Raw genomic sequence first — 108,267 nt, 5'->3', positions numbered from 1 at the left:
AATTTTTAAGCCTAATTAAGCCACGATTAGCAAATATTTACTGTAGCATCACATTCACTAATTATGGACTAATTAGGCTCAATAGATTCGTCTCGCGAAATAGTCTAGAGTACGAGGTGGGTTTTATTAATTGTCTATATTTAATACTTCTAATTAGTTTCCAAACATTCGATGTGACAGGGACTAAAAAAACTGTAGGGAAACAAACCGGCCTTATTGGAGCGAATATTCCAGGATTCTAACGACTTTGTGCTTTCAGTAGTAGACGACGTACCCGTCGACAGCAAGACGCCTGTGGTGACTTCGTCAATCTCTCCAGGATATGCCGACCAGGCTTCGAAGATGCTCATAGGGGTAGGGTTTGCGTGCGTGCGTTCTTAGGGGAGAGTGTGTTGTAAGTGTCTGCATTATACTGTGTTTAAAAAAAGTAGTATTCCCTCCGCTTCATAATGTAAGTTGTTTGACTTATTTGATTGCAATGCTTGACCATTTGTCTTATTTAAAAAATATAGAAATATCATTTATTTTGCTTGTGACTTAATTTATTATCAAAAGAACTTTAAGCATGACTTGTCATTTTTTATATTTATACTAATTTTTTAATAAGACGAATGGTCAAATGTTACAACTATAAAAGTCAAACATCTTATATTATGAAACGGAGATAGTAATATATACTTGCCCCGTCCAAATATAACGCTTTTCCTTTCCTCTGTTAAAAATTGTAAGCATTCTGAAATCCCAATACATCACTTTATTTCATATCCATCGCTACGTGTATTTAGTTTATTTCTCTAATAATCAACTTTGTACTTATTTGTTTTTCAAATCTTTATCTTTCATAATATGATTTGTTCTTGTGTCACTTTCATTATTTTTGTCAAAAAACATTATATATATTTGAAATGAGGGAGTACTTCTTGTGCGGATGGATGTTGGGTATATCATACTGAAGTGTAAAAGTTCTTAATATTAGGGTCTCTTTGCTTTGTAGAAATTCTAAAGGAAAATTAGAGGAATTAAACACTTTTCTCTGAAAATACTGTAGAATTTCCGTGTTTCGCAGAGGCCTTTAGACTTTTACTAGCTCATGAAATATTCATGTAAATGCATGTTCTTTTTGACTTATGGATTATGATAGGACACACTTTTTTAGTTCCCTAACAGATTTTTTTCTGCAAAAAAAAATTGTTCGTCAGTTTTTCTTTACTGTAAATTATTAACTTCCTTGTATTTAATCCGTTTATTATGCCCTCAGATTATTGTTATGCACTCAGTTTCGCCATCCATCAGCCATAAAAATGGCTCATTTAGCTTATTGTTGGTTAAAATTGTAGTGATTAATTTTTTTTAAGAACAGTAACACCTCAATTATTCTAACAAACCCTTAAAATTTCTAAACTGGTACAACGGGAGTTTATTTTAACTCTGGAGTGACAACTGGTGAAAAATATACCTCGCTGTCTAAAATATTTTGTTTACATCTGGATTATTTTCACCATATGTTCATCAAGGTTTAATCGTCGAGGGGGGTGGTAATGGTACCGGCCTGGTTAAAAATCGGAACAGTGCAATGAACCACTCGTACGGTAGTACCCATCAATTTCCGATCCGGATTAGGTGCACCTGTACTGTAACGTCCGATCTAAACTGAACGGCGTCGATGAGCTTCGGTGGTACAATAGCAGCAGGCTATAAACCAGCTATAAATATATTTTAAAAAGATAAAAAGAAAGAGAGAAGAAAGATTGGTCAGCTGCACACGGACTTCGAGACAAAATATGTATATAACACGTGGGATCATGTATTGATATTTTATATGTAACTATTGTATAAATTAATTATTAGATTAGCTATAGATAAATTAGAGCCGGTAGCTAGAACTTGCTCCTATAGCAAATGTCCGGTAGAATAAAACATTATCCATGTCACTGTTGCGTGATTACTGGAGCAGTGAATCCGTACCATTGATCATCAAACCAGAATGATTGAAAACGCCGTGCAGCCCTGCAGCTGCGCCCAATCTCATCAATCCGTGGATTTCTGATCTCTGCATGGCCTCGTTTTGGACAGTTGCAGGACCACGTGCTGCTTCCAAGCTGTACTCCTGCAGCAGCATACGGTTCCTCTTTTCATTTTCCTCTCCACACCTGCTCCGCTACACATCTGTCTCAAGTCCTGACGCCATATATGGGGCATACCGCCGTGATTCGGTCTCGGTGATGTGGTAGCTGGAAGGCCTGCTATAGTCAACAGACTGTCACTGTCGCTGGGATCATTGGAAGTAGTAGGCTGCATACCGTAATAACTTTATTTTTTTAGTTTTTATATAATATTTTGACTATATGTTTTGTTAGAAATTTTTTTACGATTAATATTTTTATTGTTATTAGATGATAAAATATAAATAGTATTTTATGGGTGACTAATTTTTTAAATTTTTTTATAAATTTTTCAAATAAGACGAATGGTTAAACGTTGGACATGGAAAAAATGAAAAAATAATCTGTGAAGACGAAAGATAAAATAAAATGTCACTGACTCCGCCCAATAGAGAGCGTATTTTTTCATTATTTATGTGCAACGTTTAACTGTTTGTGTTATTTAAAAAGTTTTATAAATAGTATTTTTATTATTATTGAATGATAAAGCATTAATAGTTTTGTATGTATGACTATTTTTTAATTTTTTAATAATTTTTTCAAATAAAACGAACTGTTAAAGTTTGGACACGGAAATCCACAAATGTGTTTAAATTGGAATAGATGTAGCATTTGATTTTTTATATCTATTTCATGATATAAATGTTGAAATTAGCAACTATAGAATTGAAAGATTGAAACATGATCAATTTATGTATGTAGATTTTTTTATATAAAAATACACAGTTTATACGTGCACGTAAATATTAAGAAATAATCTGCACAACCGTACTATGACGGTAACAGTGGTGAGATTGGATCATCGGAAGGCTAGGATATAATTTAAAGATGCAACCGAATGCTTCACTACTACTGTCCGAGGTGACTGTTTGGATGAAAAAGTTAAACCGATATATTTGAAAACGAAAAATAATTTATGAATAAAACTGTTATATAAGTGTTTTTAAGTAATTTAAAGCCAAGACTTAAAAAAATAAACAAAGGTGAAAACTCTAAAAATCAATTTTAAATTAAGGTTAAAAATTCAATTTTATCTTATAAATCAGGAGCGTGCAGCACTCCTGCTTGTATGCTTGCCAACCATGTATATCACATGTATATTCATGCATATTAATGTAGTACCAGTATTAGTTTGATACTCACTCATTCCTAAAATAACTTCATTTTTTAGCAATTACATATATAGCAATATATAAATAAAAAAAGTAGAATGTCATTTACTTTATCATATCACAATGTAATTTTGTCTAACTTTGCATGATTCTCATATATTTGTTCTCCATTTTCACAGACTCTAATGAAATGATAGCTTAAAAATAAATTTATTTTAAATAAAGAAGACAAGCTAAAAATAATCGTCTTTCAAGACAGGCGTAGTATTTATGTTCCTCTCATTCTATCACCATGGTCGTGCTTCTAGAAAGTACTATCATTTTTTTCCCGCCAAAAGGCAAGGGTAATCAGGTCTTTCTGATTAATCAGTGCCAGTTAGAGGCCCTTGCCTGATTAATCAATGCCGGACTGTCAGTTAGGACTGAGGAGGCCCTTTTCTGAACATTTCGGAAAGAGATTAATTAATGCGACCTGAACAAGATGATTGCAAGTCAATGGCCATGCGTGGCCGGGGCAGGATCACAGAACCTGGGCAGCACGCAGCATACGCAATCACGCATGGCAATTAATTTCACAGCTCCCGCTCATCTGAAATTTCTCGCCGGTGTTTGACAAAAAAGGCGAAAAGGTATTTGACCAAACCTTGTCACTGCGCGATGCAATGCAATGCAAGCGACACCGATCGGCCTCGACTGCTGCTGAACAGTGGAGCCTGGAGTGGAGCGTAGGAGCCGTCAGGTCGCGTGATGAGCGGTTTGGTGGCGGTTGAGGGGCTCGCTCGCTGGCCGATTCATGGCCGCGAGTAAAAGCTGAGGAGCCTGAGAGACGGGCGGGCCGTACGTGCTCTGCACTGGGACATTCGTGGAATCGATGTGCTACGAACCGATCAGGTTCAGGTACGTGGAGGAGTACGTACGTACCGGTACTGGAAATCAATTATTGTGTCCGTGACAGAACGCAGTTTGCTGCAGTGCTCAGCACCTGACCTCGAATGGTAAAACGTCCGTTACCAAGAAGAGGGGGTTGGGCCTTTTTATTCTGGAAGCCAAACTGTTGGAGCAAATAAAATCTGGAGTACCACTACCAGAGCCTGGCCTTGAAGCAAGGCACTTATTAGGGTTTGACATCTAGCCTGGGTAGCTTGGCCGCTCATCATACACTGCACTTTTAGAAGAGAGTACTCCTATGCTGTATACCTGTATGCTGGAGTAGCGGCGAATTAACTTCAGTTGACCAAGAGCATAGCTGACGACGGCTTAAGCATATGGACGGGGACGACCGCTCCACGTCGCCTTTAAACACACGCAGCAGGGCGCAGCGCCTAGCTATAGTGTAAAGAAAGAAGACACGCAACGTACGCAAACACACCGCGCCCGCGACTGCCGTCGCTTAGGCCAACCCGGCCCCCCAGCCATATCGCGCGCGCGTCGGGTAGTATCGGCGAACGGCGGGTTTTTCCAGCGACGGGCCGCGGGGGATCCTGATGATGGGCCGCCGCGGCCGTGCGCGCCGTGCGCTAGCTATCAACAGAGTTATACTAGCACGTTACGCACGCGGCGTTGCGGTGGTTGCGCTTCGTGCGACGTGGGTGTGGGGTTGGTGGGGTGCGGGTGCGGGTGCGGGTGCGGGTGCGGGTGCGGGTGCGTGTCGCGCGCGGCCGCGGACGGACGATGGTGGGATCACTTCGCGTCTCTGGGGGGGCTACGCTAAGCTCGCGGCGTGTGTGTGGTAACGTGATGCCGCGCGGCGCGGGGGCGCGCGACCGGGGCGTGGCCGACGGACGACGAGGCCTCGACTTGGCGGTGGTTCCGCGGTTGCGCGCATTGAAACCACGGAACGCGCGTACGTGACGTAGATGGATGCTGTGAGGATGCGTGGACAAGAGAGGCGCGCGGGCGACGCGATCGGCGCGGCGACCAAGATTTTTCGCCTGGGGCATACGTGCGTGCAGACGGCGCAACGCGCGCTGCGTGGTCAGCGTGGACGTACGGGGGCCAAAAGTGGCAGCATGGCAACGTCTCTGGTTCTCGCTACGCGTGGCCCGTTCGATTCGTTAACCAGTCATTTTCGAGAGCCACTATACATACGATGACTTTTCACGATATTTGTACAATCAAACGGCCGGTGAAATCACGTAACGGCTGCATGCATCCACTCTATATTAAAAATGGCCATATGTCACTGCTGTTTGATTGTACTGATATCGTAAGTAAGAATCGTAACTATAGTATTTTCGCCATTTTCGACCAAGGCAGCAGCGTTGAACTTTTATACCATGCACGAAGTTAAATTGATTCATGGGAGATCTCTTGCGTCCGAACCATCTCTGTCTCGGAACATAGCTAGTCTAAAAATATAGTACGAGATTTCTGTAATTCCACACGTAGGATTCAACGCCGTGACATGCAGGTTTGGACGGTAAGCCTCGATCGATCAATGTCACGTTTTACTGGCTTCAACTAGTGTGTGTGAGCTTGCACACATTGGAAAAACCGGTGCCTAACAGTATATTTTTACCACTGTTTACGTCAACTCCAGTTTTGTTAATGACTTGTTAGGATGGCACCGGCTACGGTAATGAAAGTCAGTCAAGTCACTCTTGTGGTTGGTCCATCAGAAAAAGTTGATGCGAGACCGTACTGGTGTTTCGATGGCGTAGGTCACTGACCTGGTCTACGCCATTTTTGCTCATGAAGTCACCAATGACACCATGACAATTCTAGTGTTTAAATACTATCTAAGTAGTGCTACCTATGTTTCATAACATAAAGTGTTTGTTTTTTTATAACGTTGGATGATTTGTCTTATTTAAAAATTTAGTGCAAATATAAAAATAATAAATCGTGCTTTAAAGTTCTTTTGATAATATAAAGTAAGTCACAAGCAAAATAAATGATATTTCCATAATTTTTTGAATAAGACAAATATCAAACATTACAACCAAAATATCAAACATCTTACATTATAAAACGGATGGAGTAGTATTTTAGAGGTGACATGAGTCAAGAACATAAGTATTATCTCCGTCCCAAAACAAGATCATTTTAGTCATTTTAGTTTGTATTAAAAATAACTTCATTTTTAAGTAATCATTGTAGTTTGGAAAAATAATAAATAAATGTATTAAAAACAGATAAATTTAAAAAATTGTATTATAATTTGATAAAGTGAGGGTATTTTAATATTTGTATTGGTATGTGTGTGATGGGTGAAAATAAAAGTTTTTAGGGCAGATGAAAATTATTGGAGTTTGTGGTTGGTTGAAAAGAAAATATAGGTAAAAAAAATTAAATAAAGTGTGATCAGTCAAGATAAGAAGTTAAGTAGAGAATAGTTACGTGGTGGAGTACTTTTTAGAAAGCGGTCGAAATAGCTCTATTTTATTTTAGTACTTAAATGACTAGAACACAGCAAGGCCTGACCGACTGAACGACCAATCAACAAACAACCTGCTCGAACAGTCTAAGGATGTGTTTGGATGGATGGTTTTGGGTGGATAGGACATGGTAGTTCAATTTTTTTGTAGGTGTTTGGTTGGTGGACGGGAGTAGGATTGGACGGCCCGGAGGGGAATATTCCCTCCAGATGCCGGATGAATGCATCCGGCCGATTTGGCCGGATTTGGCCGCCCGAGCGAGTGAGCGGGTGAGGAGGCAAGCGGGCGAGCGGGTGCTGGTGACGACGAGCTGGCCGGCGACGACGACGACGGCGACGACGAGCGGGCGAGGAGTGCGGTGTCGACGGTGACGCCGATGCGTGCCCGCCGACGAGCGCGGCGACGAGCGGGCCGGCAACGACGAGCGCGACGACGGCCGAGAGGAGGAGGCGCGAGGCGGCGACCGGGGGAGGAGGCGATGACGACGGCCGGGGGACGAGGCGCGAGGCGGCGACGGTGGCCGAGGGAGGAGGCGGCAACCGGGGGGAGGAGGCGGCGGAGGCGGACGCCGGAGGAAGGAGGCGGCGGCGGCCCAGATTCAGCCGCTTTTTCCTCTTTTTTTCTTTTTCTATGTGTATTTATATGGGATATAGTAGTGAATTGTTGGGAATTTTATAATTTGTATTGTGTATTAATCTGATAGGGTTATACTCACCTACAAATTCATCCTACTCCCTCCAACCAAACAAAAGACTGGATCACCAAATCCATCTTCATGCCTACAACCAAACAAAAGATTGAATCACCATATTCGCTCAACCAAACAAAAAACTGGATTACCATATCTAACATAATATGGACCGCCATATCCTGTCCAACCTTGACCATGAACCAAACACATCCTAAGTTAATTGTTGACTAAAAATTAGCAGCAACAAGACTTTACCTGCGAGGCAGTTAACCAAAGTGACCAATACTATATAATTGTCCCATTCAAAGAAAATACTAGTATATAATTGTCACTTGCCCCTTAATTAGACCACGATATCTATAGTACCTCACTACTACTGTAGTGCGCTTTGGGTGGTAGTTTGCAAAAGTCACATACCCCGCTCTTTTTTATTTATGTTAGAATGCTTTTCACTCTCTACATAGAAATTATCTTTAAAAAATAAATAAATAAATAAATTGATTTTTTTGTTTTTAAGTATATTTCTTAATTATCATATGCTAACTATATTTTTCGTTTTGAGTTTATCTAATTAGCCAAAATCTACTGTTGAAAAAGAATGCGGCTATAATAGTAGTTGCAGCGAAATGGAACTGAATTGTCTTGATTTTTTTTACATTATATGGTTCTTTTAGAAAACTTTTTTTTCACAAATAGACCGGTGGATAAACTTTAAGAAAAGATGACCTTTTTTGGTGCTAATGACCCTGACATCAAGGCCGCTAGCATGGCATGGCAATCAACTTGATGTATGTGGCTCGGCGCTAGGATGGCTGACACTAGTAATGCTTTTTGAATAAGATAAAGAGTATAAAAACTGAAAAATTAATTTGTTTTGTAACGGGAGAAGCAGCTCTATTGGCATCAAGCCCCCTCCACGTTAACCTCGGCAACGACATCGATTTCTGGCGTCGATAGTGCATCAGTGCCAGCGCCAGTTCCGAAAAAAAAAATCAGTTTTTTCATTGATTTTTCCGAAGAATCAATTTATAAAATATGTTTTATAACCGGGCTAAAATATATAAAAAAAAAGACAAACTGTCCGCGTCAAATGGTGTCGGGTTTACAGAGACTCGGGCGAGAGCCGTGCCAAAAAAAAAAAAAGAAGAAGAAGCGGAGGCATGCAGCTGAGGCGTGGAGAGAAACGCAGTGCGCACGCACCACGCGACCACGACGCAGGGACGGAAGACGCGCGGTTTCCCTTGTACACACACACACACGGTGCGTCGCGACTCGCGAGCAAACCGTGCGGCCAGGCCACGCACGACACCGTCGAGGCGGTACCGAGCCCGACCGCACGAGGCGGCCACCGTCCAGCGACCAACGCCCGGTCCCTCTCGACCTCGATTCGCCCCCACGGGCGGCGATGCTGGTGCTGGATCCCTCCTCCCGCTCCCGGTCTCTGGACGGAGAGGTTGGCCGGAGGAGCTTGACCCCCGGCAAGAAAAGCGGATCGATGCGAAAGCGGCGACGCGCGCGGCACCGACGTCAGGGAGGGACGCATCCGTCTCTCTCTCTCTCTCTCTCTCTCTCTCTCTCGTGACGAGCGCAGCGGCTGCGGCTCGCTTTTTTTTTTTTTTTGATGCGGAGACTGATGCGCACATTGATGACTGTGGCTCGGTGGTTTGGTGATTCGGTTCGGGGCGGTCCGGTGCTTGTGCTTGGCGTTTGTCCGGCCTGGGGAATTTAGGCATTGTTTAGTTTCAAAATTTTTTTAAAAAAACATCACATCGAATTTTTGGATATATAAATAAAGCATTAAACATAGATGAATCAAAAAACTAATTTCACAATTATGGAAGAAATCTTGAGACGAATCTTTTGAGCCTAATTAGCCCATGATTAGCCATAAGTGCTACAGTAACTAACATGTGCTAATGATGGATTAATTAGGCTCAAAAGATTCGTCTCGCGGTTTCTAGGCTAGGCGTGAAATTCGTTTTTTCATTCGCGTTCGAAAACCTCTTCCGACATCCGGTCAAACATTTGACGTGACACTTTTTTCAAAAATTTTCTGAACCTAAACACCACCTTAGTTCTGCCGGCAAGGTTGGTAGACAGGTGCTCTAGAAGACTAGACCAAGGTTAAGACTTAAGAAAAAGGTAGAGAAACTAAACGTGAGATGAGATTATTTTGATTTCTCAATGTGGAAGTAGCACTTTGGAATTTTCTTTCGACCCTATATGTTTGCTTTTGCATATGCTTATAAACTAGATTTTGAATTTTCAGTCTTAAATTGAGTTGATTTTGAAGTTTTTCGCCGAAGCTTATTTCCAGTATTGACTTTTAGATCGCTAACAATATTATTCATAAATTATTTTTTATTTGTAAATATATTGTTTGGATGTAATCAACTCGAAAAAATTTAAGTTAATGCAAAATGATATTACTAGGATTATCGTAAGAAATACTATACCCATTTCAAAATATAAACATCTTTGGGTTGTTTAGTATAGACTAAAGATATATCAAAAGATTTCATTTGTCATTCAGTGATCATTTTTTGGATTTTGAATTGATTATGATTTTCTTTCTAAGTATCTAATTGGCTCTGAAATTATTTAAATGATTGAAGTCATAAGAATAAATGTGGAAATGTTTGTATTATGGAACAAAATTTAAATCATATAAATACTTATATTTTAAAATAGATGTAGTAGTTATATATGCTATAGTTGTATTATAGCTATTGTATATCATTGTATGTTGTACACCTAATACTCCTATTATAACTATGATACATCATTGTATATTGTACACCTAATACTCCTACCTCACAGCCTTACATGCGTCTAAGTACGAAGGGCGGTAAATTTTTACCCGTCTATACTTGTGTATTGGATAAATAGGCGAGTAATTTTTTATCCACTGCGTGTGATACTATAGCATGCTACTAATAGTATGAATTATTTTTCGTTTACAAATATATTGTTTGGTTTTCAAAAATAACCCCTATCTATCTCTGCCCTAAATGACAAGTAGTAAAAAGGAACAAAATATTTTCATATACATATCCTCCAAAGACTGTTGAAACAGACAGTATGCTTTTCCATTTTCTAAAGGAATAGGATGTTTCTTTGCATATTCTACCCAAAAAGAATCATCTAGTACCGAACAAATCTAAACCAAAAACGACATACTAGTACATACCGACGATGAAGAAATCGCAGGCAATAAAAGGTCTTAGTTCCCAAATTTATTTTTCCAAAAACATAACATCTATAGACACCTAAATAAAGCATTAAATATAGATAAATCAAAAAATCTAATTGCACAGTTACGAAAGAAATCTTGAGACGAATCTTTTGAGCCTAATTAGTCTATGATTAGCTATAAGTGCTACAGTAACCAACATGTGGTAATGACGGATTAATTAGGCTTAAAAGATTCGTCTCGCGGTTTTTAGGCTAGCCGTAAAATTCGTTTTTTTATTCGTGTCCGAATACCCCTTCAATATTAAAATCAAACATTTGACGTGACGCTTCTTTCAAAAATTTTCTCAATCTAAACACCACCAAATGTTGCCACGAGGAGTAGAATTCCTCGCTGGCACCGCACGCGGCAAGCCTGCAACAATCATGTCAAGCTTGTAGTGAAGTCCATGCAAACGCCGACAAGCTGCAGTGTGTACGCTCCCAACCTTCAGACAAACAAGCGCAGTCAGAACTCAAAACCGAGCCGGGAGCAATAGGCGGACCAGGAAACAACTTTTTTTTTTAACATCAAATCGAATCTTTAAATATCTAAATAAAGTATTAAATATACATAAACATTAAAACTAATTACATAGCTATGGGAGAAATCGTGAGACGAATCTTTTAAACCCAATCAAGATATAATTAGTCATAAATGCTAAAATAACTAACATAAGCGACGGATTAATTAGACTAAAAAAATCGTCTCGCGGTTTCTTGACGGAATCTGAAATTTGTTTTTTCATTCATATCTAAACACCCTTTCTGACGTCCTCTTCCAACATCTAGTCAAACGTTTAATATGATCTTTTTGCAAAAAATCCTGGCAACTAAACAAAGCCTATAATAGATCATCACCACAGTAAACAACCGGAAGTCAGCTGGGACAATCGATGTCACAACTCACAAGTACTAGAGTATCCTGACACAAGCAAAGGTCATCAAGTATGAAAGGACGAGGGGGGCGGCAGTTCCACGGTTGACCCAGAGAATGTCAATATCAAACGTAACAGTTAGAGTTTGACCGATTATTTGTTATAACAGTAGTCAACGAGATTTAGCGATCAGACCATGATGACGTATGATAATGTAGGCGGGGGGAAATAAAACCAAGTCAAAAATAAATGGGAGATCATGAATCTTACCTACTACAGTGTTTGAGTTCAGAATGTTATAGTGTCCAGCGTCTTCAGACTTCACCAGTTCACCATTTACCCGGTACGAAATTTTGAACAGGAAAAAATGTTGCTTCCTTTAACCATCGATACCAAGCTACTCCACATTTTCTGGAAGCCTGCAAAGATGGACCAGTACCATATGACTCAGCTTGATCATTCACTGACCTCTGACCATTTCTGCCGTAGATCCGTCGATGTATACATATACATATAGGCTGCACAGTACAAAAATCGGCTTGCAATTAGGAGAGTTTCCAAGTCCAAGTTTTCATGTGCATGGTGGTCCATGGTAATCAAGTAGCAAAGCATATGAGAAAACCGGCCAAAGTGCTTTTGGGCACTGGTTTATAAGCACGCCAAACATGCAATGCCATTGCTCTGACTCCAACATCTCAACTGCTCTTCTAAATCAAAGTAGATTACGCAGATTCCCAATTCAGTAAAGCAAAGGATGATAATCCCAGAAAATGACCTGATGGCCGATACTACACTGTACCTAAACTTTTAGTGCCTTTCAAACTGCTTTGATTAAAAGGTGGTCAAAACACCGGCAGAGCGATTTGAGCATCTTTGAATGGCAGAGGTGATTTGAATGGACCCCAATGATGGCAACTTCATGACAAGAACATTGAGAATTGAGAACCAAGTGACGAAACAGGTACGAGTAAAGAAACATTGGTGAAAGTACAGTTCATCGACCAATCAGTGTTTGTCTCAGCCTATCCTTGGTTTCAATTATTAAAGAATTACTACTGCCTTCACTCGTACCTGGTTTCAATTATTATCCTTGGTCTCAGCCTATCATCGATTTGAGCATCCTTGGTTTCAAACATTGGTGAAGGTACGAGCAAGTTGCTTCCCAGACCTCAACAGGTTCGAAACGATAACACTGAAGCAAATAAGAATACCCATACCTTTATCGTTGTAGACAGAAGTGTTTGAAGACCTTTATATTAGGAAGTATAAGCCTTATTAGGCATGCAATCCTATACATATACGGCTACAATGATACAATGCAATCCTAATAAACCTTATTAGGCAAAGTGTTTGAACAGAAGGATACAATGCAATCCTATACATTAATACATATATGGCTATACATGCCTAATAAATCTTATACTTTCCTAATACTTTAGATGGCCATACAACCAACCCTGGAATAAGAAACAGTAAAAAGAAAATCAGTAAATCTGCATAGCTCAAACTCACAGAGTATACTACATAGATTATTGCAACTACAGGTCATCGCATTAATGGACATCCGCATCATGTTTGATTTCATTTGATTTGAAGGAAAAAAATTACCCAGGTGATATGTAGTCACTCCCTTAGAATAAACAAAAAAAGTTTAGATACAAAATACTTTCTGACCAAGGTTACTTCTCTAAACGGATGTTAAAAAAACAGAGGGTGAATCAGTGGTGGCACGATTAAATCCAAGGATGCTAAAATGATGCACAAGCGAGACAGCTGTAGACCTGGAAATATGTCGAGCTGAAAAATAACTCATGCATTGCATAAAGAAACGTAGATGCAGATATCATGGCTAGAAGATCAGGAACTGATGTGAACGTTTTTGTAAACAGTTAGATCGAATTGCCATTTCTGTTAATGGAAATGGGAGGGATACCTAGGAGGATTTGATCATCCATATCGAGAGGAACAACAGAGATTTGAAAAAAAAGGTGACATAAATCTCCAAAATTGTGGTTGTTCACAGCTTCCAGTGACTGAATCTGAGTAGGACGGTATCTCTTTGGTAGGCATGAGCTAGACCTATTATGGTGATTAGCTTGCTAAACTAACCAAATATCTTGAGACGACACAAACCAGACCTAGCCTAACAAGGTTGGACTATCTTTTACATGTAGACAATCCAACCAATCTACTCTGAGATATGAAGCAACATGGAAGTATGAATGCAGAATGATCATACTAACAATAGGAGAAGTATATTAATTAAGTGGCATACCTACTCAGCTAGGTACACATGATATGTCATTATCCCAGACCATTGCAATTCGCAAGGGGGTTATCATAAAATAATGCAGAACCGTCGAAGTTCTGCTATTTGCTATAAGTGTAAAAAATGAGTTATGAACAACTTACAAGATAATCATTGCCATCCATTCCAAAGAACATAGAGCTCTGGCTAGACAACATTTCTTCAAAACAATATACTTGTGTTACAAATAAAATTGGAACAGCTCCTGAACTGCTCTCATAGTCATAACATATAGTAGTATTTATATAATAGCAAAACATATTAACCAGTTGTGAACAAACCTACTTAAGCAAAACTATTAGAATGATAAATAGCAATAGGCAGCCATGCACACAGCATTTTAGCTCGAATTCCATGTTACACATTTCATCTCAGCTTAAATCCTAGAACAATTCCCCACCAAAAGGAAACAAAGTAATTATTCAAATTAGGCTCTACATACTAGGCATTTCTGTGTACATATTTAAACTAAAGTGTGCTATTGTCAGGTTAGCAAGTAAGCATGTGTCATATTTACATTCCAACATGACGAGATTTGTAACCATACATTTTCCTTGCTACTAAGACCAGCCAACACTGACAGAATTGGAGCACGTTCTACATGATTAACTAAAGAAAATTGATAACTAATCTTTGATCTACAATACAACTGAAACAAGGGTAACTAAACATGTCAACAAAACTGAAGCAATATGTAAGTGCTAACCTACTGCATCACTAATTCACTGTGACATAAATTAAGTCAAAAGAACGAGCAAGCCCTTGACCTCAGCATGAATCAAGCACGGATATTTTGATCTAACAACAGTGCTTCACTCCTTATCAATCTGTTAACAAGAACATCTCTAGTGCACAACTTGTTGAGCAGTTCTCTTGCCTCATTCAAATAGCCCTCATGTGCCAGACCTTCAATGAGTATGACGTAAGTCAAATCATCAGGCATGCAACCACTAGACACCATGTAAGCCATGATATCAATAGCAAACTCTGTTTTGCCATTTCTACAAAGTCCTAGCAGGATTGCATTGTAGAGCACAGTGTGGGGTGATATGCCTGAATCTTGCAGTTTGCGAACCGTCTGAATTGCTTCCTCAATTTTATCCTCTTCATTCATACACTCAGATAATAACTGATAAATTTTATCTGGGTTGAATCCTTTGTGGCCCATCTCATTGAACAACTCAAGGGCTTGACCCAGCTTACTAGCCTTGGCAAGCCCGCCTATTATTGTACTGTAAGTGATAGAATTTGGAGTACAGCCTTTGTAGGGCATTTGCTTAAATACTTCAACGGCATCCTCCATCAACCCTTTTTGACACAAGAAACTAATTAGTGTGTTAAATGTGACATTATCTGGGATGCAATCATTTTGGGCCATATTATCCATTAACTCTTCAGCATCCACCCATCGTGCTGCACCACACAATCCCTTCAGTAGAGTGTTATAGGTGACAATATCAGGTTTACAACCATAAGATTTCATGCTGCTTAGTAACCCCAAGGCACCATCCACATTCCTTTGCTCACAGAGACCATTGATGATGGCATTATAGGTGACAATACTTGCCGTGCACCCATGCTTTGACATTTTCTCTAGAAGCTCAATTGCCTTCTGGAGCAGTCCTTTTCGACCCAAGGGAGTTATGATCGCATTGAACGTCGCCTCATTCGGGGGATAATTCTCTTGGAGCATCTGTGTTACAAGCTCCTCGGCATCTTCCCATCTCTCGGCACTACAGAGACCCTTCAAGACAGTGTTGTAGTTGACAGTATTCGGACTGCACCCATAAGAGGGCAAGTTTCTCAATAGCTCGAGAGCGTCATCCACATCACCTTCTGTGCACATACCATCCATGATGACATTATACGTCACGTTGTTTGGCGTGCACCCCTCAGCACGCATCAGGTCGAGCAACTCCATGGACTGCCGGTACCCCCTCCCCTTGCACGTCGCCTCGACGAGGATGTTGTAGGTGACGACGTCGGGGGCGCACCCGCGGCAAAGCATATCGTCGAGCACCGAGAGCGCGTCCGTGACCCGGCCACGCTTGCAGAGCGCGTGGATGAGCGGGTTGTAGGTGTACGCATTGGGCTGCACGGGCATGCCCTCCACGACGCGGCGCGCGTCCCCGAGCCGCCCCGCCCGGCAGTACCCATCGGTCAGGGCGCTGTACGTGACGACGGTGGCCGCGGGCCCGCAGGCCCCGAGGACGAGCTCGGCGTCGGCGGGGCGGCCGCGGCGGCAGAGGTCGCGGACGAGCCTGTTGGCCAGCGTCACGTCGGGCGGGCGAAGGGATGACTCCACGAGGCGGAGCGCCGCGTCAAGGTCCCCGCGGTGGACGAGCGCGCTGAGGCGGCGGTCCGCCCCATGGAGGCGGCGCGGCGGCGGCGGTGGCGTAAGCGCCTGCTGCTGCAGCGTCGTACTGGGGTTCTCGAGCCTCGCGGGCGACTTGGCGCCGGAGCTGCGGCGGAGGCGCGGCGGTAACCACCCGCCGCCGGTGGTGGTGGACTGGCGCGGGCTGTAGTGGGGGTGGGGGTGGCCGGAGGAGGAGGAGGGGAGGAGAGTGCAGAGGGTGGGAGGCGATGGCGACGACGGCATCGTGTTCGGATTGCGGCGCTCCCCTCGGGGGCGAGCGATGGGCCGCGGGTGTGGCCGCGTCGGCGCGTCGTGTCATCGCGTGGAGCTAGCTCATCATCTGGAGTCTGTAGGATGGGGCGGCAACGACTAAAACGGGAGGAAACCATAGGCTCGAATTTGCAACAATTTCAACCAAGTTTTGCACAAATTTTGGTCTCATATTTTCCATTTTATAGATTTGACCACTATTTTTAAATTTGAAGCGGTCGGCTGACATTAGGCCGTTAAGTAAGCATAACAGTGTTAAATAAGAATGGATGTTTTTACCCTTATATATTTAACCTTACTTTGTACATGCTTATTGCATATTTGACCCAATTTTATACATATGTCCATTCAACAAATAATTTAATTGTAATAATTTATGTTTAATATTTGAGACAAATTTAATTGACATTTGACTTAAGTTTGATTAAATTGAAAAATTATACTAAAATTTGAACTAAATTCAGCTTAAATTTGAATTAATTTGAACAAAATTTTGATATGATTTTTCCTATTTTTTAACAAAACTTTGATAGCATATTGCCAAAAATTGTCAAATTGCATAAAGTGAGATAATATACAAGAATAATCATGTAAAAATATCCCATAATCATCTCCAAAATACATATTGCCAAAAGCAGTAGATAATTGACAACTATTACATATGGAAACCATGCTCCCATTCCTCTCCCTCTTCCTCTACCCCTACCCCTTCCCTTACCCCTTCCTGTTGTGCTATATCCATCGATCTCTGGTTTTCTGTTTATTGTATCAAACATTTTGTACGCAGCAGCCTGCCCACCTGCAAAAGCTTTCATGCTTGGTGATGCCATGCCCCAGTGCTCCGTTGAATATAACAACAAATAGTCAGCCTCCGGCACCATATAATCACTTTGCTCTGTCAATTTAAACTTAAGCACAAACTGGCTACCATCAATAAAAATGAAAGTGGAGTACAAAAATCACCGAAAAAGCAGTACATGAACCAAAAAGGCGGTACTTGAAACAAAAAGGAGATAGTCTACCAATCACTTGCTATTGGTCAAACGCCCAAAGTCCGTTAACCTATTTGGACAAGAAAGATCATGGCCAATCTATGTTTGCATTTTCAGGGATGGTTTTCCAAGCATTTGGACAATATCACTCAGCAAGTATACACAGCAAGAAAGATCACTGGGACTAGCCGCGAGCAAGATGAGCTTGGCACCATACCATATCCCTAGCAAGTAGCCATGAGCCGCCGCTGCCTCCCCGCGGCCGCAGCTTCCGCGCCGCGCCGCGCGCAGCGCCGCCCCCACCACCCGCCTCCGCGGGCTGCCGCCGCCCGGTGCCTCCCGCTGCCCCCTTTGCTGTCTGTACTGGGAGGGAGGGAGGGAGAGATAGGGTTAGAGAGGGTATAATTGTCTTTTCACGTGTACTTTTCTATTTTTTTTCTTTTTTTCCCATCTTACTCAGGGTACCTAACAGCAGGGTCAAACGGCCAATGCAGGGTCAAAACTAAAGAGGGTCAAATCTGTAATTAGCTTTTAAAATAGGATCAGTTATACAATAGTCTCTTTTATTTTTAACAAAAACCGATAGAGAACTGAAAATTTTGGGGGGACTAAGACGGTAGTAGAATACAGTCCTTGAACTGTTCATAGTACATCTCATCGTGCATTTGATCTCGTTGGTTCTAACTTCCAAAGTTGATCAGCTCTTCCGTTAGAAGAATCAAAGAATTTACTCACATTGATTAAAAAAAAAGTTTTACAAAAACTGTAAAATGTCAGTGAAAATTAAGGTTAAATCGAAGCGACTACCTAAGCATAAACAACGCGATTTTGTAAGTTCGCGATAAACAAAGCAACAAAAATAGAGCAAACCTCGAGTAAACAACAGCCGAAAAAATAGTTTTTTTTTTAAAGAAAAAGTTGTATGGACAAGTTGAATGCAACAAGCCACATATGAGATGACAAGTTGAATGCAATGAGGAAGTTCAACTTGGTTCACTAACAGCCCATGAATTAGAAACAAACATATGTTAGGGACTGCACCTTGGATCTATTTAGCTGAGCGCATAGACACTGCAATACATACAAGGAGCAGAAGTTAATCAGGATGGATTGCTTTGATTTATTTAAAAGCTATAAATAAAACTTAATTGCATTCATTTGGTCGTGAGGTCCCCTTATTCCCTCATTGCATTCATGCGGAAGTACATATGATAAAGAAATTCAGTGATATGTAAGGCGAATAATCACCCCCTTTAACTCTATCACAACACAGACTAATTAGTAGAAAATCAATAGAGGGAACGCATATGTATAATCTAGCAAAAAAGATAAAATATATAAAAATTCAGAGCATCTATTTTTTCATTATCCAGACACAACAATTGTTATGGCATTTCAGTACATTGAGTAGCTTTATTAGCTGATTAATTAATCAAACAACTTCAACAGCTATTAACCTAATAGACTGGCCTCATGCACACATATGCTAGCAGTCAGACAAAGTAGGTAACAGGAAAAAATATTTATTTGCTGTGAGTACCTAAATAAGTGTGAGCTGTGGAAGATTGTCGACTTCTCCTCGAGCTTGAATTATATTTACTTGCCTGGGTTAAGTGCTGAAAATCAAGGGAAAAACTATTAGGCCAAAGAAAATGCAGAATGGCAGGTCAGCAACATGCAACACAGGCGATACGTCGGCAGGCAGCGACTGCGACACTTTACAAACGGTCTGTTCCTAATGGTACAAGGATAAGATATAAATCTAGTGACCAGAGAAAAAAAGGACTGGGAATTGATGTTCTCAAAGTACTTGCTAAATTAAAGTATAGAGTAATGGGTGGCAAAACTATAACAAACGCGATATCGAAAATTAGCATAATATTTTAATTTGGAGGTGCTATAATTTTAATAAGAACCAATAGTTCAAGTTTGAATAATAAAGCTATATTACAATTATATGAGAACAGAGGTATCTAGTGCATTATCCAACTCATGCAGTTGTATGCTAAGTCAGGAAAAGTAGTGCAACTCACATGCTGGAAGGTTGGACATATCTGCAGTGTCAGAACACAAAATCCCCAAATTGATCAAAGCACCTCTTATTATCCCACATGGATACAGAAGCATGCTTGTTGTTTGGGCTGCACTATCACCTAGTGTTGTAGAGTCATTCTCAGTTGCATACATGCTCTCTACTGATGGATCTATAGAAACACAAGCCACCTTAAACGGTCATCTTGAAGAACAAATGTGCCCTGCATATAGGGAAGTAACATCAGTTCTGTCACAAGAGTAATATCAGGTATAAAGTTTATATTCATTACCCATTTACCCTATGATTAGTTTTTAGATTGTCAATCTGCTTCTTGAATAGCTCAGACCAAAAGTCTTTGCAGATAAATTTGATTGTTTCAAGATGATCACTAAATCGAGGGCGTTACATGGTATATCTGCTTTTGAACAGAAATTATGGTTAAAATGCCTGGAGGTAAGAAACCGAATAAAGATACGCAATTCAGAAAGCAGTGAGACTTGTGCTAAAGAATATGATACTTCTGAAAACAGTCACGTAATGACCAATGAAAATAAAATAAATGCCAAACGTGGTTAGCAATTAAATAAATTGAAAAACAAATTTTCATTATATAAACAGTGGAAAACATTTATGGAAAAATTTAAAAGGGAAAATAATTACAAAAATCTGGATATTCTGATCAACAACGCGATTTGATAAACAAAGCAACGAAAATAGAGCAAACCTCGAGTAAACAACAGGCGAAAAAATAGTTCTTTTTTTGAAAGAAAAAGCTGTATGGACAAGTTGAATGCAACAAGCCACCTATGAGATGGCGAGTGCCAGAATCTTTGTCCGATTCCTCTCGGCAACGTACAGCGCTGACAACGCTATTGAGATGAGCGCATTAGAGACTCTAATTTATTGCCTAGCAAAAAAAAGCATAGCAAAAAACGAAGACGAGATTCAATCAGCATAGCAAAAAAAAAAGACAGTACAGTCAATCTGAAAACGCTTCTTCGCAAAGATGGCATTAGACTCACGAAGACTTATGCAGTCAACACGGCGTATGATTGATTCAGAGTTTGATGGTATAAAAGAGCAAATCATCATCGCCTAATGCACAGCTCCGACTCTAAGCACCGAAAGGTGAAGAAACGAGCGACAAGAGAGAACAGACGGAATCATAAACGAAACGAAACCACCATAGATCTGCAAATCGAATCGAAAAGCACCGGAAGAAGCGGCGGACGGCGGCTTGTGGAACTTCCTATGACAGCCATCTTATATATGAGGGGATGCCGATGGGATGAAACCCTAGGAGCCGCCGTGATTTGCCATATTCACCACCTGGCCGAGTAGCTCACATACGGCCCAGTCGGCCCAGTTGGCCAGCGTCACGTCGGGCGGGCGAAGGGATGACTCCACGAGGCGGAGCGCCGCGTCAAGGTCCCCGCGGTGGACGAGCGCGCTGAGGCGGCGCGGCGGCGGCGGCGTAAGCTCCTGCTGCTGCCGCGTCGTACTGTGGTTCTCGAGCCTCGCGGGCGACTTGGAGCTGCGGCGGAGGCGCGGCGGTAACCACCCGCCGCCGCCGGTGGCGGACTGGCGCGTGCTGTAGTGGGGGTGGCCGGAGGAGGAGGAGGAGGAGGAGAGTGCAGAGGGTGGGGGTCGATGGCGACGACGGCATCGTGTTCGGATTGCGGCGCTCCCCTCAGGCGAGCGATGGGCCGCAGGTGTGGCGCGCGCGGTGCGTCGTGTGGAGCTCATCATCTGGAGTCTGGAGGATGGGGCGGCAACGACTAAAACGGGAGGAAACCATAGGCTCGAATTTGCAGCAATTTCAACCAAATTTTGCACAAATTTTGGTCTCAAATTTGCAGCAATTCCAACCAAGTTATGAACAAATTTTGGTCTCAAACTCGCAGCTATTACACTCAAGTTTTGCCCAAATTTGACAGGTGCGCAGTTCTACGTGTCGCGCGCTTGCAGTACGCATTAACGTTAAGCATGCTTAGAGTATTTAAGAACGGCGCAAACCACAGCACATGCAAAAGATCTTAAGACCATATAATCAGAGTGCTATTAGGGGGCATTGACATGCTGCAATATAATCAGAATGGTAACAAAGCATCAAATTAGAAACATCCTTGGTGTGGTATTAGAATAAATGAAAGAAACGAGACCAGACGGATCACCAAAGTAACACACGCTCGCATGCGAGTAGGGCAAATACGGTGCCCCCAAAATTAGCCCACATCCTGTTCAAAAAAAAAGCCCACATGGCTACAGTACACGTATCGAGGTAATGACAAAAACAAAGGCATATGATCCATGTCTTGATAGAGCTATCTATAGCTTTGCTTAAGGGGAATGCTGTCCTAACAAAATTTGAGAAACCTCTTCAGTTTCAGCATCCTGAAGCATTATCTCTGGTTCTTGTCTCATTTTACGTTCACGAGCTCCACATCAAACACGAGAGTTGAGTTCGGTGGTATTGTCCCCGCTCTTTGGTTTCCATACCTACAAAGGAAGGGTGGCATACAAATCATAACAGAAAAAAAGGAAAATTCCTATGCAAATGCAATGTGATGGTAGGAGTATATCTTACCCCATTGAGGGTGGGATCGTGATTCTTCTTTTGTCCCCAACACGCATACCTACAGAACACACAAGATCACTCCAATGAGAATCAACCATCAGACTCAAGTGCAGAGTATGCACTACTCAACACTTGTATTGGATTACAAGACGTAAAAGGCCACATACCGTTGATGCCGACATCCCAGCCTTTAATGACCTCCCCAATGCCTGCCACCAAAGTGACATTTACAATCAGCTTGACAAACTGTGAGGACAATGGTAAAACATCTGCGAGAGGGTAAGGAAGTTACCCAGTCTAAAATCAAACGGTCTTCTACCAACAGTAGAGTCGAAAATCTTGCCATTCTTTAGCTTGCCTATGTATTTAACAGAAACCTAGAGAACACAGTGACCAGTAAGAGTATGTAAAATCCCTATAATCAGAGAAAAAATAACTAAAATGCGGTCAAATAGATTATAACATGAAACTCATGGAGATAACAGTCCAGTCGCATTAGGCAATTGAAAGTTGAGCATGTCAAGGTTGGCATTACTTGAAGCAAAATTGATAGGATACATTAATAAATAATGGCTTAAGGGGAATCTTGCATTTGTACTCTGTTGGAGATGTTTACCTTTTTCCCAGGGGCAGCTTTTTTACCATCTGGTTTGCCTATTTCTATCTCCTGAACTATCATGCCATTGCCAAAAGTCCGTGTTTGGAGCGGCTGCTTCTTGCTCTCTGACTCTGTAAGATCTGTCGGGGTCTGCTTTCCACTTGCATTCTTCTCCTGTGTCTTCGGTGTCTGGTTTTCACTTGCATTCTTTTCCTGGGTCTTTTTTTTCTTGTTCTTTTTCTTTTTGCTAGCCTCCTGTGCAGTGACTTCCTCAGCATCATTGTGGCTGGGAAAATTCATACGAGTTTGTCAAAATAATGAGACTTGCAGCCAATACATAGATAGCAAAATAAACATTTGGCCCTTAAAGGTACTTACACGTGGTTTGTCTTATCAGCATTCTGATGAGTGCCAGCTTCTGAAGTATTCTTCTTGTTTTTCTTTTGTTTTGCATCAACAAGATCAGCCGGAGAATCTTCTTGTTTGCTCTCCTTTCCGACACTATCCACAGAAGTCTTTTTGGCCTTGGCCTTTTTAGTTTTCTTTGACACCCCATCATTTTCATCCTTTACCTCCCTAGAAAAATAATTACAAAACATTAAAAAAAATGATACTATGCCCTAGCTAGACAAATTAGATGGGGGTAAGAGAGGAGCTAACATGTACCCTGAAGAATCATGGTCATTAACAGCACCATTTTTCCTTTTCCTATCTTCAGCGGTAATCTTCTTGTTTAGATTGCTTGTTTTCTTAGAATTGCCCTTGGTACCTTTCTTAGATTCCGAGAATGATACAGGAAAGCCATCTTCATCTTCACTTTCCAAGGACTCAGCAGGTGGAGTCCTGACAACAAGCTGCAGTTTAGAATCATCACCATTTTCACTTATTTGCTTCTTGTCTGATCCCTTTTGCCCTCCACCACCAGCAGGCTTATCATCCTCTTGAATCTCCTCAATAACAACTGCAAAACATAATCAGAGGTCAGGGCTCATAAATTTGTGTCAGCAGAAACCGGTCAGTACTTCCCTATCATGTAATCTTAATGCAAACAAAGTAATTACTTCACAAATCTAAGAAAAAATAACAAGTACAAAGAAAATAAATTTTATTTCATGGTGGTGGGAAATAAGATCATAGCATTCACTTTGGCGCATTAAAATGCTAAGCCTGCATGAGCATGACACTACTTCAGTGTGATGTCCCTTGACACATATAAAGCATCACCGCCCACAAAGGTGGAAATTAATAATCCTAGGAATCATAAATTATCAATGAATGTTCTTTTTGGTTGATTAAGCATTTTTTTCTGGTTGTGAATAAGCAACAGATGAAACCAATGCCTATTCAACTGTTACAGCATGCAAATAGGCACATGTCTCACTGTGGGAATATGATGGATCAAAATACGAAAACTAGTCTTGTAGACCGCTCCACTTTGGGTATGTTTGGTTGGTGGGATATGCCTGGATGGGAGATGGCCATCCAAGTTTTTGATGCATTTGGTTCATGGGTGAAACTGGATATGGTGCTCATCCCCCTCACTAACTGTGATCATTAGTGATTGATTAGTGATAATTAGCTTATTTTGTCATTAATTAGCAACTGCCAAGTTTAAATTAGTGTTAATTAATGATGATAGATATATTTTATTGATAATTTATATTAATTGCAATAAGATCTATGATGATTAATTTATATTATTATTTATTAGTAATTCAATATGTCCATCCCATCTATCCTCATCCATCCAACCAAACAAAAAATTGGATCATTCCATCCATATAACCAAACATAAAACTGGATCACCATATCCCTAAAAATATGGATCACCATATCCCATCCCACCTTGACCACCAACCAAACGCACTCTTTGTCAACAGACACAAGCTGAACACAATTCCACAGCTACATGTTTATTGTTATTCTAGAACCATATGGTATACCTTGTGTAGGATGCACCAACTGAATAATTCATGATAAAAGCATGGATTTCACATATATGAACAACAATGCAAACCTTAAAAGTTCAAAACAATTTAAACCATCACCTGTACTTTTGCCTCTTGGCTGATTGTATATCATCTCTGAGTCATCATCCTCTGAGTCATACTCTGAGTCATCATCTTCACCATCTGAATATTCCATGTCCTCAGTGTCAGTAACACCTCAGCAGCGTATCTAAATGTCTCACAAAAGGGAATAAAATGTAAAAGCATAACCTGAGCTTCCACGGGATAATGGGATGAGAAGAGTGTCATCATCATCACCGCCACTGTCATCATCATCAGTGTCCAGAAAAGCATCATCATCCGAGCCTTGCAGAGAGTCACTACCTGTATCGCCGTCATCTATCTCCTCCCCATACACATCACTGACAAATACTTAAGGCTAAAAAAAAAAGCCAAATGCAGCACCACAATTCCTAACACAGCCCAGAGCACCCTGCGGTGATCAACTAGAATCAAATAAAAAGTGCAGGAAAAAGGATACCCAATGTAGTATCCAGCGAGGTGGATGCTCCTCGGCCCGAGCACTGAGAACGTGACATGCTTCTCCTCGAACTCAAGCTCCAGGTGGCAAGTCTCCGACTGCCCCGGCACTAGGGCGCACAAGAACACGGGATCCTTGTTCTTAACGGTGCACTGCAACTGCACCACGTTGTTCTTCCCACCGCCGCCCTTCACCACCTTGCCAGGCTCGCCTCCAAGCGTCGCCTGCGTTCACCATCCAACACCACCCCCCACAGAGTCAAACAACAGTCGTCTCCAAATAATGCAAGTATGCAACGCCACTCTAACACGGGGCGCGCGCACGGGAGAGAAAAGCGCGAGGAATCGGACATGGCGAACCTGGGTGAGGCGCAGGCGGCCGAGGCGCGGCCTGTGGGTGTGGGTGTAAGGATTCCCGGGCTTCACCTCCGCGCCTGCGAGGGGAGGAGGGGGGGACGAAGCATGCGATTAGACTGTGAACCAGAAACGAACAGAGAAAGCGCGGCGGAAACAACGGCGGCGGCCATGGCGATCAAGCAGGTTACCCCAAAACGACGACATGATTTGCTGCTCGGCGGATGCGTGCGCCCCGGCGCGTGGCTCGGCTGGGGGAGGCGGCGCGGAGAGGGTTGATAAGGATTTGGGAGAGCGGGAGGGGGCTCTGGAAGCTTCGGGAGGGCGGTGGAAGAGGAGGCGGGGGAAGAACGAGGAGGAGGAGGAGGAGGAGGAGGAGAGGGAGAAGTCGCGCCACCTCGCCGGAGTGAAACCCTAAAAATGGGGGGTTTAGCATTTCGGCCGAGCGAGCGAGTGAGCAAGCGCCAAGCAGGCCTGAGGCTTCCCCTCGTTTCTGGGCCTTTGGCTATTGGGCCTGGAAGAAACAAAGTAACAAACTGCTCCCTGTCTTAGGGTGAGTTCAATCCAGCAAAATGGCAACTTCCTAAACAGAGGCAAATCATTGGCGCATAATTAAATAAGAATTGATAATTTTAAATCTAAAAATGTTTTTACGTGGTATTATAAAGCAGACTTTCTATATAAAATTTCCGTAAAAATTATATGGTTTAGTGGTTCAAGAAATATGCTACCGAACGACAAGAAAGTCGCTAGATCAAATGCACCCTTATACAAAAATATAGCAACTTTAGTCAAAATTTGTTCTAAATTATAACAGTTACATCTTGTCGATCAATCACAAACTTACGCCTTCCAATTTATCCACGTTTTTCTTATCTTAATCAATAACAACATTTATTTGTTTAAGTCCATCAACTTTCTTGAGATTTATGTCCAACTTTGGGACTGAGGGGTATTCTTACCAAAGCTTTGCACCCACTAGATATCCGTAGCCACCATTTACGGATATCTATATTTACGCTTACGCTTACATGGAGGAGAGATGAAAAGAGTGAATAAAAACGAGCTACAAATTTATCGTCATCTACAATATAACTATAGCGTACGAGAGATGGACCATATATATTATGATATAGTATATTTTTATGTGGTAATATTTTATAAATTAACATTATGTTAACTCTTAATGTCATGGAAATATTTTGAAACTAGTAGTTAACTCTTCTATTGACCTTGCTCTTGGCATTCTTTGCATTGGGAGCAGTGTGCAACTCAGATGTAAATTAGACGCCAGTGTTTTTCTCTTACTTGTATAGACATTAATTTGATGAAAAATTTGATTTGTATTTGTTGTACATGCTCTAACACATTGGGCCTTATCTTTTATCTTATGTTTATACATATAAGTCATAATTTAATTTTTGAACTTTAAATCTATAGTTAAGTTTAGGAATTTCTTCATCATAGTTCTTTTTTCAAACATTTACTTTTAGATTAGTAAGAAAAGATTATTCATAACTTATCTTTTAGTTACAAATATGTTTCCGTGAAATAGCCAAACGATAACCAACGTCAAATCAATAACCCTAACTGTAACCAATATCAAAGCGCTTGAAGTCAAGAAAACTAAAAGTTTGGCCATCAACCGAAAACATCCATCTATGTCTCGCTGGTGTATGCCTGATCTCATGGTGATTTTACGCCGCAACACCATCTTCCATCCATATCCGTCCGACCTCCAACAGCTAGATTAATCTAAATTTTTATGCTACCTTAACATATTTTTTTTAAGTATACCGTTTAGCAAATAGCACGAGCGTCGCACGGAGAAAACACTGTCTACACATCTCAACGGCTCGAGGACACGCCAGCGGTGTCCCGTAACCCTGTCGCATCCCGCGTACGCCTTCTCCACCGAACTCCATTTCCACCCAAAAAAAAAAGGAAAGGGAAAAAGGTGCGAAAAAAAGGCAAGGAAGCGAGGAACACAACCACGCGTCCAGCCTTTCAGTAGTCTCCTCGCCTCGCTCGCACCAGCTCACCTCAATCAAGCTCACCCCAGCTTCGCTATCGCCTTCGCCCTCCTCCGCCTCCTCCGCTTCCGCCTCCATTTCCACCACCCAGCGGCCAGCGCCCAGCCAATCCGTCCCACTCCCACCAGATTTGCCCCCCCCCCCCCTCCCGCCCGCCTCGCGCCGCCCACACCTTTATGCCGCCTCCCCTCCCATGGCGCCAACCGCTCGCCCACCCACGCGACGGCGTGCCGCGAACTTGACGACCCTCCTCCCGCTGTCGCTGCTGCTGCTGATGCTGCTTTCCTCCCCGCCTTTCTGCTCCCCCGCTGCGGCCGACCAATCGCCGCCTCCCCCACCGCCACCGCCGCCGCCGCCACCGCCTCCCTCGCCACCTCCACCATCGCCCCTGCTGCTGCCGCCGCCGCCCCCTCCTCCTCCGCCGCCGCCACCGCCGTCTCCACCGGCATTCCGCACACCGCCGCAGGGGCGCGCCGCGACGTACCCCGCTGCCCCGCCTTCCCGCCCGCACCACCGCCGCCACTGGCCCCCGCCGCCCTCGCCCCGCCCGCGGCGGCTCAACTTCGGGGAGAAGCTCGGGATCGCCTTCGCCGGCGTGGCCGTGGCGGCGCAGGTGGTCCTCGGCACCTTCCTGGCGCTCCGCGCGTGGCAGGTCCGGCGGCTGGACAGGGCCGAGGTGTCCTCCTCCACGCCCCTCACTTGACCGGGAGGCGCCCGGCCTTTTCTCGCCGCGCCGCGTTCGTCCTCGTCAGGTCCGTGGTTTTTTTTTAACTACTCGCGATCTGATGATGCCAATTGCTGTAAACTGTAAAGCAAGCGCGGGGATGCGGTAGCTCCACTGCATCTTCCCGATTACCACATTGTAGAATCCATTCTTTCGTTTCACAGTAACAGATCGACCACACAAGCGTGTCATATCACTGCACCGTGTACAATCTGCTTCTTTCTGCATTGTTCATGCTCTGAAATAGTGAGGGAGGCAATGAAATCTGCAGAGAGATGTAGTGTTTTCTTTGTTACTGCCATTACGTGGTCCATATTTTTCGAGTCGGCTGTGTTGATTCGTGTGAGATTAATTGCAATTTCTTACGGGAGTACCGAAGATTATGTTTCGTTAAATGGATCTCATGAATGTACAAACAAAGGGATATAATCAATTATTGTTGTAGCGATGTGATCTGGGCTATTTAAAATTTTCACCTGTGGTACCACTTGCTACCATCAATATCGGTCCATGTGGAATGATTGACCCAACCATGGTCCCCTGTTATTCTAAGGCTCCTGCTTGGGTTTCTTGGTTACCATCAAGCTGATTGTACTTTCTGTTTTGTGTTTATTTGGGATTTGCAATGTCCTCTCCAGGCCAATGCACAGATTTCCCCTGTCATGATAAATTGTTGTAAGAGCCTAAGAGGTAGCATCAACTACCTGGTGAACATAGATAGCACTGTAGGCATGTAGCAAGCCTCTGGTGTCATGAATGATGCTGTTGATTCCGTTAATGCATCTTCAACGAGAAATTACCGAAAGAAGAAGGAAAAACTACATTTTTCAACAAGTTGCAAACACCTGGTGAGTGGTGGCATTGGCATCATCCAAGTTAACTGAGCATCTTGACTATCTATCATTAAATAATCTTTTAGGGTTTGTATGATGGGCTGATTCTTACAAAGGTAAAGGCCGCAAATTTGTAACAGGTTTGCAGTGGATGTACTTGTTTATTTCATATTAAGACCTATATATGTCCTTTATGTCTGTCTTTGCTCTGTTTGGTAGTGTGTTAAATCCATCTTTCCTTTTGATGCTGTTTCCATGACTCACCCGATGTTCATGACATCTTAAAACGTATCTTGCTTTATCCGTTACCTTTTGCCAAATGCCAAGCATTGTGTATCAATAAAAAAAATAACTGCAAGAAAGTTTTTTTTTCATACACTAGGGAGCTAAGGTTTTGATATTTGACTATACATATCTTTTTTCATACACTAGGGAGCTAAGGTTTTGATATTTGACTATACATACTCTAAAGCATTATCTATTTGAGATTTGAGGAAGTATTATGATGCATAGAAGGTCAACAGTCCAATGTGCGCGTCGACAGATAAGCAAAACATCTCTTGCTTTGTCGATCACAGATAGGAAGATTAGATGGTTTTTGAATATGTACAGGAATCATTGAGCTTGCATGTGAGAGCCAGATAGTCAGTAATAGTATATGCTTTGGATTGCATCTTGGACAACTTGATAAATCTGGTGGTACTATACTACTCAGATCCCTAAACTCAGATTCAGTTGACAATAAAAACATATACCGACCTTGATGTATCTTTCATAGGTGTGAGTGTATGACTTTAATGCCTTGAGTTTGTTGAATACAGTAAAGATCTGTGTTACATTATCTGATTAATTAACCTTATAGCCTGTACATTCCACTGAGCCTATTATGTACTAGCTACTGTGACTTTGATATCACAGATGATGGTTGGCTTAATCTATTGTCTGAATCAACATGGACTGACAATTCCATTAGACATGCATATTAGCTTCATCTTCGCCGTAAATCAGAATAATTACGGCCTAAACTAAGCTGGCCATTTTGCTACAAATCTTTAAGCGCTGCTTAGATTGAATCCCGGGCCCATCCACATGTGTTGGGAGTTGGGACTTTGAACATGTCGATGAGTCATGGGCTGTGATCGAGACCCATAGTTTAGAGTTGGGAGGTAAAATCGCCTTTTTAGAGGAAAAAAAACGATACATCTTCCTTCACAAGGTTGATTTTTACTTCACGTGGGTTGATTTTTCGAAGGAAAAAAATCAATTTTATTTAACCCGCTAAACTATTTTTTAATATCATTTTACCCTCCCAACTATTGAAAAATGGTCCACTAACATTTATGTTTTTCTCTCTTCATGTAAGCTACATTATAGGCTATAATTTTTTAGAACCACAATTGTCATTTTCCAGAAACAATAATATTACAATGAAATATGTAAAAATATTGTTCGGATGAAGAAAATTGTAGAGATAGTAGCCCGTCGTTCTATCTATAAATGATTGCCCATCCATCGAAGAATGAGAGGACGACATACCTCCTGGCATGAAAATTAATTTTGTTATCAAAGTTTGATTTTTTTTAATTTTTTCATGACTGATTGCTTAAACTATAAATTCTTGATGTTTAATTCAGTCTTAGCTGCTTCTTAAAATCCTAAAATATTGATTTTAAAATATTGAGACGTAAGTTGTTATACATGTATTATCATCCTATCAAATTTGAGTGCAAAATGCGACTTCTATTGAAAAAAAAAGAGAGAAATATCATACCGGAATATAGTGAATTATTTTCGATAATTTACGAATATAAAATGAACAATAGCAAAGCACTTTGAGTGAGTAGAATGTATTGTTTTCAATTTTCTAATATTAACAGATATCCTAATTGTGTACTTTCTCTGAATTTTAATGTTTGTCACAATTGATTTTGGTGTATATTTAACCATTTTCTTATTAAAAAATATAATTATCAATTTATTTGTTGCAGTTTGTTTTATTATATAACATGTGGGCCATGGACCCACGTGTTATAAATACAAAGAGCGGCAAATCCTTAAATATGCTAATGTAGCAAGGAACAATAATTAAATGCCATGCTTTAGTTGCTTGTAAACATAGCTGTTTTTATTGTTTTTTGTGGGTAGCTTTTTTAAAATTTTACATAGTGTGTTAGTCCATTTTGTTGCTTCCTATTTTCAGTCTTACTTATTTTACCAATATTTTGTTAAGAGCCTTAGATGTATGAACATGCTTTTAATAGAAATGATTTATGTTCAAGAGGAATAAAAATGTAATCTTAAATTTATTTTCTATTGCTTTAGTGGGGAAATTTTATTATTTTAAAACCTAACCATCCTAGATATTTAGATTTGAAATAAGTTTTGATAGTGCTTAGCTTTAAAAAAAATAAAATCATCTGTCGAGTGTTGAGTTACAGGTCATGCTAACTCATTTCATCATCTGTCCCAAAATAAATTTATTTTTTATCATCACACACACAACAATATAAAAGTTAAACGACTAGAATAATCTCTACTTTATCAAATCCCAATATAATCATTCCCTGTTTTATATTTTCAGCATTTTTATTTCTTACCTTCACCAACTCTGATATATATAATTATTATTTAAAAATAAATTTAAATTATAACATAATCGTATTTTGTCACATGGGTGTAATAAAAAAATTTTAGAACTTTTTTCTTTTGAGAACCGACGTTGGTTCCAGAGCTGACATGCCAAGTCCAGTGACGCGTTCCCTCTCTCCGATTGGTCCGGCCCCAATCCACGTGGCGATCCAGGTTCACCCACCTACCAAGACCGGAAGAATTCCCTGCCACGACACTGACGAGCGGGCCCAGATCACGGAGGGCCCCATCCGTCATTGGCTCGTGCGCATATACTCGCGACCCAGGCCAGAGGCACCTGCCCCGCTGCCCGCATCGCGCACCCCCGCGCGTCGTCGTCTACCACACCGTGCATCACTCACCTCCACGAGGAGCTCCGAGCGGCGGCGATGGCGAGCGACGGCGCGGCGGCCACGCCGGCGAAGGCGAGCCCGAAGAAGGCCAACCTCCTCGACCCCCACTCCATCAAGCACCTCCTCGACGAGACCATCTCCGACGTACTTGCAATACTCATACTCGCTAAAACCCTAGCCTCCCCACCCCACCCCATCCCGTCCACTCATCCCCCTCCCACCCTCTCGATCTCCGCTCCTCCATTTCGTTTCGATAGATTTGTACGCTGATGAGGTGGTTCCCTTGCGCGATCAGGTCGTGAAGAGCAAGGGCTACGCGGAGGACACGCGGCTGGGCAACTGGAAGCTGGCGATTGGGGCGGCCGTGATCGCCATCGCTCTCCTCGCGCAGTTCTACCCGAAGAAGTTCCCTCAGAACCGCGAGTTCCTCCTCGGCTGCATAGCATTATATCCTTCTGTGACCTCTCTGTTCGGATGAATTGGATTCAGATCTGATTTTGGCCACCAGTTAGCTGGAACTTGGTTTTTTAGTTATGAATTATATATTTATATGCAATTTGGTGCTTGTTTATGGTGATCCTTGACTTGATTGGTGGATACATATGTAGTGTTGAATGTGGTACTGCTGATCCTTAGCTACACCAAGGAAAAGGATGCCATTATGTTCACGCACCCTCCTGCGGTGAGTACCCATCTGGATTTGCTGCTATTTTATTTCGAAGTGCATATCCACTATAATGTTTGGGCATAATTAGCCCGTTACGAAGTAGTTTTCACACTGTCATGTATGGAAAATTGAGCAGTATAAGATGAGTTTTACTCCCATCTTTCTTTTTGTACCTCGAGGTACCGGTACCTCGAGGTATCAAATCGTTTCTCATCATTGGATCTAGCTAAGTAGGACGTGCACTATTGGATCCAACGATCAGAAACAATTTGGTACCGTAAGGTACCGGTACCTCGAGGTACAAAAGTAAGGATGAGAGTAAAACTCGTATAAAATACCTATCAAATTCTTGAGTTTCTAATTGAAGAGTTTGATGAGTCACATCATATTTTTTTATCTTGTCATGTTCCACCACACTGACTAAAAACTAATACGGGACAGCCTGGTAACTATCAAGTTCTGGTTTGTAAGTTTGTTTCATATTCTTGTGATATGACTTATGAGCGTCTCGTTGCAAGTTAGATGCTATGCTAGAATGCTACTTAGTGCATTTTTGTTCTATCCATTACTTTTCCTCTCATTTAGCTAGATATGCATCTTATATTGCATCTCGTACGATCAGTTACTACTTACCAGCAAGCAGGTATTCCAGGTAGATGAGATGACTATTTTTCTTTGAAACCATGACCATAGAGAACATGTGTGCCTGGCTATTCAGTTACTTTTAGCAATAGTGACTTGTTTAGACATTAACTTCATCTTGTCTTGCAGTATGCAAAATATGATTAGGAAATGTTCTTTCTTTATGATTCTTGTTCTTGTTAGGTACATGTTTTGCCATTATATTTACAGCATTATTTGACCTATAGTTTTCTTCGTTCCAGGGTTCTTTCAGTAGCACTGGACTTGTTATCTCTTCAAAGTTACCAAGGTTCTCAGACATGTACACTCTCACAATAGCCAGTGCAGATCCGCAGTCTATCTCTGCCAACAAGCCAGTCCATTTCACTAAGAGTGTTACAAAATGGTATGTATTTGTTAGGACTCCTCATTCAATGAGCTTTTTCCTTGTGGGGTTCCCAATTCAGTGAGGTAAATGAAGCCACCAGCAAGCATACTTGTCAAATCATAGTAAAGGTATACTTGTTTAGTTGGCTAGCTAGACATTAGCCATGATTATAATAAAAAAAACTACTCCCTCTGTTCCAAAGTATAAGCATTTCTAGGTTATTTAGCAAATACTAAGGTTAGATCAAAAGATACCTTTCCAGTCATTCCGGTGGTCAACTTTCGAATCTCAAATTGCTCAGATTACATTTCCAAGCACCTCATTGGTTTTGCAGTCATTGAAATGATTGGAATGACAGGAATTAGCCCAAGAATGCTTATACTACGATACAAAATTTGATTCCTAGATATGTTTGTATTTTGGAATGGAGGTAGTAGTAGTACAAGACTACTATTCCAATGCAATAAGTCATATTGAATTTTAATGCTACTATCTTGTTATGTCTTGGATATTATGTAGAAACCATGTCTTAAGTTGTGGTTTCCTTCTCATTTTTTATTTACTCACTTGTCACATCATAGTTTATTGTATCTAATAACTCATTTAATTCTATAAACACTACCCTAGTCATTGCATTGTATGCCCTTGTATGGTTTAAATTTATTAAATACGACTGCAATGCTTGTCATCCAATCATGTTTTCTAAGAGCATCCCCTAGGCACAAGGTAGACATCCTGCCTGGTTCACCTTGTGTAGGCTCACCTTATCAGTGATTAGGTGCTAGTAACTAGTTTGCTGCCCAACTAGCGTGTAGCCCCTTGGTGAACACTATCTTCCGGCATGCATTCAATTTATGCTTAGGCTCTTTTTGTTGCCACTTAGGATTATTGTAATCTAGATTATTAAAAATAATCTGAAACAAACAAATAGATTATTGTTACAGCTTATTATAATCTAGAACCCAAACACTATAATCTGATAAACTCCTTCAAGGGTGTTTTTTTAGATTATTGGGTGGCTAAAGACCCACTACCTGTGGGTACTTCAAAATAGTTACCTACCCTGCCATCCATTATACACCTAGTAGTTAAGGGCATTCTATACTTTAGCCTTACAAACCCGTAATTCAGGTCTCCAATAATCCAGAGAAACAAACAACTTACATATTATTATACTTCTTAAAATAATCTAACTTATAATAATTTGGCTCGATAATTTAAATTACAATAATTCTAAGTGGAGACAAACAGTGCCTTAACCATTTTGCTGTTAGGATTATGCCAATGCTTAACTGCTCCAAACATGCTTCCTGTATCTAAAACCAATATCTTGTTCTATATCACCTACTAGTGTACTGTTATGAGCCCCAGCATATGATCGGATGGGATAGCGATGGGTAATCGGCGGCCTTGGCTTCGGCGGCCTGGCAGCCCGCCGTTCCGTGGCTGACAACAAGAACAATCAGAAGGAGATGAGAGAATAGAGTAATTGGAGATGAGATTGGTAGATTAATTCTGCTTGATTCAATTATGATCTACGGTTGCCCTTAAATAGGCTTACACACGGGAACTAGAGATAATTAAACTAACAATCCTAACAAACCTAATCTAACTAATTTGATTACTAATCTACTTGTGTCCAACTGGGACTGCCCCAGCCGATCCGGACCCTGCAGCCGAGCCCTGACTCCTTGCGTCGGTTATACAAAATGCCAACCATGACAGTACAGATACTCGATGCACATTCTAAATCATTAATGTTGACATTCTAGGCATTATTTAATGGCGTGAAGAGAATCATCCAAGCTTGACTGAGCATGAGCATGCTCTAGCTTCTCTGCACAAAGTTCTAATAACCCGGAATGCAGTTTGACTTTGCACAAGTGCATACCTGTAGATTCCTAGTGTTTCCATTGTTTCTCCTTACTCTTGATTTGCACTCGAACTAACAACACTATCCTGGTCAGGTTTACCAAGGAAGGAGTTCTTGTGGAAGGCCTGTTCTGGAAGGATATTGAGAGGCTGATTGATGACTACAACAGTGAGCGCAAGAGCAAATGAATGGGTAGTCCATGTGACCATGAGATGTTAATTGTCTAGAAAAGAAAACCCTCTTGTGGTATTCCGTTCTTGGAAGAAATCTTAGCTTAATCGAAATAGACAAATAGACATTTTTGTCTCATACATTACCGTTTCACTGGTGAATGAAATCTTATCGAAAACATGGCATCTACAATCGTCCCCCCCCCCCCCCCCCCCCCCTTCTGAGCGTACACAAGTCAAACTGCTTGTTTCATAATCATATTATATACCAGCAATGTTGTCTGTACGTCCTGCTTATTTCAACCGGAACGAAATCGCCTGAAGAATACAGAAATGCTCTCTCAAATGTCTGTACATCCTGCTTATCTAGTCTAATGCCGTGAAAGAATACGTATAAGCATTCTATTTGTCCTTCCAGTGTAAGTGGCGGATCAAACTTTATCCTATATTACAAAACCGATACAAAACAGCCAAACAGGTTGTCCGTTCATGTGAAGTCACATGAAGTTAGCATGAAACGTATGCTAATATGAGTTTGACAAATTGAGAGAGCATGGGCCAAACACAATTATCAGGAACACCATTCATCATGTTTCCCAGAACGAGAGGAGCCGTGTAAGGTTCCTTTGGAGAAACCGAGAAACTAAAAAACATGCCACTCTGTTCCTAAAATAAACTTCGCTAATTACTGTACATTGGAGACAGCCTCAAAATCACATCCAAATACACAAGTGAGCCATGGGATTCGGGAGAGAGAACTCCATTGCTTTGGGATGTATCAACTTCACCATCCTAGTATATACATCCATCACAAGGGATCAGTACCGATCTGACTGTGTTACAATAGCCTCAACTCGATCTATCGATGCTTGCAACCGCCCATAGTTCATACTGAAGGCAGGCTCTCCTGTTCCAACAGCCCTGCACGGAGAAAAGATCGGTTTCCATAAGGATTCTGCTAAAAGATGCCAACCCACAAGCATTTTAAGTAGGGCCGGGTGCTGATTACTTACCCATGAATCTCAGGAAGTACATAGTCAGCTCTCCAGCCAATCCTCAAATCAAACCCTGGGAACATGCTGAGTGTTGATTTGTTCCTTATCTGAGAGACACCATCTCCACCCAAGCACGTAGAAAGCTTCCACTTCCACCCAGTGGCGTTCAGATGGAAATTGTGACCAATGCCAACCTGTATTACCATTGTTTTTAGAAATTTCATGTACTAGCAGTGTAACAAAATGAACTTATTGAACAAATGAAGTTTCAAGATATGCACTTTATTTTTACTCACTACTGGCTCCTGCGTTTCACCATGTTGACGATGTGTGCTATGTCCAACCAATCTAACCTTTCTGTTCTAACTTTGCATGTTTGTTAGATGTGCATTATAATTTCTGGCTAGGAGAGAGAAATTGTCTACACTCTGTTCCTGGTATATATGTGAAGTGAAGAAAGCAACAAAAATCACTTCTTAACTGTTTTGAAGGACCAATCAGCTGCTGAGACTGAAAACTGAAGAAAACAGTATTGCCATAAAGGCATATTGGTATGCCCCCATAAACTGTCATTTTAGCCACCCAGAATTTGATGTGTAACATCAGCAAAACGTCAATGAATCACAAATAATTACTATTCATTATGTTGTGTTCTCAACTACTACCTTTCTTCATCTAGTTTCTAAAAAAACACCGATGCATGCCCAAGTCATTTTCTGAAGAATATTGTGACTAAGTAGGAACATATAAATGAGGCAGTTTATAAAATAGATGTGTTTAATTGAAGCCAAGATATTGTCTTCAACATTCCACTGCATGTGGAAAATGCATATGCTTTTAGCACTCCAAACCTGAGGTCTGACCTACATAAACTTTAAGTTGCAATCTCCTTGTTTACAAATTGATTTCACAATGATTCCATAAACTAAGTGCAAAAACTTCAAGCATAAAAATAATCTCAACCATAGAAAATTAGAAATGCATAGCTTGTAGGTGCAAAGACCGACTCAAACAGCACACGGAAGACATCAATGATCAGTAAAAACACTAAAACTATATATCGATTGTTTCAAGACAGAACCATGAAAATATGAAACCTAATTACTGACTTGGTGTTATCAATCTACCACAAAAGTGATGCACAAATAACATGTTTCAATGACAGGACTTTCAATGAGAGAACCTGTAGATTGAGAAACTTTGTCACTGGTATCTTCTTGGAAAGAAGCTGTATGTCACCGCTGATGGGCTTATAGTGGAACTTCCACTTCCGTTCATAGTCCAGGGGCTTCAGAACTACCTTTGCCTCAAAATCATTCACCTCAAGATTATAGAACTGAAAAAATATCATCGCATTAGACATTTCAATGGAATATAAATTGGATATTTTTTAAAAAAACACATTAAATGCGTGGCATATGATCAATGATGTGATAATATTCTCCCAATGCACACAAGGGAAAGAAACTTCAGGAAGAGCAAAACATTTCCAATATAATAATACAAGTGCATGAACAAGATATAGCATTCCAGATCCAAAGATTCCAAAAAAAAACACACACACACACACGGGATAATTGCAGCTAAATGACTGGGGAACGAACAACGAAATCTAAAGCACCCGTGAGGTTTAGGGTTTATTCACGAGGTTTGCGGTTCAACGAGAGGGGGAAAACATGGGACCTCGAAGTTGAGGCCGACGCGGAGGCCCTGGAGCTCCTTGCGGAACTTGAAGTGCAGCTCGGCCGGCACCACGTTGATCTGGTACAGCTCGTCGAGCGTCGTCGGCCCATCCCCGACGCCCCCATCGACCCCGCTGCCACCACCGCCGGCGGCGCGCGAGCTCGAGGCCATGGGTGGCGGGAGGGAGGAAAGGAAAGAGGGTTCCTTTCTCTTGCGTTTGGATCGATTTGGGCGGCGGGGCGACGACGGCAGCGAGGAGGCCAAGAGCGACCGGCCCGCGCCACCCGGCCGTAATCTAGAAAGGAGTGGCGATTTTACAGATCGCTCCCTCACTTTTTCAGCTACTGCATATAATTAACCCAAATACTCCCTCCGTCCCAAAATAAACCAATTTTTCATTTTTTATCTACAATTTTGACTCTTCGTCTTATTAAAAAAATTTTGTGATTGGTATTTTTGTTTATATTAGATGATAAATCTTAAATAGTACTTTACGTGTGACTAATTTTTTTCTAATTTTCTCAGAATTTTTCAAATAAGACGGATGGTCAAACGTTGGACACGGAAACCGGAGAATCGGTTTTTTTACAGAGGGAGTACACCTGTGTAAGCAGTGGAATTTTTTTTATTAAATAAACATTTTATTATTAATTTTAAAAATAAACCCTTCTGGCCAAAATCAACACCATCTTGCCACACCAGAATTATTAGCGGGGCACATCAGCGTAGTCTTGCTATACCGGTGGCACTACCGTGGCAAGAGTTTTTAGAAACTGGCATGGTAAAAAAGTATAGACCGCGACATAAAAGTATTATATTACCACCGTCATGTGAGATGGAACGAGAAAATAGTGAAGATTTTAAAAATAGGTTTTAAAACTATATGTTTATCAAAAATATATAAAAGATGCATTTAATTAAAACTCATTAGTTGATGGATGAAATACTTTTTTAGGGGAGAGGGCATTGGGATACACAATCATGTTAAAATAGTATTATTATATGTATGTATCAATTTACATAGTATAATATCGGGCATGATATAGGACATCGGCCGGTTGGTGTCACCTATTAAATTCACACATCATAAATCATGTCACATTGTCCCATATGATAAGAAAACCAAGCACAACACAAGAACCATTGATGGGATTAGAAACTTATAAATGTAGAAGAGAGACATATTCATTGGTGTTACGTGATGCTCGACACCGATCATCTCTAAGGTGCAAGCAATGGTAGCAGGAAACCGAGCGCCATTGTCTATAGGCTATGGTGATATTTCAGGTGAAGAAATGGTCGAATAAGAGAAGCTCGGGGAAGCAATGATGGAGTTACTCACTAGGCTTAGGATGTTGGTATACGGAAGTCCTAGTTAGAACTCGTGAGCTTAGGGTTTAACTCGTGCTAGCAATGGTTGTGGAGTCATGCCCATGATTGAAATGATGGGACATGATGGTACGGTGATCTAGTTTGAATATAGGCACTGCGGAGTAGGCATAACGAGAAAAAAAAAAGAGATCAATAGAAACCAAGGAGGAGCTTGATACTACTTTCCAATGGGATGGGATCCCTTGCGGTATCTTCTCTTAAATTTTTAATTTAAAACTATGACATATGATTGTTTATCATGACTTCAACTAGATTACGTTGTTTTAAAGTTTTATATTTTATCTTAAACATGGATAAAATTGTTGTCTAAGGTCTTGTTCGACATACGTTTAAATCCTGAATTTAAAGTGTGCTAAATTATCATGGTTTATGTGTTTATATTTTAGCTAAAATAGTAAGAAAATGGCTCATCCAAACATTGGATCTGGATTCATAAATACCTAACACTAAAAGAATCTTGGATCCAAAGCCACGCCAAATATAGTCTAAATATTATTAATATAGTCCTCTATGTAAATCTATTAGAACTTGAAATACACGACAATAGATCCACGTTCAATCCGTATTAATTTTACCAACAATTATAAGATATATCGACTTAAGTATCTGAACATGATCGTATGATAGATCGAATGCACATATTTACAACAAATAGTCTTTTTACTTAGTAGATGTTTTTGCTTATGCTGTGTCATTATATATTTTATAATCCAACAACCTGCTTAAGTATATAAGTTCACTGCGTTCAATCTTTGAACCAAAACGCTCCCTCAGATAAGAAAAAGAAAGAAGAAACGAGAGGAAAATACCTGAAGGACCAAAACGGCAAAACCCTTTGCGCCCTTGCACAGTCCATGGCCTCCGCTCTCCGTCCCATCGCGGTGCGTTCATGACAGCCTCCGCCGCCGCCGCCGCCTCCTCCTCCAAACCCTCCACCGCCGTCGCCTTCTCTGATGCCTCCCCGCCTCCCCGCCCTCCTCTGCCTCTACCTGCCCCATCCCCGCCCCCACGTCCGCCTCGTCCACCACTCCGGCTCCGGCCCCGGCCCCAGCACCAGTACCAGCGCCGTCGGCCCGCCGCCGCAGCTCCCGCCCTCGCCGCACGCGTCGGCCGAGCTCTGGATCGCCAAGGCGCTCGCTTCCGCGGCACTACTCCGCCCGCAGCACCTCCCGGCGTTCCGCCGCCTCGCTCCCTCCCCTCTCGCCGCCGCCGCGGCGCTCCGTTTCGCGCCGTGCTCCTCGTCGGCTCTCGGTATCTTCACCGCGCTGCGTTGCCCCCCGCTCTCCATCACGCCGTCCGCGCACTCCTTCCAGAAAATCGTCGTGGTGCTGTGCAAGTCCGGACGCCAGGTTGACGCCCTCCAACTGTTCGACCAAATGACAACCCACCATGGTTACTTGCCCGACGACCGTTTTCTCTCCTTCCTGATCAGTTCCTGCACAAATGCCAATCTTCTCGATGCGTCCGCGACATTGCTGTCGAAGGCACCAGGGTTTGGTTGCCGGGTAGAAGCATATGCATATAACAAGCTCATGAGCTTGTTAATTGGTCATGGACGGGTTCATAATGCTGTGGCATTGTTTGAACGCTGGATTCAGGATAGAGTATATTCTCCAGATGTTTGGAGCTTTAATGTCATTATCAAGGGGGTTTGTCGGGTGGGGTACGTCCAAAAGGCACTTGAGTTGGTTGAAAGGATGAATGAGTTTGGATGTTCACCAGATACTGTCACACACAACATCCTTGTGGATGGTTTATGCAGGATTAATGAGGTGAGTCGAGGTCATGAGGTGTTGAAGAGGCTCCAGAGGGATGGTGTTTGCATGCCCAATGTTGTGACATTCACCTCAGTGATCTCAGGTTACTGTAAGGCTGGGAAGATGGAGGATGCAATGGCTGTATACGATGATATGGTTGTGTCTGGAACAATGCCCAATGCGGTTACATACAATGTGCTTATAAATGGATATGGCAAAGTTGGCGACATGGGTTCTGCAGTGCAAGTGTATCAGCAAATGATGCGACTTCGCTGCCCTCCTGATGTTGTGACATTTAGTTCTTTGATTGATGGTTATTGTCGGTGTGGGCAACTTGATGATGCATTGAAGATTTGGAGTGAGATGGCCCAGCATCACATTCAGCCCAATGTGTACACCTTTTCTATCATAATACACTCACTTTGTAAGCAGAACAGATCAGAGGAAGCGATTGGTCTGTTGAATGAATTAAACTTGAGACCTGACATTGCACCACAAGCGTTTATATATAACCCAGTGATAGATGTACTCTGCAAGTGCGGAAAGGTGGATGAAGCAAACTTGATTCGAAAGGGCATGGAAGAAAAAGGATGTCGTCCTGACAAGTATACATATACTATTCTAATAATTGGTTACTGCATGAAGAGCAGGATTTCAGAGGCTATCATGATTTTCCATCAAATGGTGGAGGCTGGTTGTTCCCCTGACAACATTACAGTTAATTGTTTTATTAGTTGCCTTTTGAAGGCCGGGATGCCAAATGAGGTGGATCATGTAATGCGTCTTGCATCAGGGGGTGTTTCATCTATTCAGGAAGTTCCTTCTCCTGTGAGGCAAAGACTAGATATTTCAGTAGCTTTGTAGTTGAATGTTGTAGGAGAGAATGGAAGAAAGAACACACTGACTGTTTCCGGTATGTATCGCGGAACACCTGGAACTTGCAAAGATTATAAGAGGTGGTAGTGACTGGTGAGTTCTGAATTAGAGCCCTCCTGCACATCTTTAAGAGATATATGTTTTATCCTGTCAAGGTTCGAACTATTTTCATTCCCATCCAAACTTGTAGTTTTCAAATTATCAATTTAGAATTAGAAAACATGTTTGGTCTAATAGCTTTAGTTCCCATCATAACACCCCCTTGCCATTTTAGTTCAGTACACAGTGGATCATCAAAGATAATAATTCAAGTCTGACAGACTGAACAAGATTTTCATTGCACTGTGCTAACCCCCTCCCCTCGAAATGGAGATTTAACTGGCAGGATTGTTAGTTTATTAGTATTTTGTCGTATTATAGACTCTACTTTAGTCTAGTTACATAGTTGAAATGTGGAAGGCCCTATACTGATTTTTTATTACTTATTTTGCAGGATATTCAGATAAGAGAATCTCAAATGTCAACATTAGATCTTAGTTGCCTCTAGACCAGATCTACTAAGAAACTAATCGAAAACGACTTCACACTGATCAAAGAAGTAAAAAGCAAGCCATTTGGTCTCCCAGTGTTTAGTGAAGCTGTCAGATATATGGCTGCCAGTTCTACAAATTTCATCGGGGTTGCTTCTGTGATAAATTACGCTCTATCGATTCTTGGGATGCCCCTAAACAACTCATGTATAACTGGTTGGCCTGATCGCTTTCCTGGATCTCCAGTCACTTTGGCCATGTGTCAGCAGCATGCTTTTTTGGACTTGTTAACTGAAATGAGGTTGAGTAGCAGTTGAAGACTAGATGCTTGAAGAATGGCGTGAAGTAATTTTCCCTCTAGCAGAGGTACTTCACTTGTTTCCAGTTTTTCTTGTGCATTATTCACTCTGGTATAGAAATTTTTTAGGAGATAGTTGATCATTTTGATCATCCATTCACATGGTTGTTCATATTTCCAATAATATACAACTCGGATCAAAGTTTGAGCACAGTTTTTGGTAGTGCAATTTTTAAGTTCCCCATTGGAATGATTATTGGGGTTCTTTTCCTAGGGAATCTTGTTCAGTATTTATTATTAACTTTATAGTTTTCCCAACATAGTCTATGTCTCTATGACCTATTGAGTGACTTAGCAACTTGTCATAGAATTTTCATCAACAGGGGTTATCAAAGAAGCTAAGGGAGGTCGTTTATTACTGGATGCATTGTATTTGCGATTGTTTATGCCAGAGAAGCCAAGGCTTAGTAATTAACACCTTTCGATATTTCAAGGACCAATTAAGCATTTCTTGCCCTTTTTTTGTTCAACCTTGCTAGGAGTTTTTATTCCTCCAGCATGAAGGGTAGGTCTAGAAATTGTTTTCCACTGTACAGATTACATATTGTAAGCTGGAACTACCTTGTTCATCAATTCAGAAAGGATTGCAGTTGAAGTTGTGCAAAGGAGTGCCGTCACGATATCAATAAATGCTGACTAAATCTGACATGATTTAGCTGATAATGAGATAGGGTCAGTGAACATGGAATGATATCTGCTTTAAGGCTAAAGCAGGTAGTTGGTTGACAAGATCAGTGATAATGAACATAAAACCACTGCTGTGTTCTGTGAACAAGAAAAGATCACTTGATACTATCAGCATCTGGTGGATTCTCCATGGATGTTGTCAAGAACTGCCATTACCGCAATGATGAAAGCCTTGTCACAGCCTGACTGCACTACCACATGGTAGAAGTCCTTGCATCCTATCTGCTCTTTCTTCCCCATCTACAGAATGAAATAGCATGCGTCGCATGTTAGATCTCTCTCACATGCACAAATATGTGTCTGCATGCTTACACCATGCATGCCAGCAAAATGTTCATTTGGCATAAACCCATTTGCGTTCACTTGTACATAGCAAGCAAAATCACTGGACGTAATTAAACACATCCCCCAGCCTTCATTGTATTATTCAAACTTCAGAGTATGCTTTAGTTTCCTGCTATTATGAATGATTCTTCTGAATCATAACATAAGGGATCTCTATCTCCACAGCTCACTTGTGTTAACTGTGTATGAGCCTATGAGGATTGAAGCAGAAGGATGTATGCATATTGATAACAAGTGATTTTTTATAAAAGAAATACAACCTGCTAATTCAGAGGTGCAATTATTTGCATGTAGGGGATTATAAGAAAGTATGGATGACATACCTGGGCTACTATTTTGCCAGAGCAATCAGTTATTGTACAGTCTCTATCTGCAAAAGATCCACTGATTTCGAAGTCCCAATTTTTGCAGTGCCTCTTGTGTTCAATGTGTATTCTAGTTGGAGCACCTTTTGTTATGCATAATTTTGGATCACTTAGGCTAAATACCAACTTTTTCTTTCCTTGGTAGTCCATTGAGTACCCATTCCATTTGTTCCATGTGCTTAGTGCCTGGATAATTCCTCCCTGCAATATGTAATTTTTACTAGACATTAACCATGCATAGTACTAGTAATAGAATTCAAAAAACAGACTGATTTAAATAAGCATAACTATATGAATTTAGTTTCCATTTGGACCCTTTTTATTTTCTTTACATCTTATTGTTAAAGAGTGATTGTGATATTGCTGACATCTAATTTCATGCTTTCAAAATTAAATCCCAAATTTAAGTTTTAGTCTAAATGTAAATTTGGATATTAAAACATCCGTTGTATTCCATCCTACATCATGTGCAACAAAAGAACTTTGCATTTAGTTACATGGCATGATTAAAATATTCATGCATGCATGGCGGTTTACACGGCATGTTTCAGACATGCATGCATGTAAGAGTCTGCTTTGCAAAAGGACCGCGTGCATGAATCCTATTAGTGTTATAGATGACTGTTTGAACTTTGAAGCCAAGTTCCATCCATTGTATAAGCAGCAACCTTTGATCCAAACCAGATGCACAATTTGGACAGTCAAGGCTGATTCTTTTTCTCCAATTAATGTGGGAATTTCTACTATTTTTTTATTTTTTTGATTAATGTGAAAATTGCCTAGCTTTCTCACCTGTAATTAAGGTGGGAGCTTCTTGGAGAGCATTCAATTAATATGAAAGATATGGTTATCTGAAACAAAAATATAGGATGTAACTGTAGAGCATATATCCATGTTATCATCATGTTTGTGACAATTATGTTTCTGTATTCTACCAAGATAAGTGCTTGAGGTTTTTTGAACCAGAACATAAAGAGTTCTAGCTTATTCAATATTTAAGGGTTGTCCAGTGTACAAAAATAATGGGATATATAGACAAGCTTTCTGTGGAATCACAAAGTTCATAGGAGTCAGAACACCTATAGAGCAACAAATAGTTCTAGACCTATTCAATAAATTCTCACTCAGGTGTAGCTCTCAAAACTCAAAGAATTATGAAATATGTAAGAAGATTATATCTGCAAGAGTTGCAATCTTTCAGCCATGAGTCCATGATCCATTACCTTTCTAGAAATAAACAGTATCTCTTCTCCATCCCCATCTTTCACCAGTAGTTCTCCCTTGGATCCAAGCATTCCACAGCCGTCCACAATGAAAACAACGTTATTACTGAGGTCAGTAACAACAAAGCCACCACCATTCACGACTATAGGCCTTCTCCTGATCATCAGTGTTGTCAAAGTACTTGAGCAAAAAATCTTGCTAATTACAGGCATGCTGTTGTCCATTGCGCTTGAAACTGCTCACAAAATAAAGAGCGATTGTATTCCTGTTTCAGTGTGTGTGTGTGTGTGTGTGTGTGTGTGTGTGTTGCCTCAAGCATGTTCAGTGTCCACCAGGCCGGTACTTATATTAGAGCTTGAGCCATAGAGGCAGTTACCCAAGGTAAGAAGCAAAGAGGAGCATTCATTAGGTGCTGTGATACAAGAATGGAGAGTTTCTTACATTCTTTACAATGGGAAGTCAGATTCACAGCAAGTTCTTTTGTCCTGCAAGTTGGATAAAATACCCACATAAAGCAATTCGTCAAAACCTACTCTGTTTGAATAGGCTTTGTCAAACGTTTGAACATCTTTGCAGTGATGTTTCCCAATAAGTTTGTTCTTGCCCATTATTTTAAAGCAATGTCCTTTCAATGTGTTTGCACATAAGTGATTTTTTGTACATTCGAATGCAAAAAATTTTTAGGACACATCCTTTTTTTTTGTTTCTTTTCAATTTTTCATCTCAAATTGCTCTATGTTTTCTGTCAGAAATTTGTAGTATGATATTTCCTGAAAGTGTAAATAGTGACTTCATGAGCGAGGAGCATGCAATGCAGCACATGGGCTAAATGATGATTTGACTGAACTTTTTTAGTTGTCACCGTTTTATTATCACACATATGCCTTTTGTCTTAAGAAAGTTAGCTTTGCTTTATCCTCTTGCATGGCCCATACATCTGTGTTCTCAGTGATGACCAAGTGATCAATTATTATGTGTTTAACTTATGTATCAAATGGTTGAAATCCCATCAACGTTGTTTCACCGATGCATTATCATCAGCATATAAAAATCTTCCAGGATATTTGATAGTATTAATTGGTTAGTATTACGTATCAAGTGACAAGTAGAAAATTGTGGGTTAACATGTAAACAGCTAGATATTAGCTGATTGTGGAAAGAAATATGTGGCGGAAAAGAAGATGAATATAGGCCAGAAAATTTATCTTTCTTGCCAGGAAATGCAAAATTGTCAGAAGTGTGGTTGGTCCTATACGGGGAAGACACCAAAATGAAGCATGCGAAAGATGGTTAATCAACAAGAAATTAAAAGGTTTGAATCTTGTTAATCTTATGTTTTTTCCTGATATTCCATCTAATTTTGTGCACTTTGAGAGACTTCATCTCTCTTCCTGTTTTTTCCATAACCAAGGGTAAGAGCTTCCCAAAATCAAACACTGAAGGGCAATGGTTTAAGTGAAGTGCAAGCAATTTCTCTCTATGTATTCAAATTAATATTATCTTTTGTTCTGCGTGTTTAGAGATACATTTAATTTGCTACTGTTTGCATTGCATCGTTTGAAGGGCATCTCTTGCAAGTCGTTTTCACGCAATCAATCATGCAGGCTGTGGCTGTTGATTCTCAGGATACTTGACTTCTGAGGTGAAGTGCAACAAAAAGTACACACTGCGCCCTATTCTTGATGCATATCTCATTTGAGATAATAAGGATTCTCCCTATTCTGTGATTCTGCCACTCCGTACTTTCTGGTGGCTTATGAAAGTTCAGTATAATCTAATGAAACTGCACGCATGAAGCTTAGAATAGATCAGAATTCAAAACAAATATCAAGAAATATTTGTTCTTCCTTCTATATCACTGTTCTTCACAGGTGAAACAGTTTGTCTCGTAGATAATTGGAAACCGGTAATTGGTATACCAGCTTTGGACTTTTGGTACTAAACTGCAACTTCTCCATAAGTTGACCCAGTTCATTTAACTTTTTGTGTTGAGAAACATGCATGAGTTGGTTCTGATCTTTCCTGGAACTTCTGTAAAGCTTTGGTGTAGAGTGCCTAACCTACAGGTTCTTTGCCTAACCCTATAATTTTTCGTAGCTATGAAAGAACAGAAAATCTTTGAACATCGTCAAATATTTTTGGAATCTTGCCCAGACATTTGCAGTCAGCTAATAGCGGTGTTCTAACGTCTCAAGGGACCAATCTCGGAATTGTTCATGATGCCTGCGGATTGAACCTTTGCGACTAAGCAACCACTTGCCAAAGGTAAGCTTAAATAAACTTGTGCCATCCTATTGTCTTTTAGTTTCAGAATATATAAAGCTGGAGATTCTTGCCTTTTAGTTTCAGAATCCTTTAGAGGCTCCCATTTTGGCTTTTTCGTGAAAAAAATCAGTACACTTATTTGCAAATAAAAAATAATTTAGGAATAAAACATTGAGATCTAAAAAAACCAATATTGAAAAATAAACTATGATAAAAAAAATTTAAAATCAACACCAAATTTAATGTTAAAATTTCAAATTTTAGTTTATAATCATAAGTAAAAACGCAAAGACTAAGTGTTCACACATGCTGCCGCCTTTTGAAACTAGACTGGGTGCCTCGTGATATTGGCCCGAAATTGTTAGAAAGTTGTTGTCACAGATAAGGCCATTCAGAGGAGAGGTACTGGGTGGTTGGTGGTGCTGGCTTGGTTTTTTTTTAAAAAAAAACAAATGACATATTTATAAATAAAATTTTATATTCATTTTTTTAGCGATTTAAAAGCTAAAGCTAAAAAATAAAATAATTAAAAACCCTAAAAATAATGATAAAAAAATAATTTATAAATATACGCACAAGTAAAAAGTGCGAAGTCTATTTTTGCTCGCCGATTCGGGGAAATCACTATGCGAAACGACGCATATACCGACCATGCCGCACGTCATGGTGGCCCGGGCTGGATAGTGTAGGCGGTCCGGTGTGGGCTCCCCCCACATGGGCCGCATCCTCAACCCGTTGCCTACTTGGGCCCTTTCCTCCGGCGGCTGCGCGGAACGCACGAGGCTTGTCAGTTCTCGCTGTTCCGCTCCATCTCGTCCATGCGCGGGCTAGCCGGCTAGGCCTGTTCCTTTTCAGCCGCCTGACTTGATTATTGCCGTCAATTATTTGCTCTTTGGCTCTAAAAAATATGTTTCCTTCAAAAAAAAAACTTTCTTTCTACTATATTGCTTAGGATAATTGTTCCAAACTATTAGTTATATTTATTTATAAAAATATCTAATTTATCTCTATAGTCTAGCAGATAATCTGTGATGATCTGGTACATAAACTGTTTGTTTAGTTGTTGTAAGACGCAGCTTAATTTCAGAATCAATTTACGTGTTATTTCTTATTATCTTATTAATCCTTTTATCCTTAGTTATTTAATAATAGAAAAAATAATTTTAGTTGCTTATAAGACATATAACTTAAGTATTACCCACGTGAAAAAACTTCATTATTGCTTATATCTTGAGACGGATTGATTATTTATCATACGTACAAGTATCAACACCTGCTGGAAAATATTCTATGCTCAAGAGCCGCCATACGGGGTGTCACTTCAGCCGGCCGAGCATGAATCCCAGAAGATCCAAGTAGAAAGCTAGATTTTAACTTGAAACTTGATGTCTGCTTCAATCCAAGCTCCATGACCGGCTACGTGAAATGATTAGACACCACTTCATCTTATCCGAGTGACCCAAAAAAAAAAAAAAAAACATCACCCATCTCTAGTTGACCCTGTCGTCCTGAGCTCCCGTCGTTGCATGATGCACTGCTGCCAATTGCCAAAGCAGCAGATGCAGAGAGAAACCGGCAGTGAGGAAGAAACACTTTTGCTGCTGCATCGTTTGGCTCGGCGTTGCTGGAGAGACGCACGATTGTTTTCTATTTTGTCCGTGGTACGTTATAAGATTTTCTAGTCTTGTATACACATATATAAAATATATACACTGATACATGGATGAATCTAGATAAATCCAAAAATTCTTATAATATGAAACAGAAGGAGTACGTAGGATTGGGGGTGATGGCGGCGTATGTACAAATAGAAAATAAATTGTGAATAAGATTTTTATAAACATGTTTTTAGAGATTTAAAAGTCAAGACTAAAAAATAAGTTATGATAAAAAAACTTCAAAATTAACTCCAAATTTATGGTTAAAATAAAAGAAAATTTGACTTATAAGCACAAACAAAAAAAATGAGGGGTGTTGGGTAATTACATTAGACAGTTACTGTATTCTACCTATCGTAAAACAATGGCAAGCAACGTGTTATTCAAATTGCTGAACTTGTGACTCGTCTCTTTTGCTAAGCATCCACTGCATATGTGTACTCCGTGCTATTGTTTTGTAAGCATCGCTGTACTTGTGTACTTAAGTACTTTGTGTTAATTGTTAGGGGTCTAAAATCAGTCCAGCTGGGAGTCAATTGATTAAGCTTTAAAAACATTTTCACTTCCTAGTTGGATTTGTTAGCGCGTAATATTGCTTTCTTAAAAGCAAAGCCACGAACTAGAACACGTTCTCTTTTATAGGAAGAACTAAAGCTGGAGGTTACATGATTTAATTTTGTGCGCGTTGTGAACTCTGTGACCACCATTAAGCATTGCATGCCATATATGAAAATAATGCGAGATGTATTGGAAGATAAACAGGATCTTTCTGTGGACTTGATGATGTTGATGTTGTTATTCACAAGTCGATCTCATAGCTCATAATTAACATGACTATTATCCATGCTTGATTGGTGTTATTTTCTCTATTTTTCAGTTGGCACCAACTGTGTAGTCCTATCATCTGTTGTCTTGTCCCCATTAATTCGGTCTTTGCGACTGATTGAGACAGATTAATAACCATGGATCTTGTCCAATACCATGTTTATCTTTAGATTGAGACAATGGCACAGTGCCTGTGAGTATTTGCTAATTTGTTAATTCTACATTTTGATCGGAGCAGAGACAAACGTGCATGGCCGATATAGAAAACTGAAACCAGGACTTGGTACGTAGTAGTACAAAAACAAAATGAGAAGGCGAGTCATTCACATGGCCCTAAAGATTTTGTTTCTTTTCTTTTCTTTTTATTTCACCAACCATGAGCATAATCTGCTCTGAAAAACGTGTTTTAATTACTATTACACGTACTATATATTATGTCTGAAGACTGAAGAGTGTACGTACGTAGCGTATACGGCCGGCGTACAAGGACGAAGCATGCTCTCCAACCACACCAGTAATTCGATATCTATTTTCAAAGGCTAGATAGCTACATTTACTCAAACCTGCATTACTGTTAAGTCCTATAATAACAGTATTAAGCTTTAATTACCTGAATTTTACGCTACATCCATGTACACTAACACTAATGTTTCTGATCGATCGGTACATGTTTCGTATGGATTCACCTAACGCCTACTGATGGACGAGACTCGAGAGATGGAACTGAGTCAAGAATTTGACGAAGAAAGATTTTTTATCGTGAAAATCGTATCGTTTAGGCATTTGAGAAGCGTGTCTGAGATAATTCATTAGCTCAAAAAAAAAAGACAACGCTTTAAATTAGAGCACTTAACTATACAACGTTTGCTCTTTGGATAAGAAAAATAAAACCAGGTTTTAAGATATTTGGTTTTAATACGATTAAGGTTTTGAGGGAAATTCGGTTTAGATTGTTATTGTTATTTTATAATCTTTTGCGATGAGTTATTTTTGATTTATCTAAAATACTAATCATTTGTTGGCCCACGAGAAAATATTGATCATTGTGGAACTACTACTATCACTTTCATCTTTCGCTTTTAATTATGCTTATAAACCAAAAGTTGAATTTTTAACCTTAAATTTAAAGATACGTATATAAAAATTTTATTTATATTTTTCATTTGTAAATATGTCATTTGATTTTTTCATCAAATAGCCAAACAATCACCAACTATAATGATTGACTATATTACTGCATTGTTGGTAGAAGTGTGTGAAGTTGAATACCTCGAATGATTATAAGAGAAAAAAATATCTATGCTCCCACTGTTTCACATTATAAACTATTTTAGTTTTATCCTAAAGTAAATCTATTTAAGTTTAACCAATTTTATAAAAAAAATATATAACAACATTTTCAACACAAAATATATATAGTATAAGAATATATTCAATTATGGATTTGACGAAGTTAATTTAGTGTTTTAGATGCTATTATAAAATGAAAGGAGTAAAGCATTTCTATAAAAATTTTAATCCCCATTCCTTCACTTTTTATATATTAATAATAAATGAAATGATAGCATGCGCACACACCAACCACGCAGTCCATGTCCCTTCCCTCTCTTTATATACACGCCAGCACGAGAGCGATGGAGAGTAAACACGACCAGCCAGCGAGCCAACCACAAAAGGCGACGTCGCGACGACGACGAGCTCAGCTCAGCTCCGCCTGCGCCTACAAAGTGAGCTCGCTCGCCTCGCCTCGCCGGAGAGCAGCTAGCTAGCCACCGCTCACGAGCCTGCCCCCAGCCAAGAAACTAAAATGGGGGAGGCTCCAGCGCCGGCGCCGGCGGCATTCAGCCTCGCGCAACGGCCTCATTGCTTCCGCCTGCCGCGCCGCGTTGCCCGCCGCAAGGTCGTCGTCGTCCGCCTCGGCGGCGGCGGCGGCGCGCGGACGGGTGGCGGCGGCGGCGGCCGCGGTGGGCTGTGCCTTCGCCGGCTCAGGCTCCGGTGGCTCCGCCGCGCCGTGTGGCGGCTCGCGGAGCTCTGCGTCGCGGCGCTGTCGGGCCCGCTCGGTGTGCCCGACGCGCCGGCGCCGTGGAGGGGCGGCGGCGCCGTCGACCCCTACGCCTTCGCCGCGCCGTTCGTGCCGGCCGTGCTGCTGAAGCGCGCGGGAAAAGGCCTCTAGCGCCATAGCTGCCTCGTCCATGCGATGAACTGATGATCAAGAACACCACTCCTAGTACATAGTATGCGACAATTTATTAACCACGCATTTCTATTCAACTTTCTTTTTCTCTTTTTTCATTTTGCTTTCATTTCCGTTTTGTTTTGTTTCTGAAGCAATGGAACTGAAGAACAGTATACCGTGCTATTGTAACCTCAATCATATGAAATTATGAACTCTACAAATTCCACCCAATTATCTGTACTTCAGCTTGTACTACCCGACGGATTGTTGATCCATCACTCATCAATTTGGTGATCAGTTTGGTGCTGATAGCGTTGATGTTGAATTCTTGATCATACCCGACAGATCAGCCAGCCAGCAGTAGCCATCCAGTGGGACATTGCCATAATTTTATCCATGCCTTCATTTGTCAGAAAACCATATGAGAAGTTCCAAAAATTTGCATGCGCAACTCCTGTTTGTACAAATTCAGACAGATCCTCCTAAAACTCTGTACATATATTATTTTTTCTGTCGCGTCCACTCATCCAGGATTTTCAGCTGGAGCATGAACAGTGCAGGCAACCTGCCATGTGTTTTCTTGGCCTGTTTCGAGCAGGTACACACAGTGGGCGATCTCACGTGGAGCTGGCTGACCCGCCATTAACGATTTCATTTGTGCTCGTACACTGTGTGTGTGGCAGGCAGAAGGAGCTTTTGATTTGCTTGATCTGGAGCTGATTAGTTGGGAATCTAATCCAAAAGAAATCCAAACCACTACCAAATTGCACGTTGCCGTCTTGAATGCCCAGGACGACAGGGATAGTGCAGCTCCAGCTCCAGCTTCACTCATGGCGTCCTGCTCGCCATGTGCGCTGCTCAGCCAAGGGGCATGATCCCAGCATTCAATACTCGCCAACCTTATCATGGAAAAAGAAAACCCAAATCCCCAAAGCAAACACTGGTTGCTTTGCTTCTGAAAAGAGGAGAGGGAGAGCCATCAGCCACCGGCTCTGATGAAGAAACTCTGGGGGGTCATGACGGCCTAACTCTCTTGGATTTCCCTCTTGATTGTTGATTGATCGATCAAGTGGATTATGGATGGTTTGGTTGCCTGATTGATGCATGGTGTGTAGGGATGAAACCGAAAATTTACCGACCGTACCGATACCGTTTTTCAAAAATAATAATATAAAAATGATATCTTACCGAGTGCAATTCATAAACATGAAAATTTCTCGACCATACCGATACCGTTTCCAAAAATATTATTAAAATATGATACCGCTTCCGACCAGCTCCGATCGTTTTCATCCCTAATGGTGTGTATGCTAGGATGAACCAGTGATTGGATGGCATGTAACCTTGTCTGATTATGCCTGTTATATCATTGCTAAGGTCACTACAAGATGTAGTATTATGTCAGATCATCTCCAGTACAGAGACAGTGGTGAGTGGTGTTCTTTTTTTCTTTTGCTTTTTGGAGGAAAAGAGAAAAAAAACACAGCATGATACCGGTGGCAGCAGCGCCCTGCCACATCCGTTGATGCATACTTTTAGATGGATACAGCGAAAACAGCGAGACAGCAGCAGCATGAACAGGCCAACTACATGCTTGATGAGGAGCAACAGACTGGAGACATTGCTGCAATATTGCCAATGCCCACACCGGAACAGCTGAACGATGTTGTAGTGCAATGTGATACAGGCGCACAGCAATTCTCCAAAGGGGTAAAATCACCATAGGAGATGGAGAAAAGATAACAGTGGAACAATTAAGTTTACAGATCGAATGCCAATATGCTAAGCATTGCCATTCCATCCGAAGATGGCAGGTTAAAGATGATCTAGGACAATGTGACCGCGAAAACAGAGAAGGGTGGCAACGCAAATTCCACAGATTTCACGTGACAAGGAAAAGAGGAGGGGGGGTAACAAGAGATATCTGAAGAAATTTTAAGAACACAAGTACATTACCGCTGTAAAAGAGTATGTTTCCTGAAATCTCCAACCCAAAGCATCCTGGCTGAACAAGTAACATGAGATACAACGCAATCAGGCTTTCATTAGCCCACATATGTAGCAGAGGCTGCCATTAAAAACTTGCGGCCATAGTGGGAGCAGCAACTATCAAGATGGTCAATCCATTCTAATCAAAGTCTAAGAACTCCATCCTCTTCCTCATTGAACCTTTCAGATCTCTTGCTTCCCTTTCTGCTTTCTCAGCCTGTATAATTAAGATGCAACATATTATCAATTTCAAATATAAAATAACAATATTAAGAGGTCATGAATCTAGTGATCCTATGTCAGACTACACCCTGCAACGCATTGCCAGGAAAAATGCATACCAAATTGTCTGCTGTACCTCTTTATTCTTCACATATGGCATGATGCCAGTTGTTAGTGAAGCAGGAAGGGCACATGATCTTTATGCAGTAGTTACATAAAGAAGTTCTGATGTAATAGATAAAGGACATTATAGAAAAAATAAAAAATTCCCGAACAACGCAAATGATCTCAGGGACATAAGTTCACAACTGGAAGCTACTAAGAAAATCTTCCCATGTCTTGTTATCCATGCACATTTTAAGACTATGTTGCTTGTCCAAGCATGATAAAATGCCTCAGGGCATTGAGCAAAGAAGAATAAAATTTTCCAAGTAACAATTTTTCCTCGGACAATGATTGTATTAGGCATATAGGAAGTACATAGCTGACTAATAACACCAGAAAAAACTACAGTTTCAGAAGTCAGAATAGTCTTATGTCTAGTAGAACTTTGTACCTTTCTTATTTCAGCCTCTGAAACACAAGTCATGTGAGCAGGGAGTTCATCCTTCTCACGATCCTGCTCAATCCAAAACCAGACCTATAGCATGAATACGGGGGAATGTAATTGATTATCATCATGTTTTTGTGCAGCAGAGATCATTACCAATTCTCCAATTAATACAACATTCTCTCCCCGGATCACATATAGCCCAAGAGGAACATCACAATATAGTTCCCCTACAATTACTCGTTCACAAGCACCCTGAAGAACAACATTTGCTGCGAGGTAAAAAAAAGTTAACAAAAGCTTATGGCAGAAAAACTCGAGATGAGACAATGTTAAGAAAGAGGATTGTGAAGAGCGGCATACCAAACTGATCAAATGAACAGAGTGTGCCAAGCAGCTTCCGTCCATCTCGTAGTAGGACAATAAGTTTCTCTGAGACCAAGAAGATATGTGAACAAAACAACAATTATCAAAATAAACAAGGGATGCTTCTGGTGTGAATTTCAGTATCGAACGGACGCAACACAGTAGTCACAACACTACTCATGTTCTACAAGTGTGAATGTTTTCATATATTTGGCTAATAGTTATAGATAAAAATACTATGTTATCCAAGTACTCTTATCACCCAAAATGTTGTGAAGCAATCAAACAAATGTTCAAATACACTTATTCACACTAATCAATGATGAACGCTAGCAGACAAAAGTAGCCAATTCTGACATGGTGTAAATGTCATTATCAAACAAACTGGTTGAAAATACAGTGTCAAATGAGCATAGCATGAAAGTACACAGATTTACAAGATGTCAGGAAACCAATAAAAACCGAGTAAAATTTCAGTGGAACACCTCACAAAAATCACTGGTATTGTTCAACTCCAGTGATGGTTTACCCAAATATATAGTATGTGACACCAACAGTATCTGAAGCTTGACACTGCCTCAATAGTACAATCACTCTTCCCAGCATGCCAGTAAGAGAATAAAACATTGTTTAACAAGCATCAAAAGCTCAAAGCTTCTTCTGGTAAAATAATTACAATCACAGGACATACGTCGAGGAGTCATATCAGGGCAACTGTCCACCTATGCAACACATAATACTAAGGTAGAGTCCTCAGTGACCATCAAATGAAAAGCTTAAAGAACATGCTTTATTATATTCAAATGGAAAACTGCTATTGATTAATAATTCACAAAAATAAACTTTATATTCAGGTCAATGAAAGTACATAATCTTTTATAGCATCGCTAACAAGAAACATAAAAAAGATACATTCTACAATAAGGTGAGTTTGAGTGTGAGGCAAAATGACCTATCTCATTAGTGAATGATAAATTAAGTATTGGCTATTGCAAACTTGACAAATGGGTTAATACGATTTTCTAAACCAATTTTTAGATAGAAATACTTTTTTTTTTGCAAAACACACACCCTTTAACAGTTTGGTAAGCGTGCCCTCACAAGAAACAAGGGGAGTTTTCTCCCTTTCACTGTAGATCGAATGCAGCCTAAGTAAAGCATAATAACAAACACCTAGAAACTAAAGAACACACAAAAGTTCCTGTGCAGATTACAGAATAAGTATGAGTGACACCACATGACTTATGTAGTTATGTTGATTGATGGGGGTTTAGTTGAACACATTCAAGCTGATATTTTAAATCTACACTACTAAGTTCCAATTGATCATATTTTTCTTTGATTAGAATGAAGTTTGCACAGAGGCCTTGCACATTTTGGCAATATCACAGCGAAAGTACAAACTATAGGACCTTACTAACTAGCAACTTAATAAATCAACCGGTATCAACGGTACCGATGTGTGCGGTTTGTAGAAGCTATCACTTACCAGCCAGCATAATCTAGTATCTACCTAAAGCTCCCACCTTTCAATGAACCAAAGGGAAATGCATCACATTTGCAGTAATTTGGTGATAAAAGTTCACCGATTTCTGGGCCAAAACAACTGACGAAACCATCAAGATCAGCAGAAACTTGTCGCGCTGACTACGCACAGCGTTCGACAGTCCATACAGGGCGGAACCTACTCCAACCGGATCCAAGAACACGAAAAACCAAAAGTCTTGGCGCATCCGGGAAAAAAAACAAATTTGAAGCAAACAAAGTAAAACCCACGCTAGAGCGAAGAATCTCACTGTCCAGGAAGCCGGCGAGGGATGTGGAGAGGAAGATCTCGTCGGGCCCGGCCCACGACATCGCGCGGAACCCTCAAATCCGGGCGGCGCTAGAGATCGCGGCGGCGGCAGCAGGCCAGACCGCCCGCGGGTGGGAGGGGAGTGGAGCTTGTACGGCCCCGGTGCGATTCCGGCCAGGAGAGAGGGGATTTGCGCTAGGGTTTGGATCGATTGATGAAGCGACGAGGCGGAGTAAAGTTTCGCGGTGATTGAACTATAACTATCGTCAAGTGTGAGGTTGACACAGATTGGGAGAGAGAGCGAGCGAGCCAGAGAGGAGGGTGCTGATTGATAAGAGGCGTGACGTGGCACTGACCGGTGGGGTCGTGTACCTGTGGGGACCACCATGGCTAGTCATTAGCTGTTTCTCCCGGTTGAGATCGCATTCTAAAACTTCACATGTAACGTGATGGTTAATATCACGATAAGTAAGCTTTGCTATTTATGAATCCATAAATCGATGATTATATATATATACATAAATTGGTCTGATCCTACGTTACAGGATCTACTGACGTTTAAGACCAGGTGACTTATTACCTCATCTTGATTATTCTCTTGTTTACTATACTAGTTACTTGTTTTGCCTGGTATAAGAGCTAGCTTATACGATATTATTGTAGCTTGATTACTGTTTGAACCCGGCCTACATTGCTAAAGGCATTGTTGTGGTGGTGGCTTAGGCCATTTACGATGTTTCATGTTGTTACGTGGTTTTATGGTGCCACACCAAAAGAGGGCCCGGTGATAGATAGAGTGAGAGTCATGGGTTGCAGGGGTGTCATGGTATCCCGCGCATGACATGTTAGATTTAAAAGAGAGATCGCGGACTCAAGTGTAAGCACACAAACTAATTTACTAAATGAAAATAAGTCACTGAAAGAAAAGGCAAATGAAATCACCCTTGCAGCCAATCTCATGAACTCATGTTCAAATAGAAAAAGAAAAAAAGAATTAAAGAAGAAATAACACATAAACTAAGGAGAAGTCAACAACAAGAAGGGAGAGGTCGGCGTTTTTGCTCATATTGATCTCCTCTAATGAGCTCTAGCTGTGGACAAGTCGAAAAAGTAGTAGAAGCGACCAAATCTAAAGCAAGTCGCCTTAACTGCTAGTGCTAGTGTAGCTGTCTTGACCGTCTCATAAACTTATTGTTCGAGGACCTAGTCTAGGAGAGAAAGATGAGGGATAGTGTCGCCAGGGAGGAGAGGGGAGAGGCAACACCGCCACCAATGGAGTGAAGGGAGAAGGAAGTGACTGCGCGAGGGGGTAAGTGGGATTGAATTTTTTATGTTTTTTTTTTATTTTTGAGATGTTTAGCATAAAGTTTTGGGCTTATTTATATATTGAAAAAAACTAAGCTATAAAAGATATTAGGAACTAGCTTATAAAACTAAGACTACACCCGAAGATCCATGCACTAGTAAAAATAGACTTTTTCTGTGTGACTATGGGCTGACATGTGAGATCACTATTAGGAAGGACTTGCATTAAAAATGTTCTTACAACAATGAGCCATAGTTACGTAGCCGTATTCAGTTCATCCAAGCATGTCGTAAGTTACAAAGATAATTATTCATTTTTTTATAGTCTTAGAAAAATTAATTGCAGAGCATGTAAGGGAATTTTACTTCTGTCTCACTTCTAGGATCAACCACATGTAAACCAAAATACCTAAGATTAGACTTGGTTATTGAAATTTGAATCTTTGAGATTAGAGTTGTTTTTAGACTTTTCCAAAAACAACTTTGGGCTTTACACGAAAACTTTGAAACAAAAGTAAACAAAATTGTAATCTATTTCTTCTAACTATAATTTTGCACATGTTTATAGTGAAAAAACTTTCATAATTCGGATACAATATTGAGTTAGTTTATCAGCAAATTCACATAAAATGTGTGAAAGACCAAGGTAGGGCGCTCGATAAAGCAACTTCAAGCTTGTTCTACCAGTTTTCCTTTATGCTTCCAAGCAAACAAACTAGCCATGCACTCATGTCGTCAAGATCCTTGATCCGAGGCAACAAACCATCACCACAAACACATGAAAATGCTAATGGATTATAGGGGGCTGATATTTTTTGTTTCTTTCCGTTTTGATTATGATTACAAACCAAAATTTAATTTTTTAACCTTAAATTTAAAGTTTATTTGAGAGGTTTTTTTTATCATAGTTTAATTTTTAGCTTTTGCTTTTAAATCATTAAAAACACATAAATAAAAATTTTATCAACAAATTATTTGCCGTTTGCAAATGTCAATTGACCTGTTATAGAAAGTGGCCAAACGATGAGCCTGTTGATAATTAAAAAGTAATTTATGAGAAACTTATATATATATATATATATATATTTCTGGCAATATAAAAGTGAAGACTAAAATATAAAAAAAATTAAAATCAACTTTACGAGAATTTAAAATTTAAATTTTACTAGTAAATATAGACATAACGGAGAATATAAACTCTATAAACATCCACAAAGGTTGAAGTTAATAAAAAAAAACACCCACAAAGGAGAAGACCCACCTTCCCCCATCCAATCCACAAGAAATCCATCCACCGCCGCGCGGCGCGCGCCACCGCCACCCTCGCCGCGCCGCCGCCTCTCCACCGCCGCCACTATTTAGCCACCAGCCACTCGCTTCCGGGCCTCTCCACTCCAACCTCCCCCACCATGCAGGCGCAGGCACAGGCGCACGCCCACACGCTCGGGCTCCGCATCTCCCCTCCGCCGCCGTCGCCATTCCCGCGGCGCCACGCTCGCCCGCGACAGCGCGCCGTCCGTGCCGCCGCCGCCGCGGCCACTTCGTCGGCGCCGCGGCGGGAGACGGACCCCAGGAAGCGGGTGGTGATCACGGGGATGGGGCTGGTGTCCGTGTTCGGGAACGAGGTGGACGCCTTCTACGACCGGCTCCTGGCCGGGGAGAGCGGGGTCGGGCCCATCGACCGCTTCGACGCCGGCAGCTTCCCCACGAGGTTCGCCGGGCAGATACGCGGGTTCTCCTCGGAGGGCTACATCGACGGCAAGAACGACCGGAGGCTCGACGACTGCCTCCGCTACTGCATCGTCAGCGGCAAGAAGGCGCTCGAGAACGCCGGGCTCGGGAAAGGCTCCGATGGCCACAGCAAGGTGAGTGACTGAGTGAGAGTGAGACGTGGAGATGGCGCGCTAGGATTGGGCTTTTCCTTGGTGCTCGTTCTGATTGGCGTTTCTTTCGTGTAAAGTTCAATCTTTTTTATGCATTATATGACAGTATGGCAATAGCGTAGCTCATGTGTACCATCCACTTCACTTCGAGAAACAAATAGATTTGCATAAATACATCAGGAATATTTTGGCAGACATTTGGTTTGGTAGTAAGAATTTGGATAAGTTTGTGTATGATAGAAAGTAAGACTATATCGAAATGTTTACCCTTGTATTTTTTAAAACCCCCCTAGGAAATATCACTCCAACTGTGTACTAAACTACTATTTGATTTTAGTCTAAATCTTTTGTGACGGGAGATTTACATATGGCTTGAACAATTTTACCTATAATCTATATAGGCAGTCATCAAGGGAAGAATAAGTAGATTATTTTATTGGCTGTGATATTTTCACAGTCCCTTAAGAACAACCTAAGTTAAGTTGGGTTAGTTTTCTAGTATGGATATTGGCTCCAAGGAAAAACAAGTATTGATTTGTGATTTGGTTTTGCTGTAAGTTCCTGGTTTTCTGGAACCTATGATGTCACAGAAATTACCTTATTACGTGAATTTGATTTCCTTATGATCTGCTAGATCACTGCAGATGAACAGCCTCAAAACAAATCCATTCACCTGTCTTATTGGTAGATCTCATAGGTTCGTTGCTTAGCAGTTTTCTGGAATCGTTAAAAAGGCTGCTAAGTCAAACAGCAGAGTAATAGAGAAGTGAGTTGTCTGATGAATGTAATGGTTAGACGTGTTATATGATCTTGCTATCTTGTTTTTAATAGGTATAACAACCAATTTTTTATTTGTCGCAGCATGTTTTTCTTTTCATGATTACTTCATTATGCATTGCAGTCTGCAGCGGCATAATTTTCTCCTTTTGTAAGTCTTAACCCTAATTGCCTTTTGTTTTCAACAGCTTGACAAAGTCCGGGCTGGTGTTCTTGTGGGAACTGGCATGGGTGGCCTCACTGTGTTTTCCGATGGTGTTCAAAACCTTATTGAGAAGGGATACAAGAAAATTTCGCCTTTCTTTATCCCATATGCTATAACTAACATGGGTTCGGCATTGCTTGCAATGGATGTTGGCTTTATGGGCCCAAACTACTCAATTTCAACAGCCTGTGCAACCTCCAACTACTGCTTCTATGCTGCTGCCAACCATATACGTCGGGGTGAGGCTGATGTCATCATTGCTGGTGGTACTGAAGCTGCAATTATTCCAATTGGCCTTGGAGGTTTTGTTGCCTGTAGAGCACTATCGCAGAGGAACGAGAACCCAGAAACTGCATCTAGGCCATGGGACAAAGAGCGAGATGGCTTTGTTATGGGTGAAGGTGCTGGTGTACTGGTATGCATTCGTCAGTATAATTATGCCAGTTTCATGCTTTATAACTGTAAAATATGTAGTAGAATGACTGTCGTTTATACTCCACTAATTTACTAATTTTGATTCCATCTTTACTGTTTTTTGCTCATAAAGTTCTCCGAGTTAAATTATCATGTTAGTTTTAGACATGGGTTATCAATTATTATACTGAATAAAGAGTTTCTAGTTGGTCAAATAAACAACTTAGTCTCTCATTGATATGCTAAATCACTGATGTTCTCGGTGAATTAGGTCATGGAGAGCCTGCATCATGCAATGAAGCGGGATGCACCAATAATTGCTGAATATTTGGGAGGTGCAGTGAACTGTGATGCTTACCATATGACTGATCCTAGGTCAGATGGACTGGGTGTGTCATCCTGTATTACTACAAGCCTTGAAGACGCTGGTGTCGCACCAGAGGAGGTAACTCTATAAAACATAGGCTCCAACAGGTTTAGTTCAAAGGTCTTCGAAGTTGATTTCAGTCTAAAATCAACACATTGACTGAATTGAAAGATAGACCTAAATCTCTTACTGCATTACGAGCGGTCCCTGGGTAAGATATTTTCATTGTGTTTGATCTTTCATCCGATTGTCAAAACCTTTTAGGTGTGTGCCCATTTTGAAAGCCTATTAACATTGCATTTATCTTTATTTCTGTAACTTTATATTCTTGAGTCACTGATTTGACTGTAATGCTAATTTCTTTAGTTCTTGTTCTATTCTTGATGCAAATCAACAATTTTCATATTTACTTTCACTGGTCTTTTAGGTGAACTACATCAACGCACATGCAACTTCAACCCTTGCTGGTGACTTGGCTGAAGTAAGAGCAATTAAGCAAGTCTTCAAGAACCCATCTGATATTAAAATCAATTCAACGAAGGTTTGCACATTTGCATTTACAACATGCTGTTCCATAACCTTTTGAATGAAAAGTGCTATTTAGTAGTTGTCTTCCTCTGATTGCTTGTTTCTTCCTTCTGTCAGTCTATGATAGGCCATTGCCTAGGTGCAGCTGGTGGGTTAGAAGCTATTGCCGCTGTCAAAGCCATAACTACTGGATGGGTGCATCCTACTATTAACCAGTTTGTAAGTAATCGTTATCCTCTCTGAATCTCATTTGCTTTCTGATGGTTCATGCAAATTGATGAAGTTTGAGGCAAAAAGACTGTTGGCAATCATTACTTTAACCTCTTTTTCATGTCAAAAGGGTTTTGAGTTCTTAATATAGTTAAAGCATTGTCAGATTTTGCAATCCATCTTTTTCTCGTCTGTGCAACAGTCAAATATAAGAAGTTCGCTATTGTCATATTTCTATGAGCTTCCATTTTCATGGTGGAATGTAAACTGAATTTATTTTTGAAAACTTAATTGATTAATTGTCAAGATGCCTGCGAGTCAATTTTCAGTCTTTCTCCTTTTGCAGAATCCTGAGCCTGAAGTAGATTTTGATACAGTAGCCAATGAAAAGAAGCAGCATGAAGTGAATGTTGGTGAGTTTCTGTATCCCTGAACAAATCACCGCCAGAAAATCTTGCCCTGGTCCTCTTTTCTTCGTCTCATCTGACAGTATTATGGTTGCCATTTCATGAAAAAACTGACATTTCAAAGGTCAACCTGAGAGAGCACAATAAATTAGATTTAAAACGAGAAGTTTATGATCCCTCTTGATCTCCTTGCCACTTGTTCGATCGAATTGCATGCATCAACTTACTCATGTTTTGACAACTCATCTCTCCTTGTCTTGACATTTTTGCTGTCTTTTCAATGCAGCTATCTCTAATTCATTTGGATTTGGAGGGCACAATTCAGTGGTAGTATTTGCACCATTCAAGCCATGACTCCAATTTTCCTTAAATATATATATATAGCCCGCGGCATTTTCTGGCAGCTGATAATTAGGAATTGCTAGGTGTAGCATATTTGATTCCACCGGCTTCCATCTGTAAGGGAGAAATTTTGATTTGAGTGATGTTATGATTGTTAGATGCCTTTTTCTTTTCGGGTGCTCCCCGTGTATGTTTTACGAGTATGTAACATATCTAAAGACATCAGCAGCAAATTAGTTTGTCGTGTGTAATCTGTCGTTGCAGGCTGTAAATCTCAAAAAATGAAAAAAATTATCATCTCAAGAACCGAGATATGCTGCCCTAGATAAAAGGGCCGTGATATTCGGTAACCTAGCATCGTCCCAAAAAGAATAAACTTCAAGAGATAAATCTTTACAGTAGTCATTTTTCTCTGACGAACGGTTACGGTATAAGATTTGCACGCAGACTAGGAAAAGAATCACTAACAGTGCAGCTAGCCCCACAGAACTTTGCAGATAATCTCATACTACTGTATAACTCACATAACGTTACAACAGTTACACATAACGTTACAAGTGCAGTGCGTTGCACATACTTCATCTGTAACGTCTGATGTTCTGTCTTATTTAAACTTTTTACGATTACTATTTTTATTTTTATTATATAATAAGATATAAATAATATTTTTTTTGTGTAACTAATTGTTTTAAAAAAACTTAGGCCTTGTTTAGTTTCCAATTTTTTCTCTAAAAACATCACATCGAATTTTTGGATACCTAAATAAAGCATTAAACATAGATGAAAAAAAACTAATTGCACAGTTATGAAAGAAATCTTGAGATAATCTTTTGAGCCTAATTAGCCCATGATTAGTCATAAGTGCTATAGTAACCAACATGTGCTAATGACGGATTAATTAGGCTCAAAAGATTCATCTCGCAGTTTCTAGGCTAGCCGTGAAATTCGTTTTTCATTCATGTCCGAAAACTCCTTTTGACATCCAATTAAATATTTGACGTGACATTTCTTTCAAAAATTTTGTCAAGATACCATCTTAAATAATATCTTAAATAAGATGATGATCAACCGCTGACCAAAGAATCAAAAGTTTGCGTACGTTGTACTAGTAGAGTAAGTACATAGGAATCCCATCTCAAGAATAAAATCATGGAGTTTTCTCTTCCAATAATAAATAACCGACATTGTCAGAACCATCTGCAGTCTGCAAAAACAGCAGGTTCTTTTCCTGCACTTTTGCGATTGATTGCACCCATTTACACAACACGTGTGCCTAGCATCCACTACATGTCTACATCATCTGGATTCTGCACATAGCCAGCATCAAGGCACAAAAACAACATACTCCAGCATCACCTGAAACAACATACTCCTGCAAACATTTTAACTACAGTCTTGGATGTCACTCTATAAAAGCAAAAGTATGATACCATCTGTCTTCCCCTAACATGAATCACTCGAATCAACTCTTATGAGCATTTCAGATGTACAGTAATAAAGCTACAAGTACAAAGATGCTCAACACATCCTCCCCAAATGAACAAGCACCCCTGCAATGATCTCTTTCAAAATGAACAAACACCCCTGCAATTTGGCAATGATCTCCCACCATTTTTGGCACAAATGAGATCACATTGGATGTTCATTACAGATAAATAAACAACAAGGTGACTGATGAATGGTACAGGGAGGTAACATATCATAACTAGTATCTACTATAGTAATGCTTAATTTGACAATCAATTTAACACTACTCCCTAGCCAACATTTCTTCTTGCATCCAATATAAACTAAAATGCAGCAATGCAATGCATTTTTTTTTCTTTTAAGGCAAAATGGCAGCACAAATTTGGAGTGCCATCACTGGATCTCCTCTTCTTCGTCCTCGTCCTCCTCATCGCTCTGTTCGCCGTCGCTGGCGGCTGCTGTTGCAGCAGCAGCGGCGACGTTATTCTCATGGTACTGATAGTGCGGGCGCGGCGGCGGATGGCGGTGCCGGCCACTCTCGCTGACGCGGTACCGGCGGTGGTAATTGCCGCTGGCGCCGGCATCGTTAACCGATGCCATCCTTCTAGAGGTGCCACCGGTGGTGGTGGCACCGGGCGGCGCGACGGCGTTGGCGGGAGAGGAGGAGAGGTTTTTCACCTGCGAGAGCTCCATCTGCGTGTTGAGGAAGAACTGCACGCGCTGCGACTCCAGCTCGCTGGCGAAGTCGAGGCGCCGGCGCTCCATCTCGGCGGCTTGCTCCAGCTTCGCCGTCTCCACGCGCTCGTACGCCTCGCCGAACCGCCGTATGGCCTGCGCGAGCTCCCGTAGCCCCTGCGCGCGCTCGCCGCTGCTGCTGCCGCTGCCGTCCCCTCGCCCCTCGTCTGGCCTGCTCCTCTTACCGTTCGGCGGCGGGAGCGGCGGGTCGCGCTCCGGAGGGAACCCGTCGGACGAATCGGACGACAGCGACGGCTCCAGGGACGGCGCCCTTCGCTTGGCTGCGGCCGCCAACGGGGCTGGCATCAGCGGCGTGCGGCTGCGCTGCGGGAACCCCCCGCGCAGCGCCGCCGGCACCGCGTTGCGGCCGTTCAGGTTGGCGCCGCCATTGCCGCCGGGCTTCTGGTTGAACGTGGGGGCGAGGAGCTCGTCGAGGCGGCCGAAGAACTGCCACGACGAGACCGGTTTGGCCCTCTCGATCTTGTACTTCTTCTTGAGCGTGTCGATGCGGTTCTTGCACTGCACGTCGGACTTGGGCGCCTTGGAGTACCCCTCCCGGGAGGAGACGGCGTCGGCGACCTCCTGCCACTGCGGGTGGCGGAGGCTACCCCGGCCGAGCGCCACGAACCGCTCCCCCCAGGCCTCGATGAGGGCCCCCGTGGCGCCCTCGCTCCACGCGTCCTCCCTCCCCCCACCCCCGCCCCCGCCGCCGGGGTTGTGGGAGGCCGCGTGCTTCTGGATCGGCAGCGCCAGCGCGAGGAGCCCCGCCGACGGCGGCCCGGCCGCGACCGTGACCGGGTCGGCGACGGGGAGCGCGGCCGCCGCCGGGAGCGGCGAGGAGGACGGCGACGGCGACGGCGATGAGGCGTCTTCGTCGTCCATCACAGCAGCAGATCCTTCCGCCTCGCCGCCGGAATCGGGGATCTGAGGAGGAGGAGGAGGAGGGGGGCCAAAGGGAGGAGGGGATCGGGGGAGGAGGAGTCGCCCGATCTGGTTTGGGGGTTCGGTGGTGGTGGTGGTGCGGCGGTGCCGGCGGTGTCGTGGTTTGAGGCGATCCGGTCGCGACCCGGCGGGGCGGGGGGGTTGACTTGGGCCAGGCCGGTGCGGGGGTGGATGGGCCGGCGGGCGGGCGGGTTAGGTCAGGTCAGGTCGGGATCGGATCTGAGGAAACGGCCGGCCGGCCGGCCGGCAGCCAGGAAGACCGGTTTCCCCCTCCCCCTCCCCCTCCCAACCATGGTGGTGGTTACGACAGCGAGGCACCGTGCACCCTTCATACTTGGAATCCCTCCCCCTCTCCTCTCTCTCTCTCTACAATAGGGAGTACAGGCAGAGCGGCAGAGCGAGGAGGATACAACTAACTATATTATATATACGTGATGGTTTCTCTCAGTTCCAGGGCCATGCAAAGGCGCCAAAACTCATTCCTGATGCAGCTTGGGAGCAGTTTAACTGCTCTAATTTAATGTTTAATGGGTGGGTTCATTTTATACCAAAAATAGTTATGGTTCATGAGATTTTCTTGCTTAGGAAAAAAAAAGCCTTCCTTGGATTAGAGAAAATACTATACGTACGATGGTCGATCAAATAGCAGGGGACATACGGCGTGAGCTTTTTCCTGTGGAGTGCATGCATGCAGCTAGAACTTTCATATGCCGTTTGATCATACATCCATCGTAAAAAGACATCGTATGTATAGCAAAGTTCCTTGGATTAGTAACATGTCTATGCTAACACGGTTGCTTTTAAGGATGCCGATTTCATTTCATTTTGGTTCCGAGAACAAGACACTCCGGTATCAACCGGTACCGGTATATATTACGTGCATAATAACATAATATATATTATTTTATTTCTTATAGTATTTGGTATTTCTTTCTACTTTGGACATAAGGGTTCTACCTTTTACTAGCATCTTCAAGAGCATCCTAAGCAGGTTCCCTTAAGCAAAGTCTAAAACAAGTCTCCAACAAACACCCAAATATAATCCTATTTTTTGGACACACCTAGTAAGGATACTAATCCGGGCCATATTTTCGGCAACTCCTTGCGTTTCCGATCTAGTCAAAATCACCGGAGAAACGTCAAACATCCATGTAAAAAGTGGAACCACCTTCGGATGATGTGGCATGATTCAAAGTATTTGGGACCAAAAATATAGGTATTGTTGAAGGAGAAGGTGATTTTTGGGCCCCATTTCTTTTGGTATGTGTCGATTAAAGATTATTGAGAGTCAAAATCTAGGTAATGTTGGAGATGCTCCATATCTAGTTTTATGTATTATAGTTATTCGGTGAAAAATCTTTTGTCCCACTCTCCGTCTCTCTTACACTATCTTTTGTAATATTCTTATTTGGTTCATGTTTCTACCTGTACACCGTTATTGACTTGTGTTGGCTCTTCCTTGGTGTGTGAAAGTTGCCTTGGTGGCATTCATTTTGATGGACTGAATCCAGGGATCGCAAGTTCTGGCCATAAGGATTGAAATTTTTGATTAGCCTATCCTATGAGATAGAAATCTGATTAGAGGTTCTAGGTTTTCTCATTGGAAGGTTTGGTGAGTAATTTAATTCCACTCCTAAGTTCTCTCAAGAATATCTATTCACCCTTCTAAACGACTCAAAGATCCATTTAGAAATTAATAAGAGAGAAAAATAAATGATGGGTGACTGTGATTGGTCAATGTTCTTATAGTACTATTGAACAAAATTCAAACTATAGATGTCCTTAATTTTTTGGACCAGGCAGTGTCTCCCAATTGTTATCTTCGCTTGGATTAGTATGTGTGCAATGGATGGATAAGCGGACCCATTTTAAGCCTTCTGAATCACATGGTTTTATACGATTTCAGGAGAAATTTATTTGTTCAAAGTGAAGCATCATGTGATTAACACATTTTACATGATTTTGAAAGGGGCCAGTTTAGTTCCCTCAACATTTGCATAAAAATCAGCATCTTCGAACGGAAAAACTTTTTTCCCCTATAGTACATGAAATTTGTTTGTTTCAAGTGAAGCTTCATATGATTCACACGTTTTACAGGATTTTTAAAAGGACCAGTTTAATTCCCTCAAAATTTGAAGAAAAAAAAACCAGCATATTCAAACGGGAAACCCCCTTTTCCCTACAGTACCTTACAAAAATTGAAGAAAAACAAATAAAAATGGAGACGCGGGGAATCGAACCCCGTGCCTCTCGCATGCGAAGCGAGCGCTCTACCATATGAGCTACGTCCCCGTTGCGCTACGAAATACAAAACGATATTACTTATCATCAAATCATGTAATGTTTTAACTGCTGGTGACGTAAACGTAACTAGTAACCAACACACCTGAACCTGTGAATCCGGATGCTTTTTTGCGCTGACCCTGAGAGCAAACAGCCATCGAGTTGATCACATATCCACGTCTGTTCCACGCTTCCGCTGCGATAACAGAATAAGGTTATTATATCCATCTACAAATATCAGGGGTGATCGATCGGCATATAAAGGGGAAACAAATGATATATTTATAAATAAAAAATAATTTATAAATACAACTTTTATACACGTATTTTTAGCTATAAAAAATCTAAGGTTAAAATATAAGCTACGATGAAAAAAAAATCTACTATAAATTTAGGATTAAAATTTTAACTTTTGGTTATAAGCATATAACTGCTAAAACCTAATATTAAATGTGATGTAATCTAGTATTATAAATCTAGACAGTCGTTCTGTCTTCTTACTTAGCAGTTCGTATTAAATTCTGTTATATCTACTACTAGTTTTTAATATTTTGAGATCGAGTAAGTAATGAAGTGGACGGGGCAAAAGCAGAGCTCATCCCCGAAATTGTGCGCTCGCCGTCTAGGAGTGCCATGGAAATCGACTGCAAAGCATTACACTTTATTGTTTCAACTTTCCAATAAATCAAATATCATCGTGTTGCTAACTTGCAACTTGCAAATGAGAAAAACTTCCAGAATACTAGCATAATAGATGGAACAGCCTGTCAAATAGGAATATTACATAACTTCCTCTAAAAAGAAAAGGTATTACACAACTTACACAGCCTAAAAGGATCAGGCAAGGACTAGTTAAAGGGATCTTGACCTTCTCAAATCTCAACCTACAGACAAATATAGACCTGCACTTTGTAGATCTCTGCACGAAACACAAACTTGATACGTATGGTCCTTTAGCAGGATACAACGGTGAGTACCCCCAAAAAAAAAGGATTCTGATGGATGTCCATTGTCCAAATTCCACAATGTCACTTCCGTGCAACATGATCTTCACCTTTAAACCATCTTCCAATTCCAAAGCTTATCACATATATCAAGAGGGGGTGTCATCTTGTCAAACTCGAACCTCTCTAGTTTTTTCATGCTCTTATCAACAATATCTGAATGAAATTAAGGACTCTCAAAAGTTCTGTTGGCTGCATGCAAGACAAAGCTGATGAAGTGAAAAGAGAAAGCACTAACAAATAACTGCTAGACCTAATGGAATAAGATGTGGGTTCATACGGTTTTGATTGAATATACAGTTTTCTGTAATAGCGAACATAGTAACATGTTGAAAGGATACATCCAGAGATCTTGTCGTGGTCATCAAAATTTGGCATGATTTTTGTCACTGACACGCACATGGAAAGCATATTTCTGCATAAAAATGTGACTGTTAATGTCTCTCAGAATCAGGAGAACCAATCAATGCTACAAATGTTCACTAACATATTGATTCAATTTCTGTGCATCTGTGGCAGTGTTTGCCACAATGATACTGGAGACTCAATGTTCTTCAAAGTTGAGGAATGCAGACACAATCACAATATAATACAAAGAGGGAAGATACGACAACCATAGAATCATCAGAAATTCGAATTCCAGCAAGACTCTCCAATTGTCCCTTTTGACTTGAACCTTGCAATACAAACATAAAACCTACCATTTTTTCTGTTGCACTAAACAACAGTGCTAGGCATGGAAATAATCAAGAAACCTACTATGTTTTGCCATCTGAATTGTTTTCACTCTTTCAATTTTAGTGAAGATATGAAAGTTTGACTGTTCTAAAATTTAATCAACAGTGAGAAAACTAGTCTCCACTTACTGTGCCTTCATCATGTCTTTCTCTTTCTTCCTTACAGCATCCTTCCTTTGTTCTATAGAAGCTCTTTGGCTGTCTAAGTTATCAAGTTCCTGACGTACTGTTGTGTTGACCAAAAACAATATTAGGAATTCAATTTCTTCACTACCACAATACAACTTTTCAAATGATATAATTATGAAGCAAGAATTTATCTTAAATCTTCACGAAGGCGTTGCTCATCTTGGAGTTCCTCTTCCATCTCTTTTTGCAGAGCGTTCAGTTCGTCATCATCAATAGTCTCGGATTTTGTTTTTTCTATCTTTTCCTTGCAGGATTTTATTTTTTCTTGATACTCTGTTTGAAAAAAAAACAAGTGTTTGGATGACAAATTGGCAATTATGTTATCCACTGCTCAAAGACATGAAGTCTCTACTCCCTACAGACTAGAGTTCATTGAGTCCAACTACCGCAGCCAGGGGTAGTAATGCGTCAAGGCCCTTTTGGTCCTTTCACAACCCTACTTAACCCTTTAAAATTTTTAGCTCAAAAATCTATAAATTTTAACCCACCCCATTTTGGACCCAACCCTTAAATTTTGTAGGGGGAAAAGTTAGCTCATTACCACCCCTAACTGCAGCAGGTTTGAGCAGTGACCAACATCAGTTTGTCCATATTAGTGATGTTATGTGAGCATGCTATTTCAGTGTCATAGCATAACTATAGGTATATTTGCTATGTAGACCCTATAAATGAGGAAAAACAATGACATATAATACACTACTGATGAAATTTTGAACTTTGGATGATTCACTTATGGAATAATAGCAGAATATAGTTTACTACTAAAGAAAGAATAATATTCAATCAAAAGAACCTGATTGGAAATAGAAAGCTCAGTACCGCTGTCATATGGTTAGGGAACATCCAGGTAATTAATTTAGAACATCATCTCTAGTTAACTTTAGTATCAGCCTATGGGACGACTCTACCTTCAAAGGTGTTCATTAAATCAATTTATTGTATGCAAGTGTTGGAATTTTAGTCTCACTTATGACTAACTTTAAATTTTGAAGTAAAATGAAACTGGTGATGCATTTATTTTGTTGCAAAAGGACCTTATTCATAGCCTAAACGTGAATGGTCCCGATTAATAGTGATTTTTCTCGAGGTGATTAACAGTGAGATTTTCCCCCGAATGAACAGTGGTTTTGAGTACATTTCCCTACTTATTTTGCACCGAACAAGAGCAACCAATAAGTCGCAGAGCACGAAACGGAAACGATATCTCATGAGGGTAAGGGAAACCTTACTTTTCAGTTGGACCTCGAGGTCGCCGGACTCGGAGCGGCAGGCGGACCGCAGCATCCGCGCGCCGGCGCAGGCCTGCGCGAGGGCCTCGCCGTCCTTGCTCTCGCCGAGCACGCCCACGAGGTCACCCCCGAGAGCGAGGAGGTTCGCGACGTCCACGCGCATGCCCGCCTCCGCCGCCATCGGTCGCCGTCCAGAACCCTAAAAATTAAAAAACCCGCCACCGCTCCCGCCGCCGCAGGCTAGTGGGGGGAGAGAGAGAGAGAGCAGCGCACACACACACACACACAGGGGTTTCAGAGGCCGAGGCGAAGGGCGGTGGTCACCGTCGGCTTGCTTCCCTCCCTTCGCCGTCAGCTCGCCGGCGTACCGGTGTGGCTGGCCGCGGATTGCGCACGGAATTTGAATCGGCGGCTCGGCTCGGGTCACACACTCCGCTCCTGCCTTGACTGCGCTACACCTAGTTATTACGCAGGCCGGGCCCACCTGTCAGTTACAGAAAGTTCGTGAAACGTGATTAACCCATGGGCCTACTGGGAAAGCAACCTCCATCGATCAACGGATACTCAATCTTGGCCGCACATGTTACGTCGGTACAGGGATGGCGATTTCTGAATTTTGCACAATTAGCCCTTTTAGCAAACAAATTTTATAAATTACCCCTTTCAAAACATATTTCAGAAATGGATCCAAACCTCGCGCCACTTAAGATGACGCCTAACTTATACATCACTGTGCTAGGTCATCTGGCACAGAGACCTAGTTGATCGGGGTTGTCTTCGACTGAGTTGGCGCCAACATGGCGCGGAGGGGGTCGGCGTCATATCTGTTGACGTTGTGGCATAGCACCATGCCTCCTACCATCGAACCTTGGCAGTGGAACCGGCACCCACTTTCCCTCTCCCACCCTCTCATCTCTTTCTTTTTCCCTTTCTCCAGCCTGAGGTTGCTACCTTCCTTCTCTCTCACCACTCTACCCTTGCCAGTGGGACCGGCGTCCACTTTCCTCTCTCCCGCCCTTCCTTCTCCCGACCATTATTGATTTTATCGGTTTTTTCAGCATATCTTTTTCAGTTATGATTTTTAGATCATAAAGAACATGTATATAGAAGTTTATTTACAAATCATTTTTTTACGAATATAACCTGTTCAGTAGGAGGAACGGGGTGGCTTTGTTATCCGGTAAAAAAGGCGTAATAATAGATTAGTTCATGATTAATTAATTATTAAAAAATATATAAAATATATTAATATAATTTTTAAAATAACTTTTTAAAAAATATTCATAAAAAATATACTATTTATCCGTTTAGAAAACACGAAAAACACGAGAAGATAAAAAATAACCAGTGGGTGCTCGCCGAACGCGGCTCATCATGGTTGATGCTGTTCCGCCGGTTACTGACCGCACGTGACCTGCCTGCCAAAAGCTTCTCGTTCCGGTGGTTCCTGTCAGCGAAGCGTCCGCCGGATGGCGAGCGCAAATTGCCGCCAGAAGATGACAAGATCTCCCGCAAAAAAAACGCAGCACTCGATCGACCCAATTGCCCGTGTTGCGTGCACTCGTGAACGACACCACGCGCGCTACATCGCATCAAGATCAACCAGGTGTGGACGTGTGGTGTTCGACTCGTTCCTCAGGTTTCAGAAATTAACGGCAGGGATCAGCCATCCCTCTTCGCACGCTAAATTTCGATGAATTCTTGTTCATTCTTGAGTCTAAAGCGGATCGGTTACAGGATGATGACGATCAGCGTGGCGATGGTGGTCAGGTTGATGGCGTCGTCGTCCACCTTGCGCAGCGGCGACTCGGCGGCGGCGCTCTTCCCTACACGCCGGCGGTCGCCGCGGAACGCGTCGTCGCAGCCGGTGGCGGCGCTCTGGACGACGCCCATGTCCGCCACGTACGCCTTCGTCTGGGACGCGTTCAGCGCGTGGATGGCGCTGTGCACGACGTTGAGCGCCTCGACGTACAGCTGCCGGCACGTGGCGAGCGCGGCCTGCTCGCGCTCCGACCAGCCGCCGCGCCGCTGCAGCGCCTTGATGGTCGCGTACGCCGCCGTGTAGTTCGCCAGCGTCAGGTTGGTGGCGATCACGGCCAGCCCGCGCGCGTCGGCGCGGCCGCTCCCCGGCGCGGCCTGCAGGGCCGCCACGCAGAACGGGGCCAGGTCCCTGCGGTTGCCGCTCGCCGTCGCCTTCGTGCAGGTCGCCTCCACCACGGAAGAGGAGGCGAGCGCCGCGTGGGAGCACCCCGCCACGACGACGACGACGAGGAGGGAGAAGACGAACCTCGCTGCCATTGCTTGAGCTCTTGCTGCTCGCATTGGTTGTCTCAATTCCTTTTTTTTTTCTTGTCTGGCTTGTGTGCTCTTGGGGGCTTATTATGGGTTTATGTAGATTCTTTTTTGGGGTGGGGAGCGTTTTTTTCCGCCTAATAAATGCGCGAATATATTTATTATTATTATTATTTTGGATGTCACTATTCATTCAAGCTGCTTGTGCCACGGAAATGGATCATTCTTCCTATTATGTATCTTCGGTAATCAATTGTATTAATAGCTTGCCATATCTGCGAGATCAAATGTAGTCAACGAATGGTACGAGGAAAACTCGGGCTTACGTAGGACATCGTCTAAGCAAGAGAATCGATGCATCGGAACAGACATTAACACTGTCTTTGTACTCGTAAACTAAAATTTAAATTTTTAAATTCATTTTAAGATTTTTTATAATAATTATTTTTACATTGGCTTTTAAATTACCAATATCATATATATATATATATTCATAAATTATTTCTCATTTATATGTGATTAGGATTTTTCTCCAACCAACCAACAGATAAACCTATGAAAATTGCTTTGGGGTCATTACTCCTCTGACCTATAGCTTATAGCTTATGCAGTAGAAGTCGATGACATATAGTCAAATAAATAAATAGAGTTCAATCTCGTTATATTTCCTGTACCAATTCTTTTGGCCACTATATATCGAAAGCCATCTCTGCTCGAGCTATTCGGCTTGAGTTGTCCAGTAACCCTTTAAACGGTTCTATGCTACAATCACCTATTAATCTATTAGAGTAAGTTCAATAGTATAGCCAACTGTTATATATGAATTGTCTACGGCCAATTTAATAGTCAATTCATATAATAGCTATATACTACACAATTAATATTCGGCTCTACCTGTTATACACATATGTTTTAGAGTTCGTGATACAACTGACTATAAATAAATTCCGCTGCTCTTTTCTCTGCTCTCTTATGGCCTAAAAATATGCGCTTATCGTCTACTGTACCTGCTCTTATGCTTACTGCTCGTTTGTTCCTTGCCGCAACCCGCTGCTTCATGCTGTGCGTGAGTAGGGCCTCCTCTCATGTCCGACTAGGAAAAAATGGGAATAAACCCCACAAGTTCCAATTCAAGCCAGGAATACCCGATAAAACCAGATGATTTATCCCGCTAGAAAACAGCGGCAATCCAGCCACAACCGCTATAGCTGAAGCAGCAAGCACGGAAATCTTTTTGCTTATGCTTATATATAAAAAAATCAAAATTTTAATTTTAAAACTTAAACTTCAAGTTGATATTGATTTTTTTCATCGTATAACACGTATAAAAATTACACCCAAAAATATTTTTTAAATTGTCAATAAATAGTTTCTCTTAGACACCCTCCATATATATTTTAATAGATAACGTGGTTGATTTTTGGCACATATTTTGATCATTTGTCGTATTAAAAAGATATAATTATTATTCATTTATTATGATTGAATTAATGACTATAATGATAACTTATATTTCTAAGATTTATACAAAGGTTTGAAAATAAAAACGAATGATCAAACAACAACACATATTTACATATAGGCTGCATTCGCCCCTGTCCATTAGTTAACTTACATCTCTCGTTTTCCGCACGCACGCTTCCTAAACTGTTAACAGTGTATTTTTATAAAAAATTTTTATAGAAAAGTTATTTTAAAAATCATATTAATCTATTTTATATTTTTCTAATAATTAATAATTAATTAATCATGTACTAATCTGGTGCCAGGTAAGTTAACTTACCGACCCCTATTGCCGACGGGGCCATAGAGGGAGTACTAATTTCAGCGAAACAACCTACAAACTCAGGCCATACTAGGGCAGTGTTCTTTGTTTGTGTTAGTAACCGGCCTAAAAAAATAGCATTAGATTAGTATATGATTAATTAATTTATAAAATTTTTGACAAATGGATTGGTATGATTTTCTAAAGCAACTTTTTTATAATTTTTTTTAAAAAAACATATCATTTAGTTGTTAAAAATGTGTGTGGGAAAACGAGCGAGTATAGGTCGAGAGGAGATGGTAAGGCCCGTAAGGGTAATTGTTTGGGTTTTCATAAAAAAATAAATGACATATTTACAAACAAAATATGATTTATGAATAAAATTTTATGTACCTATCCTTAGCGATCTAAAAGTCAATGGTGAAAAATAAATTTTGGTAAAAAACCCTCAAAATCACCTCCGTATGTCAGATTAAAAATTCAAATTTTGATTTATAACTATAAGTAAAAATGAAAATATGAGATAAAATTTTTCAGACAGCCGTTGGGCTGGGCCTAAACATATACGAAACCAAACCCAAAAGAACGACATAAACAGAACGAACCAAACCATGCGCACCCGCCTCCTCCATCCCCCCACCGCTCATCGCAAGAATGGACGGCGCAGCGCACGCCAAGAGAGGATAAGAAACAAGCGGGCCTCATTTTTTCCTTCTTCCTCCACCTTTTCTCATCCGGCGGAAGCAAAAATTCTGGGCCACGAAATCCAGCCGCTCGAGACGCTTCCGGTTGCCTCAGCGGCGGAAAGGCCCAGAGAGCAGCAGGCTCCCGCGACCACCCACCGACCCCCCATCCTCACGATGGCGAGCCCAATGGTGTCTACTGCCTTCTCGGCGCGTCGTCTCCACACCACCGCCTCCTGCGCAACCCCGGCGAGGGGAGCGAGGCGGCTCGCGGCGGCGGTGCGGGCGTCGGCGTCGGAGGCGATGGCGACGGAGAAGCTCGGCGTCCGCGTGGAGCGCAACCCGCCCGAGTCCCGCCTCTCCGAGCTCGGCGTCCGCCAGTGGCCCAAGTAAGCATCGATCATTGATCGATCAATCATCAAAAGGAGCGATGTGATGTGAACTCCGATCCCGCCTGATTCCCTTGGGCGGCGCGGGCGTGCAGGTGGGGGTGCGAGAAGAGCAAGTTCCCGTGGACCTACTCGGCCAAGGAGACGTGCTACCTGCTGCAGGGGAAGGTGAAGGTGTACCCCGACGGCGCCGGCGAGGATTTCGTGGAGATCGCGGCTGGGGACCTGGTGGTGTTCCCCAAGGGCATGAGCTGCACCTGGGACGTCGCCGAGGCCGTCGACAAGCACTACAAGTTCGAGTAGTCTCGGGTTTGAAGGCTAAAGAAAATTGTAAATTGTAAATTGTTTTGAGCTGAAGAAAATTGTAAATTAACCAGCTTAAACTTCATTTATAGCTGGTAGCCATCAAAATCACCCTCAGCTAGATGATCTGCTCAACATCTATACCGCACATATAATGACATTAGTAGACATTTTGGAATGTATGTAACCTATTTGGTGAATGAAGGCTCATTTTGCATTTCCATCAACTCATCAAGTAAATGGGAGTGTTTGGAGCCTCATAACAATAGCATTGCTGCTGCCAGAGAACTGGCACTTCCTCTCCCATTTTGGGGTCACTTGTTTTACCACCTTGGGAATTAGGGTCAGAGTTTTAAGAGGAATGATTTCCACCAAAACTACAAATTAATTATCCGTGTGCGTGTCGTTCATTTTGCATGTCGGCCCATAAGAGATCTTATGGTTTTTTTTTTCGCAAGTTTCTTCACACACATCATCAGAGCAAGCTCTCGATTTGACTGCTATATTGTTAGTGTCTTTTAGAAGAAGATGGTGTATGCTGATTTCTTGTTGATAAGCATGCAGTGGGTCTTTGATGCGCTGGGGATTGATGTTAGTGGACGATTTTTGCTCGTGCTCTAATTTTCTCTTAGATTCATCTTGGCACCACTTTTAGAGCAAAATGTAGATCATAGAAACAAGATCACAAACAGCCAATTTTTACACGCACCAAAGAAGGCAAACTGAAGCTTCTTATTCCTCAGTTAACATCTGCACATCGATCAAACTGAAGCGTGTGAATGTGTGAGTCCACGACACTCATATGGTTTGTCACTTTACAAAGTTCACCGGTTGTTCAGAGCTCCACCTTCTTGGCCTGCTGGTGCTGCCCCTCGCCGCCGGCGCCGGCGCCGATGCTCTTCTTGGCACCGTCGTCGTCGTCGCCGCCCCCGGCGATGCCGACGACGCGCGGGCCCTTGATCTGGTCGGGCGCCAGCTTCCGGAAGCGCACGGTGAGCACGCCGTTGTCGAGGGTGGCGGCGATGGAGTCGAGGTCGGCGTTGTCGGGGAGGCGGAGCTGGCGCCAGAACCTGCCGTAGGACCGCTCCTCGCGGTGCCAGTGGTCGCCCTTCCGCTCCTCCTCGCGCCGCCGCTCGCCGCTGACGCGCAGCACCCGGTTCTCCTCCACCTCCACCCGCAGGTCCTCCTTCCTCATCCCGGGGACGTCGACGACGATCTCGTGCGCGTCGCCGGTCTCGCGCCAGTCGACGCGGGCCATGGACAGCATCGCGACGTCGTCGCGGTCGAACCCGAGGGGCACGTGCTCCAGGATCCGGAACGGGTCGGCGGCCAGGAGCACCGCCTCCGACAGCGCCGCCGCCTCGTCCCGCGCGCCGCCACGGCCGCCGCCGAACCACGGGAGCAGCGCGGCGCCCGCCGTGGTCGCCGCCAAGGCAATGCAGGCCAGCATTGCCGCCGCCGCCCCCGCCGTTGCAGCTCTCCTCGACGCCATCTCCGACAGCTCAAGAGCTCAGACGCAGCGAAATTCTTTAAGCGTGTGTGCGTTCGTTCTCGTCGTGCCTCGCGCGCTCTGCGACTTGTTCGTTGGGCGAGACGCGACGGCGAGGTGGAGGGCGAGTTTATAGGAGGCGGCGAGGTCGGTGGCGGTGGCGGTGGCGAGCGAGAAGGTTCGTCGACGAGCGCGGTCGAGAGGATTCGGGCGTCTTCTCGGCCGCCGGGGAGGACTCGACGGACGGCGTGAGAGATTTCCCGAAGGATCCAGGCTGGGCCGGGCCGGGCCTTCATTGGCCACATTGCTACTGGGCCTGTGCCCTAGCTTGAAAGGCTTGAATTTTCTTTCTGGGCTTCGCTTCGACGGCGGAATAGGCCTAAGTATGCCCAATGGATTGGGCATGTCGATTGCTGTCTTGTTGAGAGACAGGTCACGGGTGATTGTGCCTGTTCTGCCGACCGACCAATCGACCATCACCATTAGATAGATATATTAGTTGGTGGTTGTGCTTGGTAGCTAGTATCAGGGTTTCACTTTCGCTTTATGAGCTGAAACCACGTCCCAGCAATACCGCCATTGTCGATGATAATGGTGTGAAAGTCACCCGGATTTGAATTCAAATTTTTAAATAAAATCGTTATGGTTTAGGGTCAAACCGTGAGGTAGGGAGCGATTATCGCATGGTAAGTAGTGACAGTCACCGTGGTTTTGGTGAAAATGATAATCGCAACCTATAATCGTGGTGGTTTTCACGTTATCGATAATCATAGTTTTTTTTAAGCATGATGTCACGTCGTCACGATTATTGTGATATGTGTGACTATTATCGTGATATATCATCATGACTGTTTTTGTTTTTATTTCAGTTCTCTTTTTCATAATTATTGAATTATCGTGAAATTTACTGACCAAACCATGTCATTATCGTGCTCTAGCGACATGGCCAATTATTGTGACATTTAAACTCTGGTTAGTACTATATCGCTATGTTTGTTGTTTACTCCCTCGGTCTAAAAGAACATATTTCTATAGATGGATGGAGAAAGCTATGTTCATATTTATCTAGAAATTTTTTTTTTCATAGGACGGAGGAAGTATATCAGATTATCGAGGCATCATGGACTATGTAGTAGAACTATATTTGTTAGCGCTACCAGTAATACATCGTTTGGTGTATTAGCAATAATCGGCAAACCGACACGGGACGTTTCTTCCTCGTCTTCCTCCAAACCAAATTGCATTGGAGCTGTGAATTCTATACGTGCACACTGAAAGGAAAAGCGAAGAATCAGGTGTTGATCCCTCGGCCCGAATCGCAAGAACAAACCGGAGTGACCAATCTGGGAAGAGAAATTCTATATGCTTTTTTTTTTTTCTCAAAGTGCGCTCTGCGTACAAGGAGAGGAGCAAACATAATGCACGGCCATATCCTGAGTTAAGAAATACGAAAACGTACAGTGGCCCATAATTAGGTTAATGATGATGATGATACGATCAGTGTTGATTGTGTGGGTGACGCGTCTTGACACATCTTAACGCAATTCGATCGATATACCAGGTCATAACAAATGGGAAATGCTCAAGAAAGACTCCAGGGGGGAAGAGGGATAATCTTCTCTTTTCTTATCCCTTTTTGTGGGCGATGCTCTTGTATTTGCCCCATTCATTCCATTTTCGTTTTATAATTACTCGTCTGCGTATGTTCCTCTCTTGATTTTTTTATTTTTAAACATTTTTAATAAATAATTTTATTACTAAATCTCATGATAAAATATTTTCACCGGATAAACTTTTTGACCACGTTACCAACATTTGGCGTGTCAAAACAACGCTGTCACGCAGAGTTTTTGGCGTGACAGCCATGTCATTGTCAGTGGCGTGACAATATTATCTCGCCACGCCATTGACACTGGCGTGACAAGCCTGCCACGCCAACCACACTGCGCGGCAGCGTTATTTTGTCACGCCACCAACAATGTTGTGGCCAAAAGGTTCCTGCGGTGATAAAATTATTTATTAAAAAGGTTTAAAAAATAAAAAAGTTCTCTCTCTCTCTGGCATATAACATCATTGATCTGCCCTTGGATATCTTTCAGAGTTTCAATCACTGAATATGCAATGCAGTGAAGGGTTGAATGCATTATAACTAAGAACCTAGTCTGCTTTGCGCATGGAAGAGAGAGTACTCCGTCCGTTCCAAAATACTCCCTTCATTTCATAACGAGACTTTCTAGTCTACCTAGATTCATATGGATGCTAATAAATCTAGACATATATATAAATTATATATATTCATCAATTGATGAATTTAGACGTGACAATACATAAGTTTTAGAACTAGGCATAAGTTTTTAAAAAAATATTAAACTTAAATAGAGATAGTTCTTGATTAGTTGAAAAGAGAACGCATTTATAGATGTTTTATATTAGGATCAATTTTACTACGTTATTAAAAGACTTCATTTTTAGCTCACCCTCTTTATCCCCAAAAAAAACTTTATTTTTGAGAAATAATTATATTAGAGTTTGGTAAAGTAAGAGATAAATGTATTGGAATTGAAAACGTAAGAGATAAATGCATCGTGGTTTCAAAAGCGAAGACCATTTTAATTTGTAGCCTTGTTTAGGTATATATAAGGAGTGTTAAAAATAAAGTTTTTTTTATGGGGAGAGTAAATATTAGAAGTTGTTATATTTTGGGTGGACGGAGTAGAATTTTAGATGTAGCTAACTTGCTTTGCATGGAAGCTAAAATCAGGAGGTTTTTATCTGTGTGCCATTAAAAAAGATGGTGTCGACCTCTGTGCCACTAAAAAGTTCGGTTCTCCCTCTGTGCCATCGTCGAACTTTATTACGCCCTCCATGCCATTCTATCTGTTTTTAGTGCTAACAGTAGGTAACGGGTTGATTAAAATGACGCAGTTGCCCTTAGGGTTGAGATGCAATGTTGGCAAGTTGGTTTTCCTGTATGCCATTCAGAGGGAGTATGCATGCCTGTGTTCATAGTACTTTCCATATACAGACCAAAGTAAATTCATTACTTGATGCTAAGTCTACACCAGGTCACCTCAAGATCAACCGTTCAACACCACATCACTAAAGTTTAATGGACATGTTTCATGCACAGTTCGCAATGGCCACCGCTTGCTCTGGCATCTTCCTCAGCTTGTGCTGCATATGGATCTCGCTGGTGGCGATGAATGTGTGGATGCGCGGCCACCGCGCATGCCGCACAGCCTCACAGGCGACGTCAATGTCTCGCTTGTTGCATCACGATAGGCCGCAGATGACGGGCATGTGGCTATCTTCCCCGACGGACGTGTTCCCCACCTCGATGGCGATGGAGCGCACCACGTCGAGGTCGTCGGGGGAGGAGGCCGGGAACCCCGCCTCGATGATGTCGACGCCGAGGCGGCCGAGCTGGCGCGCGATGATGAGCTTCCCGGCGCGAGGACTGCTCCCCGTCGCGACGCCTCCATGGGGCCCTGGACGGGGCGGACGAAGGCGATGGCGCGGTGGCGGTGTGGAGCCCTAGGGTGAGCGGCGACACGGGAGGAGAGGAGCACGCGCAGGTGGAGCAGGGTGGAGATGCGGTTTGTGGAGGAGCAGCAAGATTTGGGGGAGGAGAGGAGGGAGGAGGAGGCCATGGTCGCCGTCGCTGGGGTTTGAGGCCCACTATGCCAGCGACTGCAAGAGTAAGATGGACATTTTTTTAGCACGGGCCCACATATTAGAGTTGTCAGATGGTGAAATCCTACCGGAATACGAACGGAATGGCTTGAAGGGCGCAATAAAGTTCAAGGACCGAACTTTTTAGTGGCACAGAGGCCAGCACATCTTTTTTACTGGCACATAGTTAAAAACCTCTAAAATCAGCCTGGAACGGCGATACTTGAATTAATCGCAATGTCAAACTCCCATCAACTTATTTATTACAGGAGAATAAATATGGTACAATGGGGCAATAGTACAATTATGTAGCCGAGTACATGCACTAATCAAAATAGAGGTTCAGAAGCCTCCATTTTGGAGCTTAAGCATCATGCACTAATCTATTTAGCGCATAAGTTTGAGCTAGTGCAAGCACAAACATTAGCATATCATGCCCACACATGATACAAAAGAAATTAAAGGAACAAAGCAGCTCAAGTGAGTGTCAGATGCACTAGCTACTACTGCACCTTCGTCCTAATCCCAACACTTAACCTGCTCGAAACCACAACTTAGTAAAGCTAAACCCCCCATGAAACCTCTCACTAACAATGTATCATGCATGTATTATTTGTCTAATCCAATTGGCACTCATTAGTGGAACAACCGGCCATGGCCATCCATTTTGCCTCCACTAGTTCTAATAGCTTTTTCCCTCCCAATGTTCTTCGTCTGTCCGGCTCTCCAACATAATGCAGCTATTCTAAGCAGATCACATTTAAAAGACACACCAAATGGTCCTAGATTAATGCATTTTCAAACTTTCAGTCGGTGCATGCAAGCCTTGATCAAAAGGTTCAGAGAACTCCAGCTGAATTCAGCACTGTTCTGCTTGGTAAAGTTGCCTCGAGTTGTGGTTGTGCATTACAGGCAACCTGCTCGTATATTAACACTCAGTAAACACCAATCAGCTGAGTCATTAGCTAAAGGTTAAGTTTAAACCAACACCTTGAAAGAGAGAGTTCTAGTCAGCTTCAAATTTTATACTAGCCTCGTCAACGCAAAAGCTAATCCAAGTGAAAGGCAAGGCTAACCTTGCCATCTTCTGAAGATGACACGCAGCTGCGCACTAGCAAGATACCTGACAGATGACAAGCCTGAATGGACAGTTCTGAGCCAAGCTTTGATCTGCTTTTGAGTTTTGACCAGTTTTTACTTGCAATTTCTCTGCGTTGGACAAAAGTTTTCTGGATTTTGGAGAGCTCTAATATGGTTGGCCAAGCTCCATAATCTAGTTGCACCCCGTTTTAACGTTAAAAGATTTAGGTAGCCAAACTGTCCACCGTAGATTCTTCTGCAGCCAAATTGTAGTCATGAAAATTTGGTCAGTACAAACCAAACAAGCTTAGCAACTCAAAACTAGAAAATTTTGGCTCCTAATTACAAGCATCCCCAGGCATGATCAACTTTTACCTTTCACCTCCATTTGATAGTTTGCTGCAATTCTTAAGTGGCGAAGAGGTCAGAAGTTTCGCTTCCACTGTCTAAGAAAACCTTCATCGGATTGGTAAGACTAGTACTTGATGTAACAGTACTCAAAGCTTCTGGGGAAGCATTCATGGAGTAACAACCCAAATCTGATCAGACAGGATTCAGTCGATCCCTTTGAGGATCTTTGACCAGTACAAGTGAGTATAAGACTACTATAAATGACCTGGTCCTTGCAGCTATGATGTGTAGAACCAGTACCACCACTTGGCTGCACTGCATAATTGCTTTGTATGCAGTATGCAGCATGTGAGAAGCCAGCTGCAAGCTTGCAATGCAGCAGTAATTTTTCAGCTCTGGTCAGGGAGGCAGCAGCTAACCAGTGATATGATGCATGCAGAGGTCACTACATTTCACAAATCACAACAGAATTTGATGTTTTCTGCATTGCAACTTGCCTACTTGCAAGACACAAATCCCCATTCAGAGAAAAAGGTGCCAATTTTAAACGGCCATCCATGTCATGTAGCCGTAGACGCAAACAAGGTCCAAAACTGCATGGAGGAGCAAAAAAGAAAGCCAGCTGCTGGTTTGCTCCAATGAACAAAAAAGGAGCAGCACCAGACCATTTCTTTAGTCACAGTAGCAAACTAGCAGTGCACCATGCTGCAGCCAGCCATCACTATGCCAACATGAGCCATGCACTGCAAGTAGTTCTTTAAGCATTTAATCAGGGGACGAGATGGGGTTGATGACAACAGCATTTGTAACTAGAATTGAACCCAGTTGAGCCTCAATACCGGTGGTGCCATTTGTGCAGGCGCACAATTGCTTCTCTCTTGCTCTTCTGCAACAGAAAGTGGCAGGCCACATGCTAAGATGTATACTCACATATACGTATGCACCATCCTGTTCGTTTCTTTGCATTGAAAATTTGCAGTGCATATATAGAGGAATGTGACACTGGTAAAGGAGAGAGAGAGAGAGGAGCCGAAAGAGAGAGCTAGGGGTTGGGGAGGCGCCATGGACAGGGAGATGGCTGAAGAGTATGAGCTGAACGAGATAGATGACACCTTGCATGGCTCTGTGGGGAGCAGGCTCTCACTGTTTGCAAGGGAGCTCAAGTCAAGGAGAAGCAGCAGCTGGCATGGCAGCAGCGCCTTGAGGCTACCAAAGGATCTCTATGACAGCCTTGTCATACACCCGAATGGCAGGTAAGCGAAAGGTTTTGATCTCTCATCATCAGCTCAGAGCTTAATTAAGCTCTCAAGCTGGATATATCAAACAGTCTGTCTGGTTTCATCAGAGAAGACTCACCTAGTTAGCTACCATTGCATGCAAGAGCAGTGAACTTCACGTGAGATGTCCATGGGTAGCCAATTAGAGAACTCCTGCATGGGAAAGAGACGATTCTGATTGAGACAGGATGCTGAACTTTTGTTAAGGATGCTGCTGCAGTGATCATGCAGTGCAGACCTGCTTGGTGATAGTTTTCAGTGTTTGTTTGCTGATCAGTCTGCCTGCTTGGTGAATTTCTGCAGGTGGTACAGGATCTGGGCGAACATGATGTTCTTGTGGTCCATCTACTCCACCTTCTTCACACCCTTCGAGTTCAGCTTCTTCCGTGGCCTCCCCGAGCAGCTGCTGGACCTCGAGTGCGTCCAGCTCGTCTTCCTCGCCGACGTCGCCGTCCACTTCTTCCTCGCCTACCGGGACTCCCACACCTACAGGATGGTCTACGACAAGCGCCTGATCGCGCTCCGGTGAGAACAACAGCTCAGCTCAAACACCAAAAACGAAATGATACCAAGAACCGATCAAAGATGTAGCAGGCAGAGATCACCGTTGATCAGGACTGTGTTTTTTTTTCTCTCAGCTACATCAAAGGCAGCTTCGCTCTCGACGTGCTCGGCTGCTTCCCCTGGGACGCCATCTACAAGGTAGCATTTGAGACAGATACACGAGAAGGCGAGAACATGTCATGATCCGCCATGGCTGAGAGCTTCAACAATCATGGTGGCAATGCAACAGGTGACGGGGAGGATGGAGGTGGTGAGGTACCTGGTGTGGCTGAGGCTGTACAGGGCGAGGAAGATCATGGCCTTCTTCAAGAAGGTGGAGAAGGACATCCGGGTCAGCTACCTCTTCACCAGGATCGTGAAGCTCATCACCGTCGAGCTCTACTGCACCCACACCGCCGCCTGCGTCTTCTACTACCTCGCCACCACGCTGCCGCCGGCGCGCGAGGAGGGCACCTGGATCGGCAGCCTCACCCTCGGCGACGCCAGGTACATCAACTTCAGGGAGATCGACCTGCTCACCCGCTACATCACCTCGCTCTACCTCGCCATTGTCACCATGGCAACTGTTGGTATGTCAACTTCAAGAAAAAAAAAAGTCTGCTTATATTGGCTCATCAACTTCAGCGTTGATTTTGGTGGTTTTCATTCATATCTAACAGTACAAGTAAATAAGTTTTATCCATAAATTATTTTTAGTTGTTTCGTTCATTTTTCTTTTCTAGAGTTCTCAATCACCCTGCAATCCTGCACATGAATCAAAATGATATCTTTTCCCCTCTCATGACCCGCAAGACTCCAGCTCTTGATCACCCTGCACATGAATCAAAATGAGATTTTTTCTCTATTTTTTTTGGCAGGTTATGGTGACATCCATGCGGTGAACACGAGGGAGATGGCGTTCACCGTGGTGTACATCTCGTTCAGCATCCTCCTCAGCGCGTACCTGATCGGCAACATGACGGCGCTCATCGTGAAGGGATCGAAGACCGAGCGGTTCAGGGACAGGATGACTGACCTCATCAGGTACATGAACAGGAACAGGCTGGGCAGCGACATCAGGTCTCAGGTGAAGGCTCACCTGATGCTGCAGTATGAGAGCAGCTACACGAGAGATCGAGTCGTCGATGACATCCCGGTCGCAGTTCGATCGAAGGTGACAGCTTCTTTCAGACCAGAAACATGTATGTGCAGAGTGATTCATGTTGAATTTATTCTGTATGATTTGGCAGATGTCACAGACACTGTACCTGGACATGGTTTCAAGAGTTGGCCTGTTCAGAGGGTGCTCAGATGATTTCCTAAGCCAAATTGTAAGAAAAAAGTGTGGATTCATATGTTTCTGCAATCCAAGTAGAGAATCCATTTAAGTCTGTTTATTGTTTCAGGTAGTGAAACTGCATGAAGAGTTCTTCCTCCCAGGGGAAGTTATCTTAGAACAAGGCACTGTGGTTGATCAAATTTATATTGTGGCACATGGATGTCTGGTACTATTTTTCACTGAAACAAGATGCCTTTTGATCCGTTTACAAAACAAACCTACATAAATCAAGAGACAATACCAACTACAGGGATATGATCATATCAGCATGACTTACCTTCACTTGTTTTTTTTTCTAACTGTCATAGGAAGAGGTGGCCAATGGGGAAGATGGATCTGAAGATATCATCTCAGAACTTCGGCCATATGACATAGTTGGTGATGTCGCTGTGATTTGCAACATTCCACAACCATATACTGTTAGAGTCTGTGAGCTCTGCAGCCTTCTAAGAATTGACAAACAGTCTCTGACAAGAATATTACAAATTTACATCAAGGATAATGGTCAGATATTGAGCAATCTACTAAAGGTACAACATCATTTTATCTTTGGAGAAATGCTGAAAGTGTGTTCCTAAATCGTCATATTTTACAACTTTGACAAACGGTGTAGTAATAAACATTTTATTCTACAGGGGAAAGAAACTGAGTCAAAGGGGAAGCAATTGGAATCAGATATCACATATCTGCTAGCAAAGCAAGAATCAGAACTAGTCCTTGGAGTAAACAACGCTGCCTATCATGGAGATATATTTTGTCTGAAAAGCTTAATCAGCGCAGGAGCAGATCCGAGTAAATCAGATTATGATGGCAGGACTGCATTGGTATGTGAATACTTTTTACTAACCATCAGCCACATAACAGGAGTTCACTACTGCAAAATCCCATTCGAATGCAAATATGCAATATTGAGCATTCTTCTAGTTAAAAATATAAACATAGTATGATAGTCTTATAAATTCAAATTGTTTGCCAATAGCCAACTGAAGAAAAAACTGTAAATTGCAGCCAACTGAAGAAAAAAATGTAAATTGCTCCAAGTATAACTGTTCAACCTTTTCCCTTACCTTTGCCTTCCAGCATATTGCTGCACTGAGAGGATACGAAGATATCGTCAGGTTCCTCATCCAACGAGGAGCGAATGTCAACAGCATAGGTATGACAGAAACACTTCAGAGTGAAAAGAGGAAACAAAACAAAAGCACTTCCACATGTATCTCTAATGACGAATCAACACATCTGAAAATGCAGACAGGTTTGGAAACTCACCACTGCTGCAGGCAGTGAAATCAGGCCATGACAAGATCACGTCGCTTCTCGTGGAGCACGGTGCAACTCTGAACCTGGAGGACACTGGGGGCTACCTCTGCAGAGTGGTCAGAGACGGCAGGATCAATCTGCTGAAGGAGCTGCTCAAATTCGGGATCAGCCCGAACTGCAGGAACTATGATCAGAGGACGCCGCTTCACATAGCCACGGCGGAGGGCCTTCACCTTGTTGCCAGCACGCTGGTAGAATCTGGAGCAGACATTCATGCCAAAGACAGGTAAGATCATTCACAAAAGTTTCAGATGATATTACCTGTCTCTGCTTCTTCACGATTGTTTGATGCAACAAAATGTTGTGCAGGTGGGGGAACACACCGCTTGACGAAGGGAGAAGGTGCAGCAGCAAACCACTGGTCAGGATTCTGGAGCAAGTTAGAAGTGTTGCAGCAAATTGATGACAAAGGAAAATGTATTCATGTGAAAACTGTTGGAAGTGAAATATTCCTTGAGGCAACGAGAAAAAAATATTGCAAGATCATCTCAAAACTGCTTATCTTCAAATAAGCCGGTAAGAACGAATGGCATTACCATGCTTGAGCAAACAGCAATGGCTCAATAGATAGTCTCCAATGAACACATGCTTCACACCAACAACCTAGAAACAACGCATGGCAAGAAATGGAGACATTACCATACAGGCATCGACTAGCAAGCCACTTCATTAATCAGAGTTCAGACACTTAACCAATCCATCCTACTAGAGAAGCAGCAGATGGCCTACTAAAGTACTAATACTGCTATAGTGCTATGGCACTAACTATGTCCAGTGTGACACACGATGTAACGTAGCTAATACACGTATACAACGGGGCAAGTGCAACCAGGGCCAGCGCAACGATGGCAGCCCAGTAGGAATGGAGATTCCTCCAGTTCAGGCTTTACCACTAGTCCACTACTATCTTTTTGCTGGGCAACTACGACTACTATCATTATCACATCAGAAAGATGAATTGCACACTCATTCTCTGCCCCTCTTGTGGCTACAGTTAGGACACTTGTAATGCTTGATGTGCTGTGCCTTGGCAGGGGTGATTCGGACACACTCGCCATGGAACCAAGTCTCACAAATGTCGCAGCAAATCCAGAACTCGCCATTTGTGTAAGCCTCACCACAGGCGCCACAACTGGTTTCACCTTGATCTTCGTGACCTCCATTTCCTCTACTGCTGTTGTCTTTTGTGTACTGCTTTGGTGGCTTGCTATCAGAACTGGGCTTCTTCGGTGGCTGCAAAAGAAAGGAAAATGGATAATTAGAAGCATTTTTCACTATGCGGGCAAGGAAAAAGACATGCAATGTTCAACATGTGTACTAACCTTCGATCCTGCCTTGTTTTTGCTACTGTTATTGGCTGTTTTTGATTGCTTCTTCACACTTCCTGACACAACTTCAAAGACAGTGGGAAGAGTACTAATCATTGCGAAGAGCTGTTTTCTGCACCCAAATTCAAATGCTGCTCAAGACCATCATCAAGTTCGGAAGTTCCTCAGCAACTGACATATTTTAGAGAACTAAATGAACTCTGGATGCTCCTACCTAAGTCGCAAAGTAAAAAAGAGAAACCATAGAACAGATCTTTTTAGTAGGCCTCTTATCATTTGCTAGCTTACAAGGCAAAACCAAAATTCAAATTTTGAAACTTAATTTTAGAGCTGTTTTTGGAGTATTTCATCATAGTTTATTTTCTAACATTGGCTTTTAAAAAACTAATAACATAGATACAATTTTTTTACCCATAAAGTCATAAATTATGTTTTGTTACTTCATTCATTTTTCCATGGCTTATCAACCATAGCTCAAACGATAGATAAGGTTAGAAGGCCGTACAATTACTTTGGAAGTTACATATTTAACATAGTATAGGCTGTTGATATATATCCGTGAAATGGTGTAGCAAGAGCTAACACTGTGACAAACTAATTCTAAGTTTTGTGACAACTAAGATAGCTAATGGAGCAAAACATTAAAAAAAATTATGATCAGCTATCACATCGTAAATCATGACAAGCGTCAATTCAACCTAGCCCCACAGGTCTACCATGACACATATAAGTATGTGCCTGCAGTAACACACATCCGTGATGTATAAAGCAAAGTGAGAATTATATAATATAATGGTAAGTAACAGATAGTATTAAAAAGGCAAGCTTGAGAAAAGGTGGTGTAGAGCAACAGGAAAAAAAGAATTGAATTAGGTGCAAACCTGGCTTCTTTATCAAATCCAAAACGAGCCCCAAAGTAAAATGCCACAGATAGTAACCATGAATCACTATGGACAGCTACCAGGGACAACCAATCTTTCTCATCCATTCCATCTCGAGCAAAATTTATCCCCAGTGCTGGCTCTGGTAGTTCAGGAGGAACTTCATCAGCTGGCAGAGACACCTCCCAGGTTTCATTAGGCATTCCATAGAGGCACAAGTTCTCCTTCTCTGACAGAACAAGGGAACATGTTACATCAGCACAATTAGGATTGGAACCACCTCTGGGATAAGGGTCAGGCCACCTGGCCTGTTTTGTCTCATAAAAAAATTAGTATGGTGAAAAAAAATTGAGGACCATGGGTTTTTAGTCCCAATCCCCCCAGCCAATCGACATATTTGCAAACAACAAATAATTTGCGAATATAGCTTATATATATATAGCAATCTAAAAGCCAAAGCTAGAAAATAGACTTCGGTGAAAAAACCCCTCTCAAAATCAACTCCAAATTTAAGGTTGTAAATTCAAATTTTGGCTTATAAGTATAGGCATAAGCAAAAAGATGGGTGCAACACATATTTTCCCCCTATCGCATCAAGGTCAAACATAAGCATAAGTCAAATTTGCTCACTGTCGCATCCTGCAAATCACCAAACAGGCATCTCGTACCACTTCACAATTTGATTAATCTAATGGGTAGAAACATTTTGATTTCAAGACAAGACATCTAGAGATGTACAGCAACAAGCTACTAACGACACGTCGAATCTACCGATACTAAAACAACAAGACGGCTAGCAACTACTACATGGAAGCACCACGGGACCAATCAAATACCACAGTCCCCAACCAAAAGGAACTAAGGAAGCTATTTCAAAAGCAACAGCGAAGACATACCAGGGTCGCAGAGCTCGTAAAACTTCTCCACATCTGCGAAAACAACAAAACAACAAAAGCAGCCGTCAGTGACGAACTCCCCCACACACAGACAAATCCACTAATCCAGGGAGAGACATAGATAGATTGATAGAGATTAGGGGGAAAACAAATGAGTACCGGTGGTGAGCGCCTTGACGATGCCGGCGCGGCGGCTGCGGAAGTCCTGGAAGACGTCCTCGGGCGAGCGCGCGTCGTGGACTATCGTGACGGAGCCATAGCCGTCGTCCATCTTCTTCACGCACCAACCCAACCAACACGGCTCGCGGGAACCTCCCCCGGCAGAGCGGAGACGGCGAAGGGCTCGCCCCCCGAGGCTAGGGTTCGGCCGACCCGGAGTAGGAGGAGGAGGAAGTCGGCGGCGACGGCGGCGGCGGAGAGATTGGAAGCGGAGGTCGGAGGAGGAAAAAGGGAGGAGGGTTTTCGCGGAAATACTACGGAGGAGTATCTTCGTGAATCGTGAGAGGGGTTCGGGCTTCCGAGTTTTTAAAGGTGGGGATGTGGGGTCCACCTGTCAGAGAAGCCATGGTTTCTTTTTTTTTCCGGCTTTGTTTTAGACAAGATTTGGCCCAGTAGTTGGAACGGGCCTAGGCCCTAGGCTTGTCTGGCCATGAGAGTTTTTGGGCCGTAATACAATCGTCGTTGTTAAATCGCATAAGTCCAATTTGCTCCCCCACACTATAAGGTTGATCCGATTCACATCCCTCTACGGCAAAAACCAAATAATGACTTCTCTAATAATTAAAACCATACAAAATAACTCAATCGGCTGTCTTGAGCGCGGTGTTCGCTAACGTGTCATCCACGTGGCAACTTAGTCATAAGAGTAACTAAAAACAAATATGGTCTGAAATGTAACATTATCATCTTTTCACTTATGTTTATATTTATCGAACAATTTGGATTCAGCCTTAAAATTGAAGTTAATTGTAGTCCCCCAACTAGGTTGGGTCTGTTTCATATCTCTCAACCGCAACACCATATAACGACTTCCCTAGCTATTAAAACCATGCAAAAACGACTCAATCGGCGGATGGATCATTTTCGATAAATAACAAAATATCAAAGTTTTGCTACGCTAATATATTATGAAATATCCATTAATAAATTATTTCATAACATCAAAAAAAATATTAAATGCTCATTTATAAAAGAACTATGGTGGCAGATTTACTTTCACCGACATTATGGATGGACATTAGGTACAAGTATAGATAACATAATGTCTTTACATCCATGCATGTGCAGAATACACGCACGCCGATGACAAAACGTGATCGCCTACGCGGCTACGCCCTACGCTATACGTACAAACAGCAATATACGCATCCCATGGAGCATGCAGGACGTTCAGTCTTTACAGATTTACAGTTCGTGCTGAGTGCTGACGACGTGTCGTACGTGTGGTGTGCAGATTTACAGTTAATAACGGTGTGGTGCGTCGCATGCATGTGCTCGTCACGGCTGCTAGTATAGTCTAGAGGTCGAAGCTGTGGCTGTTGAAATGGAAGACGGCGGCGGCGCGCCGGCGCCTCCCGCCATGGCGGCCGAGGTTCTGCGACCTGCACTCCCGCGCCACGCTGGTCTGCAGCCCCGGCGGCCCGCACACCAGCACGCCCACGTCCCCCGCGCCGGCGCCGCCCCGGGCGACGGAGGCCACCTCCGCGAACGCCGCGAACTCCGCTGAACGGGAAACAAACAAGGCAAACGCACGAGTTAGCACGCCGGCTAGCTGGTTCCGCCGCGCGTCGGCGCGCGTGAGTGAGTGGGACGTGGCGCTGGCGCCGCGCGTACCTTCGAACTGTGGCCGGCACCCGTACCGCGTCGTCTTCATCGCCGCGAGGCTGACCCCGTCGGCCGCGCCGCCGCCGCCGCCGTCGTTCGTTGTCTGCTCGGCCTCCTCGCCGTTCCGCGCCGCGGCCGTGCCAGCGGCGCCGGCGTCCAACCTGTCGTCCTCCGCTTTCCCTTTCTCGGATAGGTGCCACAGGAGGACGACGAGGCCGCCCGGGAGCGCCACGCCGGCGGTCATGCACAGCACGAACACGAGGCCCAGGTGCCACCACGCAACCACGTGGAAGCGCGGCACGTAGTACGCCTGCGCCAGCGCGTACGCCAGGACGAAGCCCAGCGTCGACGCCGCGAAGTACATGGCCGCCCAGAAACTGTCCCCCGTGCCGACCAGCCCGGACATGGTTGTGCCGTTCTTGACGAACATGCCGGTGGCCTTCTGGTCGTCCCCAACAATGCCATCCTCCTGCCAAATTGTCAATGCCATGGAATCACTGAAGGAAATTAATCTCATTTCTCAAACCAGAGAGCAACCAGCCAATCACTGATGGAATTGGAGCATGCTCTTACCAATGGAGGCTGGGATTCTTGGGTAACGAAGGCCTGGATGTCGAGATGCAGCTTGTCAGAGACAGAGGAGCTGATGAACTGCGCGTCGACGGCCGATAGGAGGGAGAGCTCGCTGGACTTCTTCACCGACCACAGCACCAGCACGTTCTTGGGCATGCATGGCCTGCCTTCCTCGATCCTGTGGACTATGTCGCTCAGAATCGCCAGGAACGGCGATATGCCGATGCCTCCTGCCACCAGGATGAGATTCTCGTACCTGAACACAATACAAACACAACGCAAGCAAGCAAAGCTCTTGAGCTGAAATTCATCAACCATGGGTGTCAAAATTACCAATGCTAGGATGAACCGAAAGCTCACATCAGGTGGTACGGCGATTCATGCCCGTACGGCCCTTCCACGCAGGCGGTTATCCGGCCAGATTCTGACCCGGAGCCACTCCTGGTCTGCTCCTGGGCATCGGTGATGATGCCCCTCAGCCTCTCAGTCCACGAGCCCAGCACCTTGATCAGGACCGACATGTGGTACCTCCCATCCATGGGGCTCGACGACACACTGAACGGGTGCCACTGCAAGAACGACAGCTCGCGCACCTGAACGAAGACGAAGCTGAGAGCATTGTACCTAAGATCTGCAGAGGCAGAGGCACAACTGTGTTACAACTTACAAGCAACCGTGGTATTAAGCAATGGAGCACTGGTCAGCAAAACGAATGCAGGGTGAGAAGTTCTTTACTTGCTGGCTTTGAGAAGACTAGCTCCACGGTTCCGCATGGGCGGCAGGACGCCGAGATGATGTCCACCTTGGCCCTGGACTGCCAGAACCTCAGGAAGCGGTCGAGCATGAAGAGGAAGATGGGTCCTGCTGCAATGCTGAAGGCGAAGTCGCCGACGTGGAACGCCAGGAACACGACGAAGATCACGTAGAGCTGGTGGGTGTAAAAGAAGAGCTCGAAGAACCTCTTCCTCACCAGGTGGAGTGACGTCACCCACATTAGCAGGCCGGCTGCCAAGCTGATCACACCGGGCAAGTTTGCCACCCCGATTTCTTTCCATTCAGCCATCTAACAAGACGAAATAAATAGTAAGTTTCAACAGATTTTTAATTGGAAATTTTCTTTTTGAAGTACGTAGGTCGACATCCACCCATTTCTTACATGTTCATAAAAAATATATAAAAAGTTTAACAATATAAATTAATATGAGATATATCACTCCATAAACATACAAGTTCAGATTTAGTTTCTACAGGTTATAACAAAAACAACAAATATAAATTTAGGTGGCATGCAAGAGACGTGCGAGTATCCACCTCTGTGTTAATTAAAAAGACCATTCCCATTTTCTAGCATTTGAGACAGTAGGTGACACTTGTAGATTTTGTAATAACAGGCTGTCTTTGTTTTTTTACATCCAATATCCATGTCCCTTGCTAGCTACTAATAGTATTATCAATCAGTATATTCAGTGGAGTGTGATTTATCTCTTCCTTACTCACTTAACAAGATGGACAATAAATACACAGGACATTGGCCATAGCAAATCGTTCGTCTGAATGATTCTATATCATTCTCTACTTACTTCTTTAAGTAGATTCCCCTCGAAAGACCATGCGATCACATAACACAGGCCATGTAATGTAAAGAGAATCATCGTAAGATGGCCGAGCCAAACGTGGTATCTAGTAGCATGCTCGAATGGAATATCGATAAGCCGGAGAAGAACTGAACCCCTCGAGACAGGGAGGAACAGGAAGGCCATGCAAAACAACCCCACTGATCCGAAACGGATGCCGATAATGTACAAGAGCAGCTCACTGCGAAAAGCTTACAGAATGTTAGAACTGTGTTGAGATCATGTAAAATTGATGTGTTTTAAGAGTATATCTTTCAGCCATCAAAGCAGCATAAATTGCACATTTTAAATCAATATTTGCTGTAACTACTACCTCTGTCCCATAATAATTACATATCTGGAATTCAAATTCAAATTCAATTACCTCATATTTAAATTTATATCCATTTTTCCCTTACCTCTCCCACTCTATACCATCTTTTTATTTAATGAGGGGTATTTAAGTCATTTTGTCTTGTGACTAATTTGCATATACAGTGCTTGAAATGCATTTATATTGGGACAGAGGAAGTATCTACTAGTAACACAGAGGATATTTATACTTCATATCACAGTATTTACAGCATACCTGTGAGTAAGCGAAGTCATGTCAAATTTTGAGATGAGGCTCACGCTCTCCAAAGCGTAATAGGTCATCGAGTAGACAACATAGGTGATAAATAGGACAATTCCGATGAATTCTACCGCTGAAACAACCCCGAAAGGGCCATCCACAAGAACAGGGAAAGTCCAGAGACGAAAACACAATGACTTTAGCTTGTTCTTCCTGATACCAAAGAGGCGAGGCAAGTAACAGTTAGCTGTAGGCGTGAATCAGGTCACTCAACAATATAAGAAGTATGCCGTGCCATTTTTCTGAATTTTCAGGGTTTCGAAGTTAGAATTGAAACCACAGTGATAGTTTTCATATCAAACAGGCACACCTATGACACTTTATGTTGCAAGTTGCAACGAACTTAAACTGTAGCATATCAGCATATGGTAAAGCTATTATTCAGAGAAATATGTCTGCTTAAAATTCTCTGAATTTTCAGTATCAGATCTCCATATCCAGTAATTTTGTACCAACACTCCCATCCCCACAATTCAGAAACTAAAATGACTGCAGTTCTGAATATTGAACACCCACAGTTCCTCAAAGAAACACTATAAGTGTACTACACAGCAGATTCACCCAAAGAATTCCCAGAGCTACATACATGAAGATTAAAAGAAGAAGAAGAAGACTTACTCCACATGGACATGGTCACTCGGGAAGACGGAGATGTAGACATATGCGAGAGCCGCAACGATCAGAATCGGCGCGCTGAAGGCTAGGAAAATACTCCCTGCAACAACCAAGAACAAGCTAGGTTCTTTCAATTATGTTCCCTTGCTGATTGCTTCCGTAGGGAAAAAAAATGGGGAAAGGGAAGAGAGGGGGGAGAGTAAGGGACGGAAAGCTTCGAAATTCTACCGGTGATGCCGAACAGGGAGTGCTTTGTGACCGCCATCCAATTCTGGAGCGCCGCCTGCGCGGGCTTGGTTGGGTAGAAGAAGATCGCGGCGGCCCAGGTGAGGGACACCGCCCACATGAGGACCTTGAGCACGGTCTTGGCCAGCGATGGCAGCGGCGCCGTCGGCGAGCCCTTGGCTCCCCCACCGGCGGCATTGCCGTTCTCCAGGAGCGGCTCCCGTTCTTGCGCCATGGATGGATGGCGAGGGGGTGTGTGAGCAGCAGAGCGGCGGCGGCGGCGGCAGCGGTAGGGGAATCTACGGAACGCACGGCGTCCCCTCAGCCAGCCAGCCGAGGGGCGCTCCCGGCCTCCCGCTTTATGCGGCCCAGATACGAGGTCCGCGCGGCGGTACTGGACGCGACGCCGGTCGCTGGCAATGGCGACGGCGACGGATGCGTGGGGGGGAGCGAGAGTGAGTGCGCGGGAGGCATCATCTTCTCCTCCCCGGGTGGTTGGCGGCCTCTGGTGAGTAGGCCAGCGGGCAGCGGCCGAGCTCGCCGAGAGCCACACATCCAACGTGTGCTCGTGAAGGCCCCAGGAATCAGGAAGAGCGGCCTGGATTACCACCAGGACGGGGGAGAGGGTGTGGTCGTGCGGAAAGGGTAAAAAAGGAGGGAAATCTTTGCCGCACGAACGGTGAAATCGAAGGCTACGGCGTAGTCGACGACGCCATGGGTATTATCTCCAAAATAACCGCAGCGGCACGGTGGGTTTTTTTTTTGAGGCCAAGGGAATTTCCGGTGGCTGCCGGCGGGGATAGCAGCGCTTGGTGGCGGTTCCTCGTGTGCTCGTGGCCCTCGGCGATCGACGGGGAAGGGACTGGCTCCGACGTCTCCGACGGGAGCAGCAGCCGCAGTCGACAGCGGGTGAGGTGGAGCGGAGCGGAGTGATGGCCCGCCGGGAAGAGAGAGGGGTAGACGAGGGCGGTGGGCCTGGCTCGCAGCTCTTGTGTGGGCCCCACGTCTTTTCTTGACCAGTACGAGGTGTGACAGGTGTCGCCATCCTGTGGGTGTTATAGAGACCCGGCCTTGTATGGAGCCCATGTTCCGGCCAATGAAAATTATGGGCCGGCCTGGGACAAGCGCAATGTCTGTCCGTCGTAAGTGTCGTGTCAATGCTACGTGAGACGAAGACTTATATAGGCGCTAAGTCAACTAAAATCACCTTCAAAATCGTAGAGGGATCTTTTTGTGTCGTTTTGTAGTTCAGGGACCGGTTGTATCCAGTTTTACGGTTCAAGGACGAAAAACAAACTGAACGATAAGTTGAGAGACCTCAAGTGTACTTAATCCGCGTCCATGTGGGTCGCCTCGTTGTCCGCAATGCCTTGCCTCTCGGGCGCAATGCCTCGCTGCCCGCACGCGGCATTTTTGTATTCGGGCCAATATGCATAATTCCTACCCCGGCGTCAACGGCCGTCGCCTGTGGCCTCCCTGGTGTTTGCCACATCAATTATCGTGTTCTTCCCAGATGGTGTTTTATATATTGCGTCCTTCAGAAGACACGAGGGGGTTAGATTTGTAAATTTTAGAAAAGAAAATATAGTTCTATAAACATTTTATAAAAAATAAAAAAACTAATTAATTCCGATCGGTGTACGGATCGCGGCGTTGTTTCGGTAAAGCCCATGTAGCGGCCCATACAGTACATGGGCCGGACTAAGGCCCACGTATGGGTCCTCTCGCTGACTTGCACCAGCCAGCACGAAGCTGATGATGCCTTACGCTGCAAATCTCTCGCTCTTTTCTCCTCCCAAAGCAACCGCTCGATCGATCGCATGTGCGAGCAAAATCCGAAGTCAAAAAGAGCCACACACACACACACACACCTGAAAACTTCACCGCTAATTCATTTATCCAAGCAGATGTGTTAGTTTCATCAGCCAATTAGCTCAAACAAATCGAACGGGTTTCAAATGAGTTACGAGTGATTACCATTTTTCGAAAATAAAAAACCAAATCGCCTAAAACATTGCAAATTTTGGCCTAATTCGCAGAGAGTTTGCTAGCGACTCACTAGCATCTTCCCGTGGCGGGAAGCCAGCGTAACGTAGAGAGGGGAGCGGAGTCAGCGCGCCAATCTCGAGGCGGCGCCATTGGTTTTCTTTCTTGGCCATGTCGCCGATCGCCAGCTCGCCGCGCGAGCGCAGCGGGTGGTGGTGGTGGACCTGGTGGTGGCCATGCACACGACCAAGCTCCGGGTCTCCACGTCGCAGCAGCAGCAGCAGCTCGACGCGGCGATGGACGGCGCGCACCGTCCGTCGGCGCGGGCTGCGCCGCCGCGGTCTAAGATGAAGATCCTCCTCGTCGTCATCGCCACCAACCTCGTCTCCGCCTACCTCTTCTCCGGCGCGCCGCTGTCGCTCCGCCTGCCGGCGTCGGCGCCGAGCATCCACCTGTGGGACTCATCGGCGCTGCTGCGCGACCTCAACGCCACGCGCGCCGCGCTGGCGGCGGCGCGCGACGAGATCGCGGTGCTCCGGGCGCAGTGCAACGCGTCGTCGCTCCTCCTCGAGTCCGTGCTCTCGGGGCTCGGCGCCGTCCACGGCGACAAGCCGGCGGAGGAGGGCTTCAACGGGTGGCCGGAGGAGCCCGCGGGGGAGCTGAGGCTCGCCATCGAGCCGCACCGGCTGCCGCTCGGGTTCTCCGCCAAGCTCGGCACCGACGAGCTGTACCCGGGGCTCGGCTTCGCCTGCCGCAACTTCCAGGAGGAGCTCACGCAGTACATGACGTACAACGCCACCGGCGAGTGCCCTGACGACGACGCCTTGGCGCTGCAGCTCATGCTCAAGGGGTGCGAGCCGTTGCCTCGCCGGCGGTGCAGGCCGAGGTCCCCGGCGAGGTACGTCGAGCCGGCGCCCCTCCCGGGGAGCCTCTGGTCCATCCCGCCGGACACCACGGTGAACTGGTCCCCCTACACGTGCAAGAACTACAGCTGCCTCGTCGGCCGCGCCCGCGCCAGGGGCGGGTCGTACGAGTGCAAGGACTGCTTCGACCTCGCCGGCAAGGAGCGGCGGCGGTGGCTGGCCGACAACGGCGGGCCCGGGTTCAGCATCGACGGCGTGCTGGCGTCCAGGGCGCCCGGCACGGTGCGCGTCGGGCTCGACATCGGCGGCGGCACGGGCACGTTCGCGGCGCGGATGCGGGAGCGCAACGTCACCGTGGTGACGACGACGCTGGACGTGGACGCGCCCTTCAGCCGGTTCGTGGCGTCGCGGGGCCTCGTGCCGCTCCACCTCACCCTGATGCAGCGCCTGCCGTTCGCCGACGGCGTGCTGGACATCGTGCACTCGATGCAGCTCAGCGGCTGGGTCCCCAGCGGCGTGCTCGAGTTCGCGCTCTTCGACGTCTACCGGGTGCTCCGCCCAGGCGGCGTCTTCTGGCTGGACCACTTCTTCTGCCTCGGCCCGCAGCTCAACGGCACCTACGTGCCAATCCTGGACCGCGTCGGCTTCCGCCGCCTCCGGTGGAAGGCCAGCCGCAAGCTCGACCTCGGCGCCGAGAGGAACGAGTGGTACGTCTCGGCGTTGCTCGAGAAGCCCATGACATGATCGCCGGCGGCGGCGGCGACGTTGATGCGTTCGCTTCTAAGCTTCCTCTGCATCGAGGTTTAGGAAAGAAGTGTAACCTTTTAGGCCAGGTGAGATCATACTGAGATTAACCTGTTAGGCCAGGTGAGATCATACCGAGACTGTGGCAAGGATTCATATTGTTTTCAGATATATTTTATGACAAAATAATTCAGCATATTTGTTACAGAGCTCTAAATGTCTCCTTTTGCGTTAGATGAAACTACAGGTCCATCATTAAAAATTCAGCAAACTGTGAATTCCAGCCGTATACTCGGAAATTTAATGATAGTCTAGCAAATTTGTACTGCACGTTATACGTAAGAACACCTTCAGGAGTGTTTATTAGAGCTACTCAGAAATTGAGGGATACTACCAGTTAACATGACTAATTCACGAAAAAACCTTATTGGTGAACACGATTGATGGACAAAACAAAAAACAAAAAAACAAAACAAAACGACTCACTGTGTTGTGGAGCACTGACCTGAAGGATAGTTGTTACATGTATCTATTGCAAGACCATACCATCAACGAAACACAGGAATGAATAGTTCAACATTTTTCGTACACGACCTAAACATGCTAATCTTTCCAATTTCCAGAGAAAAGGCAGCCAGCCATCACTAATCATGTCAACAACATTATAATATCATAACGAAGCTAATCCAACACTCATCACAAAAGTCAAAAGGTGTTAACATAACACAGATATAAGCTAGGCAGCAGCTTGTGTTCAAGGTACTAGACAGCAAATTGTATTTGTTCGCGTTCAAAACAGAGTACCTTTTTTTAGCTACGAGACCAGCATGCAGAGTAAAATGTCAATATGCAGGATTAAATGTCTGTGGAGACCAACAGAACTGAAGCAATATGAAAGCAGAGGCAAATAAGCTAGCACATGACTGTAAAGACAAGACATTTTGGCATTCAAGCCATGATCTTGGCCGACCTCATGTAAAGACTGTCCACGACCTTGCCGACATTCGAAATAGTTTCAAGTGTGGCAGGGAAGATCGCCTCGGTCTTGGGGTCCTCAAAGATAATGAGGCAGCCAGCACCTTGATCCAGAGTTCCTGCAAATTTCTTGTCAAGGATCATCTGCGACAGCTTCTTCTCAACATGATCAACTGGCAACTCAATCATCTCTGCGATATGTGCAATCTCCACCCTCGAGTAGGGCTCAATCAGCCTGCATAGATTCTGCTCCAGTAGGGTATCATAAAGAGATGAAAGATGCCTGTGCACGATAGGGTCCTCCTCCAGCTGAGACTTGTAGTCACGAAGGGCAGTTTCAAAGTACTTGAGAGATCTCTTTGAGTAGGCATCAGCTACAGCTTTCATAGCATCAACATCAGGGCCCAGATATTTCAAACCAGCCTTAGATGAGATTATTCCTGCAACATCATCAGCCTGATTAACCATAATCTTGCACAGGAGCATGTACTTCAAGCTGAAGATGGCCTTTGGATCCTCCAGGGCACTGAATGCTTCAAATGCTTCGAAAAAGTAGCTGTAAGCAGTCTTGTAATCCTTTTCTTCAGCATGAAGGATTCCACTCTGCAGATCAATGGTACCCTGTTGTGCTGGTGGAACATAAATGGCATTTGCTGCTGTTCTAGCAGCAGTCAACGAAGCTTTGGCCTTTGGCAGGTTTCTCAGAGAAAAGTGGAGTTTACTCTCCAGAAGGTCAATGTCCACAAGAAGCAACTTGTCATCAAGCCTCCTGACTTCCTTGATAAGACCAGTAAGGAGGGTAAGGGCTTCAGTGTATTCCTGGCTCTCTAACAGAAGGGCTGCTAGCCTAGCCTCCACACGCTGCCTGAGGAATGTACGCTTCTCTGCACGTGTCCATTCAACCATCTCCTTGCAGAGGGAGATCTGAAGATCAGATGTTTCAGGTATCTTGGCAACAGCATCGATGATTCCACGGACAATTTTTGCAGTCTTTGCCTTGGGAATCAGTGAGAAAAAAGGCCGAAGCTGGGTTAGAAGATTTCGCAGCTCCTCAGCCCGGTTCTCTTTAGTGAGGTAATTGGTAAGATTGGTAATTGCAAGTTCTTTGGTTCTCAGAGCCTCCGCAGAGGAAGATGGGTCTTGTAGCACACGGTATAGGATTGAAATGGACTCTGAAGCATCTTTAGCTTCCTGAGCCTTTGCTATTGACTCAGTGGTTGCAGGAAGGTATGATGATTCCATAGAAGACATGATCACTCTGTCAGTAAAATAAAAACAAGTTACAACTAGAGTTACAAAATGAATAGGACTAGCCAGAACAAAGGTGAAAACAACCCATAGTACTAAATAATGCAAAATATGGAAACTGGCACGCATGAAGGCCCTTAATTATAACTCGTTTTTTTCATGTTATAAACAGAAAATATATGTGCATGCATGAATAACTTTGAAGTGGAAGAAACTTGTGATCCAGTCAATATATATGGCTTCTTTGGACTCCTACAAAATATATGCAAGTGCGATCAGCAGAGACCTTTCAAGGGCTTCTGTGCCCCAAGGATATTTCTCAGACAATGTATAAACCGGTTGTCGCATCTAAGCCACAATCCTCAGTATTAATTCGCATAAAAGAGAAATCGCTAAGCACCCTTGCTAAGCTAAATGCATCGCAAACAAAGGCCGCCCTGGCTCTCCAATTTGGCGATGAACCCTATCCCTATGAACTCATGAATGGCCCTAACATGGGGGCGCGGCGGCTCAGCTCAAACCCCAAAATTGAATCCGGAAAAAGCACCGAGAATATGGCAAGGAGAAAAGAAAAGCTTCCAGATCTAGAAGAGAGGCAAAGGTTTTAAGGCAAAGAGGAGCTGCGAGGCGGCGTGGGGAGGGAGGGACGGACGGACGGATGAGTGTCATGACGTTGCGTACGGATGCTCAACGGAGCGAGGATGCCGGCGGCGGAAGCGGAAGCAGAAGCGGAGCCCCCCCGGCGCAGCTGCTCGCGGGACGGGGCAACAGACCGACGCAGCCGGCGAGCGGTAGTCGATGGGATCGGCTTGTTAGGTCAGGGAGGGAATCAGAGGCCACCTCCGCTGCTGCTGGCTGGAGGTGTCGGTATCGGCGTCGGGGCTTTCTTACTTGGAGAGGAAGAAGAAGAAGAAGAGATCTGAGGTAGCCGCCCGACTACAGTTCACTTTTGGGGGGTTCGCGTGGGGAGAATGGAAAGGGAGGGCAAGGCGCGGGTTGCTTACCAGCTTGCGGTCGTGGTGGGGGAGGACGCCGACGCCGACGGGAAGGAAGGGCTGCGGCGGCGGCGGCGGCGGCGCGGGGAGGGGCGACGGTGGAGAGCTCCGCGACCGAGGGATCGGGGGGTTGGCTTCTGCGGATTTCGGCGGCGTGGACGACGAAGCGAGAGGCAAGCTTTGGGGAGTTGGGTGGGGTTGGGTTGGGGCTGGAGACGAGAGGCGAAGTGGAGCGGGCTGGTGGGACCCCTCTCGGCCTCTCCGCGGTGAAATGGCCCGTCACGGCGTGGACTGGGCTTTCCTGAAAACAATATTTTAGGGCCCGTTACTTTTCAGAAACAGAATTGCTATGCATACAACCGTTTTACGACTAAGGTGGTGTTTAGATTGAGAAAACTTTTAGAAAAAGTATCATGTTAAATATTTGACCGAATGTTGAAAGGGGTTTTCGGACACGAATGAAAAAACGAATTTCACGGCTAGCCTGAAAACCGCGAGACAAATTTTTTGAGCCTAATTAATCCGTCATTAGCACATGTTGGTTACTGTAGCACTTAAGGCTAATTATGTACTAATTAGCCTTAAAATATTCGTCTCAATATAACTGTGTAATTAGTTTTTTGGTTCATCTATATTTAATGCTTTATTTCGGTGTATAAAAATTTGATGTAATATTTTTTAAAAAAAATTGGGAACTAATCAAGGCCTCAGATTGATTGGCTGCAGTACATATCAACAGTCACTTCTTTGATTTGATTGATCTATGATTACATACTTCTAGCCATATATAAGTTATACAATAGGGTTATATATATATAGCATTACTCTTTCAAAAATACTACGTACTAGCATGCTTACTAACCGCGTGTATTTGCAGATTGCGGGAGTAATGATGATGTTTCTAGCTTTACCATGTATTATTCTTCGCTTTTTTCTCATCCTTTGCGAGGACGTTTTTCAAACTATTAAATATTTTTTCAAAAAATATTTCTATATAGATCATGTAAGTTCAACATTTTGCTAAAATAGTTTTTTCAACTTTGTGGTGGTTGATTTCATTCTATCATCGTTCATCGATAAAATAATACAACTTAAGGCTCTAAAATTAACTAGTTAGTCATAACAAAACAAGTCCCTATAGCAAGTTTAACAATATAAACTACTACTAGCTCTAAAAATTGGCATCTCATCTAATTCCATTTAATAGTCTACTACTATAATAGTTAAATATAATTATATAATATATTTTATTTATTTTGAGACGGAGGAAGTATGCATAGTCTTGCAGCTCATGCTACAACTAGCTACAAATATATAGTTCACTTGTTTCTTTCTCTCCACTCATCTCTCTGCCTTAAGCAAACATAATGTAGCAATTTTTAGAATATATTTGTATCACTTATTGTACTCACTTATTATACTCGCTCTTAGTGTATAGTTAATTAAGTACTTTCACTGTTTCATATTATATGTTACTTTATGTTTGCCCTATCTCAAACCTTTTCAAATTTGACCAAGTGTACAAATAAGGTACTAACATCTACAACACTAAATTAGTCTTATTAAATTTATCATTAATAATTTTTTATACGATATCATTTTTTTCTAACAATATTATCATATTTTTAATAAATACTTAGTCATACTTGAACATGTTTGACGTAGGACAAACTCAAAGTAACTTATAATATGAAACATAGGAGTATACATTATTATAGACTTGAAAAATGAGTTTATTTAATTTTGGTAATGCATCTTCTATATGAAATGTTTCTGCATGAAACATACTGTTTAGCCATTTAAAAAGCATGCTAACTAATAATAAAGAGTAGCTGAGCTCAGTTAGCTATTAAGAACGAGCCCTAAGTGATCGAATAAATGGGCCTGAAATTTTATGAACTCTACGGCCTGAAATATAGCGCACTAACGGGCTAAAAGGAATAAGTCCACTTGAGGTCCCTCAACTTATCGTCCAGTCTGTTTTTCGTCCTTGGACCGCAAAAACAGATACAACCGGTCCCTGAACTATTGAAACCGGCGCAAAAGAGGTCCCTTGGCGGTTTTGAAGGCGGTTTTGGCTGACTTAGCGCCTACATGGCTAGTTTGACTAGATCTCTGTCCCACGTGCCATTGATATGACACTTACGTGACAATTATATATCACAGTGGTTCCACCTGTCATTACTACTCCCCTACCATATTTATTTCTTTTGGATAGCTGACTGTGGACCCACGTCGACCTGTCATTTTTAAATTAATTTTTGTGTGCAGCTGACATGTGGGCCCACTATTTTTCTGATATATAATTACCACGTAAGCGTCATGTCAATGCCACGTGAAACGGAGACCTAGTCAAACTAGCCATGTAGGCGTCAAGTCAGCCAAAACCATCTTCAAAACCGTCAATGGACCTCTTTTACACTGGTTTTGATAGTTTAGGGACCGGTTGTACCCGGTTTTACGGTTCAAGTGAACTTATTCCGGGCTAAAAACACTCCCACTCATGGGCCCAAATTACGCGCACTTACGAAACGAACCTGCTCGCTTTCATGGGCCCAAATTTGCTTCGAAAAATTACAAGTTCTGATGGGCCGAAATTACTCCCACATTCGCAATCATGGGCCGCCTTACTAATGAGCCCACTAATTGAGCGTTGTGTTCTAGCTGTCTAGTTTTGTAATATTTCAAACAAAAACATATTGTTATTTTTTAAAACATGTATAAATAAAAAAATTTCGAGTTTGTTCGAGAGCGCCGTCTTCTCGGACGACTTCCCCGACAAGATCGACGGGGCCGCCGGCGCTCGGTGGCGCAAGATAAGAACTGCCACGGCTGACAATGTTGACTGCTTTGCGGCCGGCGGCGGCGGCGGAATCAAGCCAGCTCGATCAACTAGTTGACATGATCATCAAGGCGATTCAAAGCTCCAGAAATCAGAAATTAATATACCCCCATGCAGCTTTATGATTTGAGAATGTGAGATGATCCCCATATATATATATATGTACGAAGATACTTGCAGCAAAGATGCAGATTAAAAGATGCTATTTTGTCTTAGTTTTGTTTACCAAAGACTCGGATCAACTGAACAAAGACAATATTGATCCGGCAGGACTAATTAAGAAAGGGTCCTTCCCCTACCTCCAAAGCCAACGGAAAGAACAAGAAGAACGATGCGGTTGTCATCTACAAGTAGGCCTGTCCCGCCGTAGTTGTCGCATTGCGGCCGCCGGCGGCGGACGACGACGACGGCGGCATGAACGCCAGCGCCAGCAGCAGCACCAGCATCGCCACCGGCACCAGCATCAGCATCGACGGCGGCGGGGGCAGCGGCGGCAGGACGAGCGGGAGGATCACCAGCGACGCCGTCACGCACACCAGCAGGAGGAACGACTCCACCGAGAAGTACCTGCCGATGATGCCGCCGCTGGCCACCGCCGCCTCAGCCTCCCTGATGCCGCTCCCGCAGCGCGCTCTCTGATCGGTCGCGGGCGGCGACGACGACGGCCTGCTCCCGCCGCCGCCGGCGGCGGCTTTACCTCTTCCGTTCTCCATGTCGCT

At 43.2% G+C, this 108,267-nt stretch overlaps 20 protein-coding genes, 2 long non-coding RNA genes and 1 other non-coding gene across 30 annotated transcripts in view; 7 read left to right on the top strand and 16 right to left on the bottom strand.

The window, feature by feature from the left end:
- Positions 1-14,269: 14,269 nt before the first annotated feature.
- LOC102710400 (pentatricopeptide repeat-containing protein At1g09900-like) lies at positions 14,270-16,358 on the bottom strand. The gene is made up of 2 exons (XM_040523212.1): positions 16,270-16,358; positions 14,270-16,182 (listed from the first exon to the last, which is right to left on the bottom strand). Exons 1-2 carry the CDS (start codon positions 16,356-16,358, stop codon positions 14,538-14,540), a joined length of 1,734 nt encoding a protein of 577 aa, XP_040379146.1. The 3' UTR covers positions 14,270-14,537.
- A 582-nt stretch (positions 16,359-16,940) lies between these two features.
- On the bottom strand, positions 16,941-21,177 carry LOC102699301. 5 transcript variants are annotated; one of them, XR_001550124.2, is made up of 7 exons: positions 20,627-21,176; positions 19,710-19,827; positions 19,411-19,632; positions 18,918-18,993; positions 18,419-18,448; positions 17,595-17,735; positions 16,941-17,224 (listed from the first exon to the last, which is right to left on the bottom strand). It is a non-coding gene; the product is annotated as an uncharacterized LOC102699301 (long non-coding RNA). The 5 variants fall into 5 exon arrangements; XR_001550123.2 differs by having other exon boundaries at positions 19,702-21,177; XR_001550122.2 differs by having other exon boundaries at positions 17,595-17,740; positions 19,710-21,176.
- Positions 21,178-21,457: 280 nt separating this feature from the next.
- On the bottom strand, positions 21,458-25,823 carry LOC102710119 (peptidyl-prolyl cis-trans isomerase FKBP53). The gene is made up of 12 exons (XM_015836502.2): positions 25,623-25,823; positions 25,438-25,511; positions 25,079-25,302; positions 24,808-24,959; positions 24,637-24,720; positions 23,255-23,549; positions 22,967-23,164; positions 22,607-22,874; positions 22,283-22,367; positions 22,158-22,199; positions 22,000-22,048; positions 21,458-21,911 (listed from the first exon to the last, which is right to left on the bottom strand). Exons 1-12 carry the CDS (start codon positions 25,636-25,638, stop codon positions 21,833-21,835), a joined length of 1,566 nt encoding a protein of 521 aa, XP_015691988.1. The 5' UTR covers positions 25,639-25,823; the 3' UTR covers positions 21,458-21,832.
- A 1,799-nt stretch (positions 25,824-27,622) lies between these two features.
- On the top strand, positions 27,623-29,180 carry LOC121054267 (leucine-rich repeat extensin-like protein 3). Its single transcript, XM_040523576.1, has one exon. The coding sequence runs from the start codon at positions 27,658-27,660 to the stop codon at positions 28,165-28,167; it is 510 nt and encodes a 169-aa protein (XP_040379510.1). The 5' UTR covers positions 27,623-27,657; the 3' UTR covers positions 28,168-29,180.
- A 2,766-nt stretch (positions 29,181-31,946) lies between these two features.
- On the top strand, positions 31,947-35,902 carry LOC102722849 (probable signal peptidase complex subunit 2). The gene is made up of 5 exons (XM_006652271.3): positions 31,947-32,146; positions 32,298-32,449; positions 32,603-32,684; positions 33,554-33,696; positions 35,646-35,902. The coding sequence occupies exons 1-5, from the start codon at positions 32,039-32,041 to the stop codon at positions 35,737-35,739; spliced, it is 579 nt and encodes a 192-aa protein (XP_006652334.2). The 5' UTR covers positions 31,947-32,038; the 3' UTR covers positions 35,740-35,902.
- Positions 35,903-35,989: 87 nt separating this feature from the next.
- On the bottom strand, positions 35,990-38,673 carry LOC102722570. Its single transcript, XM_006652270.3, has 4 exons — positions 38,400-38,673; positions 37,900-38,052; positions 36,735-36,910; positions 35,990-36,642 (listed from the first exon to the last, which is right to left on the bottom strand). The coding sequence occupies exons 1-4, from the start codon at positions 38,568-38,570 to the stop codon at positions 36,540-36,542; spliced, it is 603 nt and encodes a 200-aa protein (XP_006652333.1). The 5' UTR covers positions 38,571-38,673; the 3' UTR covers positions 35,990-36,539.
- Positions 38,674-39,826: 1,153 nt separating this feature from the next.
- On the top strand, positions 39,827-43,611 carry LOC102709839 (pentatricopeptide repeat-containing protein At2g06000-like). Its single transcript, XM_040523211.1, has 3 exons — positions 39,827-39,862; positions 40,688-42,517; positions 42,918-43,611. The coding sequence occupies exons 1-2, from the start codon at positions 39,827-39,829 to the stop codon at positions 42,410-42,412; spliced, it is 1,761 nt and encodes a 586-aa protein (XP_040379145.1). The 3' UTR covers positions 42,413-42,517; positions 42,918-43,611.
- Positions 43,612-43,665: 54 nt separating this feature from the next.
- Positions 43,666-46,231, bottom strand: LOC102722291 (protein LURP-one-related 6). The gene is made up of 3 exons (XM_006652269.3): positions 45,933-46,231; positions 44,668-44,910; positions 43,666-44,239 (listed from the first exon to the last, which is right to left on the bottom strand). Exons 1-3 carry the CDS (start codon positions 46,155-46,157, stop codon positions 44,108-44,110), a joined length of 600 nt encoding a protein of 199 aa, XP_006652332.1. The 5' UTR covers positions 46,158-46,231; the 3' UTR covers positions 43,666-44,107.
- Positions 46,232-54,616: 8,385 nt separating this feature from the next.
- Positions 54,617-58,082, bottom strand: LOC102722007 (sm-like protein LSM1B). Its single transcript, XM_040523673.1, has 5 exons — positions 57,781-58,082; positions 55,982-56,050; positions 55,775-55,890; positions 55,625-55,687; positions 54,617-55,063 (listed from the first exon to the last, which is right to left on the bottom strand). The coding sequence occupies exons 1-5, from the start codon at positions 57,839-57,841 to the stop codon at positions 54,986-54,988; spliced, it is 387 nt and encodes a 128-aa protein (XP_040379607.1). The 5' UTR covers positions 57,842-58,082; the 3' UTR covers positions 54,617-54,985.
- Positions 58,083-60,303: 2,221 nt separating this feature from the next.
- LOC102709559 (3-oxoacyl-[acyl-carrier-protein] synthase I, chloroplastic) lies at positions 60,304-64,634 on the top strand. Its single transcript, XM_015836235.2, has 7 exons — positions 60,304-60,949; positions 61,933-62,364; positions 62,635-62,808; positions 63,158-63,271; positions 63,376-63,477; positions 63,815-63,881; positions 64,162-64,634. The coding sequence occupies exons 1-7, from the start codon at positions 60,494-60,496 to the stop codon at positions 64,227-64,229; spliced, it is 1,413 nt and encodes a 470-aa protein (XP_015691721.2). The 5' UTR covers positions 60,304-60,493; the 3' UTR covers positions 64,230-64,634.
- Positions 64,635-65,357: 723 nt separating this feature from the next.
- LOC102721726 (trihelix transcription factor ASIL2-like) lies at positions 65,358-67,726 on the bottom strand. The gene has a single exon (XM_006652267.3). It carries the CDS (start codon positions 67,299-67,301, stop codon positions 66,078-66,080), a length of 1,224 nt encoding a protein of 407 aa, XP_006652330.2. The 5' UTR covers positions 67,302-67,726; the 3' UTR covers positions 65,358-66,077.
- A 1,854-nt stretch (positions 67,727-69,580) lies between these two features.
- On the bottom strand, positions 69,581-69,653 carry TRNAA-CGC. Its single transcript has one exon. It is a non-coding gene; the product is annotated as a tRNA-Ala (tRNA).
- Positions 69,654-70,291: 638 nt separating this feature from the next.
- LOC102721441 (kinetochore protein SPC24 homolog) lies at positions 70,292-73,225 on the bottom strand. The gene is made up of 5 exons (XM_006652266.2): positions 72,804-73,225; positions 71,706-71,847; positions 71,515-71,616; positions 70,990-71,063; positions 70,292-70,804 (listed from the first exon to the last, which is right to left on the bottom strand). The coding sequence occupies exons 1-5, from the start codon at positions 72,982-72,984 to the stop codon at positions 70,701-70,703; spliced, it is 603 nt and encodes a 200-aa protein (XP_006652329.1). The 5' UTR covers positions 72,985-73,225; the 3' UTR covers positions 70,292-70,700.
- Positions 73,226-74,291: 1,066 nt separating this feature from the next.
- LOC102709274 lies at positions 74,292-75,157 on the bottom strand. Its single transcript, XM_040523680.1, has one exon. The coding sequence runs from the start codon at positions 75,123-75,125 to the stop codon at positions 74,535-74,537; it is 591 nt and encodes a 196-aa protein (XP_040379614.1). The 5' UTR covers positions 75,126-75,157; the 3' UTR covers positions 74,292-74,534.
- A 2,438-nt stretch (positions 75,158-77,595) lies between these two features.
- LOC102721156 lies at positions 77,596-78,569 on the top strand. Its single transcript, XM_006652265.3, has 2 exons — positions 77,596-77,932; positions 78,028-78,569. Exons 1-2 carry the CDS (start codon positions 77,721-77,723, stop codon positions 78,233-78,235), a joined length of 420 nt encoding a protein of 139 aa, XP_006652328.2. The 5' UTR covers positions 77,596-77,720; the 3' UTR covers positions 78,236-78,569.
- Positions 78,570-78,874: 305 nt separating this feature from the next.
- On the bottom strand, positions 78,875-79,937 carry LOC102708992 (23.2 kDa heat shock protein-like). The gene has a single exon (XM_040523624.1). The coding sequence runs from the start codon at positions 79,725-79,727 to the stop codon at positions 79,071-79,073; it is 657 nt and encodes a 218-aa protein (XP_040379558.1). The 5' UTR covers positions 79,728-79,937; the 3' UTR covers positions 78,875-79,070.
- Positions 79,938-83,609: 3,672 nt separating this feature from the next.
- On the bottom strand, positions 83,610-87,688 carry LOC121054236. 4 transcript variants are annotated; one of them, XR_005811620.1, is made up of 5 exons: positions 87,612-87,688; positions 86,928-87,479; positions 86,343-86,799; positions 84,852-86,257; positions 83,610-84,732 (listed from the first exon to the last, which is right to left on the bottom strand). It is a non-coding gene; the product is annotated as an uncharacterized LOC121054236 (long non-coding RNA). The 4 variants fall into 4 exon arrangements; XR_005811619.1 differs by having other exon boundaries at positions 87,572-87,673; XR_005811621.1 differs by lacking the exon at positions 87,612-87,688 and having other exon boundaries at positions 84,852-85,713; positions 86,184-86,257; positions 86,928-87,016.
- On the top strand, positions 85,875-89,719 carry LOC102720596 (potassium channel KOR2). Its single transcript, XM_006652263.3, has 12 exons — positions 85,875-86,080; positions 86,408-86,629; positions 86,743-86,806; positions 86,898-87,237; positions 87,526-87,821; positions 87,898-87,978; positions 88,054-88,152; positions 88,295-88,516; positions 88,622-88,810; positions 89,067-89,142; positions 89,238-89,532; positions 89,616-89,719. The coding sequence occupies exons 1-12, from the start codon at positions 85,890-85,892 to the stop codon at positions 89,707-89,709; spliced, it is 2,169 nt and encodes a 722-aa protein (XP_006652326.1). The 5' UTR covers positions 85,875-85,889; the 3' UTR covers positions 89,710-89,719.
- A 535-nt stretch (positions 89,720-90,254) lies between these two features.
- On the bottom strand, positions 90,255-92,897 carry LOC102720871 (PHD finger protein ALFIN-LIKE 4-like). Its single transcript, XM_006652264.3, has 5 exons — positions 92,571-92,897; positions 92,412-92,444; positions 91,516-91,744; positions 90,629-90,746; positions 90,255-90,539 (listed from the first exon to the last, which is right to left on the bottom strand). Exons 1-5 carry the CDS (start codon positions 92,680-92,682, stop codon positions 90,273-90,275), a joined length of 759 nt encoding a protein of 252 aa, XP_006652327.1. The 5' UTR covers positions 92,683-92,897; the 3' UTR covers positions 90,255-90,272.
- Positions 92,898-93,569: 672 nt separating this feature from the next.
- Positions 93,570-98,361, bottom strand: LOC102708713 (ferric reduction oxidase 7, chloroplastic-like). Its single transcript, XM_040523389.1, has 9 exons — positions 97,899-98,361; positions 97,674-97,770; positions 97,011-97,208; positions 96,389-96,623; positions 95,544-95,871; positions 95,169-95,439; positions 94,809-95,064; positions 94,245-94,704; positions 93,570-94,133 (listed from the first exon to the last, which is right to left on the bottom strand). The coding sequence occupies exons 1-9, from the start codon at positions 98,128-98,130 to the stop codon at positions 93,928-93,930; spliced, it is 2,283 nt and encodes a 760-aa protein (XP_040379323.1). The 5' UTR covers positions 98,131-98,361; the 3' UTR covers positions 93,570-93,927.
- A 1,756-nt stretch (positions 98,362-100,117) lies between these two features.
- On the top strand, positions 100,118-101,488 carry LOC107304018 (probable methyltransferase At1g29790). The gene has a single exon (XM_015835986.2). The coding sequence runs from the start codon at positions 100,118-100,120 to the stop codon at positions 101,486-101,488; it is 1,371 nt and encodes a 456-aa protein (XP_015691472.2).
- A 588-nt stretch (positions 101,489-102,076) lies between these two features.
- LOC102720320 (26S proteasome non-ATPase regulatory subunit 11 homolog) lies at positions 102,077-104,869 on the bottom strand. Its single transcript, XM_006652262.3, has 2 exons — positions 104,716-104,869; positions 102,077-103,721 (listed from the first exon to the last, which is right to left on the bottom strand). The coding sequence occupies exon 2, from the start codon at positions 103,712-103,714 to the stop codon at positions 102,437-102,439; it is 1,278 nt and encodes a 425-aa protein (XP_006652325.1). The 5' UTR covers positions 103,715-103,721; positions 104,716-104,869; the 3' UTR covers positions 102,077-102,436.
- Positions 104,870-107,660: 2,791 nt separating this feature from the next.
- LOC102708434 (protein AUXIN-REGULATED GENE INVOLVED IN ORGAN SIZE-like) overlaps positions 107,661-108,267 on the bottom strand; it is a 1,646-nt gene continuing 1,039 nt past the window's right edge. The window contains exon 2 of the mRNA XM_006653386.3: positions 107,661-108,267. This exon is cut by the window's right edge and continues 237 nt beyond it. Coding sequence (XP_006653449.2) covers positions 107,893-108,267 — 375 coding nt within the window. The 3' untranslated portion in view covers positions 107,661-107,892.

The sequence above is a fragment of the Oryza brachyantha genome, chromosome 4 (assembly GCF_000231095.2).
Source record: "Oryza brachyantha chromosome 4, ObraRS2, whole genome shotgun sequence".
In the NCBI taxonomy this organism is placed as follows: domain Eukaryota; kingdom Viridiplantae; phylum Streptophyta; class Magnoliopsida; order Poales; family Poaceae; genus Oryza; species Oryza brachyantha.
The sequence above is the reverse complement of the archived record's forward strand: the minus strand, read 5'-3'. Positions and strand labels throughout refer to the sequence as shown.

Bases quoted from the DNA above. Each gene is read 5' to 3' on its own strand.
- LOC102710400 (XM_040523212.1), bottom strand. From the start codon at position 16,358: ATGCCGTCGTCGCCATCGCCTCCCACCCTCTGCACTCTCCTCCCCTCC. The intron at 16,183-16,269 runs GTCCACCACCAC...CGAGAACCCCAG, and splicing joins CCCCACTACAGCCCGCGCCA to TACGACGCTGCAGCAGCAGG.
- LOC102710119 (XM_015836502.2), bottom strand. The intron at 23,165-23,254 runs GTACATGTTAGC...TTATTTTTCTAG, and splicing joins AATGACCATGATTCTTCAGG to GGAGGTAAAGGATGAAAATG. The intron at 22,200-22,282 runs GTAACTTCCTTA...CTTTGGTGGCAG, and splicing joins ACCGTTTGATTTTAGACTGG to GCATTGGGGAGGTCATTAAA.
- LOC121054267 (XM_040523576.1), top strand. From the start codon at position 27,658: ATGGCGCCAACCGCTCGCCCACCCACGCGACGGCGTGCCGCGAACTTG.
- LOC102722849 (XM_006652271.3), top strand. From the start codon at position 32,039: ATGGCGAGCGACGGCGCGGCGGCCACGCCGGCGAAGGCGAGCCCGAAG. The intron at 32,450-32,602 runs ATATCCTTCTGT...ATTGGTGGATAC, and splicing joins CTCCTCGGCTGCATAGCATT to ATATGTAGTGTTGAATGTGG. The intron at 33,697-35,645 runs GTATGTATTTGT...TATCCTGGTCAG, and splicing joins ACTAAGAGTGTTACAAAATG to GTTTACCAAGGAAGGAGTTC.
- LOC102722570 (XM_006652270.3), bottom strand. From the start codon at position 38,570: ATGGCCTCGAGCTCGCGCGCCGCCGGCGGTGGTGGCAGCGGGGTCGAT. The intron at 36,911-37,899 runs GTTCTCTCATTG...ATGGTAATACAG, and splicing joins CAAAGTTTCTCAATCTACAG to GTTGGCATTGGTCACAATTT. The intron at 36,643-36,734 runs GTAAGTAATCAG...TTCTCCGTGCAG, and splicing joins GTACTTCCTGAGATTCATGG to GGCTGTTGGAACAGGAGAGC.
- LOC102709839 (XM_040523211.1), top strand. From the start codon at position 39,827: ATGCCCATGATTGAAATGATGGGACATGATGGTACG. The intron at 39,863-40,687 runs GTGATCTAGTTT...CGTTCATGACAG, and splicing joins TGATGGGACATGATGGTACG to CCTCCGCCGCCGCCGCCGCC.
- LOC102722291 (XM_006652269.3), bottom strand. From the start codon at position 46,157: ATGGACAACAGCATGCCTGTAATTAGCAAGATTTTTTGCTCAAGTACT. The intron at 44,911-45,932 runs GTAATGGATCAT...TACATATTGCAG, and splicing joins TACTGTTTATTTCTAGAAAG to GGAGGAATTATCCAGGCACT. The intron at 44,240-44,667 runs GTATGTCATCCA...TTCATTCTGTAG, and splicing joins CTGGCAAAATAGTAGCCCAG to ATGGGGAAGAAAGAGCAGAT.
- LOC102722007 (XM_040523673.1), bottom strand. From the start codon at position 57,841: ATGTCGTGGGCCGGGCCCGACGAGATCTTCCTCTCCACATCCCTCGCC. The intron at 55,891-55,981 runs GTATGCCGCTCT...TTTACCTCGCAG, and splicing joins CTGTTCATTTGATCAGTTTG to CAAATGTTGTTCTTCAGGGT. The intron at 55,688-55,774 runs GTAATGATCTCT...TGGATTGAGCAG, and splicing joins TTGTATTAATTGGAGAATTG to GATCGTGAGAAGGATGAACT.
- LOC102709559 (XM_015836235.2), top strand. From the start codon at position 60,494: ATGCAGGCGCAGGCACAGGCGCACGCCCACACGCTCGGGCTCCGCATC. The intron at 62,365-62,634 runs GTATGCATTCGT...TCGGTGAATTAG, and splicing joins GTGAAGGTGCTGGTGTACTG to GTCATGGAGAGCCTGCATCA. The intron at 62,809-63,157 runs GTAACTCTATAA...CTGGTCTTTTAG, and splicing joins CTGGTGTCGCACCAGAGGAG to GTGAACTACATCAACGCACA.
- LOC102721726 (XM_006652267.3), bottom strand. From the start codon at position 67,301: ATGGACGACGAAGACGCCTCATCGCCGTCGCCGTCGCCGTCCTCCTCG.
- LOC102721441 (XM_006652266.2), bottom strand. From the start codon at position 72,984: ATGGCGGCGGAGGCGGGCATGCGCGTGGACGTCGCGAACCTCCTCGCT. The intron at 71,848-72,803 runs GTAAGGTTTCCC...TTTTTCAAACAG, and splicing joins CCTCGAGGTCCAACTGAAAA to AGTATCAAGAAAAAATAAAA. The intron at 70,805-70,989 runs GTATCCTTTCAA...AATTTCATTCAG, and splicing joins CCACGACAAGATCTCTGGAT to ATATTGTTGATAAGAGCATG.
- LOC102709274 (XM_040523680.1), bottom strand. From the start codon at position 75,125: ATGCGAGCAGCAAGAGCTCAAGCAATGGCAGCGAGGTTCGTCTTCTCC.
- LOC102721156 (XM_006652265.3), top strand. From the start codon at position 77,721: ATGGCGAGCCCAATGGTGTCTACTGCCTTCTCGGCGCGTCGTCTCCAC. The intron at 77,933-78,027 runs GTAAGCATCGAT...GCGGGCGTGCAG, and splicing joins GGCGTCCGCCAGTGGCCCAA to GTGGGGGTGCGAGAAGAGCA.
- LOC102708992 (XM_040523624.1), bottom strand. From the start codon at position 79,727: ATGGCGTCGAGGAGAGCTGCAACGGCGGGGGCGGCGGCGGCAATGCTG.
- LOC102720596 (XM_006652263.3), top strand. From the start codon at position 85,890: ATGGACAGGGAGATGGCTGAAGAGTATGAGCTGAACGAGATAGATGAC. The intron at 86,081-86,407 runs GTAAGCGAAAGG...GAATTTCTGCAG, and splicing joins GTCATACACCCGAATGGCAG to GTGGTACAGGATCTGGGCGA. The intron at 87,979-88,053 runs GTAAGAAAAAAG...TTATTGTTTCAG, and splicing joins ATGATTTCCTAAGCCAAATT to GTAGTGAAACTGCATGAAGA.
- LOC102720871 (XM_006652264.3), bottom strand. From the start codon at position 92,682: ATGGACGACGGCTATGGCTCCGTCACGATAGTCCACGACGCGCGCTCG. The intron at 91,745-92,411 runs GTATGTCTTCGC...TTGTTCTGTCAG, and splicing joins TTACGAGCTCTGCGACCCTG to AGAAGGAGAACTTGTGCCTC. The intron at 90,747-91,515 runs GTTTGCACCTAA...ATTTGGGTGCAG, and splicing joins GGATTTGATAAAGAAGCCAG to AAAACAGCTCTTCGCAATGA.
- LOC102708713 (XM_040523389.1), bottom strand. From the start codon at position 98,130: ATGGCGCAAGAACGGGAGCCGCTCCTGGAGAACGGCAATGCCGCCGGT. The intron at 97,771-97,898 runs GTAGAATTTCGA...TGGTTGTTGCAG, and splicing joins CTCCCTGTTCGGCATCACCG to GGAGTATTTTCCTAGCCTTC. The intron at 95,872-96,388 runs GTAAGTAGAGAA...TCGTCTTGTTAG, and splicing joins AGGGGAATCTACTTAAAGAA to ATGGCTGAATGGAAAGAAAT.
- LOC107304018 (XM_015835986.2), top strand. From the start codon at position 100,118: ATGCACACGACCAAGCTCCGGGTCTCCACGTCGCAGCAGCAGCAGCAG.
- LOC102720320 (XM_006652262.3), bottom strand. From the start codon at position 103,714: ATGTCTTCTATGGAATCATCATACCTTCCTGCAACCACTGAGTCAATA.